This window comes from Salvia hispanica, chromosome 2 (genome assembly GCF_023119035.1).
Source record: "Salvia hispanica cultivar TCC Black 2014 chromosome 2, UniMelb_Shisp_WGS_1.0, whole genome shotgun sequence".
NCBI lineage: Eukaryota > Viridiplantae > Streptophyta > Magnoliopsida > Lamiales > Lamiaceae > Salvia > Salvia hispanica.
The window spans coordinates 24,472,576-24,597,528 of record NC_062966.1 but is presented as its reverse complement, the minus strand read 5'-3'; the positions used below and the strand labels follow the sequence as shown (position 1 = coordinate 24,597,528).

At 35.3% G+C, this 124,953-nt stretch overlaps 13 protein-coding genes and 5 non-coding genes across 24 annotated transcripts in view; 7 read left to right on the top strand and 11 right to left on the bottom strand.

The window, feature by feature from the left end:
• The first annotated feature begins 9,346 nt into the window (after positions 1 to 9,346).
• LOC125206561 lies at positions 9,347 to 10,674 on the top strand. Its single transcript, XM_048105806.1, has 2 exons — positions 9,347 to 9,968; positions 10,175 to 10,674. Exons 1-2 carry the CDS (start codon positions 9,347 to 9,349, stop codon positions 10,672 to 10,674), a joined length of 1,122 nt encoding a protein of 373 aa, XP_047961763.1.
• A 1,729-nt stretch (positions 10,675 to 12,403) lies between these two features.
• Positions 12,404 to 14,170, bottom strand: LOC125206559 (protein NLP6-like). Its single transcript, XM_048105805.1, has 5 exons — positions 13,709 to 14,170; positions 13,565 to 13,627; positions 12,691 to 13,478; positions 12,499 to 12,586; positions 12,404 to 12,433 (listed from the first exon to the last, which is right to left on the bottom strand). The coding sequence occupies exons 1-5, from the start codon at positions 14,168 to 14,170 to the stop codon at positions 12,404 to 12,406; spliced, it is 1,431 nt and encodes a 476-aa protein (XP_047961762.1).
• Positions 14,171 to 18,638: 4,468 nt separating this feature from the next.
• LOC125203265 (putative F-box/LRR-repeat protein At3g42770) lies at positions 18,639 to 20,252 on the top strand. Its single transcript, XM_048101577.1, has 2 exons — positions 18,639 to 19,462; positions 19,736 to 20,252. The coding sequence occupies exons 1-2, from the start codon at positions 18,644 to 18,646 to the stop codon at positions 19,931 to 19,933; spliced, it is 1,017 nt and encodes a 338-aa protein (XP_047957534.1). The 5' UTR covers positions 18,639 to 18,643; the 3' UTR covers positions 19,934 to 20,252.
• A 3,373-nt stretch (positions 20,253 to 23,625) lies between these two features.
• Positions 23,626 to 27,800, top strand: LOC125204269 (protein LIKE COV 2-like). Its single transcript, XM_048102869.1, has 7 exons — positions 23,626 to 23,851; positions 25,818 to 25,870; positions 25,970 to 26,079; positions 26,266 to 26,433; positions 26,774 to 26,871; positions 27,102 to 27,228; positions 27,434 to 27,800. The coding sequence occupies exons 1-7, from the start codon at positions 23,693 to 23,695 to the stop codon at positions 27,535 to 27,537; spliced, it is 819 nt and encodes a 272-aa protein (XP_047958826.1). The 5' UTR covers positions 23,626 to 23,692; the 3' UTR covers positions 27,538 to 27,800.
• A 196-nt stretch (positions 27,801 to 27,996) lies between these two features.
• LOC125208717 lies at positions 27,997 to 28,112 on the bottom strand. Its single transcript, XR_007174198.1, has one exon. It is a non-coding gene; the product is annotated as a U5 spliceosomal RNA (small nuclear RNA).
• A 977-nt stretch (positions 28,113 to 29,089) lies between these two features.
• On the bottom strand, positions 29,090 to 29,210 carry LOC125208719. The gene has a single exon (XR_007174200.1). It is a non-coding gene; the product is annotated as a U5 spliceosomal RNA (small nuclear RNA).
• Positions 29,211 to 29,738: 528 nt separating this feature from the next.
• LOC125208713 lies at positions 29,739 to 29,856 on the bottom strand. Its single transcript, XR_007174195.1, has one exon. It is a non-coding gene; the product is annotated as a U5 spliceosomal RNA (small nuclear RNA).
• On the bottom strand, positions 29,829 to 32,248 carry LOC125203628 (5-formyltetrahydrofolate cyclo-ligase-like protein COG0212). 4 transcript variants are annotated; one of them, XM_048102018.1, is made up of 6 exons: positions 31,803 to 32,248; positions 31,629 to 31,719; positions 31,082 to 31,308; positions 30,851 to 30,926; positions 30,382 to 30,507; positions 29,829 to 30,276 (listed from the first exon to the last, which is right to left on the bottom strand). In XM_048102018.1, exons 1-6 carry the CDS (start codon positions 32,196 to 32,198, stop codon positions 30,203 to 30,205), a joined length of 990 nt encoding a protein of 329 aa, XP_047957975.1. In that variant the 5' UTR covers positions 32,199 to 32,248; the 3' UTR covers positions 29,829 to 30,202. The 4 variants fall into 4 exon arrangements, with proteins under 4 accessions (XP_047957975.1, XP_047957972.1, XP_047957973.1 ...); XM_048102015.1 differs by having other exon boundaries at positions 29,829 to 30,248; XM_048102016.1 differs by lacking the exon at positions 30,851 to 30,926.
• Positions 32,249 to 37,221: 4,973 nt separating this feature from the next.
• LOC125203555 (cellulose synthase A catalytic subunit 2 [UDP-forming]-like) lies at positions 37,222 to 43,208 on the bottom strand. Its single transcript, XM_048101933.1, has 13 exons — positions 42,842 to 43,208; positions 42,272 to 42,467; positions 41,978 to 42,186; positions 41,781 to 41,877; positions 41,528 to 41,702; positions 40,439 to 40,705; positions 40,015 to 40,360; positions 39,629 to 39,892; positions 39,327 to 39,539; positions 38,970 to 39,243; positions 38,656 to 38,852; positions 38,228 to 38,578; positions 37,222 to 38,141 (listed from the first exon to the last, which is right to left on the bottom strand). Exons 1-13 carry the CDS (start codon positions 42,920 to 42,922, stop codon positions 37,560 to 37,562), a joined length of 3,252 nt encoding a protein of 1,083 aa, XP_047957890.1. The 5' UTR covers positions 42,923 to 43,208; the 3' UTR covers positions 37,222 to 37,559.
• An 8,400-nt stretch (positions 43,209 to 51,608) lies between these two features.
• Positions 51,609 to 51,680, bottom strand: TRNAH-GUG. Its single transcript has one exon. It is a non-coding gene; the product is annotated as a tRNA-His (tRNA).
• Positions 51,681 to 54,539: 2,859 nt separating this feature from the next.
• TRNAH-GUG lies at positions 54,540 to 54,611 on the bottom strand. The gene has a single exon. It is a non-coding gene; the product is annotated as a tRNA-His (tRNA).
• An 841-nt stretch (positions 54,612 to 55,452) lies between these two features.
• Positions 55,453 to 60,207, bottom strand: LOC125207776 (G-box-binding factor 4-like). The gene is made up of 4 exons (XM_048107254.1): positions 59,280 to 60,207; positions 59,127 to 59,198; positions 56,093 to 56,122; positions 55,453 to 55,854 (listed from the first exon to the last, which is right to left on the bottom strand). Exons 1-4 carry the CDS (start codon positions 59,958 to 59,960, stop codon positions 55,783 to 55,785), a joined length of 855 nt encoding a protein of 284 aa, XP_047963211.1. The 5' UTR covers positions 59,961 to 60,207; the 3' UTR covers positions 55,453 to 55,782.
• Positions 60,208 to 73,839: 13,632 nt separating this feature from the next.
• LOC125203807 (UPF0496 protein At3g49070-like) lies at positions 73,840 to 74,779 on the top strand. The gene has a single exon (XM_048102262.1). It carries the CDS (start codon positions 73,966 to 73,968, stop codon positions 74,734 to 74,736), a length of 771 nt encoding a protein of 256 aa, XP_047958219.1. The 5' UTR covers positions 73,840 to 73,965; the 3' UTR covers positions 74,737 to 74,779.
• A 2,943-nt stretch (positions 74,780 to 77,722) lies between these two features.
• LOC125207891 (sterol 3-beta-glucosyltransferase UGT80B1-like) lies at positions 77,723 to 83,910 on the top strand. Of its 3 annotated transcripts, XM_048107398.1 has the most exons (15): positions 77,724 to 78,129; positions 78,403 to 78,802; positions 78,949 to 79,100; positions 80,513 to 80,755; positions 80,836 to 80,947; positions 81,246 to 81,416; positions 81,668 to 81,731; positions 81,809 to 81,866; positions 81,958 to 82,135; positions 82,465 to 82,595; positions 82,698 to 82,800; positions 82,905 to 82,981; positions 83,103 to 83,150; positions 83,411 to 83,456; positions 83,532 to 83,910. In XM_048107398.1, exons 2-15 carry the CDS (start codon positions 78,484 to 78,486, stop codon positions 83,765 to 83,767), a joined length of 1,938 nt encoding a protein of 645 aa, XP_047963355.1. In that variant the 5' UTR covers positions 77,724 to 78,129; positions 78,403 to 78,483; the 3' UTR covers positions 83,768 to 83,910. The 3 variants fall into 3 exon arrangements, with proteins under 3 accessions (XP_047963356.1, XP_047963355.1, XP_047963353.1); XM_048107399.1 differs by lacking the exon at positions 83,411 to 83,456 and having other exon boundaries at positions 77,723 to 78,129; positions 83,532 to 83,674; XM_048107396.1 differs by having other exon boundaries at positions 77,725 to 78,129; positions 83,411 to 83,910.
• A 1,541-nt stretch (positions 83,911 to 85,451) lies between these two features.
• LOC125206558 (probable leucine-rich repeat receptor-like protein kinase At1g68400) lies at positions 85,452 to 86,025 on the bottom strand. The gene is made up of 2 exons (XM_048105804.1): positions 85,967 to 86,025; positions 85,452 to 85,860 (listed from the first exon to the last, which is right to left on the bottom strand). The coding sequence occupies exons 1-2, from the start codon at positions 86,023 to 86,025 to the stop codon at positions 85,452 to 85,454; spliced, it is 468 nt and encodes a 155-aa protein (XP_047961761.1).
• Positions 86,026 to 86,864: 839 nt separating this feature from the next.
• LOC125204041 (probable carboxylesterase 17) lies at positions 86,865 to 88,059 on the bottom strand. Its single transcript, XM_048102581.1, has one exon. The coding sequence runs from the start codon at positions 88,004 to 88,006 to the stop codon at positions 87,041 to 87,043; it is 966 nt and encodes a 321-aa protein (XP_047958538.1). The 5' UTR covers positions 88,007 to 88,059; the 3' UTR covers positions 86,865 to 87,040.
• Positions 88,060 to 109,457: 21,398 nt separating this feature from the next.
• LOC125203557 (ethylene-responsive transcription factor ERF110-like) lies at positions 109,458 to 111,302 on the top strand. 2 transcript variants are annotated; one of them, XM_048101936.1, is made up of 3 exons: positions 109,458 to 109,534; positions 109,647 to 110,040; positions 110,421 to 111,302. In XM_048101936.1, exons 2-3 carry the CDS (start codon positions 109,764 to 109,766, stop codon positions 111,095 to 111,097), a joined length of 954 nt encoding a protein of 317 aa, XP_047957893.1. In that variant the 5' UTR covers positions 109,458 to 109,534; positions 109,647 to 109,763; the 3' UTR covers positions 111,098 to 111,302. The 2 variants fall into 2 exon arrangements, with proteins under 2 accessions (XP_047957893.1, XP_047957892.1); XM_048101935.1 differs by having other exon boundaries at positions 109,517 to 110,040.
• A 9,335-nt stretch (positions 111,303 to 120,637) lies between these two features.
• Positions 120,638 to 124,953, top strand: part of LOC125205851 (beta-galactosidase 13-like) — a 6,288-nt gene continuing 1,972 nt past the window's right edge. Inside the window, exons 1-15 of the mRNA XM_048105006.1 lie at positions 120,638 to 120,898; positions 120,987 to 121,082; positions 121,202 to 121,314; positions 121,403 to 121,469; positions 121,792 to 121,884; positions 121,968 to 122,114; positions 122,198 to 122,292; positions 122,404 to 122,509; positions 122,684 to 122,768; positions 122,857 to 122,975; positions 123,063 to 123,230; positions 123,442 to 123,620; positions 123,708 to 123,817; positions 124,224 to 124,333; positions 124,696 to 124,803. Coding sequence (XP_047960963.1) covers positions 120,695 to 120,898; positions 120,987 to 121,082; positions 121,202 to 121,314; positions 121,403 to 121,469; positions 121,792 to 121,884; positions 121,968 to 122,114; positions 122,198 to 122,292; positions 122,404 to 122,509; positions 122,684 to 122,768; positions 122,857 to 122,975; positions 123,063 to 123,230; positions 123,442 to 123,620; positions 123,708 to 123,817; positions 124,224 to 124,333; positions 124,696 to 124,803 — 1,800 coding nt within the window. The 5' untranslated portion in view covers positions 120,638 to 120,694. The remainder of the gene's footprint in view (positions 120,899 to 120,986; positions 121,083 to 121,201; positions 121,315 to 121,402; positions 121,470 to 121,791; positions 121,885 to 121,967; positions 122,115 to 122,197; positions 122,293 to 122,403; positions 122,510 to 122,683; positions 122,769 to 122,856; positions 122,976 to 123,062; positions 123,231 to 123,441; positions 123,621 to 123,707; positions 123,818 to 124,223; positions 124,334 to 124,695; positions 124,804 to 124,953) is intronic.

Here is a 124,953-nt window from a genome sequence, read left to right as displayed (position 1 = left end):
GGCAGAGTTATCAAGAAATTTCAGATGGATAAGGGGAAGGAGACCTCAACACCGATGCCCCAAAACATCAAACTCTCTAAGGATCAGTGTCCCAAAAATGCTGAAGAAGAGAAGGAGATGAGCTTGATTCCCTATGCAAACATAGTAGGGAGCATAATGTACACGATGGTTTGCACTCGACCTGATGTAGCTCATGCAATTAGCGTGGCTAGCAGGTACATGTCTTACCCAGGAAGAGATCATTGGTTAGCTCTAAGATGGATCTTGAGATATTTAAAGGGTTCTGGGCAATGTGGGATTCTTTACAGAGCAAAGAAGTCAGAAAAGGAAGATGCTCTGATTGGATACTGCGATTCAGATTTTGCAGCTAATCTGGATAATCGGAAGTCACAGACTGGTTATGTCTTCAACCTATTTGGCTCGGCTGTGAGCTGGAAGTCGACATTACAGCCGGTGGTTGCTCTATCAACCACTGAGGCTGAATATATGGCTCTGACTGAGGCTATTAAGGAGAGCTATTGGCTAAAGGGAATGATTGAGGAGTTCGGTGTGAAGCAAGAATGTGTTAATGTGTTGTGTGATAGCAACAGCGCTATCTGCCTGACTAAACATCAAGTCTTCCACGAAAGAACAAAGCATATTGATGTGTTGCACGCTTTGTTGATCTCTTAGCTATATATAAGAACACAAGTAAATTTACTATAATTATCAACAAAACTGAGAGAATAAATTAAATGAATATATATATACTCACAACCAAGCTCTTTTCCATCATCATCTGGAATCTTGGAAAAACTGGATAGAATACTGTTACATTATGGCCAAAGAAATCAGTTGTGTTGGTTGACGTGGCACATAATTGATGAGCTGGAAAAGTGAGCTCATCAGGCGGTTGAGTGAGAAGAGTAGAGTCCAGCTCACGCGCACTCATACTTAAGCTGTGGTGCACACACACACAGAGTAGATTCATAATTGTACAACCAAGATCAAGAAACAGAGAGATAGAGAGATTGAGTCAAGAGAGGGTTTTCACTTGAGTTCATAGCTTTATTCATTCGTCTTGATAGATCAGTAGCTAGCTGCGTTTCTAGCTTGTATTTTGTAATCTTGTTCCGATTAGTTTCAGCAATAGAATCGACTCACCTTCGTCCGTGGATGTAGACTTACGTCGAACCACGTAAACCGTTTGTTCGTGTTCTTTTCGCTTTGCTTTCATCATTCACAAATACTTTAATACTACTCATTTTCCTTTTTTGTAGTAGGAGTATTTCTTTTGTCTCTGCACTAGGTCCTTCCAATGATGCTTCTTTAGCAAATATAAATGGAATTAGTTAGTAGTATTGTAGTAGTTCACATAAAATTGTTTTTTTTTAGATAATATTACCACAGTAAAAAATTTATCTCTCTCAATTTTGTTCTTTTCTTGGGTGCAACTTCCATCTTCAATTTTTACATTTTTTACATCTTCAACCACCAATTCTTCACCTAGTTGTTTCCACATGCCATTATAAAAGTTTTTTGAGTTAACACCAACCCCTTACTTGTGGCCCTCCTTTTATATATCATGTTCTCTAACAAGAAAAATATTACGAAATTAATACTCCATATTGATATTATAAATTTGAGTAAAAATAGGAGAAAATAAATGTTTTCCACGCGAGATCTGTTATTGTATCATTTATTGTCAATTTGTATGATACTATTGTCAATTATGTATGAGATTAGGTCAATGAGTAGTGATATAGGGCAAGTGCCTATTGAAGGCATAACTAGAGAATAATAGCAGCCACAAGATCAAGAAATCAAGGGCTGATATTAACCTGTGTGATTTTTTTAAATTGGAGGAGAAATCAGTTCACTATATTAAACATTTACTTCACTATAAGAAGGCGGAGGTATAATAGACATTTAACAAATAAAATAAGGGTTCTTTGAATTACTCTCTCATTTGCTTAATTCATCTCCCGCTATTGCTCCTCTTTTCCTCTTCTCTACTTCTCGAAATTTCAGATTTTTCACTCCGTCGCCGTCGCCTCATTCCGTCGTTGTCAACATCCAGCTCTTTCATTCTGTCGCCTCATTCCGTCATCGAACAAATGGATTCAATCAGAAAGATTTTTCAAAATGTAAGTTGTTCTACTAGTTTCTTCAACTGATTTAGATTTCTCATTCCGATTTCTCTCATTCCGTCGTCAAACTCATTTTTGATTAACATTTCTTCAACCGATTTAGATTTGAACATTTAATTAGGTTTAGAATTAACAGTTAATTAGGCTTAAAATCGTTTTGACATTAAGATTGTAATAGACTCCAATCGTGAGTAATTCCTTCTGTTTTTTTTTTATGCAGGTTTTGATCGACAAATAAAAAAATGCAACCAAAGACTCCAATCGTGAGTAATTCCTACCTTATATTACTCTATTTTTTTCATTTTAGTGGAGTAAAACGTGCTTAGAGTGAAATATTTCATGGTTAGAGTGAAGTGTTTGTGATGCATGTTATTAGTGACCTGATTTTTAAACTCAGTGAAGTAAAATATGCTTAAAGTGAAGTATTTCATGGTTAGAGTGAAGTGTTTGTGATACATGTATTAGTGATCTGTTTTTTCATATCAGTGAAGTAAAACATGCTTAAAGTGAAGTATTTCATGGTTAGAGTGAATTGTTGGTGATACATGTATTAGTGATCTGTTTTTTCATCTCAGTGAAGTAAAACATGCTTAAAGTGAAGTATTCCATATTTAGAGTGAAGTGTTTGTGATACATGCTTATAGTGCACTGTTTTTTTGTCTCAGTGAAGTAAAACACGCTTAGAGTGAAGTGTTTGTGATGCATATTATTAGTGATCTGTTTTTTAAACTCAGTGAAGTAAAATGTTCTTAAAGTGAAGTATTTCATGGTTAGAGTGAATTGTTTGTGATGCATTACTGATCTGTTTTTAAACTCAATGAAGTAAAATGTGCATAAAGTGATGTATTTCATGGTTAGAATGAAGTGTTTGTGATCCAAGTTACTAATGATCTGTTTTTTCATCTCAATGAAGTAAAATGTGTTTAAAGTGAAGTATTTCATGGTTAGAGTAAAGTGTTTGTGATGCATGTTATCAGTGATATGTTTTTTAAACTCGGTGAAGTAAAATGTTCTTAAAGTGAAGTATTTCATGGTTAGAGTGAAGTGTTTGTGATTCATGTTATTAGTGATCTGTTTTATCACTTTAGTGAAGTAAAATGTGCTTAGAGTGAAGTATTCCATGGTTAAAGTGAAGTGTTTGTAATCCATGCTTATAGTGATCTATTTTATCACTTTAGTGAAGTAAAATGTGCTTAGAGTGAATTATTTCATGGTTAGAGTGAAGTGTTTGTGATCCATGTTGTAACAACCCGGATTTCTAGGGTATAATAAATACGGCGACTGCTACCAAAACGGACTTAAAGGCAATAAAAACATAGGCTAGGGTTTCATTTAAAGAGATTTGACCAAAGTATTAAAGGAACTATCAAAGCAATAATTCAACGGCTTAACCTAGAAAGAAATCATTGAAGAATAGATACCATAACTATGATCAAAAGTCAAGGGTCCGACATAAATCCAAATCAAAACCACAACAAGTCTCAATCTTCTAAATCAAAGGAACAAGTGCAAAATATCCAAATAATACTAAAGTGTTTCAAAAATTCAGCGGAAACGACCAAGAGAAAGTGAAGCCATGTATGAAGACACAACTACACTCGAAGTTCAAAACATCCATCTTATTTAATTAATGTGCTCAACACCCGCCACCGGTCGTCGTCGTTCAACCTGCACATAAGGAAAACATATGCAGGGCTGAGTATTTTGAAATACTCAGTGAACTCGTTGCCAAAACATTTTATAAGTTATGCCACCCTTACCATAGTGAACTCGAGTTTTACAATTATAAAAATAAAGATCATCGAGTATCACAAAAATATTTTCATAGACTGGCCAGTCAAACAACTCCCACTTTTCTAATCAATTTCCACAATCACAACATTTCCATGGTGCGACGAAAGTGTGGCCACACTTTTCGCCCACGAGATCGGCCGACTTGCAAGGACGGCTCCCGATCCCACCGTGTACACAGCCTGGTAGGGTTTGCGGCCCTACTCGGACCCGAATTCGTTTATACATATCCATAGCCCTATAGCCCAATGGAGCGAACTCACAAACTAGGCATCAGGTGCACAATATCATAACAAAACAAACATAGGCATGGCATAACAGTTAAACCACCTTTATCTCTCCACATTCATAAATTTGCACATAAAAGAGTTTAAGAATAAAGCCCACCTCGACTGCTTAGATTTCAAGTACGTTTCTCTCTTTCGTTATTCGGCTTCGCAACCGAGGTTTCACCTTTTAATCACATAGGCACATATCACAAATCAGTTTCAACATCAACTCCTTAAAACATGCATGTCTCAACGTTTCCCCTTTTTCCCACCGATCCGGTTTACATTTATCATTCAAAACCAAGGCATGTTCATCATATAAGTTTATACACTCAACAATCTTAGATCTAACATCAACTTATGTCATACATGAGGGTCATTCACGTGTCACACCCACACACACGCGCACGCGCACGCACACACATACATACACGCACACATATTTTTCTTATACCATTTAACCCACTTTCTCTCAATCTAGATGCATGGGGGGTTCAAGAATACCGATTAATCGGTTAGAAAGAAGAAGATTAATATGTAGATACCTTTTCTTGTCAAAACGAACGGTAGAAACGAAGTAGAGACTTGATTCTTCAAAAATCTTGAGGCTCAAACTCTAACTCTTCTCCAAAGATGAAGGATTGTTGGAGAAAAGTAGAAGAAAATTGAGAGAGAGAAAAGGGAGGGAGGCGTGTGCAATGGGGTGGGGGGCGATTTTTTTGATGGCTAGGGTTAGATGTTTCTCTTATTTATAGGGTTAAATAAAATCTTTAGGTAATTAGATAGAATATTTGGGAAGATTTGATTCTACACAATTAAATAAAATAAATATTGTGAAGTAGAGAAGAAGAAACAAAATGGCGTGAACTAGGGTTGGAGAATATGAAATTTTCGAAAATCTTGGCTACTTATTTAGCCAAGATTTTGTTTGGTATATTTTTCGGAGTAGAATAAAATATCACGGAGCAAAATAAAAATGAAAATCCTCCCAATAAATAGGAAAATAGGCGTGTAGAAGGGGTTCTTCATAAGGAATGGATTTTGAATATTAACTAAAATAAGATATGGCAAGATCTCTTGAGGTATGGTAAGATTTGGTAGAATATTTAAATTCTAGGTATGGAAGGAAATTAAATAAAGGATCAATTAAACAAATAAAATAATTCTTCCTTCCCAAAAATAGGTGATTTTCGAAAATCACCTTAAAACAATCATGGGTGTCGATTTCTCTCATTAGGAAATAGAGAATAATTGGGTTTTGGATTTAATTTAGATAAATATCCCAAGAATTAAATTAAATCCGGAAAAATAGGATTTCTCCCCAATAAGGTCAAGGGGTTCGAAAATTTCAAATAGAAAAATGTGGTTATAGTATTTATGGAAATATCCTAATAATCTCACTCACCCTTAAACAATTAAATCACCACATAATTCCACTTTTAATTCAAATATTCACAAGCCACGTCATATACTCATCAAGTTTGACTTTTCAAACTCCAACGCAACCCTAGACACAACTTGGTCATAAGAACTCATGCAATAAATTCATTCATCACTTAATTCACGTCTCCCACGTCATCAATAAAATTTTACGGCTCTAAAATTAGGGTTCGAATTTTCGGGGCGTTACACATGTTATCAGTGCATCTCAGTGAAGTAAAATGTGCTTAGAGTGAAGTATTTCATGGTTAGAGTTCTGTGATGCATGTTATTAGTGATCTGTTTTTTTTTAACTCAGTGAAGTAAAATGGGTTTAGAGTGAAGTATTTCATTGTAAGAGTGAAGTGTTTATGTGATGCATGTTATTAGTGATCTGTTTTTTTAACTCAGTGATGTAAAATGGGTTTAGAGTGAAGTATTTCATGGTTAGAGTTAAGTGTTTGTGATTCATGCTTTTAGTATGTTTTTTCATCTCAGTGAAGTAAAACATGTTTAGAGTGAAGTATTTCATGGTTAGAGTGAAGTGTTTGTGATGCATGTTATTAGTGATTCTATATGCATATGGTAAATACTGGATACAACAGATTCTTTGTTATATTCACTAATTGATTCTATTTTGAAATTGTTATTATCTTTTTAGGTGTTCTTTCCAATTTGTGTTGTGGAACATTACTACACCGCATGCTTCAGATTTAGCACTAAAAGTATAGTGGTGATTGACAATTCAAAGAATTGTGGCATTGAAGAACTTGGCTACAACATCAAAGCATTATCAAGAATGTAGGAAAAACATGGACATAGATGTGAGAAAAAATGATTGTAAACTTCAAGTGTTCATAAACAATTGTAGACAACTTTATTTAAATTCAATAGCCAGTTTTTATTTTACGTTAATATCTTATTCACTATTTACTTCACTATTGTACCTATTTACTTCACTATAAAACATATGTACTTCACTAGTTCACTGTAAAGGTAATATACTTCACTGTAAGCATATAATAGTTCACTAAACACACAATGTACTTCACTGGAATGAAAAAGCAGTAAACTATAGGCATGCAGAATATACTTCACTATATGCACAATATACATCACATTACGGCTCAATATACTTCATTGAAATGAAAAACAGTACACTATAGTCAATATTTACTTCACACTATAAAGCATATTCACTTTCCTATAGAGCATATTCAAATGTTTACCAATATTTTTCCAAGGATCGTGATTATCACTATAGAACAGTTTTACATCATTGTACACAAGAGTTACTACAGTATATAGTATTTTAACTTCACGATAAGTAAATGTTCACAATAAATGAACCAAAACATGTAATAAGTGAACTAAAGATTTGTAAGTTGTGAAACAAACACATATGAAAGTGAACTTATTCGAACTTGAGCTTAACACAAAAAGCAAATTTGCATTGAAATAAAAATCACTCAAATGTGTACTAAAAATGAGTCATAAGTGTTTTACAAAGGCTACAAAGTGAACTATTTCTGTCCAAATCCCCACTGCCTCTATTTTGCATTCCCATTCACCTTTTTGCAGTTCCTCGAATCATGGTTTCCAATCTCATGATAGTTTCCACATTTTCAACCTGGTTTCATTGATAACTTCATTGCTAACTCCTTCTTCGATTTCTTCCTACTTTCACTTCCCTTTTGTACTAACAACATCAAGAGGATGAACTTCAATAAAGTTCGAAACTTGTGAGCCATAGTAGTTCAGAACTTGTTAGCCATATTAAAATCACTATAAGGCATTACCGAATATACTTCAATTTATGCTCAATATACTTCACTATACGAACAATATGTTTCACTGAAATGAAAAAAAAAATAATATACTGTAAAGCATGCTCAATATACATCACTGTAAACATATACTAAGTTCACTACATGCTCAATATACTTTACTGAAATGAATAAAACAGTACACTATAAGGCATGCTTAATATACTTCACTGTAAGCATACTGTAGTTCACTGAATGCTCAATATACTTCACTGAAATGAAAAAAACAATACACTATGGCCATGTTTGGTTGGCGGGAAAGTAAAGTTGGCAAGGAAAATGATTCCAGGGAAAATGAATCCCGAGAATATGATTCCTAGTAACTTTACTTTCCTATGTTTGGACAATATCAAGATTTTAAATTTATATTTAATTTAAACACCAAACTAAAAATATACTATGGAAACGTAGTACTACTTGCTTATCATTACCACAAAATGTGTTTAGGGTTCAAGATGAAGAATATGATGAAGAATATCATAACTTGGCTATTAAATAGGGATCAAGAAATAATATACAAGTACCAGCTATAGTAATATCAATAGGCAGCAAACCAAATTTAAAAACCTCAAAAAGGTTTCACGTCTCTCGTCTCGTCCAAGCTGACCAACAGTCAAGACACTTGCGCATCCTAATCACACAACGAGTTTGGTCAATTATAATTTTTATTGAGTAATATCAATATCTAGCAAACCAAATAAAACATAAAAAGTCTCAAGTCACTCGTCTTGTCCAAGCCGACCAACCATGTCATGATACCTGCGCATCCTAATCTCATAACGAGTTTGGTCAATTATTTTTTTATTGAGTAATAGGATGCGCAGGTGTCTTGATGAAAAGAATCACATGCAGATTATATTCAATTTACTTTTCAATCGATAGATATTTTTATTAAAGAAAAAACCAATTACAGTTAATTGCAATTGATAATCTAGATTGTACAAATTGGTTAATGTCACAAAGAAAAAAAAACGAATGCACTAGAATACTCTTAATGGAGGCGATGGAGCTTCCGGCAATAGGGGCGGCGAACCGCGGTGACGGCGGATGTATAGATTTTGGGGGGAAAGATAAAAAGGAGAGAAGCGATGTGTAAGTTTTTCTGATATTGGGGAGTGATGGATACTTGAGAAATTTTGGTTGTTGGCCACTTTTAGTTTAATAGTCTTGGGCCAGGAAATAAAATAATTGTGTTGGGCTCTTTCATTTTTGGTTTTGGGACTGAGAATTAAATCAAGGACTGTGAGAATTAATTAAATAAAATGATTTTATTAATGTACAAGTTCCCAAAATTCTAAAGAAAGAAGCGAGAAAATAACCAACTATTAGATGCAGCACATTTCCCTCTCTAGGTAGCTTGCTATTTTGTTGCATATTTGAATTTTTGTTGCAAGGTTTGACTTCATCTTGGTGGAACTGGAGGTTGTTGATGGTTAAGATATAATATTACTACTATTTACTTGTTGCGCATAAATGTTCTATGTCAAGAGTAGTACATGTTTATGATTGTTGTGTGTTGGTTCCTAGCATTTATATATTGTAACTAGTTGAAGATTCAATTATTTCTCGTTAAAGGTTATTAGCTAAACTTCTTAAATTTTCATTTTCATTTTCATTTATTGCACGGATATCTCTAGCTCTTGTTAAGGTTATTAGGTCATCCACAATGGGGCGGACGATGCGACGGACGATGCATCGCGCACGATGGGTTAACCATCGTCCGCGGATGAAGCGCGGACGATGCTCGTCGTCTGTCGCATCGTCCGCCACCGTGACATCGCGGACGATGCTCACGCATTTTCTCTTCTTTTTTTTATTCAAAATTTTTTCTTATTTAAGCACCACAATTCTCTACCATTTCAAACACCCCAATTTCACATCTCCTCAATTATTCTCTCTCATCTCCTCAAAAATGAATCCCGATGGCGACGATTTGAGTATATCGGAGGGCTGCAGACGGGCCTTGACTCGAGCCTTGTTCGATTGCGTTAATGAAGCCGCGGCGGAATGCTTGGCACAAATGGAGCGGGAGCAAGCAGCGACGGAGCAGGCGGCGGCGCGGGTCCCTCGACCGATTCGACGTCGGACGTTTGTCCCCCGCGAGCACGACGTTTCTCACCAACGGCTGTTCGCAAACTGTTTTGCCGAGCAACCACGGTGGGGCCCCACCGGTTTTCACCGCCGTTTCAGAATGCAGCGAGATCTTTTTCTCAGCATTGTGCGGACATTGGAAGGACGTGATGAATACTTACAGTATCAGGAAGACGGCATCGGCAGACCCGGACTTACACCGTTGCAGAAGTGCACGGTTGCGATCCGGCTGTTGGCCTACGGCACCACAGCGGATATGTTCGACGAGTACCTTCACGTCGGGGAGACAACTGGCCGCAGTTGTCTAAAGAATTTTTGTAAGGGAGTTGTGGAGGCTTTTGGCGACACATATTTGCGACGCCCGACTGCTGATGATTGCCAGAGACTAATGAGGATGCACGAGATGGTGCACGGCTTCCCTGGAATGCTAGGGAGCATCGACTGTATGCACTGGTAGTGGAAGAACTACCCGACGGCGTGGAGAGACCAATTTACTAGTGGCTACAAGGGCAGCCACCCGAGGATCGATGATCCTGGAATCCATCGCTGACCACCGCCTCTGGATCTGGCATGCCTACTTGGGTGTAGCCGGGTCGAACAACGACATCAACGTCCTCAACTCGTCAACCCTCTTTGCCGATCAGTGCAGGGGTCGCGGCCTGGCCTCGAGTTCACTGCCAACGGCCGCAGATATCACATGGGTACTACTTGGCCGATGACATATACCCAAGATGGCCTGTTTTTGTGAAGACGATCAGCTGCCCAATTGGAGACAGGAGAGTCTTGTTTGCGGCAAAGCAGGAGTTTGGGTGGAAGGATGTAGAGCGGGCTTTTGGGGTGCTCCAATCGCGGTGGGCAATCGTGAAAGGTCCGGTGTGTTTCTGGTTTAAGGAAGTCATCGTCGACGTCATGTATGTGTGCATCATCATGCATGACATGATAGTCGAACAAGAAATTGGACATGTCACCAATTGGGTCGATGATGAAACCGGATCTAGCTCCAGCACGGCGACCCCGCCTGTCGCTCGAGGATTACCGCTGGGCTTCGGTAAGGTTCTAGAGAGACAGACCTCAATGCGCAGCCAACAAGACCACACGACGCTCATGGGCGACATGATTGAAGAAGTTTGGAAGTGTTTCGGCCATTGAAGATTTGTAGTTTATTTATTTCGTATGTAAAATTTAAACTTTCTATGGAATGAAGTTGTTTTCTCCAATTTATGTAGTGTTTAAATATTCAAAAATAAATAAAATGCTTAGGGCGGGGCTTAGAGCGGGTTATAGTCCTCCCCATTTTGGACGCCCTTAGCTAAACTTCTTAGTTTAATTACTTACTAGTTTTAGCACATTGTCAAATTAGTTGTTCCAGTTTTAATTTGTTCGTCACATCACCATTGTTGTCAGCCTCTGTTCAAGCTCTCTAGCTTAAGTGACCATGATTATTCTGGTCTTACTTGTACACAAGGTTCAATCAATTTCTGTCTGATGTCAGAGAATGATTTTGTGAGGTGTTTGTGTACTTTTGCTTGTAAATTAAGGACTTAAGGTATAAGAACCATCCCATGCTTCCCATCATTATAGTAATTAGGTACAAGTCACTTTGTGCAGAAATTTTTACTGTATTTGATTTTATTGAGTGCAATTTTTGTTTCTCTTTGCTTAATTTCTTTTTCTCGATTCCACTGAATCAGCCTTTTGCGTGAATTAAATTCAAAACTTGAATTGATTATTCTCTTTTTTATTCATAGTTTTATTTAGATAATTTTAATTTTGCTTTTGCACTGGCGCCACAATTTATGTTATTACACGTTGGGCTTCTCTTAGGCCCAAATACTATGCATACCTTTCTTTTCACTTATAATTAGAAATAATAGTCAGTGGGCTTCGCATAGGCCCAATAATTATGAATACAGTTTTAAATACATTAATTAGAAGTAATACTAACATGTCCAATTACTATAACATATTAATTGCATTGTTACTATATTAGAAAATAATACCAACATATCCAATTACTAGAACATATTATTACATTGTTAACATATCATTTGAGGGCAGATTTAGAGGAGGCGGCGTCGACTGTTGAAACAAACATTCCAATTGTCTTATACAAAAGAAGTACAGAGACTAGAAAATAAAATTGATCCATTATACTGTTTCGGTACCTGGGGCATTTCTTTTGGGTATAAGATTTAAGAAATTAATGAGTTAAAAGTTAAAGTAGAAAGAGTAAGATAAAAGATAAAATAAAGTAAGAGAGATGAAGAAAAAATAAAATATGAGAATGATAAAGTTTTTACTAAAATAATGAAATGATTCAACTATTTTGGAACGATCCATAAAGGAATATGACTCAACTACCTTGGGACGGATGAAGTAATAAATTTCTAGCATTCAAGATACCCACTTCACTACTTGGTTCGATACTAAAGTTCGTGAAAGAACCAAGCGAAGAAAACCTGAACTATACTCGTTTTGATACTAAAGTTCGGGAAAGAACCAAGCAAAGAAAACCCAAACAACACTTGGATTGACTACTAAAAGTTCGGAAAAGAACCCAGCGAAGAAAACCAGAACTGTACTTAGTTCGACTACTAAAGTTCGAGAAAGAACCAAGCTAAGAGCACCCGAACTGTACCTAGACAAAATAAAAACCTATGCCAAGGATTGGTTATAACATTTGAAACAATACGAATTTTCTATGCGAAGAAAAATTGATTAGATTATTGTTAGTGGAGAATGAGATCCACAAGAACATCATGAACGCATGATCATGTTGAGAAAGTCCATAAGAGTAAAGGAATTACATTAATAAACTGTCGAGAATAACAATCACAAAACACACTTTAATACTACTAACTATATGGTAGGACTCATACTAAGATTTGGGAAAGAACCAGAAAAAAACCTGAAAACAATAACGACTTTAGTAATATAATAGAACTATGAAAAAAAATACTAATCCAAACATACCAGAAGTGGATAAACTCTAATCGCTTGTTGTGGTCTGACTCTAAGTTGTAAATCAGTATCATCAGAAGATACCATCATTGCCTTCATCCTTGTATTTCAATGTGAAAGTGGTCAACTCCAGTTTAACTTTTGTGGCCACAACTTCAAAAAGTTTACTCATTCCCCACGTGAGACATATTTTTAAGAATTTACATATCTTCTTCAAGTTTCCGTTTTTTAACTACCTTATCTGTCTCCCCAACAATGCGTGAATGAATGCTTTCCTTGTTTGTATCTCCTCGAGGTTCCTCGACACTTGTTCCTTCTAAAAGGGGATGATTCTTCATTTGTTCCTCTCTATTTGGCCATCTAGCTGGAATGCGTACCTTACCTTTAAGAACAAATTTTTCTACTTTGTTGCCATTAACATCTATAACTTGAACCACCAATTCTTCTCCTAGCTCTTTCCCACATTCCATCTTGAACGTTTTGAGTTCACGCTTCATTTTATGTAGAAAGAAGTCCAAGAATTGCAGGATGTGAGCATTAACTTTATTGTTTGAAAGATAGAACTCCATAACATAAACAAGATCACCAGTGTGTGAACTTTGCATACAAATTGCAAAACAACCAATACAACCCGGATCCAAGACAGATAAATTAATATTTAGGCAACCCGGATCCAAAGAAGATGATTCAATATCAGGGCAAAAACAAGCTTTGCTTTCAGATTCCAATGCAATCCCAACAATCCCTTTTCTGCCATTTACGTGAATCGTGTGAACATTTTCATCTCTGGGTACAACATTTGTTGATAAATATATGCCCACGTAATCAGTAGACAGTGCGAGCTTCATGCAAGTCATATTAGTATTTGAAGTACTAACACATTCTCCATTAATGACCCAAACATTTGCCCCAACAATTTTGCGATGGTACCCATGTGACTGTTGAAGGAGATTGCAAATTTCAATCAAAGCTTCTTCTCTGCCAGTGAGAATCTAGTCAAATAGAATACATGTTATGTCAGCAGCAGATTAACACTATAAAAACCGGTAAGCATTTTTCTTGAAATAACGTGGTTTACATCTCGTTGATTTGATAAGAAATTGCTGTGGAAATCATTGGTAGTCGACCACAGTTTCCCAATCTGCATGGAATTAAATGGATATAATTAATGTAATCACTAATCACAATGTCAGAATTAAGAATTACTAAGAAGAGACGGTACCTCTAGTGTTCTTGCAATGCGTCTAAGGTGACAGTGAGGAAATCCGACGAACTCCAGCACACCATCACACTGGTGATTGTTTTCATCATCAAATATTGGGAAAGCAAAATATCCTCCTTCATTACAGCAATACATTGCATCACTCCTAATTGGATATTCTTTTGTAGTGTACTGGAAGAGGTCACTAGTTATTTCAGGCTGCCTATTTCTGAAGACTCGTCCGGGGGGTCCGAGTTCCTCCTCTTTGGCTTCGTCATCTACCAAATAATAATGTTCCATGCATTTCTTCCTAAAAGAATCTATGTCTTTTGTAAGACTACCAACCGCATAAGGCTGATGTGTAGTTGCTAAGCACAACCGATTCAACACCGTTTTAGGTGCCCAGAACTGTATTATCCAGTTGTCCGGTTTCCAATCATCTTCTGATGTCTTCTTTAGATATAGTTCTATTTTGTCCTTCATACCCGTACAACTCTTTTTACGTGACATGTGTCAACACCAACGTTACGAAAAAGCAATGGAGCCAAGGATGGTGGTCTTTGTCCTTTTTTTATATCACATTCTCTAAGATCAAATATATTATCAAATTAATGGTCCATAATAATATCATCATGAATTTTAGTAAAAGTATATGCTCTCCACGCGAGATCTCTTACTGCATTTAAGATCATTCAATGTCGATTTCGATGAAATTATATATTGCATACCATAAAGGAAAAATAAAAGGCCAGTGGGTATAAAAATAGAATATTGTCCAATAAGTATATACTGGAAGCTTTTATACAAGAGGATAATTATTTACATCAGATCTCATCCTATTTGATAGATAAATTTGAAAAGATTATGTGTAAGTGTTTCGTGAAAAGGAATAAATAAATAAAATAAATAGATTTGGGTGATAGGAATTAGGAACCGATCTCGTTTACTACAAGTGGGGAAAATGGAGATGCAACGATACCGTTTGGTGTACACAACCCTCTATACTCCACAACACAGGATTCTGGACTCCGTTTTAGTTATTTTAATTGATCTAAGTTCAATTACAGATGCGCCCAATACATCGAAACTCATTGCCCACGGATAAAGAAAAATCGTTTCAACATCAAAAACAACAAATACCTTAGAATTCAAATTCGTAAGGGATTTACTTGTCTATGTATTGTTCCATTCGACCTGTTAGGTCCCTACTTAACCTCAAAGGTTCTGCCGCGATGCCTTTAAAGCCTATACGCGATGGATAGACTCCTGTAACTATGACATATTTTCTTGTTTGAAAATAATTTCTTTCCAAAAGAAAGTAAATGGTTAATTCCATCTCAATGTATGCGTTGGATGCATTCATACTTATATACACCTCCCTGATTTTTATTTTCGTCTACATCTCAATGTATGCGTTGGATGCGATGAATTAAATGGTTAATTCAGACTCCTTTCACATTTTTTTTATTTTCGTCCTGTCTCACAAAATTTGTCACATTTCATTTTTTTATTATTTTTTATAATGGATGTTAAGGAGGTACTATATTATGTTCATGAATTTTTATATTTTTAAATGCTGAATTATTAATATTTTTGGGTTATAGAATTATTTAAATTTTTATTTGAGTAAAATTTTAAATTAAATTTAGATGACAAACCGATTTTTCGGTTCCAAGCCGAAACCGGCAGAATAAGCACCCCTATACACGAAAGTCATTTTTAGATATAATGAAGCCTAATGTAAATTAATTTTTAGTTTATTTTAGAAAGATGACCATAAAATATTTTTTTAAAAATCTCAAATTTAGATTTTATGAAATGACTTAAAAAAATAATCAATAATGATATTCATATCACATGCATTTTATAAATTGAGTATCAGATTTGCACAATCTCATGGTAAGAATTCAATTCTTATTTTGATGAAAATCCTCGTATTATAATATTAAATGATAGGAACCCATGATCCTTAGAGCATCTCCAATGCCGGCTAGCCGATCCGCGTCGTTAGCCGGTCGGCTAGCCGAATCATTGGAGGCGGCCAGCGGGTGATCAGCCAAATTTTCGGCGTGGGCTAGCCGAACGCATGTTGCTAGCCGATCCGTTGGCTGATGCGCTGGCCGCCATTGTGGCGGCCCGATCGGCCAGCGACGATTTTTTATTTTTTTATTTTTTTTTAAAACCTATACAAACGCGATTTTAGTTTCATTTTCATTTGCACCACTTGTTTTAACGAGTTTTCTCTCTCTCTAACTTTCTGTACAAGAGCATCATCGAGCGATGGATCACAACAACGAGTCCAGTCCGGCGACGAGTGGATCTCGAACTCCCACGGTACCCGTGGGATCTGGATGGGGTCAGATGGGCGGGCAGATGGGCCCGGGGGTTTAACGTCCCTTGGAATCGGGCTGATGGGGATGATGGCCGGAGCGCCGGGGGTGGGAACATGCCGTGGGGTATGCGGCGGCGGCGGCGGGCGGGGGTGGGGAGGTATGCACCGGATGCAGCAGCAGATGATGCAGCAGATGATGGGTATGCATCCCGGGATGCAGGGGTCACCGGGGGGGGACACGGTCTATCGTCCCTCTTTGGATTTTTTGACGGCTTCGTCTCACACGTCGACCCCAGTGGAGACGCAGTTCACTGGCGATGACCTTTTGTCATTGCATGACATGGGGATCGATCTCGGCGATCCGGACACTCTCGTTCCAGTGGGGCGGGCCGCGGCGAAGAAGAAGAAGACGAGGGGGAAGGCCAAGGCGGTCGGCGAGTCGTCGCAGCCCGTTGTTGACGACACCCCCGGCCGGAGGAAGTGGACGGAGGATGAGTACGCCGGGGTGGCCAGGGGGTGGTTGGAGGTGTGCGACGATCCGCTGGTTGCGAACAACCAGCGGGTCGTCAACATGTGGGCGAAGATTAGAGCTGCCTACAGGAGGCACTGCCCGCACGGGAAGGACTTCAGCGGGGAGGAGGTCCGGAAGGGGTGGGAGCGCATCAGGGCCGCGGTCGGCCGTTTTTCGGCGTTGTACGCCAACGCCCTCCGTCAGCTCACTAGTGGGCAGAATGAGGAGGACGCCCGGAGGATAGCCGAGAGTCAGTTCCCCTTGGCGGGGAAGTACAAGGATTTCCACTTCTGGGAATGCTTTGAGTTGCTGAAGGACTCCGAGAAGTTCCGTGCGGGGTGCGACGGCTGGGTGGCCGAAGAAGCAGAGGCTGAACTATACCGGCGACTACAGGGGCAGCGGCGGCGGATCCCACGACCTCCCCCGGATGCTTGAGGAGTTTCCATCCCCTCCTTCATTTGCTGGTCGCCCTCGCCCGGTTGGACAGAAGCGGGCGCAACGGGCTGCGAGGGGAGGATCCCCCTATCGCCCCATGAGGTCCAGTCCGCCGCCCTCCCACCCGCCCCACTCGAGTACACTCTCTATTCGCGTAACAAAACGCGGGAGCAGATGTACAAGGTCTTCCAAGATTGGAAGAACGCCACTGACCCCACGGAGAAGATGTTTCTTCACTCGATGCTCGAGAGCATGCGGGTTGATTTGGATACCGCGAGGGCACGGATGGGGGGTTCCGACGTGGGGTCAGATACCCCGGGTGGCGGGTGGCGGCGGCGGCGGCGGCGTCGAGGAGTAGAGAGTGGCGGGGCTCGTGTGTGGAAGCCCTTAAAAAAAAAAAAAAATCATGTATGCTTTTAAATCTTTGTACTTTTTTTGAATGAAATAAATTAATTTTCCCGTATCTGTGTCGTAAATTTAATCCGTAATTTAATCGTAATTTTAATTCCGTAAATATAGTATATTTTGAATTATTTTTATTGCGGCTGGCCTATGGCTGGCCTAAATCTGATGTGGCAGGTGGATTTTTAGTGCTGCTAGCGTGGCAGGGAGAGAGAGTGGCTGACCTATGGCTGACCTATTTGCATTGGAGATGCTCTTATATTTTATTAAAAAACTGTCAGAATTTATGTTGGTTAGGGCTTTATTATTTGATCCAGTGAGGTTTATTATTTAATTAGGGCTTTTTTCCTTATGAATTTTCTGATTTTGGTTGGTTTTCTTCAACTTGCAGTAAGAGCACCAGTAATGGTCAGTTGGTCACCTATCTACGGAGCTCATCTTAGAGTTTATCTCCATTTTTTTCTGCCACGTCAGCAGATTCATCTTAGAGTCTATCTTTCTGCAATGAGAGTCTATCCCAAAGCCCATCTCATTTTCACATCAACACTATTTTTATATTTTACTTTTAATTGTTCTCTGAAATAAAATGATACTTTTATAAAATAGGAAGAATAAAGACAACTCAAAAAAAAAACAAATTTCATTAAAAAAAACTTATCCTACATTTACAAAAAATACTGTAAAAAATAAACTAAAAATATTGATAAAAACATTAAAAATATTGTGACTAGAGAGAAGGAAAATGCAGTGAGATAAAATAAAATGGGATTAGATATGAATAATTGGTGGAGAATGGAATATATAGAGTAACAAAATGAATTAAAAAAATGAAAGAATCGGCCTAGCCGATACAGCGTGGAGGCCGAAATGAGTGGCCATCGACTCCCACTCCACAACGAGGGCCGATGGGAGCCGATGGGGGGATCAATCGATCGGTCCCCATTGCAAGTGCTCTAACATGAGAAATGAGAGGAGAAGAGGCGTATGATTAGATGAGCTTGGAAAAATCATTTTAATTTTTATCTTAATTTTTATCTTTTGTTATCAAACAAGATTATTAGATCTTTATCTAGAATTTTATAATTATTTAAGTTATCTTAATATATCTACCAAACAAGCATATCTCAAATCATATGTCAATAAAAAAAATAGTAGGAGTAGTTGCATTATACACTGTTTTAGTCAAAATTCAAAATTGGACCCCAAGAAAAATTTGTTACATAATCACCAATGAAACAAAACTGATCACCAAATCCAAAATCAATCTTCTCAAAAAATGGAGGAAGACAGAATCAACCAATTGCCGGATGAAATTCTTGTGCATATCCTCTCCTTTATCGACAGCTATGAAGCCTTTGAAACAACCTTTCTCTCCAAGAGATGGAAAAACCTGTGGCGCTCCCTCCCCTCCCTCCGCCTCCACCTCAGCAGCGCCGCCTCCTCCGACTTCGTCTCCCACTTCCTCTCCCACCGCGACGCCACAGCCCCCGTCCACAGCCTCAACCTCTCACTCGACGACAAATTTAATCTCAAACTCGTGAATAAATGCGTGCTCTACGCCATCAATCACGGCGTTCAATCCCTCCGCCTCCGCGCCTACAATACTCATCTGAGGCTTCCCGCCGCGCTTTTCACCTCCACGACGCTTTGCGAGCTCGAGCTCAAGCTGTTTAACAACAACGTGACTCGTGCACCCGGGCGGCTTCTTTTACCGAATTTGAAAACCCTTTTTCTCGAAGCCCATTCGACCTTCGATGATGACACCGGGATGGAGACGTTTGCCGGCCTCCCGGGGCTCGAGAAGCTTACTCTGCGCGGTCGTCCGTTTACTAGCCTTGTTTTAAAGGCTCCGAAGCTTAGAGTCCTTGAAATCCTTCAATATTCGCGTAGTATGGAGGAGATTTCTGCTCCGTTGCTTACCTCGTTTCGATTCGAGGGTTTTTCACCTTTGGAATGTTCGATGATGAATCTCCCAATGTTGGAACAAGTCTATGTAGACATTTATAATATTGGATACAATGTGAAAAAGTTGCATCGGATGCTCCACCAACTTGGAAATGCTACCAATGTTTCATTGACTTTAGACACTCTCAAGGTATATCCCTCTCTCATACACTACTTCTAGTCTTTTACTACTATTGTTGCTTAGATGTATATATTGAGTTGTGATATAGCAAAACTCAATCTTACTGCAGAATCAGAGGTTATTTTTAGACAATATGAAGGTCATCATAATAGTCTAAAATGATCTAAAACAAACTAAAAATGACAGGTTCAACAGTTCGGCACTAAAAATTAAAATTAATTCGACATTGATTATAACCATGTCTATATATATGTATGGTAACGGTTGTTTGAAATTGAAAAGGTTCTTGAACTGGATGATGGTCCAATCGAGCAAAGTCCTCCTCCATTCCCGAACCTCAAATGTCTCAAGGTGATGAAAGGACATTACAAAATTCGTACAGTGCTTCAGAGTGTAATGAACTATTTGACAATCGGGACTTTGTATTTTGAGAAGGTGGAGTTTCCTGATGGTGTGACTGTGGTTGAAAAGAATATGTGACAACGAAGATTATAAAGTGATGATGGATCTTTTTGACTGGAAGGTGAAAGAAAAACCATATCTATACACCATTTACTATATTAGTCTCTTGTCTATTTTTTTCATTGACCTTGTGCTAGAAAATATTTATGACTTACTACTATCTTTTATCTCGTTGGCGTTTTTATATTTCTTTGTTTCATTCTTTCTATTTTGTTAAGGTGAAAATGGTTGAGGCTATTCCTAAGGTGTCAAGTTGTGAACTCAGTAAATCCGTTGAAAATTCTATAATTGATGTGAATATGTATAAAAGCATGGTTGGATCCCTCCAATATAAATTCCTCTTCTGTTGGAATGTTATTTTTCTGCATTTTGTAATTGTTTTTGCTCCTCTGATCCAGGCTCTAGGGAATAGTTGAGATTTTAGAGGAATTTTAATCTATGCATATGAATTAGTAAGATTTGTTTAGTGCTGTACTTGATGTTATGCTTGGGGAGGAGGGTTTCAAATGCTTTTCTAAAGACTTGGCTTATATGTATATGTATAGATGTATAAATGTATAGATATCTTTTTGAATACCAAGCTACTATCTTTCTTAGGTTTCAAGCTAATATCTTTGCCTTTTCTAACAATTAGGACTAGGATTATCTATAGGAATAAATGATAAGTATAAAAAATAATTAGAAAAGTCTAATCTAAACATACTAAGAAGTAGATACAAGTGATGCCGATGGCTGTTTGACTCTTTGGACAGTTGCAAATCAGTATCACTGGATAGGAGATATGATTGTTGTCTTCATCTTTATATTTCAATGTGAAAGTGCCCAACTTGGCAACTTCTTCTAAAAGCTTACTCATTCCCAACTTGAGACATGATTCAATTTTATAAATTGCTAGTAGTATTTTTCATATTTCACTTTTGTAATCAACTCCTTTGTCTCCTCATCGATGCGAGGATGTCTGCTATCTATGTTTGGCCATCTTGGAATGCCAATTTTTCTACACACACGCTTTGTTGATCTCTTAGCTATATAAAAGAACACAAGTAAATTTTGCTATCATTATCAACAAAACTGATAGAATAAATTAAATGAATATATATATACTCACAACCAAGCTCTTTTCCATCATCATCTGGAATCTTGGAAAAATATGGATTGAATACTTTAATAGTACTCATTTTCCTTTTTTGTAGTAGGAGTATTTCTTTTGTCTCTGCACTAGGTCCTTCCAATGATGCTTCTTTTGCAAATATAAATGGAATTAGTTATAGTATTGTAGTAGTTCACATAAAATTGTTTTTATTTAGATAATATTACCACAATAAAAAATTTACCAATCTCAATTTTGTTCTTTTCTTGGGTGCAACTTCCATCTTCAATTTTCACACATTTTACATCTTCAACCACCAATTCCTCACCTAGTTGTTTTTCACATGTCATTTTAAAAGTTTTTTGAGTTAACACCAACCCCTTTACTTGTGGCCCTCCTTTTATATATCATGTTCTCTAACAAGAAGAATATTATGAAATTAATACTCCATATTGATATCATAAATTTGAGTAAAAATATGAGAAAATAAATGTATTCCACGCGAGATCTGTAATTGTGTCATTTATTTTCAATTTGTATGATGCTTGCATACATAAATGATTTAAGATCATCTATTGTCAATTTTGTACGAGATTAGGTCAATTTGTATGATCGATTTTATACATTATTTTTGTATGAGATTAGGTCAATTTTGTTCTCTGCTCTATAAAACAATGAATCATTGAGCTAATATATGAGAGACTACAAGTTGAATCTAACTAACTCTCCAGCTGAAAATCAGTTATAACCGATATCTTCAAATGGCTAGTTTTAGCCCATTAATCGAGCTCCCTTCTTGCTCTTCTCCTCGAGCTCCAACGACTCCCAATTCTTAGCTCAATACTCAAACGTGATTTGCACGGGCATAACTTCACAGAGACCATGTGGCTTGACCTCGTGACTTGTGAGAACTATCATGTTAGTGAGCTTTGTGTTGTGCTTCTTTCATTTCACTGATTTTAATGAAAAATTGACAGAGTAAGAGAGAAAATGATAAAATATGAGAGAGAAAGTGAAAAAGTATGCAAAGTTAAAAGTTGGTAAAATATTTGAGAGAAACTTTCTATTTATATGAGAATTTTTCTTAAAGATAGTTGGGACTATTTTTTGTTGACAAATGGAGTATATCAGTAAGTAGGAAAGAAATTTTTATTTTAACTTTTTGTGGCCATTTGATTGCAGCAATATACATTCAATACATTTAAATTTCAATTTAGTCCCGATCAAATTTTCAGATTAAAGATATTTTGAATATGTTTTTTTTGATGGTTATGAATTTTGTGATGAGCGGTGAATTTGTAATATCCGAATCTATTGGGGCATGTATAGAGAAAAAGTGATTTACAAATGTCAAAATATATTCAGATGATATGAATTGTAAAGGACTTTTACATGTGACATATTCCCTCCGTTCCCTCATAGTTGAGGCGGAACTTTTCGGCACGGAGTTTAAGAAATGAATGTTGAGTGTGTTAAATAAATAGATAAAAAAGTAAGAAAGAGAAAAAGGTAGAGAGAATAAAGTAAAAAGTGAATAAAGTAGAGAGAATAAAGTAAGAGAAAGTAAAGTAAGAAAGAGGAAAAAGTTACTATAAATGAAAATGACTCAACTATGAGGGAACTTCTCGAAATGGAAAAATGACTCAACTATGAAGGAATGGAGGGAGTAATTCTCAATCATTTGAGTAGATATATAAGAAAATAATTTATACTCCTTCCCGCGTCACACAAAATAATTCATTACTTGATGTCATGAATATTTAAGAAATTGTTAAATGTGTGGTGAAGTGTCCAAAAATTGAAAATATATATGTTTGTAAAATGTAAAAAACTGATTAAAATGAACTTTTTTATAAGACAAAAAAAAGTAGGAGTACTATTTTTATCTTTCTGAACTAATCCACATTACTAAACATTCATTTAAACTACAATAATGCAATTAGTACCTCAAAATTCAATGCACATAGCGCTGGATTATTTAGTCAAATCCAAATTTGCAACTCGCATTAATTATATCATTAAATGCCTCGTTGATGTAAGAATTGCGTTTCTGAACTTTTTTTTTTTTTTTTTTTTTTTTTTTCCTGGCCAATTGAACAAAATTATATATTCAATACATTTGAACTTTTATATAACAACTAACAGCATGGAAAGCACTGAAAAACAAAAGTTGTTTAATACTTTTTTCGTCTGTGACTAAGAGTCACCGAACTTGACATGAGTTTTAAGAAATAAGTGAAAAAAAGATAATGATACGAGTTTCAAGAAATAAGTGAAAACAAGATTGTGGTACATGGATCTCATTTTTATACACTAATTTTATAGTAATAAAATATGAACGAGATAAATTAGAGGGATATAAAATCTAATTTCAATTTATAGTAAAAGTGAATCGAGATTGTTAATTACGGAGGGATCGATATGACAAACTAGAATAATTATTCTCGAAGGAATTAACTTTTCTTAATACAAAAAGTTACTACTACAGTAGTAAATTAATACTATTATAGAAGAATTTGAGTATATATATTGATGGGTTGTGAACATTGAGGGGTGAATTTGAAATATCCAAATGTGTTGGGGCTTGTATGGAGAAAAAGTGAATTACAAAATCTACGAAATTGACGCAATTCCCCAAAATCCACTCTCCAATACTGTAATTCTCTCAATTTCAACTCTGCCGGCCAATGAGAGTGGAACTAATGGCGGCGGAGAGCAGCAGCAATCGGGGGAAGAAGGACTCTACGGCCTCAGGGTTGTTGAATTCGCCGACCCGCCCAAACGACGACGTTGAAGATCCCGTCAAATCCCCGCCCCACTCCCCCAACAATTCCTCCACGCGCAAGGTCAGATCACCTTTCCATTATTCACATTTTTCAATTGATTGATTTTTTGAAGAATATTTGAGTTATTTGGGGGTTTTACTGTTATCGCTGCTTTCTGTTGTTTACTTGTGCATTGTTGTTAGTTACTTTAGGTGTTTGCGTGAATTGGAGTCGGATATTGGTTGATTAGATCAGTTAAATTCTGAGAGGATAAAAATTGAATTCCAATTATGTAATGATGTTAATGCATACTCAAAATGCTTGAGAATTTAGTATGTCTTTGTGGCATTGATGGACTTGGATACTTGCAGCTAATTACTTTGATCCAGTGAGCGATGATATAGTCTTGTAAAGTCTACTTTTGTCCACTAATTAACCACTATCAAGCTAGGATTTGTATTAGTATATAAGAATAGATCATGTTTGTGATTTTGTTGAAGTTTAACCATAATATGGATTATAAAAGGAAAATGTCTTGTAAATAAAAACGGAACAATGGAGGAGAACGAACTATACGTAATTCTATAATGTAATATCCTGGTCTAGCATTTAATGATTGGTGATTCCCGTTGAGCCACATGATGGTGCTGGATTGTGTGTGGATATTACATTGTTAAACGGATTGGGCTCTTAAAGATTTCATTTGTATGTTGGATCATAATATTGGGATGTTGTCGTATTGGAGTTGACTGTTGATTATGGAAAATAAGATGCATTCAAAAGGAAAGTCCCTTTTGGAGATTCAAAGTGGAAGAGTTGGCATGTCGGCTTCCTTTCTGCTTCTTCTTTATTTACAAGTTTTTATATCTTCTGTGTTTTCAACCTTTAGTGAACTTATCAGAATAGGTGACAGTGACATTAGCAGATGAATTATTCCTAAGAAAGAACAGTAAAGAATGGTAGTAGTTCTTTAGTGATTCTTGTCTATTGAATCTAATTCTGCACTTGTTGTACGTTGATGTAGTAGTTGGAGCCTAAAATGAGCCTAGGACAAGGTCACTAGTTCAGTACCAGTTGCATGAATTATTTCTGAAACAAAGAATATGCCATATGATTTTTTAAGATTGTGTATCCACCCAAACCTGTGTGAAAAAGAAAAAAATCGAACTAGAGGACATAGAAAAGGAACAACCCAAACTCCTGCATGTCACTTTGAGGCACCTCTACTAATTATGTCATTATGTGTATGTTGTATCCATATAGAAGCAAAATGTAGGGGTAAAATCTATAAAACCCATGAAATGTTCCCCTTACTATCCAGCTGTTGGACACTTGGATCTTGATTGCTGCAAAATGCTTAAAGTCTTAGTATATTTTAAGTTATGATTCTTGGCATCTTGCTAACTACAGTGATAATGAGTGAATTCTTTCCTGACATACTATATTCTGTCCCCCCCTGTGTTTCAAGTGGTTTGGTTTGGCTACAACTGTGTAAGGATTAAGGAATCTTCTTATTACATACGTGTTGCTGCATGATTTGATTTTGATTAAAACGGTTTTTAATTAAAAATCTTAATTCTGTAAGGAATAAATATATTCAAATGTTTTCTTGAAAATAACAATTACCCAATTAAGTTCTGAGGTGAAGTACCAATACCAAATGATGAGGAGTCTCCATACTTATGACATCCCCAGAATAAGAGTATGATTTACTCCCTCTGTCCACAAAAAATAATCTCATTTGTGGACGGCGATGGTTTTAATGAGAAATTGGTAAGGAGATAGAAGGAGAAAAAGTGGGTAAAGTAAGAGAGAGAGGAGAAAAGGCAGGTAAAGTATGAAAGAGAAACTTTCCATTTTTAGAAATGGGACTACTTTTTGTGGACATCCCGAATGGCAAAATGAGACTATATTTCGTGGATGGAGGGAGTATAAAGTTTGGGTTGGATTAACAAAGCCTATTCATTTTCTGTTGAATTCTTTTGGTAAATAGCTAGGACTTGTGTTGTTATAAGGTCAAGTCACCCTGATGTATGTGCTTTATCAGGCTTGCTATGCTGTTCTTCAGAGTTGGGTTTCCAAGAAGTTCATGACTGGATGGTAATGACTCTGGCTCCAATATAGTGATGCATACTGTTTACCATCTTATTCCGTTCTTTTTTTCTTTTCTTCCCTTTCTAATGAAAATTTATATTGCAGTGTGGTTTTATTTCCAGTTGCTGTTACATTTTTTATCACTTGGTGGTTTATCCAGTTCGTTGATGGTTTCTTCAGCCCTATATATGAGAGGCTTGGCATTGAAATATTTGGTAAGTTCTTTGGTCGTATTACTATTAGAAGCTCTTAAGAGTGTATAAATCCGTGGTCCTGATTGACCGATAACACAACATTTTTTATGCGGACCATAACTCATCGATCCATTAGTCTCAAAACATGTGGATTGCTTCTCAAATTCAATGTGTTTATGGCTGATTTTTCCTTTATATCTGGTGCAGGCCTTGGATTCATCACATCAATAATCTTTATTTTCTTTGTTGGTATGTTTGCTTCGTCATGGTTGGGTTCCACTGTTTTCTTGATAGGAGAATGGTTTATAAAGCGAATGCCCTTTGTAAGACATATATATTCAGCATCGAAGCAAATTAGTTCTGCAATCTCACCAGGTAATTGTCATTTTCCATGTTCATGTATTGTTGTCAATAAGCGTCATTTTAAGTAACTGCTTGACTAAAGTCTCCTTAATAGTTAGCTGGTAAAGCTATGTTTTAATCTCAGACAATCTTATACTGTTAGATATCACTTTCTTTTACTCTCATAAATAAAAAAAATCCAAAAATAATGAGCTTGACCCTGAGTGTGCTGTGTGCTGTTTACTGTAATATCTTTGCGGATGCGAACATCTACTAGTATCTTTCGTCCTGCATAACCAAATGCCAAGGTATACGCAGGTCTCCTCTTAACACAGGATTTTGTTGTTGATTTTTATTGTGTATAAAATTACAGATCAGAATACAACTGCTTTCAAGGAGGTTGCTATTATTCGCCATCCTCGTGTTGGAGAATATGCTTTTGGCTTTATTACATCATCTGTAGTTCTTCAGGTTCGTGAAATATGTTCTCTTTTAAGTATTCTCTAAAACTAAGCTGTAAGTTCGTGACTCCTAAATAAGTCACAACTTGTATTTCTGCGGCATCAAAAAATGTATGATAGTGGTCCATATTTTACAACTTGACATTGTTGACAAGATAGGCCTTATTGGTAAATTAATTTGCATAAATTATATCCGTATCACTTACATGATTTGCCTTTGAATTTTGTTTTTCATGGCAGAGAGATAATGGGGATGAAGAACTTTGCTCTGTGTACGTACCAACAAATCATTTATACATCGGGGACATATTTCTAGTTAGCTCAAAAGACATCATTCGGCCAAACTTGTCTATCCGAGAGGGCATAGGTAAGCAGGGTACCTTTCATGTTTTGAAAGAAAAAGATGAATTGTAACATCAAATTTACTACAAACATTTGTCTGCTAAGCTAATTGATGATTTTTGTGATCTTGTAACATCAAATTTAGAACAAATTTATGTCTGCTAAGCTAATTCTAATACCCGATCTTCACTCTAGCTGCTGTCCTGAATCCATTTCCCTTTTTGTTTCAGAGATCATTGTCTCGGTGGGGATGTCAATGCCTCAGGTCATTTCTCCCGTTGAAGAGCTTGCACGTCAGAATGTCCGGATCCCTCCTGGTAGAATGATGATATAGCAACACATTGCTGCATGTTTCTCTGCAAATGTGGGCGTAATTTAATTTGTTTTTTCCTCTGATAACAATAGGGAATTCATCTTCTCATAGCTAGTCTTTCTTGGTGTAGAAATGCAACCTATTTCGCATATATATCTAGGCCTGATCAGTTCACTATGTCGACAAAAATGTATACCTATTCTGACCTATATTCTTTTGATTTTGTACAAAGGAAAATCAAATTTTCGTTCCAAATAGTTTGCAATTTAAACTTTCTCATCTAATTCTGTACAAAACTACATTCATGTTGCTTCTCTTATAAACATGAAGCCTGAAAGACTACAGTCACGTATGTATTATAAACCTTTTTCATTAATTTTGATGTTATCTTATCACTGATAATATTAAGTTAATCGATAGGTTCAATTCTTTCCATGAAGATTAAATTTAAACAAAACAAAATTAAACTAGAATTGATTGGGTGTTGAACAAACAACCCTCCAAAAAAAAGGGTATGCCGCTTTTATAGCGAAGAGCACACAGTATTCTTTAGTAAAAGGCGAAAGAATAGTTTGCTATGTGCTCAACGCGCGGCTGCATAATTTTAAACATGAATTCGGTTCTTCTTTTGTAATATTGTATATGCTATACAACCATCCTACCTCTCTTCCATGTGGGACTGGCCTCTCTATTAGTAAAAATGAGGTTTTGATACACTTTATGGATTGCACATTACGGTTTGATGAGTATCGTGCTTCAGTATATAAGTTGAGAACATTCTCCCGGCAAAAATGGTAGTAATTCTAGTAATGTTTAGTGGCCGGTGATGGCCTCATGACGGGCAACGAACAATGGGGTCGTATCTGAAGGTCCATGTCGTATTCCCTTGGCCGAATATTTGCTCTCGTGCCATAAAATAACTACGGGGTCAAAGTTCCTTTGTCATGAGCTTTAAGTAATACTCATTGTAGTTTTAGATGGTAAAAAAATATATTGAGAGTGTGACTGGAGACACTGTTAAGATATGACAAGAAGCAAAGTCTATGAAGAAGACAGACTGAAAACAACATGATTGGATTATATCTTAATTCAACCTTATGTCCTCTAGACGAAATGTTGGTTTGATTATGATACACAAACGTAATGTGATTATTGTTAGTATTAGAATTAAAAATAGGGAATAAAGAAGACCACAATTTCTATTGTTTAGGACCGGATTGAACTTTTTTTTTCGAATTTCATGTTTAGGATTGAACTTCAAATTATAGAATTAATAAAGTTTGGAATAGTAATCATTACAAATTCAAATATTGTTTAAGAATATAAGTCTACAATTTTAAATTCATATCCCTATTTGATAGTATAGAAAAGTCAATTCAAGCAATTTAGTAAAATAATTTAGTCTCAGATAACTATTGTACTTACGAATTTATTATCTTAAACCTTAAGTTAATCGGTGATTTGTTTCTGCAATGTGTAATAACTAGAAAATTAAAGATAAAAAAACACTAAGTGACAATTAAAAAAAGTACTGAACTTTACCAAAAAAAAAAGTATTAAACTTGCATTAGTTGGGATGTCAAATAGACAACCCTCTCCAAAAATAGGTGTATGCCGCTTAAATAGCAACGAGCACACGGTATTCTTTAGTAAAAGGCGAAAGAATAGTTTGCTACGTGCTCGATACACGGCTGCATGATTAAAACTTTAGAATTCAGTTCTCATTTTATAATAGTACATCCGATGCGATGCATCATCCTACCTCTCTTTGGTGTGGGATTGGGAATGCTCTCTTTGTTCTTCCACTTTATTTCTTTCTTTTCTTTTAGTAAAAGTGAGGCTTTGCTAGACTCTACGGATTGCACTGCACGTCGTGCTTCAGTAACATCCTCCCGGAAATAACAGTAGCAATTCTAAAAATGTTTAGTAGCGGTGCTGGCCCCCATGACGGGCAACTAACAAAGGGGTCATATCCGAAGGTCCATGGACTCCATGTTGTATACCTTGGCCAAATATCTCTCGTGCATAAAATAACCACGGGATCAAAGTTCACAGTTTAGAGTGTAGTTGATTATAGCCTCGATTTCGACTTATTTTTTGTTTGCTAGTAAGAAATAAATAAAAGGAAATTGAACTACAATTGATTGTAGGAAATAAATAAAAGGAAATTGATACAATTGATTGTAGGAAATAAATAAAAGGAAATTGAACTACAATAGATTGGGTTGCCAAATAGACAACCCTCCAAAAAGAAGTGAATGCCGCTTGAATAGCAATGAGCACACGGTATTCTTTAGTAAAAGGCAAAAGAATAGTTCGCAATGGGCTCAACGCGCGGCTGCATTGTTATAATTAGGAATTCAGTTCTTATTTTGTAGCACAATCCCACGCTATACAGCTTCCTACTCTCTTCGATGTGGGACTTGCCACTCATTCTTCTGATTTATGAATTAATTCAAAATCAACATCAATATGAATTGTCTCACTCGTAAACTAAACTATTCTTTACACAGGAGAGGAAGCAAGTGTTTACATGGATAAACCAAGGCACATAAGCTAATGCAGGCGCAAGCTTTTGAAGCATCAGCGTTTCCTTCGCGCTGTAGGGGGTAACTTCTCAGAGGGGCCAGTGGGAAGCTTTTCCCCAGTTTCGCGTTCAATTTTTCTCTTTAGCTCCCTTAGTATTTTAATTTGACCAAGCTTTTCTGGAGATAATTTGTCCCAGTATATTCCTACGAGCAACAGAAATCCGGTCGTTTTCTTCCACGATAATGCAACAGAACAATCTTAGCTAACCAATAGCATTGCATTTGCAGGTTCTTTTGAACATGAAAATTGGAGAAAATATTAACAGATGGAACTGACCTTGAGGTTTTGGAATTGAGGTGTTGGTGAAGATAACTCGTGTCGGAGTGCATATGATGTCGACGGGTACATCATGGACCAGTAGTTTGTCGATGGGTATGTCATCCACCAATTGCTCATCGTGCACTTTATATGTAAATGAAATGGATGATCAGATGAAATCGGAAAAAACATTAAGGTCGTTGAGTCATTCACAATGGAAAAGTATAAACTATTATAAGAGGAAGATTGTGAATATCAATGTAGTGTTGAACCTCAGTAACAATGTTCATTAGTCCCTATTGCTCAAAAGTGAATAAATGGATTCATATCTACGTATGACTGTATTAATTCGAAAGGCTGTGAACTAAGATAAGTAATTAACATAGAGACGATATAGAAGCAATCTATTGAATCTATATCAAGAGAAAAATTAATTAATTGTTGTGTGGATTTGAGAACACTTAAGGAAAAGCCACAGAGAACAGACCAGATGTGACAATTGGTGTCGAGTCATCAATGGAACCCATGTAACGTAGCATACCATATTCAAGTTCAGCAAATCCCTGCATTAAATAATTACCATAACTCCAACTGCAGCCAATGTTTACAAACAAGACAAATCACGTATAGGGATCGATTAAGGACTATCATTCCACGGAACATTTAAGGGTACGGCCCATTTCCAGAAACATATGCAAAAAAAGATAGCATCTTATACCTCACCCTTGCCAAGTCTTGCCCCGGTCTTTGGGTCTACAGCAACAGAACCAACAACGATTAAGTCCACTTTTATCTTTTCCTCCAGCCCTATCGGCTTGCCATACTTGGCAACTCCGACAGATGTGCATGCCTCCTTAATAGTGTCAGGACTCAACATTGAGTACTCAAGAACAGAAAAGAATCCGGTCCTCAGACGTGGCTGTGGAGTCAAAAGCTTTTTGCCACCTGCCCGCAGACACAAATAGTAAGCACGACAACCATCCAAACTCGATAAATGTTTTGTGCATAATGCAAGCCTGACTACGCCGATACTTATATCAAAACGTAAAATCTTATCTAAGCCAACAGATAAAGCCTACGCAACGTTTACTTTCCCGAATTAACCTAGACAGATAGAAATAGAATAGGTTAATCCATTGCTTACTACAGTAAAATGGATTAGTAAAATAAGCTCTTAAACAATTTATAATAGCTAGAAAAAGCTCCTGCAACTTATAAGCTTTTGAAACATCACATCTTCATTTGTAAAATTAAGCAACAGCTACCATTAAGTGTGAGGAATCGGACTTGTTTTTGGGGCGTATCTGGATTAACTTTCACACATTTCGCCTCTTTAAACACCTGCAATTCACTCAACTGCCACAATCGAGAAGAAGAAATCAGTCATAATTTATCAATTTTTAGAAAAATTACAATAGGATCAGAATTGAATTGAGTACTTTTTGAGCAGCAACGGCGGCGCCGGTGAAATTGGGGATGCGGTGGTGAACGGGGCGGGGGAATTGAGCTATATTCCGGGCCTCCATCAAGTCCCAAATCCGTTTCCTGATAACCCACTTCCATGCCTTGGGGTCGCCTTCGATTGCGGATTGCTCGGCCATGGAGTCCCGGGCGGCGGCATCCAAGCGCAGCCGCTCCGCCTCGTAGGCTGCCTCGTCGAAAGTGGCGTCGCTGCGGCGGGCGGCCGTCGCGGTGAGATTTCTCGAAAACGGCGGGGGAAAGGGGGGTTTTGGTTGGGGAATTGAAGGGAGATTAAGGAGTGGTTTGGAAGTAGCAGGAATCCATTTGATTGGCAGCGGAAATGCGTGAGAAAGCTTGAGCAATTGCGCATCCATACAAAAATGGCGGTTAGGAAGTGACGCGGCAGTTTTCGCAGTGTTGGATGATGTTGCGTTGTCATCTGAAGAAGTCGCGTTTTCACCCTTTATTTCTTTTCGACTGTTTCGAGATGTTCATGCAGACGTATTATATCATGAAACATGGTGCATTATATTGCTAACTTTACTAATTCATCAATATAATGTATTAAAAATGTCAATACGGTGACATTAAAATGTCAACACATAATATCAACACATTATATTGAAGTTCAATAAAATTATGTGTTGACATTTTAATGTCATTGTGTTAACATTTTTAATACACTGTGTTGATGAGTTAGCAACTTAGCAACTTAAGAAAGTTAGCAATTAATCACACCGCTAAATCAAATAAAAAAAAATCAGAGTTTAGTGAAAATTAAAATCAAATTTAACCACACTATTCGAAATCCGAACTTCAAAAACAATCTTAAGAAAAAAAAAATTGCACAAATATACTCCAAAGTCCGAAACCTGATATCCAAACTATAATAATAACAAAAAATCGAGGTTGCACAGAAATATCTCAAAACATAAAAAAAATCGAAATTCAAACAATATTTTTCTAAAAATATTTGTATTACACATAGATACTGTTTTAGATACTCCTATAATATATGCTCCCTCTCGTATCCTAAAAATGAAAACTCTTTCCATTTCAGGAAACTTCTTTCTTACTCATTTTTCACTCCTTTTATCTATTTTACTCTATCAATTTTATATTAAAACTTATATCGTTTTAAAAGTTTGTAATTATCATCCTAGGTAACTGGTTCCCGTTTGCTATGATAGTGATAGAACGTGAGGTTCTATCGATGCAAAAAGAGCACGCGTACGACATAGATTGATTGGAAAATATGATAAACACACCTAATTGAAGTTCTAGGGTTTTGGAACAAGAATGAGAAAAGAAGTATTTTATTTCTTAATTCTCAATGAATGAAAATACGATAGAATTCTATTATATAGAATTCTAAACCCTAACATGTGTCTTGCTAATCAAGAAACATAATTAGAATAAAAGATTACAAAAGATATGCAAAATATCTAAAGATAAATAACTAAAATAAGATATATGCTAAAATCAAGAAAGGAATATTGAGGATGATCTTTGGCGAGATTTGCTAGATCGAGGGCCCTATCAACTCTCCCGCCGTTGAAAACCACCTTGCCCTCAAGGTGGATCATGAATTAGGAACATGAATGGCGTGATTTGGATATTCATAGCAATGCCGGAGTGTGTGGCAGGGGTTGTGAAAGCTGCCCACTCTGATCCATCCTTTGTGATAAGCACAATTGCCACCATTTCATCATCTTGCTTATAAGCCAACTTCTTGAACATCTCAACAGCCGCAAATACCTCACCAAATTTAGCAAAGTCAAACACTCTTATCTTGACAAATGATTGATTCGCAACCATGGTGTACAATAATATCCGGAACATAGCAACCCTCTCCGCATCAAGCACCGTGACACCGCAATGAGAAGCATCCACCCACCCTAGATTCGACAACACTATATGTAACGATGGTTTCAACCCCCTTGAAAACTCCCGGGTCAAATATGCGAGCTCCGTCGTCTCCACCAAATCGAAGAGTATCACAACTCCATTCGCTATCCCCGTGATAGGAACCCATCAAATATAAGAGAATACTACAGCTGCTGTCCAAACATGTCACAACATTGTGAGGCGGGATCGAACGGCCATCAGAGGTGAGTGGCTGGTTAAATCTGAACAAATCCCGATCTACAACACAAAGCAAAGCTTGCTTCTGCAGATGTGACTCCATATAATAATCACCATAAGATGGTGTAGAGTTTGCTACAGAATGTGGATCCATTTGAGCAGATTTGATAGCAAGAAAAGCATATATTTGTGCAGGCTGCCCAGAGTCAAATAAAATAGAGACCACCATACCTCCCACTTTAGCTTCAATAACATCACCGAACTTGGATGAGGGATTATGTTGATCCTCGGGCAGTGGGCATGACGCCATGTGATGATCTGGAGGGACGAACACTTGCATCACTGATCTCGGGTGAAGAATGACAACGTTTCTCGAAATATCAAGAGTAACATCATCATTAAGAACGACGCCGTTGTTGGGAACATTGATGAGCGAAAGAATTGGGCTCGTCCCAATGTCTTCGGCTATCGACTCGTTGATCACCTGCTTCGAGTTCGCGACTTCAACATCTTGTGTAGCCGCGGCTCGATCAACTGGAAACTCACGATATGGCTGCCTGATCTCGGACAGTAGTGACGTTGGGATTGTCGATTGGGAGGCGGCGCATTGCTGCATCACACAAGAACTTGACTCCTCAAAGAATGCTGAAGCAAATACCTCCTCTGTAATAGTTTCCGAATTCTCATAGCAATTGATTGTTTCAAAACCAATTCCATTAGAAATAATATATTTGGGTGATTCCATAATTGGAGGTTGATCAACCCACTGATCATCATCAACAATATGTGAAACCTCATCCTTGGTTAATTCTGGAGCAAAGCGGTGGTAGACTGCCAATAGAAAATCGTCCCAACCTTTTCCGACATTATTATCCGTCCAGCGTGCCATCCATTCTGACGTCGGATGATCAAACAAGTATTGAGTAAGGTACAACCGATTGGATAGAGGGGTATAGTAGTAGTTGTAATAATACTGCATATGACGAATCCACTCGGCTGCATTCTGTCCGTCGAAACGAGGAGGATCGACTCGTAGGCGAGGCAAGGCTGCAGGTGCTACGCCGGGCGGTGCCTGCGTAAGCGATGGCGGTAGCTGCCATCCTCGTTCCACGGTCACTCCAGGTGGAGGGTCAGGCGGCTCCTTTGGCGCCATAAAGCCGGCAACTGCAAGTTTGGCTAAGGTTTCATCGAGCCTTCGATTCAGCGCATCATGTTGTCGTGCGAAGGACTCCTGCTCGAGCCCGTGTGTCAAGAACTTATCGTCATGGTTGGCAAAATGGATGTTCATGACTGATGTTGTAGAGAGAATATGTGGTGGGAGAAGAGTAAATCAAGAAAGCACCAATTGATAGAACGTGAGGTTCTATCGATGCAAAAAGAGCACGCGTACGGCAGATATTGATTGGAAAATATGATAAACACACCTAATTGAAGTTCTAGGGTTTTGGAACAAGAATGAGAAAAGAAGTATTTTATTTCTTAATTCTCAATGAATGAAAATACGATAGAATTCTATTATATAGAATTCTAAACCCTAACATGTGTCTTGCTAATCAAGAAACATAATTAGAATAAAAGATTACAAAAGATATACAAAATATCTAAAGATAAATAACTAAACTAAGATATATGCTAAAATCAAGAAAGGAATATTGAGGATGATCTTTGGCAAGATTTGCTAGATCGAGGGCCCTATCAGATAGGTAGTCCTATTTTAAGGTAATGAAAGGGATATATAGAGTCATATTCTAACGCTTTATATTTAAATTTTAAAATGAGTGGATGAGATTAAATCTTACGAATCTCAATAAATAGTAGACAAAATATCAACAAAAGGGTAATATTGTCATTATGTTATCATATGATAATTTTCGTGAGTGTTTTTTTATATCAACATAGTATATTACAAATATCAACAATCTGACTTAAGAATATCAACACTAGTACAAGAAAATATCAACATATATTTATTGAGATTTTCGTACATGGTTTTATTGAGATTTTTTCATAGTTTTATTGAGTTTTTTGATGTATTTGTTGATAAAAATCTGGTTATCAACATTTACGAAAACTAAAATAAAAAATATCAAATTTCATCATCCGAACGTCGTCGGAACATATGCAATTGAGATCTCGTTGGAATCCTTATAAAATTATCTTTAATTTGATATATTTTTTGTGAAAAAATAATTTAAATCGAGAGAGTTACGTAAATTTAAAATTTTAAGATGATTTTAATGAAAGGAAATTGACATTAATACCCTCTAATTTTATTTATTAATTTTTTTAATTAAAAATATAATACATGTGACATTATTTCAACTACTAGATCTTCTAATCTAATGACTAAGATTTAGTCTTAGTTTAAAATTGCTAATTAGTTAGCCATTGATCACTCCCAGATACGTAATATTAAAGATAAATTTGGGTTTTCCTGTTTATATACATCTGGTTAGAAAAATCAAAATTTTTCAGTAATTTAAACCACACTGATATCAAACAAAAAATCAAACCAAATTTTAAATTTTGATTTGAGGTATTTTGCTTAGCTCTAGTCTGTTATCTAAAATGCTAAATTGAGTACTACCTCTGTCACTAATAATTTGGCACCATTTGATCCGGCACGAGTTTTAAGATATGTATTCTCTCCGTCCATAAAAGTTGAGTCGTATTTCTTTTTAGTCCGTCCCAATAAAATTGAGTCATTTCCTTTTATAACAAAAGACAAAACATCTAATTACTCTTACTTTATTCCATCATTTACTTTACTCTCTCTTATATTTCCTACTTTTTTCATCTCTTCTATTTATTTAATACTCCCTCCGTCCCATAAAAGTTGAGTCGTATTCCTTTTTAGTCCGTCCCAATAAAGTTGAGTCATTTCCTTTTTAACAAAAGACAAAACATCTAATCACTCTTACTTTATTCCATCATTTACTTTACTCTCTCTTATCTTTCCTACTTTTTTCATCTCTCCTATTTATTTAATATAAATTCTTAATCTCCGTGCCCAAAAATTTTGTCTCAACTTTTATGGGACGGAGGGAGTATAAATTTTTAATCTCCGTGCCCAAAAGTTTTGTCTCAACTTTTATGAGACGGAGGGAGTAATAGAAAGTGGGTTGAAAAAGTTAGTGGCATATTAGTTTTTTAATAAAATGTGAGTGAGAATGAGTAAGTAGAATGTGGGGTCTACTACAAAAATAGTAAAAGTGAAATGTGACAAATTTTTAAAGACGGACGAAAAAGAAAATAAGTGACAAATTTTCAGAGACGGAGGGAGAGAGTAATAGACAATATTTGACGCTTCCATTTCCAAAAGGTGAAAGCACATTATCGCATCAGGCCTTTTATTGAGAATGAAATATAAATTATAGCGTTCTATTTGTTTTACAGAACACAACTTAATCCAAAGATTGACAAAGAATACATAACAAATTTTTGAAAAAAAAACTCTTTGCACGACAAATAAAAGTATGTGAGCTCGCATCATTTTTATCTACACAGACAGCAACACACCAGGCCACAGGAGAGCTGCAGTTTCCATAGTTTTCCGACCTTCTCGGACCGTCATTGATCTCGATTTCGCAGCTTCTCTTCCTACACATGAACTCCGACACCACCTAAACTTCTTTACCCTTTTGTATCATCTAATTACAGTCCAAGCCACACACTTCTAACACGATGCCATCCCTCGACAAAAAGGGGTTGATACGAACCCACAGCAACGAGAATATCGAGGCCAAAAGAATCGACCACACCACAATGATGGTCGGGAGGCGGTCCTGCCTCCCCATGAAACCCTTCAGGAACGGGTACAGATGGACGATCACCCATAGGGCGAAGAAGAGCCTCCCGAAGAGAGGCCCCCACGACTCGTACCCGTTGTTGATGGCGTCTGAGACTCCAACCACAACCCCGATGATGTTGATGATCATCAGCGTCATGGGCGGGATCAGCAGAGACGTCCACTTGAAGAGGTACAGATCCGAGAACTCCCCATCGTCGGCTGCTTTTGAAGTGACGGTGAAGTTTGTGTTGACACCGGCCAAAACTTTGAGGAGACCTTGGATTAGAGCGAAGAAGTGAGATGAGACGCCTCCGATCACCCAAAACTGCTCGTTTCTCCACAGGTCATCGATCGCAACGCCTCCCCACTGCATCTCCAGCACGCTAGTCACAGCGATGGATATGAACATCCCCATAAAGATTATACTCGCGTAGTTACTGATCTGCAGACACAACAAAAAAACAACTTGATATAACATCCGACTGAAAAACGATCGAACATCACGCTTGCATAGGAACGATAACTGACCTCTGGGACGATAAATTTGCCAGTAAGCAGGCAGACGGCTGGTAAAGCGCAGTAAGCAAGCAATGGAAGTGAAGTCAATGGATAGACGACCGAGTTAATGTACGAGAATCTCTCCAGTGGTTTAAGACCACATCCGTATCCATACCAAATGGGGCAGTGCCTGCTCAATAAAATTTCGACCGATCCCAAGGCCCATCGGAGAACTTGGTGGAGACGATCAGAAAGATTGATTGGGGCAGACCCTTTGAATGCCGGTCTTTTAGGCATACAGTAGACCGACCGCCAGCCGTGGCAATGCATTTTGAAACCAGTCAAGATATCTTCAGTAACCGAACCATAAATCCACCCAACCTAGCAATATATAACGTTCGGGGTCAGAAACTATACACGGGAGATAAATGATCTCAAGCAGCGAGCGTAGTGAGTACCTCTTTTCCCCATTCAGTTTTATCTTCGTAGCCACAGCTGATCACATGAATAGCTTCTTTCAAAAGCGATGCAGACGTTGCTCCTGCAGGGACCCCACCGTTTTCTAGGAGTGCTGAAGCAATGAATACTGGTGATTGTCCGAATTTTTTCTCGAGTTTTACTTGGGGCATCAGGGCTGACTTCTCACTGCCAATTACTGCCACACAACAAATGAGAAAATGTCAAAAAATTATAAGAAAGAAGATATAAATCTTTTTATATTAGCATGGTATATAACTGCTTAATTAGAAGATCATTTAAGGTACATCCTCACCTTCAGCTCCTTCCTCAATGTTTTCAAGAGCATGGATCTGAGTCAAAGCTTCCTTGTTCTTCGTCTTTTTCTTATCATCCTTTGATTTCCCTTTCTTAGTCTTCTTTCTAGATCCAAAGCAGCAGCAGCACCATTTTGGCCAGCAATTGCATGTTTTCCCCGGCGGTTTCGCTTTCTTGGGGGCGTCATGTCCATAAAGTGCTTGCCTCCTGAAGACGCATCCAGTTCCGACATAAATTGGACCTTGGATCCCATCAAGACCTTTCATATTTATCTGAACAAACATAAATTCAATCATTCATGAATCTAAACCACAATTCCGAAGATGTGACACGGGGAAAGGTTTTTGATACGTACATCGAAGAAGACAACGTTGCGATTCGAATATCTGTCGTGCCTATCAATTCCATCAAACCTTTGAGGGAACTGCACGTAGCATATTTTCTTGCCCGCTTGCGGATCCATCATGAAACACATAGATTCTCTGAGAGCCTTACTGTTATTTATGTAGTGATCACAATCAACATTGAGTAGGTAAGGAGCATTTGAGATGACAGCCGACACCCGTATCTTCAAATTAGAAAGAAGCAGACTCAGGGTTAGATAGCTCGTCGGTATACAGAACTCCAAGAAAGGAAAAAAGCAGGAAAGATAGTTACCAAAGAATTCATGGCACCGGCTTTCTTGTGATGCTCGTATCCAGGCCTCTTCTCACGAGAAACGTATATAAGTCGAGGAAGCTCGTTACCTTCAATGTCCCGAACACCATTTTGACCAAGGAATACCTGTATCATGCCAGGATGATCCCTGACATTGTTTCCTGGCCATGGAGTACCATCTTGCATCGTCCAACCCTCCTCGGGAACCTTCTGAGCCATTGCAACCAGCGCATTTATCCGCACTTTAAACTCTTCATACTCTCTCTGCATCAAAACAAGTTCAAACCCAGTTTTTATCGTTTTCTTGAATGAAAATAACACAACTCGACACATCTTGTAGAGCAATGCAAATGGTACGCGATAGAAATAGAGGAGAGGCTGAATACCTTCATTGCACGACGTTCCCTCACAAATGTCGGTTCTACCTTGTCTCTCAAATAGTCAACCTTTTGCGCAAAATACCATTCAGGAGCACGAGGTTCAATTTTGAACTTTTTACAGAACGGGACCCACTTCCTAGCGAACTCAGACGTCTCTGAGAGAGCTTCGAAAGTAAGCATTGCGGCACCATCATCAGACACATAGCAGGCAACCTTGTCAATGGGGTAATCCACAGAAAGTATAGAAAGAACGGTGTTGGCCGTAATTAGCGGAGGTTCCTTCAAAGGGTCCACCGTACTCACAAATATGTCTATAGGAGCTAGCTCGGAGGGCTTGCCCTCTTTCTCGTACCTGGTAGCAGAAGAATGAACATGAGAGATAGATAGATGGTGATGGAGCATTTAGCAAACAAAAGGAGAAAATGTATACCTTAACGAGAGTCTATCGAGGTACGTTTCTCGCTTGATTGGAAACCACTTTGGGAACTGATCGAAGATCCAGGAGATGGCAAACCATATCTCACATATAATTGATGTTAGCCACAGTCCATATGCATCATTGACGGGGTGACGGATTCTATAATGAAAGAACAATCCTAGAATTGCCATACGCAGCAAAATGACGATTCTGTATGGGCTTATCTTGCTTGAAGGAATCGGTATCTTCCTCGAAAGTGGTTGTCGGCCTTCATCCATCCTGTCAATAAGGACAAAACAGATTTGAGATTACATAATTACAACAAAAAGCTAAAAAGGAAGGACATTCTATATTTTAGAAAAGACATAAATGCTCAAATACCAATGATAGATTTGAGAAATTAGCAGTTTTGACAAATCTAAAATTGAAGAAAGGAGCTGAGTTTATTCATTTATACTACTTTTGGAGAAACGTTAAGCTTTCGGAAAGTACACTGTAAAAATCTTATCGTTTATCTCTAAGATTATCATACGAGTAAGTTGCATAAGCTATATTAGCTGTCTTAGTTCCTCCACATCAGCTCAAGTTTCATTAATCTCAACCGTCTAAAATTTCATCTGCCACATTGTCCCATATTTCACATACTACTCGGTATTTCATGCTATCTCTATATCAACATTCTGACACCTATGGATAATAACAATGCCGTTCAATCATATCCATGACCAATTCCTCGTTCGTGTTCTCAATATTTACAATGTTTTGTAAAGTTCACCTCCGCAGCCGAAATTCTCAGCTAATAAATAGACTATAAAACCAATATTTCATTTTCTTGCTAAGAAACACCTACTTTGCAAGGTAGCCAATTAAATCAATAATAGAAGTTAGCACGTTTAGGTCAATATTAAATACCATTAAATTTAACAAGCTTTTACAACGGCTACAAAGCAGCGATGGCAAAAGCTATAAGTCAAACAGTACGCAATTCCACTACAAGTATTAAAAGCATAGGAAATAAAGCCATTAAATGTGAGACAACCGACACTCTGTGAAGCACTTGAAAAAGGAAGAAAACAGAGAATTGGTAAAGGATGGACCTACTTGGGTAAATCAGCATCATCCAGCTCATCTCCACCCCCTTTTCCTCCTTGATGTTTCACAACTTGAAGCTTCTCATTCTGCTTCCTCTTCCATTCTTCCATCCTCTCCTTCCACGCCACAGTGCCGTAGCCATACACGGCCAAGTCCTTCTTCGGATCCATCGGCCGCGGTGGAACTACACATCAAAACTCGAGATCAAGAAAACCATCACTAGAAAAAAAAAACATCAACAGTCACACCACAAAACACTCACATGTCATGGATGAATCAGAAGAGGGCATCGGATGGATTCGCTTCCCACCATACGGGGGGATAATCAGGGCATGCTTATCGGCTGAGATCGTGTCATCCTTCATCGAGAATCAAAATGCAAACTTTATTAGAATCTTGCAGTCAATTTTTACTTACACTAATGCAAAGATCAAGAAACACAATATATGTGACAACTACCTCTTGGCCATAAGTGAGGAGAGGGATCTCGGAGTTGACAGCTGCGGGATCCATCTCTGAGTGAGTGGTGATGCCGGAGGTAGTCCGGCCAATGCCCCGGGAAGAAAAGGCTGCTCCGGCAATGTGCTGCTCATACTCATTGTAATCGAATTCGTGCTCCAAATCATCAAACTCATCCTCATCTTCATCCCCATCCACTCTCGGACTCCCTGAAAATTTGAAGAAAATGAGTAAATTAATTTCAACAACTAGATTCAGAAGTTAGGATGAGTGATAAAAGAAGAAATAAATCACCTTTAATACGCTTGTATCTAGTTTTGCATTGAGGGCAGGCTTGATTGCCCTCTCTTCTCTCATACTCATAGCAAGGCCTACAAACAGGGAATGCACATTCATTGCAAGCAACAAAAGGCTCTCCATCTACACTGAATTCAATCTCATCTCCACAAATCTGGCAAATCTGCCCGGTCAACTCCTTCACGGAAGTCACCTGCCAAACAGGGAAATCTACAGATTAGCACTAGATCAAGAAATTACTAAAATCAACAAACACAAAACTTGACAGGAAACTATTACAGATTTGTAAAAAAGTGAGAAAAATCCGGAGAGAGCCCCAAAAAACTGAGAAATTCAGTTGAGTGAAAACTAAAAGACAGGAATGTGGACTGGCCCGGAAATCTAGAAAAGCTGAAAAGAGCTAAGAGAAACTAAATCGGGAAAAAAGTTGTTAAACTGAGACATTCAATTATAATGAAAGTAGGAAAGAAGTTGGTTTTCAAATCGTCAAAACCTTGAAATCCCACAAAAAAGATCAAATCTTTAACAAGTAAAAAACTCAAGAAAGATGAAAAACTCAAATCTTACTCTTCCAATGTCATCAGCATTGATGAGAACAAACTCATTCCTGTTATGCGAGCCAGCAACGAGCCTCCCTTTAGTGTCCATGGCGAAGAATTCAGCTCATAAATGGAAACAGAGGCTGAATCAATGGAGAGAGAGGAGAAATGCGAGCCCCATTGGCGCAAGCGAGAGAGGAAGAAATGGGATTTATTTTATGGTTTTGATACTTAAATAAACCCAATTTGTATTAACAATGAGGTGAAAACGACGGATTAACAGACGCCCTAGCTAAAGAGAGAAGCTATTATTGCAATTGCATTGGCACTCGGTGAAGAGAAGTGTCGGTTTAATATAAAATTGTAGCAATTGGTAGGTGGGTATTTTGTGTGGTTTTTCTTGATTCTTTTCTTGAGAGATACCCATGTTAATGATGGAGGAGGACTTCTTCTCTCTTTTCTCTCTCCATGAGTTGAAATGAGCTGTATGGGATAGTGGTGTGTGGATCGGAGGAGGCAAATGCCAACAAGGACAAAACAACAATTGCCTATTTCTTCCTAAATTAATTTTAGAAAATATTTCTTTAAAAATTAAGTTACAATTTTATAAATATTTGTTAAATAGTTTGAGTATAATGTAGTAAGGTGAAGTTTAGGTTTATTACCGGAAAATAATTACTAGCACATTATCAATTTCTTTCCAACGGAAACATTAACTTCATTTTGTGTAATTGAATATTAAATCAACTTCAATTAACTAAGCATTTAGACTTAAAAAATCATTATAGACTTAAAATTAACACTAATTGGAAAGTAAAGAGGGTTTTTGAGGTGGGGCGGCGGCGGCACATGTATCACTGAGTTTTTTTATTCACTTTTTTTACTAAGAAGTTGTTAGTGCATTTACAATGGATTAAAAATTCTCTAATCTATTTAGACATACCAAGTTAATACTCCCTCTGTTTTGATAGGTGTAATTACATACTCCAATAATACTCCCTCTGTTTTGTTGGGTGTAAATTGTAATTAAAGTATGAGAAGATTATCAAAAGAATATGAATCAAACTATCGTGGAGGAGTAAAATTTAACTTATTGAACACTTACTTAAATTCTTATGTCAAAATAGAAATGTATCACTTTGACTGGAATAAGAAGAGTATGAGAACTAAATATATCTTAAAATGAAAACTTTGCTTAATTTGTTATTGGACCATAAAACTATGAACTCTAATATAATTCTAGTATTTTTCACTGTAAAATTGGCCAAAGATATCACATACTTGACGTTCCATGTATTATTTCCCAACCCATCCCAATTAAGATATTCTCGGTCCATCCCAATTAAGATATTCTCGGTGAATATCTTAATAAAGTTTAATATTAGTAGAGCCTAAAAAAAATGTTTCAATTACCATGGGATAGAGGGAGTAAAAGTTACATTTATAATAAAATATTAATGCGGTAAAGTTAGTAGAATGTAGAGTCTATAACAAAAATAGTAAAAACGCAAACGAAACATTTATTGGTGGATGAACGAAAATGACAACCTGAAATAATTATTGATTGAAGAAGTGAGTAATAATTATGTGCACAATGAGTCTTCTTCAATCTCAACTAAACCAAACCTTAAACTGCACTAGTTGACATTTTTAATAATATAAATGTGTCTTAAGTTACGCCGGCCATCTAGTATGAACTTGAATACGAATATGATTTAGCCAATCTACAAGTGGTTCCTAAAATTGAGACATCGTCATACATGAGCTAAACTGATTCACAAATTAAAGGTGACGACAACTAACGGATGGTATGAGTATTTTTTGAGAATTTTAATACTGTTTCATAACCAAAGACTTGTAAAGGAAAATATGATAGGCGTAAATTGTGTGAATCGGTAGTTTTAGAAATTTTAAATGTGTTGTATGTTGCGTCACACCGTCAATCAACAACAATTAAGAAATTAAAAGGCGAAGAAACAATTAGTCAACTTACTAAATCAATACCTAAGATTGAAATATCGTCATACAAAATGCAATTGACCCACTGATCAAAGGTAATGAGATGATCATATTCATGTCGATGAAGGATAGGGAAACTAAATGCAAATTGACTTGCTTATTAAAGATAATAAGATGATCATATTCATGTCAATGAAGGATGGGGTACCTATAGATCTAACTATAGAAGTGAAGTTGTTACTATTTAATAATAAAAAACAGGCTAAGAACAATAACAAAGCAAAGTGAAATAGATCCCACAATGAAGAAACTCGAAATTCTATATACCCATTTTAGTGCGACATAAAGGTATGGAAACTTAGGCCAACAAGTGGTCCAAAATGCCAAAAGAAATTTTAATTTCAACAAACATTTGTCCAAATATCCCCAAACATGAAATTAAAATTTAGTTAAATTTTGGGTCCAACAAAATGTCATACTAATATAATAAGTAGTAAATGACACCGTGGCCACACCAATATTTATTTCGAGGAGGCAATTGAGATTTTAGTACAACAATAATTGGAATATAAACTATACAAACAGCATGCGATATTTTGTTAGTAGATTTTTATTATTTTAAGTAGTAGTATAAATTATTAATTATCTCTAATTATAATTATCTCTGTTTGAGGATCGTTCCAATAGGTCTAATTAAATCCTTTTGTAGAGAAAAAAGAATTCATCTTAGACATAAAATTGTCAAAATATATAAAATAATTAAAGGAGCTCCCTATATAAAAAATAAAAAGTAAATAATTGCAATAATTATGAAAAATAATTGAAGAAACTGCAAGGGCAAGCAATAGCGTGTTGCAAACAATAGAATCATATAAAAGTGATCTCTCTCTCTCTTCAAAGACACACATTGCCATGTGAAAAATGAAGGGTTAGATCCACCTTTATAAACTATGCTTACCTATCAACAGTGAAAATGAATATTAATCAGAATATATGGCAAATTAATTCCTTGGACGCATTAAAAAAGGGTGTGACTTTGAGTTTAAAAAAACCAGAAATCCAGAAGTCCTAATTCTATGATATTTACTTTATCTGCTCCATAAAAATTAACTAATGTAAGTAATATTCTTTTCTTGTTGGATTTGAAAATCATAGCACAAATTATTTTTCATCATAAAATATAGTAATATATGAATTAATTATTTCTGAAAAGTCTCATAGTAACTTAAGCTAACGCTTCACCATCTTGTAAATTATTAGGCCACGACGATTAATATTCATTAGAATTAATCGTCGACGTTAATATATTACTATTATCTAATTTGATTTATTATTTCTCTAGAAACAAAAAATTGGTTCAAGAAGACAAACTTTTTCATCTTTGGACATGTGACGCATAATTTGAAGACAGAAACAAAAGGATGTAGATTCAATGTATGTTCATATTTGCATAAGTAAACTAAGAAAAATAAATAATGTAAAAAGGGACTAAATTTTATTTTTGTAAAGAAAATGACTCATTCACTAACTTTGACATTTCAAATAAATAATACTCCACGACTCAATTAATTACTTGTGTCGGGAATACTAAATTACTTCCCAAAACAAATTAAATCGCAGGCGAAATATATTTATATATGAGTTTCTAACTCATCATTTAATTGCTAACTACAACTAATTTAAGGCCACATGATTTTAAAAATGTGTGGTCTACAATTTGCCACGTGTAATTTTCGTTTTTATTAATTTAATCGAAAAAGATAAAAAAAAACGCCAAATTAAGGTTTTGGATGAAAATGTCAATATAGTGTTTCGAAAATATCAACACAATGCTTTGAGAATGTCAACACAAATTTAGGATTGACATTGTATATGCTTTATATTAACATTTTATCTTAGCTGCATTGACATTAACCTGTGTAATACGAAAAATACGAAAATTCTAGATTTTTTTTTTCAAATTTTGACGTCGGAACATATGCATGTAGTATATCGTTGGAATCCTTATAAAATTATTTTTAATTTGATATATGTTATATGAATTTAAAGTTTTGGGATTTCTTTTAAAAGTTAATCATACTTAACTTGACATTAATACCCCTATTGATATTTTTTTGAATTAATCCTATGGCTTTATTGACGTTTTTTGTTGATCGTATTGACATTTCGTGGTTGATGATCTAGGCCTTTAATTTGAACATCTAATGGCTATTATTGAATTATAATTAGCAATTAAGCATTGAATTAACAATATAACACTCCCCTGAGTTTCTATATATTTGGATCCATCGTATTTAATTTTTTAAGGGTAAATTACACACCCTATATAATTTATAGGCAATTGCATAATAAATTGAATTTATTCAGTGTACAACAAATTTATTGTGCAAAAAAACACACCCTTGTCACTTGTTCATACAATATACATGTACGAAAAGTTTTAATCATATTACCTACAAATTGACAGTTATAATTTTTATATATGCTCGTGGCAATGATAAGTTATACATATTTGTATAGATATAAATATGTCATATTTATTTTTTTTAAATATAATTTATACTACTATGATTTACTAACTACAAGGCCAGTTTAATAGAAGTATATTCTTATCGTGTCTAATATATTATTTTCTCTATCAATTGACTCTAATAGTTTATGTACTATAAAAACAACATTGCGAATTTTCGTTAACTCAAAAAACCTAGCAAATAAACTTAGGGACGTGGTCGAGTGGTATGAAACTCATCTATCCTTAATCAAATAGTCAGATAATTGATCTCTGTCTTTGGGTATGAAGCAGCTTTAAACCCTTGGATCAACTATCTCACCCATTGAAATGCCTACAAATCAGCGCGAGCAATAATAACCGAGCCCGCCAATAGAATTGTTGATTACCAAAAAATAAAAACCTAGCAAATAAATACTATCAACTTACCAGGATGACCGACCAAATTTCATGCTGCCCAACAAATTCTCATCAATTATGCAGCAACTTTTGGAGTTGGACTTCTTTTTTGTACTATTGCCTTTTCTATTTCAATAAACCTTTGATTTTCCACTTTTAATTTTATACTAGTACAAAAAACTTTTTTTGTAAGAATTAGTTTCCTGGAACTTAACATTTAGTACTTTATAAAGATTAATAATTCTGGTTTTTATATTATCCATTAAGAGATTAGAACGATGACAAATAAAGCGATGCACTAGTTTTTTAATGCTCTCACAATTCTTGCATATTAATTGGGCAAAGCGTTAAGAAAATTTTGAAATCTGTCTAATTAATTCTAGTAAACGTTCTGTAACTTCAAATACTTGTTGGAAAAATATTAAAGTTTAAAGTTTTTCGCAATTATTACCTGACATAAAAATCTAGTTGCTTATGTGTAATACACACCCTCTATCCCTAAAAAATATAAACATTTGATTTAATATAAATTTTAATGTACTATAATTAATAAAATAAGAGAGAAATAAAAGTTAATGTAAATAGTATTATTAGTGAAGAGTGAACTCCATATTATTAATAATATAGTATAATAATTTTAATTATAAATAAAATAATTATGTATGGATAATATATTGTTTAACTATTTTATTGCTACGTAATGGGACCATTTATTTAAATTTTAACTAATTTCATAATTTTACATATCACCACAAAGTCTTTTATTGTAATTTGTAAATTTGTAATCAACGAATGTAGGTGGAATGCCACGCGACAATTGATTTAGTTGAAAACCACGCGCGTCGGTGGAAATATTTAAAAGGCGCGCGAATATTGAACTTTCAGATCGAACGACGCAGCGAAAGCCACGTGGCAGACAGATGGGCCACGTACAGCTAACTGAAAAGACATGCTCGCAGCAGCCTTTTTTTAGTTGGAAAAAGCATATACATATTTATTTATTTATTTGATTTTCTCCATGTCACTAAATGAAATCAAAACTAACAGTAATTCTTAGTGATTAATAAATTTTACTTAAAATTAAATACTAAGTATTATTAATACTTTAAAATTATAGCTATTAATTTATAAATATTAAGTGGTGTATAAGATATCTTAATTAAACTCAAATCCTACCCTAAAATTCCTAATACTCTAATGCACGTTTACTATATCCAATACTCTATCATATTCAAGATGACCACATTCCTGAGTAGCACGGGATTGTATGAAGTGTTGTTAGGTGAAATAAAATTGAAAGGAAAAAGGTAGTTGAAGATTTTAATGAGAAGAGGTGAGATTATTTTCAAATTTGGAAATTGGTCATCTTGACTGGGACAAACAAAAAATGAAAGATGACCATCTTGAATGAGATGGAGGGAGTAATTAAATAACTAGTCTGCACACCTTCGACGACAGAGATTATGCACTTTAAATTACTAATATACCATTCAAAAATTAATTTAGATTTTATAACTAACCTTGTCTCATAATAAAATGATCTTGCCCAATATTTATCATTCATTTGGAGTACTAGTAATATTTATTCAGATTACTATTCTACATAATTTTCAACATGTTTAGTCATAATAATATTTTTAATTTTCGTGAAGTTACGATATCCCTATTTCTTCAGTAGTAAAATTATGTCGGATAAATTAAAATTTTGAAATACACGAGCAAACTTTGAGGATGTTTTTGAAAATATTGTTACATAATTAAAATGCATTTGATAATTATATTTTATACTGAATTTCATATAAAAATGATATGTTTGGATAAACTTCCTATTATTTCCAACATTAACCCATACAAATATATTTTTTTTTCTAATAGTGTGTGATGGATAGAACATCAAATTAAATGATTGATTTTAATTGACCAGTCATCATTTATAGCACCTATAATTTTCTTTAAGAAAGCTTTGAAGTTCACTTTCCACGAGTTAAAACACAAATTTAGTACTGTCAAATCGGTCGATTTAATTCCTATTGAAATCAGTTTGAATTTGATACGATTAAATCATCAACTAATTAAGAAGTATGGTATGATGTGCTAAATCCAAGTTTTCTGCATATCAAGCTAACCGACAAAGTCACCTTCTATATTATTTTTTGTAAATTATAGCCTTTTAATTTTGTATGTATCATGATTTGGGAAATAATTGGAACCGGTCAATCTTCACCAAATACTTAATAATCAAATAATAAAAAGAACAATTAATATAATTGACTTATGACAAAAATTTGGGTTACAGCTTGTTAATGTAGTAGAATTCCTCTGCCGACACTCACGTGATTGACAATCTGAAAATAATTGTATAGTAATCACTTCGTCGTCACTGTGAGTCTAATTTATGAGTTACACGGGTTTTAAGAAATATTAAAAATGATAGGTGGAAAACAGTTAGTGGAATATGAGTCCTACTTGTATATATTAGTTTTAAATGAAATGCGAGTGGAATGAGTTAGTGGAAAGTGAAACCCTTTTACCATTTATGATAAAAGTGGACCTCAACTTTTATTCGCAAACGGACTAAAATAAGAAAACAGAACTCTTATTCACGAACAGAAAGAGTAATAGTACTATTAGTTTTTATTTATAATCAATTGTTTTATTTATTAAATCAGTGTTCACTGCCTATTTTAGAGAAGGACAGAATAATTATGCATAACGTCTATGATGACATAATGGCCTCAACTTAAACCGATAAACACTAGAAAATACTCTCTCTCTGTCCCATTAGAAATGCAATATTTTTCTTTTTGGATTGTCCCATTAAAAATGAAACGTTTTCTAAAATGGAAACACCACTCGCTCTACTTTTCCCTCTCTCCTACTTTACTCTCTCTTCATCAACTCACAAAACAACACTTCATAAAATCTCGTACCGGAAACTAAATGTTTCATATTTATTGGGACGGATGGAGTACTGTGTTGAAAAGATAACTGAGTATGTACACATTTGTATTAAAATGTGGATATTTTATTTAGTAACAAATTGTGTTATATTTTGTGGACTTTTGATTATGTTTTGTTTGGACAACAATCTTATAAAAGAGAATATTGAAGAACTGGTGGGTTATGTGCGGCATATTAAATAAGTAGTACTCCTAGTTATTAATTTACAATTGTGGGTTTCTTTATTCGAATAAATCTCGAGTAGTAAATAAAATTTAATGTAATATGGCCCATAAGAGCAATGGGAAGGTAAGAAATGTTTTAATATTCTGAAATTATGTCAGAATAGAATGAATTGCATGCTGGTGTTGCTTCACATCATTTCGATTTTCCATTTTAACAATTACTTACCATGTTTTTCATTGTATTTTATTTTATAAATTTATCTATGTTTATAATATTAATGACAAGTACCATATAACTAGCAACATATCCATATGTAGTACGGGAATGTTTTATGTTTTATTTTATTTTATTTTATTTTTTTAAAGAAAAGTATTATGGGAATGTTAACACATGTTAAAATCCATAAGTTGGTCGATAAATTTAAAAAAAGCTTGCACGAATAAAATTTAGTATGAGAATGATTTCGATGACGTTAGGGATATCAATCAAAATTAGAATTTCAAATTTAATAAATAGTGTTTCTAAAGAATAATTGTGCTATACAATTTCATCGATTCATGATTCGATTTTGATTATATTGAAATTTTATTTTTGAACAGTCACAAAATTCTAACTCTGCATTAATGTTTAATCAATGTTAGTTAGGGCCAATAATTAGTTTAAGTCAAGAGGAGTATAAATTTACTACCGTTTCACAATCGACGTAACCATTGTGAACAAGTAATCAAAATATTAAAAGTTTTAACTTTTAATTAACGAATCATTTTATTTAGTAATAACAAATTTAATTAAAAAAAGTAAGTGTGGCTGCTGGGATTCGAGCCCAGGTCTCCACGGCCACAACGTGGAATTCTAACCACTAAACTACAGCCACTTAATGACAAAACCGTTAAAATAATTATAATTATAACTAATTACTACATGTAGCAAACTAATTAAGTTGCTACAAACCAAAGTCCAAAAAACAAGGAGCTAATTCCGAGAAAGCATTGTTAACTGTGTTGTTTTACACTGAATTTTTTAATGTGTTTATTTAATCACTGACTCTTTCATATCTCGAAAATAAAGGCAACTTGCAATGATAAGGAGTACATGAAAATACAATTAAAAGTTCTTGGTAATTGCTTCTCCTATTTTCCATCATCTATTATTGCAATAATTCATTTTCAAAAGAAAAAGATAGTGCTAGTTAAAAAGGCAGTAGTACTATTTTTCCTATAAACTCACAGAAATGTACATAAAATTATCTATGTAAATTGAATTAGTACACCAATTCAAAACCCATTATTTTATTTATTATATTACTACTTCTTAATTGTGAATACTATAGAGTTAAATCCATGAAAGTTGATAAAATAATAAAGTTAAATGAACATTTGTAAACTTTCTTATAATAGATAATTAGTAGTATTAATAAATAGAGTGAACTACAAAAATAGTCCCTTTACTATGCGATTATCTCGCCAATAAACCCTGGACTTTAAAAATATCCTCAGACAACCCTGGACTAAGCGTTTATCTCGAAAATGGTCATTTTTCACTGTTTCGTGACGAAAATACCCTTTTGGGGGGTTTTGGGAGATTTGGGCAATTTGGTCTTTTTACATTTTAAATCTGATATTATTTTTGTGATGTACTAAATATGATATTATTTCAAAATTATCATTCTTCTTTCCTTTTGTCATCCTTCACTTTGTTTCTTTATTTCAATATTAGATTTACTTTTATAAAATTAAATTTTAAATTTCGAATTTTAAATATCAATAAATTTTTTTAATTATTAAAATTACTATTAGATAACAAATTAATAGTTTTAATCAATATTTGATAGTGTATAATATTTAATCAATAAGGTGCGTCGCCGCCATAGTTTTAATCAATAATTAATAGTTTTAATCATAAATAGATCATATAACACGATTTAGTACGAAATAAATATGCATCTAATGTATAGGAGAATTTGACTAAACATATTATGAGGTTGACTAAAAATTTGATACTACTAAAAATTTGATATAGGAGAATTTTTGTTTTTCTAGTTAATTTTGATTCTTTTCAAATTAATAAACGGAAATTATATTAGTGTTACATTAGATGCATATTTATTCGGAATAAATCGTGTTATATGATCTATTTATGATTAAAACTAAGGTGTCGTCGTACCTTATTGATTAAATATTAGACGCTATCAAATATTGATTAAAACTATTAATCTGTTATTTAACACTAGTAATTTTAATAATTAACAAAATTTATTGATATTTAAGAATCAAAATTTAAAATTTAATTTTATAAAATCAAATCTAATATTGAAATAAAGAAACAAAGTGAAGGATGACAAAATGGAAGAAGAATGATAATTTTGAAATAATATCGATTTAGTATATAACTGAAATAATATCAGATTTAAAATGTAAAAAGACCAAATTGCCCAAAACCCCCAAAACCTCCCAAAAGGGTAGTTTCGTCACGAAACAGTGAAAAAAAGACCATTTTCGAGATAAACACTTAGTCCAGGATTGTCTGGGAATATTTTTAAAGTCTAGGGTTCACTGGCGAGATAAACGTATAGTCCAGAGACTATTTTTTTAGTTCACTGTAATAAATAATAATGATATCCCATACACCAATGTTTTTAACGCTCTCAATGAAACATGTGACATTTACATAATTTCATTAAATGGTTATTATGTAATGTATCGTGAATTTTATTACACATGGGCTACCCTTAGGCCCAATGATTATGGTGTCATCAAAATCCATTATTTATTACTGCTTAATAAAGAATTAAAACTACAATAAAATCACAACCTACTCCTAAGTCCTATTACAGTATCAGAAGTTGATAGGTTAGCAAATATTCATTTATTGAGCTTCAGTTGAATTAGTTTGTCATAAAATTTTATTTTATTGGTAGAATACTATGTTCTACAACGGCATAAATCAATTTCTAAAGTCAATGAAGTCGAAAATTAACTAAATCTATAAAGTTTAGTAGTTTTAGAAACGAGTGTCATTAAATGGCTAAATTATTTAAATCTCTACTCATTTTTGTAGTTGGACATGTCCTTGTCATTCATTGTTGTTTAAGACAATTCAACTCATTTGTCGTGCAATTTATGTCGACATTCAAAGTTTTACTGTAAAATAAATTTATTACTCCCTCCGTCCGCAAATAGGAGTCCCGTTTTTCCATTTTAGTTCGTCCACGAAATAAGAGTCCCAATTTATTTTTACTATAAAGGGTAATAGAGTCTCACATTCCACTAACTCATTACACTCATATTTCATTTAAAACTAATATATATACAAGTGAGACTTATATTCCTCTCACTTTTTTCCATCCATTTTTTTTTAATATTTTTTAAAACTCGGGCTGTCAAGGAATAAAACTCCTAATGGCGGAGGGAGGGCATATATTGAAATTAGATGTGCAGATGCACCAAATTTTTATAGAACTTTCAGATCGCATGTACTTAGATGAGAGAGATAATAGAATAATTTTTTTGTTGATAAAAAGATGTTACATTGAAGCGTAATCCAAAGCTAGAAACTAAACTAGAGTAATCAAGATGCATAATACTATCAAATAATAAAACCTATGCAAGAGTTCAAAATAATAATAAAAAAAATAAAGTAACCAAAATATAACTAAATTATTGACTAAGCTTAAGGGTATTAATATAAATAGGAATGATTTGGCAACGAAATTATTAAAAATAAAAAATTGAAGTGTGGCTGCTGGGATTCGAGCCCAGGTCTCCACGGCCACAACGTGGAATTCTTACCACTAAACTACAGCCACTTCATGTCAATTGCTTAGGTAGGTTGCTATTACTTATTATCGTATGATTATGACTATCCATCATGAATTAAGTTATGAAATTATTTTAGTTGAAAAGGGGTGATTATGGTTCATTAGCATATGATTATTCATCTAGAATTTGGTTGTGATATTGAATTTCATAAACCAAACATAATAGTACATATTTGATCATGAGATTTAATCTTTTAAACTGAATGGACTCTTATAGTTGAGTCATACTCGGTCTACAATTATTTATTTTATTTTCTTCAATTTTTTCCACATTACATTATTCTATCTCATAATTTAATATAGGCCGACTTAAACTCAATCATAATAATCACTCATTCCTCTTCGTGCAAAAAAAAAAAAAAAAACACCTCAATTATGGTGGAACGAAGGGGATACCATTTTTTATCCGAACAACTATATTCTTCATATCCAAAATGCTTCGGGGGTGTTCGGTTTGCAAGATTGTATCCGAGATTAAATTTGTTGTGTGTTTGGTTCATGAGATTCAACCCCACAACTCAATCCTAGATGGATAATCATGGGATAATTAATCATAGTTAACCCCCTATGACTAAAATAATCTCACAACTTAAACCTAGATTGTATCTTGGTATTATTTTATCTTGCAAATCGTACACCACCTTCAAGTAATTATTCCAAACATATAGATAGCATTCTCGTAGAATCAACTTCATAATTGATTTGTGCAATGATGATGTGTGAACATGAATCCAAACTCCACCACCCTTTACATTACATCAATAGTTTCTCAAGTAGAAGCGTTTAAAATGTCGTCTCAAATGATTTGCACCAAGTGACAAGAGTTATCTGAAAAAACAAAAGGTAACATTCACTTATTTTAGTGATATTTCTTATTCTGCCTCAGATGATTTACATGGTACAATTAATCTATCTATTCCTCTTAGTTGGAACTCAATGTTAAGGAGGATCAATAACTTAACACACAACATGATAATACAGCCTCTGATTCAGATATATCTTTTGTATTTCTAAATTTATACCACCACTTTGTCCAGTCTCTCTCTCTCTCTACTCTGCTTCATCACACCATTTAATCCTTATCCCACTGCTAAAGAAACCTCACAGCATCAGCTAATACTGTTTCTGGAATTCCCTATGTCACCCAAAACACTCATCACTAGATTGACCGAACTTTCTGCAACCGTCGTGGCCTTCGCTTCTCCGCCACAGGAATCACATTCTCCATAAGCTGCAACAACATACAAGCACAACATCACTCCTCAGATAAATATGTGGTGATCAGCTTATGTGACTCAAAAATCAAAATCTCTTGGAGCTTTTTCTAGAAACTTAGCAACATGAGAGAGAGTCTCAATGTTATTGACAAGCTATTCAAATATAGAAGATCAAAGTTATTTTTATGCAGAAAATATGAAAATGTAAAGAAGTGCTTGCTGACAAAGCTATATATGGATGAAAATGCATACCTGCTTAAGCCTCTTCTTTGTCCGGTCTGCCTGTAATTGGAAATGACATGAACATTATATTTGTGAGACTAGGAAAGTTGTAAAAATATAAGATGGACAATCCTGAGACCAACAACTATAAATGGCATACATCAATTTCCTAGACCACAGTAGTTATAAGACATGCTGATAGACAGTACCATTAAGGAAATCACATAAAGCACAATATAGCTCATCAAAACTAAATTTCCATCCCTTACAACAAAAGAAGTTAATTACCGTCAATTAAGGACAGAAAAGTACAAATTCATGAAGCAACTATGTCAAAGTTAACCTAGAGTAACAGATAGAGGCTGATCCTAAGAACATGGATAAATACTTTCACACAGCAAAAAGAGATATGGATACAGGACATACAAAATTATTCATTCCATAAAATTAGTATCCCCAATAACCAACCAGAAGCTCATAATATTTGAATAAATCTCAAGTGGCTCAATCCCCAAAATTCACAATACATTTTCTTGTATTCTTATAAATCTAAATCTATTTAGATTTACAGAACTAGATTTTTTTTATATACAGCCTTGAAACAAGAAAGCACACAGCAATTTTGATATCTGAACAAACAAAATACTAGATAACATAAGAAAAACATGACTTAAGACACCTTTCCCGTTAAATAAACTGGTTTGTAACTAGAATAACGATTTCAAGAAAGAATTCAAGGATACCAGATGCTTCAATGAAAACAAAAACATAAAATACAGTATAGCATACTCTAAGCAGTGGTTCAGCCAGGTGGACTAATTTAACTTGCAGTCCACTCAGTATTACAAATTAATCAACTTATGTGATAGTATAATATAATAGCATAATACAAACAGTAATATGCACCCACAAAATAACATTCAACTTATGCTTATCAGCCCCCAAAATATAATAGTACTGCTAGTACCATTTAACCCATCAACATCCACATATAAAAAGCCGAGGTAACACCATTCAGATCAGAAATGCACTTTTCTGCCACTTTTATTTATGCAAATTCCCACTTCCTCCCAAAGTTATCATGGCACTCTCAAATCAGTTAAAAAATATAGAGCAAAGATATCTTTCTAAGAAAAAAATTCCTCTTTTTCTTCTACCACAAATTAATTACTTTATAAAATGAAGAGTGAATTTAGAATTACCATTGATGAAAAATTTGTGGCTAAAGGGATTTCCAAGTTTACTTAAAATTCATGGCTTGGATCAGAAACTTCAATTTGAGAAGATAATCAGTAACCAGTAAGAGAGGTATAAAGCAAAAATATTCCCCACAAAGAAGAATCCCTTTTTTTACAAAAATTGCAAGAGCAGATCATCCAGTTTTGGGGAATTCAAACTGGTATTTCCTGATTGAATCGCAGGATGGTTATTTGGTAGTTGGCACTACTGAACTGGACACTGAACCATAGTCCAGTTAGGTAAAAATAGAGTGCCATGAGTAAATGGGATGGGTTGTAGGTTAATGGGCTGAAAATGACAACTCGACCGCTATGGCTGCCACCATCAAAATCTGGCACAAATCATCCTAGCGATGGAGCTTTTAAAAAGAATCGTCCCAGAAAAGCGCCATGGCAGATATTTAATAACACTTCTGGTTTAGTAAACAGCTGTCACTACCAATTTCCCAAAATGCATTTATATTTCGAATCAGTGGCCATGCTTTATTTAACAAACTGTGTACGCGCGCGTGCGCGTGTGATTGAGAGAGAGAGTTGGATATACATTTTACATAAATGCATGACATCACTTGTTAGAGAAAAGCACACACATACTATGCAAATTTGAATTATTATCGTTATAAGTAGTACTCCCTCTATTCCCAATTTCCACAAATAAGGAAATGGATTTAATAAACTTAGAAAGCGAAAGAACATACATTTTCCAAGTATACCCTTATTTACTTATCAAGATCGAAAGATCGGTAACTTCAGAAATGAATTGAGTACGTGCACATTAAGGGAAAAGAAAAATTAATACACCGTTACCAATAAAAGTGGACTACAATTATTAAAATGGACATTAGGTCATAACCTAAACTATCTTTGCCGGAATGAGTTAGTATGTAAAAGAAGAACGCAATCTTTCTTGCCAGGATAGACTTGATTTCCATTAGCAGGATAGGCAGGCTTTGTTCCTGAGGGACATGCCTAAATGGGATAGACAGCCATTGCAGACTGGTTGTCTTACCCAAGTTCAATTCCATAAGGATATGAACCATTCTAAGTAAAGACAGGGAAACTCATCTATGTTCGTCAAAACCCCATTTTAGCCAAATGAAAGGAACAAGATACTCAGTACACATTTTGCTCTCTCTACCTATCATACACTCTTTTTCTTAGCTTACACTACACTGCTAGCATAACTATCTTTTACTGACAGAATTACGCCAAGTAAAAATATTGGGACACTGCTAAGCAGATAACTATTTAGTTCTGGCAATCACGCATACAAAATAGTGAATGATGTTAAAACACCACAGTGGAAGACCCAACCCCAGAGACGACTCCTTGCATTCACCAAAACTCAGTGTCTAAGAGCATGCTAGATATTCGTTTCCTGATAATACTACAATGCTTGGGCTAAGAGATCGGGGGCACACATGAATAGACTTTGCAGCTTAGTAAGTTCTGCTGCAGCCAAAATATAAATGGCAAAATACTCGTCTGAGGTGAAAAAAGAAATACCAACAGCGAAGGGACCATCAAGATGATTTGACAGTTACAAATGAAAAAACAACGTGGCAACTAATTATTCTTACTTAAAAAAATACGTATTACCATGTTAAAAAGATGATACTAATAATTAATAACCAAGCAAAAGATGAAAACATTGCTACGTTCGATTGAGCTTTGATACTACATAACAAAATTATACTTGAATCATCTCAATCGACCTTAAATTCAGGCAACATAAGTCGTTGAAGAGAATTGTCAACCAATCCAAAGTATTTACACAAAACAGGAAAACAAGAATTCCATAGCCAACGCATGTAAACTGAAATTACCTTTTCTTTTAGCAGCTGCTCATTTTCTTCCTCCAGTCTCACTGCCATTGACTCCAATTCCACTTGATACGCCTAACAAATCACAAAAAAACGGATCATTAAGAGCAGGAAAGGCTCATCACTAGAAACTATCCAGAAAACACAAATTTCCACCTGCTTACGCTCTCTAGACCTAGCCGCAGACTCCCGGTTCTTGATCATCCTTCTCTGCCTTTGCTGCGCCGCCTTATCCATGGGTTCCAACAAACTCAAACTTCTCCTCCCTCTCCCTCGACCCAAACCCCCAACATCCAAACCCCCACTCAGTGCCCCTCCTATCACACCCGAACCACTCTCGAAACTGTAAAACCTTCCACTTAAGCCTTCCTCCTTCACCTCCACACTTCTTATCTTCGCATCCTCGTCCGCTTCTGCGTCCGCGTCCTCCTCATCCTCACCGGCCTTGGCCAAAAAATCCTCCAGAGTCATCATCTCTTCCTTTGGCTTCTTCTCACACTTTTTCCCCGCCACAATCTCCCTCCACACATCATCCACCGTTTTCCTAGCCGTCTTCGGCGGCTCCCTCTCTCCATCGCTAATCGGAGTAACCGCCCCAGCCGCGTCTAGACGCGTGATCTCCGCATTCAGCAACGTACTCGAACCACTCTCCGCAGCGGAACTTATTCTCACACGAGCATTGCTCAAAAATCCAGAACCGGAGGCTAAATCATTGCTGCCGCTATCAATCCTAAGGAAATCTACAGTCGAGGAGGTGGAAGCGCACACCGAGAGCTTGCGCTTGTGATCCGAATCGCAGGATGTCGAAGAAGCCATGAACTCCGACGACGACGCCATTACACAATCAGACCTTCGATCAATTCAGCACGCATCGAGCTTGATCGCACCAAGCATTTCCCTTTCACGCGCAAAATGTGTATGCATCACCTCATACACACGAAATCACACAGAGTTTTATACCATGTGATGCTTGAAGGTATGGACAACCTACCTAGGGTTTTGGAGTGCTTGGATTTTGACAAATGGATGCCAATTTGGGGATATTGACGTGTTCGCTGGTAAGAGGCCGAAATCACTGTTGCGCTGTGAAGTAAATTTCAAAACGATTCTTGTTGGAACTGGACGGAATTGCAGGACTTATACCAGAGAAGGCTTCGTTTTGACTGGAAATAGTGCTGATCTTTAACCAAAAGTCGTGCTTGATACCAGGCGACTTTGGATATACATATCATAGTTGGATAATTTTATATATCTTACATATTTTAGATCTAAGAAGAAGTTATTTTATAGTTGAGCAGTGTATAACATAAAACAAATGAAAACGTTTATCTTTTAATAACAATCAAGTGTCAAAATCTAGATAATTGAAAATAAGAAAATCGAGTCTAAAGAATGTTAAGACGTAAATGTAGTATTTAAGTTGGTCCTTTGCACGATTTCTCGCAAATACTTCATCTTCCACATGGTTTTGAGAAATGCGATCCCACCCATATAATAGCTATTGTAATCAACACAAGAAATCAACCGATGAACCCTAGAATTTGGGTGTGAGAATTTTTGGGAGAGAAGAAGACTTTTGCAGAGAGAATCTACAAAATTTTTATTCAATGAAGTCAAGTGATCAAACTCTACAACATGAGCTAATATCTATATTTTATATTCTACCAAAACTAAGTGTATAAGAGCTACACTAGTCAGTTACAGCTACACACTCAATTGCCTTCAACGATAGTTGACAGCTCATTATTCCATCTCACTTCTTGATCTAGTAGGCTGCTTCTCCATATTCCTTAACAATCTCCACCTTGGTGATCACAACAACAAATCAGAAATATGTTATGTACAAACTAACAAGCCTACAACAATATTCAAACTTTTCTTTGCTCAAAGGCTTGGTGAGCATGTCAGCAAGGTTGTGGGCAGTGTCTATCTTGACAACTCTCACCCTGCCACTCTCCCCCTCATCTCTGATAAAATGAAGCCTCACATTAATATGCTTACTCCGTTCATGAAACATTTGATGCCTAGCCAAACATATAGCTCCACTGTTGTCACAGTGAACTGTAACACCTTCCTGCTCTATCCCAAATTCTGATATCAATCCCATCAGCCATTTACTTTCTTTCACAGTTGAAGTAAGTGCCATGTATTCAGTCTCAGTAGTTGATAGAGCAACAACACTCTGCAAATTTGATTTTCAACATACAGCAGATCCAAACAAAGTAAAGATGTAACCTGTCTGAGATCTTCTTGTATCCAGGCTAGAAGCATAATCAGAATCACAAAATCCAGCCAGAGGGTCTTTCTCTACTCCACCTTCTCTCTGGTAAACAAAATCCCAAGCTTATCAGCCCTTTTGAGATATCTCATAGTCCATTTCAGAGCACTCCAGTGTCTCTTACCAAAACCAGCCATGTATCTACTAGTGTTGCTAATAGCTTGAGCAATGTCAGGCCTTGTACAAATCATCATGTACATCAGGCTCCCGACTATATTAGAGCAAGGGATTAACTCCATTTCCCTCCTTTCTTCTTCTCCACTAGCCTTCTGATCTTTTGACAGTTTGAAGTGCATTGCCAGAGGTGTGGTTGTGCTTTTCATGTTCTCAGCCTTGAATTTTCTGAGAGTTTTTTGAATGTATTCCGTTTGAAACAACCACAACTTCCCTTTGCTTCTATCCCACACTATATCCATGCCAATGATCCTTTTAACAGCACCAAGGTCCTTCATTTCAAAACTTGCCCTCAACTGCTCTTTAACATTTCTGATTTCATTTATACCTTGTCCTGATATCTACATGTCGTCTACATACAACAGAGGATATATAGGCTCTTTATTCTTCTGCCTCTTCACAAACACACAACTATCATACAATGATCTACAAAATCCCAGCTGTGACAGATTGTCACCAAACTCCAAATACTACTGTCAACTGCTTTGTTTGAGACCATATATGCTCTTCTTGAGCAGACAAACTTTTTGCTCTGATCTAGGAACCTCAAAGCCTTGTGGTTGAGCCACGTAGATAGTTTTCTCTAGATCCCCATTTAGAAATGTTGTTTTAACATCAAGCTGTTCTAATTCCCAATTCCTTTTTGCTGCTACTGCCAATAAAACTCTGATGGAACTGTGCTTGACAACTGGAGAGAAAACTTCATTGAAATCAACTCCCTCTTCCTGGATGAAACCTTTTGCCACAAGCCTTGCCTTAAATCTTACTCCCTCCGTCCCAGTTTTTTAGTCACATTTTTCCATAAAAGTCCGTCCCACATTTATAGTCACGTTTAGAATTTTCCATATTTGGACATAAAATTTTACCCCATTATTCACTAAAATTACACCCAAATGCCATTATCAACACAAAAAAAAAAACCAAAATGTCAAAAAGGGACCCACCTTCAACCAACTCACTTAATTTATTACACACTCCACCATCTCACTTCATTAATCACACACTCCACCAATTCCTTAAAACCCGTGCCATAACTAAGTGTGACTATAAATCTGGGACGGAGGGAGTACATTATTTGACTGAGCTGCTTCAAACTTTTTCTTGAACACCCACTTACAGCCAATAACTTTTCCAAATTCAGCTTTATCTACCAAGATCCAAGTCTTGTTCTTGATCAGTGAATCAATTTCTTCCTTCATAGCCTGAATCCATTGCTATATGTAAGGCATAGAACAACATCTCATTGTCTCTATATCTGGCTGGAGGTCTCACATTTTCTCTCCTGGTTCTGTCTCTGGCCAGTTGGTAATTTCTAAGATCTGATTGTTGAGCCTCAGGGCCACCAGCTTGACCCTCAGTGTCTGGTTGCTGATCAGTGACTTCACTTTGAACACCACCATCAGATACACTATCAAATTGCTCCAACTGATCATCTTCCACCTCAAAGTGAACATCACTGATTTCCATATTAATGCACTATTTTTTAGCACTAAATAAACCTGCAAGTATACAGAGTATATATAGTATAGTCAAAGGTCAATACCGGATATCAAACACGGAAAAGGCAAACACAAAGTGTCTATCCTCTACTAAGACTCAATTAATATCTGGAAAAGCAAGTAGGTTTTGAAAAACTTTTGAAAACTAAAAACAATAAAAAGCATATAACAACTAAATGCAAAGAAAACACGGAGATAATCGATAGAGATAAGGGAATCCCAGGGATGTGCGTTCACAGTTATGGTTATACAAATTTCAACTACAATACCCTAGCACAGTTTATACTTTGAAAGGACGAGTCACCTAGCTTATGCTCATGCGATACAAACGTTGATTACAAAATTAGGGTTGTCAATCCTAACACGTAACTCCAAAAAGCTCCTAAGACCCTTGAAAAGTCCTCACTCTCAATTAACAGTGCCGTTTTAAGGGAAACTAATTGTAGCGTCTACTAAGTGAATCTAACTCGCTAGAACTCTCTCACAGTTATGAAGCAAGCTATATTAAATCATACAAGATTGTGTCACTCAATCATGCAACATCAGATGTACTTAGGGAAGAAACAAAATAAAAAAACGGATATTAAATAGAAAAAGGAATTGTATAAACCAATAAAAGTTACTAACACATCCAAAGAATCCTATGAATTTAGTTAGACATAATTGAATAAGCTAAAAACATAGATTGGAGTGAAAATATTTGGAACATAAAACTAAAGCAAATAAAACCCGTAGGTTGAATCTTTGTCGTTCTTGATGTTCTTGAAATCCTTCTCCAACCCCTTGCACAATGAAGAACTCTCAAATTTATGCTATGGAAGTAATTGGAAAAAAGATGATGAAGAATTAGGGTTGGAGGAGGAGCTATGAAAGCTCCCCTTTTGGGGGCTAAGGAAGGGTTGGATTCTATGAATGAGGTTATGAGGTATATATAAGCTTGAAAAGGATTTAAATTTGGTAATAAGTTTCCTCCAAGCATTAGGAAAGATGTAATTTTCGTTGCCCATAGTAGAAGGAAAAGATTTGGCTTCACAAGGTAATATCCTCTTTCCTTTTTCAAATTTCCGCCTAGACTGCAGCTGACAGCTTTGCGCGGCTTTAGTAGAACGGCCATAACTCTCTCCACAGAACTCCGATTGAGGTAATTCTTGTACCATCTTGTAGATATTTTCAAGACGAAGAGAATTGTGTGTAGAAAGACTTGATCAGACTTCAGGATCTCCGATAAATTGAGTTTGAAGACAGCTATCGCGCGCCGCATTTTTGTGGCGGGCCGCCGCACCTTGGCCGGCGGTCGCCGCGCGCAGTCCAGAAGCTTTTGACTCTTTGTGGCGGTCGCCACGCACTTCCCGGCGGCCGCCGGGCGTGTCTTTTTCACCGCTGAGCGCCGGCGGTCGCCGGAAGTGTTGCGGCAGTCGCCGGAGAAGCTCCAGATTTCCTACTTCGCATTTTTACTCCCTTTTTAGGCTCAAATATGTACATTTCTCACAAAACATGTCAAAATACCAAAATAGATAATATATGCAAATAATGGACATGTAATGCAACTTTGACATTAAAAACGGACCAAATAATGGCCTTAAAATAGTGCAAAATGCGAGCGTATCACATATCATGGCTAGTTTTGGGTTTAGGGTTTTTTCCTGGATCCAAGCACCAAAGCCTATAGCCTTTGACTCCTTTCTGATATCCCAGCATGATACATTGAAGAGCTCTTGCATTGAGCTTTCCTTGCTTTTGATGTGCAAAAGCTTTACATCCAAAAGGCTTTATTCTTGTATAATCTGACTTACCACCATACCATCTTTCATCTGGTATAGCTCCACCTATTCCAGAAGCAGGTCTTGTTAATGAGATAGGCTGTTGTAGAAACTGCCTCTGCCCAGAAATGTTTTCCCACACCAGAAGAAGTCAACAAGCACCTTACTCTTCAAGCAAGGTTCAGTTCATTCTTTCAGCAATACTATTCGGTTGTGGATTCCCAAGGACAGTCTTGTGTCTCTTTATACCATTCTCTTGACAAAACTGATCAAATTCTTTTGACAAGTATTCAAGTCTATTGTCAGTTCTTAAGACCTTTGGTGAAATCCCTTTCTCAGTTCCCACTTCTTTACACCATATCTTGAATGTATTAAAGACATCAGATTTCTCCTTCAAGATATAGACCCAAACTTTTCTAGACCAATCATCAATTATAGACATGTAGTATTTTCCTTCACCTAAGCTCTTAACTGATACAGGACCCCATAGATCCGAATGCACATAATCTAGAGGTGAGGTAGATGTGCGTTTACCTGTTGGAAAACTGAGCTTCTTGGACTTTCCCAGCAAGCAATCCTCACAAGCCCCAAGCTTATCATCTCCAGTAACTTCAATCAGACCCTTACTAGAGCCTTCAAACTACCCTCTGCTGGATGTCTAAGTCTGGAATGCCAACGCCTCAAATCTGGTTTTGTCACAGAGTTTGATTCACCCAGAATAACAGTTGATTGTAGGTAATACTGAAGGGGTTGGCAGTGGAAGCGCTCACATAAATCAATTACAGATAATTCAGATCTATTTAGCGGATTATTTAGACAAATTCTATTCACGTAATTATCACATGTATCATGCTCATAACTCAAATAATAACATGCTTTAAATTAATTGAAACCTAAAACATGCTTTTCTAAGGTTAAGCCATTATACCTTGATGATTCTCCAAAGAATCGAAGATGGTTAGCGCCTTCTCCACGTGAAGATCTTTAGTACAAAACCACGAATCTTCTGACGTTCCCGGACTGTGAACTGATATCAGGGTGGGCTGATCTCACCAGTGCACTGGGACTTAAATAGAGAAGACATAAATCCTTTCCCTCGGAGGAGAGAAAATTCGACCACCACTATGAGTAGGGGGGCCGAAAATTTTAGAGAAAAATTAAGTGTATTTTCTGTCTCCTTTATTCTCCTATTTATAATAAGTCACATATTGGGCCCAGTCAGGGATCTATGAAAGGCTTTGGATATGGGCTCCTCCAATTAACTTTTTACCAATTAAATTAAACCCAATTTAATATAAGCTTGAAATTGGAATATTACGAGCAGCCACTACAGAAGTAATATTGCACTCCCCATCCAAATCCGAAATTACAAGTACTTCGGGTTTCCAATACTTTATATTTATTTCCCGCGCTTAAGATAGAAACATCCATTAATTAATCATTGTCTGTCATGGACTTAATTAATCAATATCTTATTTATTCCAAGAGATGACTCAGCAAGAAAATCTTATTTATTATTCATAGAGTAATAAAACTCCAACTAGCTAGGTTCCGAATAATAAAACCTTATTTCAAGCTTCTCTTGAGGATGTTATCAAACGAGACTCACCTCGCGCACGATTCAACATAATAGCAATCCTAGCACCGCTAGATATTAATCACCACTACCCAATATACCAGGCTTATTGGGTTGCGAAAAACTCGCACCATTTGGTAAGTCAAAGTAGTGCATAATCAATACCGTATGCTCAATGCTAACGTACATTGATTGAGAAATAATTTACGAGACCTCGTCTTTCAGTAGATAGCATAAAGACTGTCTCATTGTTAGATCCATTCAGTGCTATACCACACCAACGTCATCTTATTTCGGTAAGGCTTAGAAATAATCGGACTGACGTTGCAACCTTTCACGATAGGTAGTCTAAGCCTATCTAGGTTGTGAAATTTTTCTTTTTCTTTGTTTAGAACTGACCGTGTTACCTTAAAGTGAACGACGCCCACAACGGGTCTACTAAAACAAAGACTTAGACTTTGTTAAGTTACTTATACATTTAAATATGCAATAAACATCCATTAAATGTAAAACATAACAACATTATGACAAAAATAATCTGTTTATTCATTTGGAAAATAAAATAAGAGTTTTAACAGTATTCAATCACTCGAAAGGTGATTTCTAGTATACAAACTCTAACAAATACAGGCTGCCATCCCTTCTTGAAGTCATCTTTACTTGAGAATCATTGCATATCCCCATCTCACCATTTTCAGAACTGAATGAGTATCATTTCCTCTCAAGAGTTTCCTAAGAGATCAAGTTCCTCTTGACTTGTGGAATATATCTAACATCTGTCAACAGATTCACATAACCATCATCAACTTTCAACATAATGCTGCCAATTCCTTTGATTCTACAAGTCTGATCATTGCCTAAAAGTATAGATCCATCAATATCACAAAGATCTTGAAACCAATCTCTGTTGGGATACATATGAAAAGAGCAGCCTGAATCTATGATCCAAGACCCCCTCTCATTGCCTTCCATGACATTCATTATCTCATGAACTTCACCTTCATCCCCATTCACTACATTGGTGTGAGACTGATTCTCTGAAGCCTGCTTCATCTTCCAAGCATAGCAATCACGTTTTAGGTGCCCTGGCTTCTTGCACTAGTGGCAAGAACGACTTTCTTCGACTCCAGAAATCTCAGGCTTTGGTTCTTCAAATTTCTTTCTGATGTTGTGAGACTCTGGCTGGGACTCAGGCCTTCTCACAACCCCCTTCTATAACTCTTTTGCCACTAGAGCAGCATTAACTTCACCAAATGTAATCGGTTTATCCCTCCCATACAAAATTGCATCTCTCATTTGATCATAGAAGGGATGGAGGGCATTTAATATCAAAATGGCCTTATCTTCATCACTAATTTTTACATCTACAACTTCAAGATTGTCTATGGACTTATTGAAATCCTCAAGTTGTTCAAGAATCGACTTATCTTCTGTGAAGCTGTAGGAATAGAGTCTTCTCTTCATGTACAATCGATTGGCCAAGGATTTGGCCAAATAGACTTCATCTAGCTTCTTCAAAACACCTGCAACAGTAGTCTCAGCTTGCACCTCTCTTGATACCTTATCACCAAGGTATAGAATTACAGCACTGTGCGCTTTCATCTGTATCGGCCGGAGTCAATGCCGAAGCCAAGCCTTGCTGCACAAGAACCGCACGCATCTTCATTTTCCAAGACCGTGATCGTTCTTCCCCGTGAACTTTTCAGCTTCAAGTTGTGCCGCCATTGCTACTTTCACCGTTGATTTCAAGTTCCCACCGGACAACGCCAATTGTTGTAATTAACATAAGAAATCAACCGATGAACCCTAGAATTTGGGTGTGAGAATTTTTGGGAGAGAAGAAGACTTTTGCAGAGAGAATCTACTGAACTTTTATTCAATGAAGTCAAGTGATCGAACTCTACAACATGAGCTAATTTCTATTTTTTATATTCTACCAAAACTAAGTATATAAGAGCTACACTAGTCAGTTACAACTACACACTCAACTGCCTTAAACGGATAGTTGACAACTCATTATTCCATCTTACTTCTTGATCTAGTAGGCTGCTTCTCCACCTTTACACCATGTACCCTCAGCTATTGTTGTGACTCACCATATTCCTTAACAATAGCAAAGAACGTGGATCCACAATTATATTATCTAGTGCATCACCGTGTTTGACAAAGCGTTCAATCATTTTAAGATGGTTAAACCCACCACGATAACCAACAAACTTAGCTTCCTTGATGTGATAACAAGCTTCCCAAAATTTGTACTCTCTCTTATACGTACTTCTACCAAAACCTACCATCGTTGCACTCATAACACTTACGACCATAACACCTTTTGTTCATCTCTTGATGTGTTACCTTTTATCGAAAAAGGAAGCCAAACTGCTGTTGATCTAATAGGTGTTACTACTTCAAGAGTTTGATTAGAAGATAAAACATACGAAAGAGACTAAACATAAAGTAGCCGGTCATGTATGTGAGTTGAATAGCGAAGGGTTGTTATCCATGAGTCGGTTAACGATGCCTTTCGAAGTACCTTCACCATAATAGTTACTTAGCATCCCTTAAAGTGAGACAAATTATATTTTTCGCATCCTTTACTCATTACAACTTAATACTAACACGTATTACCATATTTCTTATGGATTCATTACTACTCCCTCCGGGCTCCACGTCTGCGAATATGAGTCCCGTTTAGTCATTTTAGTCCATCCACGAACATGAGTCCTGGTTCATTTACCGTAAATGGTAATAGGGTCTCTGTTAGGGACCTAAATCCCTAACGATCCGATAAAACGGAAAATAACAAATATAGATAATCCGGCGCCCGTGAGGGTCGGCAGAAATAAGGATCTGGGCGGCTGTGCGCGGGTTCCAACCCGTCGGGCAACGGCTACAGATCACAGATCAGATATACGTTCCGGCTGTGCGCAGAGACCTTTCGTCGGGCAGCAGGTAGCGTAACGAATTATGGATTTAAAGCATTTCGCAAGGCATTTAGCCAAAATAATATATTCATTGATTGGATTATTAAATATGATAACAAGCTCTCCTATTTATAATACTAGAATACTACTACCCTAACTTATTGAATAAGAAAACAAAGATATGAAAAAGATATGGTGAAATAAAAGATAACTAAATAATTGAGATTTCCTAAGATATAGAGGATCGTATCAACTCCCCCACGGTTAAAATCCGTCTTGTCCTCAAGGTGGAAACCACGAAGCAACGATGATAGCTGAAAGCAAAAGCTTTGGCAAGACGTCTCCTCCTGGATCAAACATATATCGAATAGCTGAATGTATACCTTGATCACCTCTATAAAAAATCAACCAAGGAGACCTAATGTGGCAGGCAGAATTCCGTGCCAAAATGAAAAACATGTTCACACCTCCAAGAATGCTCAAACATGGCGTGTCATTGCGCGGAGGGATCAACCTTGCATCGGTGTCGAGCGATGTTGATCGATGATTCATATTTAGAACATCACTGACATTCAAACCCACATAAACACAAGCAATTATGGGCAAACCGGTGTAAGCACCATCTTCTTTCTTGCCCCAACAATTTCCAACAACATTTGTGGATGACACTTGAACGTCATTGAGTGCGGCGACGATCATCTTTATTTCATCAGTGATATTATCTTCCTCTACATCATCTAACAATGCCACTTCTCGATGTGTTGGCACAATAAGATCACCAATCTTCTCATCATCTACCCCAACGAGCACTTGAAGCGACATATTGTCGGTCTTGACGATCTCTTCCAGGGACTCATTGATTGGAACATCAACATCAAGATTAGCGCCCCCATTGTGAGCAACGTTGTTGGGAACATCCTCAACTAGATATTCGTCATCACTATTCTCCCCAAACCCAACATTCAACTCGGCGAGAAGGCGGCTTGCTCCAATCTATAAACACGCAATTTCTCGTTGTAATCACTTACTGCAGCTAGTTGGGCTGGGCAAGGAGCTGTGCGGTGACTCAGGGATCGGTTAAACTGCGTAGGCTGCAAGGTCTGCGGGCAACGATAGTCGAGCGGATCCCAACGACTAGGCGGACCCAGTGGTGGTTGATCATAATCCGAATATTCTAGCGATGCACGGCGAGGCGGTGGTTCCCAACAAGAGGGCTGCCGCGACTGTGGCGGGTCGTAACACGTGGCTGGCAAATTAAACTGTTGATCATACCCGCCTATTTGGTGACGATGTTGTTGATATCCTGGTGGGTCCCAAAATGAAACCCTACAATTTCTCCCCTCGCGACGATATCGATCTCTCTGCGGGCTGTCACGCGCGCCGAAGTAGGGTTTCTACCACGAAAACCCCTATCCCCTGTGCTCCGTTGATGCTGATCATCAAACCCCAAATCATCTATATCTTCGTCGTCATACGGTTGACCATTGCCACAAGACCACGCTGGTTCCATATTTTCAAACCTACGGTTTGTATCTTCTCTCCAAGAATCCAATTTGTCGAGTCTATCAATCAAGCGATCCAATTTATAACCCACAGAATCATCGTGGTTCGCATCCTCCGTTGGGCTACCCTCACGGTCCACCTCGTCGGTCTGCTGTCGGTTGAAACTGACGTTGCCTCGGCGGCCAATCGCATTATCACGGCGCGACGAGCCATTCGGAAAGCAGTCGGGACGGTTTGCGCCCCAACCTTGCCTACCGTTGTTGTTGTATCGTCTCATGAGTACACGGATAAAAGCACCAATTGTTAGAGACCTAAATCCCTAACGATCCGATAAAACCGAAAATAACAAATACAGATAATCCGGTGCCCGTGAGGGTCGGCAGAGATAAGGATCTGGGCGGCTGTGCGCGGGTTCCAACCTGTCGGGCAACGGCTACAGATCAGATATACGTTCCGGTTGTGCTCGGAGACCTTCCGCCGGGCAGCAGGTAGCGTAGGAAAGTATGGATTTAAAGCATTTCGCAAGGTATTTAACCAAAATAATATATTCATTGATTGGATGATTAAATATGATAACAAGCTCTCCTATTTATGATACTAGAATACTACTACCCTAACTTATTGAATAAGAAAACAAAGATATGAAAAAGATATGGTGAAATAAAAGATAACTAAATAATTGAGATTTCCTAAGATATAGAGATCATATCAGTCTCACATTCCACTGACTTATTTCACTCACATTTCATTTAAAACTAATATATCCAAGTGAGACTCATATTCCACTAACTTTTTTTCATCCATTTTTCTTAATATTTCTTAAATGACGGACGGAGGAAGTACATTATCTATGAGGCTAAACTGCTTTTTTAAATCATTCTTATTTGCTTTTTTAAATCATTCTTATTTAATATATTTATTTGTATTTATTTTTAATTAAATTTTACAATGCGACTAAGTTATACTAGTAGTAGTTAATACAGATTTTATTTCAAGTAAATTCTACTAATAATTAAGAAATAGAAAAGTACATAATTAAAATTCTAATTATGCATCAGGGATAAAAAAAACTATTTATTTTAATTCATTTCCTAGGGAGTGATCAATTGCTAACTCATCATTTAATTGCTACCTACAACTAATTTAAGGCCATAAGATTTTAGAAAACATGTGGTCTATAATTTGCCACGTGTAATTTTCGTTTTTATTAATTAAATCGAAAAAGATAAAAAAAAAACTCTAAATTAGAGATTTGGATGAAAATGTCAATATAGTGTTCCGAAAATATCAACACAATGCTTTGAGAATGTCAACATAATGCTTTAAGAATGTTAATATAATGCTTTAAGAATGTTAACCCATTGCTTAGATTGACATTTTTTATATGTATTATAGTATGTTGACATTTCTGCTGTACAAAAAAATTTAAAAATTTTGAATTTTTTTTCAAATTTTGACGTCGGAACATATGCATGTAATATATCGTTGGAATCCTTATAAAATTATCTTTAATTTGATAATCCCTCCGTCCCGCTTTAGGAGTCCCGGTTGTGTTCGGCACGGGTTTTAAGAAATGTAAAGGAAAGTTGGTGAAAAAAAATAGTGGAATGCGAGTCATACTTTTTTATATTAGTTTTATAATAAAATGTGAGTGGAAAAGAGTTAGTGGAATATGGAGCCTAATACCATTTATGGAATATTTCAACCGAGACTCCTAAAGTAGGACACCTAAAAATAGTAAACCGGAACTCCTAAAGTGGGACGGAGGGAGTATATGTTATATGAATCTAAAGTTTTGAGATTTCTTTATAAAGTTAGTTATAACTAATTTTGTAGTTAATTGACATTAATACCCCTATTGATATTTTTTGGAATTAATTCTATGGCCTTATTGACGTTTTTTATTGATCATATTGACATTTTAAGATTGATAAACTAAGCCTTTAATTTGAATATCTAATAACTATTATTTAATTATCAATTAAATATTAAGTTAAAAATATAACACTCCCTTCGTTTCCTTTAATTATGAATTTACGAAAATTGAAGTGGGGTCTTAAAAAATACTGGAAATGGTATTCCAGATGAGATATTCATTTGGCCAAACAAAGAAATAAACACTCCACGCATAACATCAAATATTGGAGTATTGATCATAATATTGATTGGCTTGAAAGAAAAATATAAATAATACGCGTAGCTACAATTGAATGACAGTTGTCGTGAAAATAAAAAGCCACGTAGGATTAAACGTATTTTGGCCATGGAATCCTTCATTATGAGAATCTAGAAACCTTATAGCTTTCAACAAATATTTATCTGCCAAACAATGTGCACATTCTAGACCTCACAATATATTACTCAAATATTACTTCATTATTAATACTAATTATATTAATAATGACACTCCTTCAGTTTATTTGTATCTGCATTAAAGATTTAACTATTTTTGGGAAAATTATTTTAGGAGTGTTATTGCCATGTGTTTAATATATTTTAATGTTAGGCTTGTCATTTTGGTGTCTCACCCACATTTTTTTCTACATTCGTTATTTTATTAATTAAAAATATTTATATATAGTTTAAGATAATTAGTTAGGAATATACTATCTCTGTTCTTTTTCAATTTTCGACATAGTAATTGACTTATACTCAATATTTTATTTTGTAATATTAACTAAATTAAGGTCATGCACTTAAAGAAAAGGTTACGGGACATAAAAGAGATCAATATTAACCACATACATTAACATTACTTAAATTAATATATCTATACATGCTATGCACTCTCTCTTATTTAATCACCATACATATTACATACAAGCCAAGCCACATCTTAAGTTATTAATTAATTAACTAATTACATCTTCCACAAGTCTCTCTCTCATCATCCACGTACACTAGAGACTTCCCTCAAGTAAATTAATGACGTGACTTGCTTCACATATATATACACACACACACCACAAATACATATGAAGTATACCTCAAATTTGACACACTAAAACTTTACAAACAAACTAAACTCATCCTCAAAAAACAACTACCATCTCTTTCAAGTAACACCACAACTACTTACTTCATTATATCATCCAACAAACTCATATCATCAATCTCCATTTCACAATAGCATGATCAAGATCAACGTCAACGACGAGTATCTCTGCGTGGTCAGGACAAAATCCTTCGCGGATTTCTTCGTGCACGCCCAGCTACTCCTCGTGCCCTCGTCCCCATCCGACCTCCTCCTGAACCCGAGCCAGGAGACGATAGCCTCGCTCCTGAAGTCCTCGGTAAATTCAAGAGAGTTGAATTCGATCTTATTGGACTACTTCAGCATCAGTGCAGAGGCATCACACCTCTGCACGAATATACTCAAAACCTTAATCCATCTCCAAACCATCTACAGATCGATCAGCAATGATCAAATCATCGATCCAGACACGATATCTGATCTCCTGGACAGCCCCTTGCCCTCGGGCCTCGACAGGAGGGGGTTTGGGGAGATCCAGGAGAGGCAGGCGCGGGTGCTGGAGCGGCTGAGGTCGAGCAGGAAGAAAATGGCGGGGAAATTGAGGGTTTTGGAGTTTGTGTGGGGGTGTGATAGGGTTGTGGTGATGAGAGGGGTGGTGGAGCAGCTGGATGTGGCGGCGAAGGGGGCGTATATATTGAGGAGGGATTTCGACACGATGGGGAGGGCGGTGGAGAGGATCGGGGGAGAGATCGAGCACGATAGGGCGATGGTGGAGAGGGGGAGGGGTGTGGAGGTGGTGAGGGAGAGTGAGTTTGGGGTGAGGAGGCAGGCGGAGGAGTTGGAGGAGCATGTGTATCTTTGTTTGCTTACCATTAACAGAGCTCGAGCTATGGTGGTTAGGGAGATTTGCAGGAGTTCTATGACCTAGATTAGTATCATAGTATGTGTATTTATGTATATGAAGGGGTTGTGTAGATATATTTATGTTTTCCTTCATTTGTACTATTTGTATTGCATTTTAATTATATTGTTTTCGTTTATGAATTGGAAAAAGATGAGATTTGTTTTATGATTATAATGTTTTGAACTTCATGCTAATGTTCTGATTTAATGTGAATGACATGCTTCTTTTTGAGTGGTACGTTAAATGAAAATGGTAATCCCTTAATCCAACATGAGTCTCGTTTGAACTCAACACGAATTTTAACAAATATTTCATATACAAAAAGTGAGTAAAAGAAAATAGTGAAATGTAAAACTCATTTCTATGCTCCTTCTGTCTCATTATAAATGAAACGTTTTCTTTTTTGAATTGTTCAATTGAAAATGAAACAATTCCTAAAAAGTCAGCCTTTTCCGAGCACCATATGAGCTCGATGAAAAAGTGCTCGGAAATAACCATATACCGAGCATATATCGAGCACATGATGTGCTCTGCAAATGGCTCGCCGGAAACAATTCCTAAAAAGGGAAATACCATCCCTACTTTTTCCATATTATTCTCTCTTCATTAACTAATAAAACAATACTCCCTCCATCCCATAGTAGATGTCACACTTGAGAGATGACACGAGATTTTACGAGATGTTATTTTGTGTGTTAAGTGGTGAGAGAAAATATAATTTTATAATTGATGTGAGAAAGAACTTTTTCCAAAAGAGGAAATGTGACATCTTTTGTGGGACAAACTAAAAAAGAAAGTGTGTCATCTATTATGGGACGGAAGGAGTACTATATTAAATTTCGAACCTAAAAATAAATGTTTCATATTTAATTGGACGGAGAGAGTGTAATAAAAGGTGAGTGAAATAATTTTGTGGAATGTGAAAACTACCTATCATTTTGAGTAAGAGTAAACCGAGATTTTTAATTGTGGACGAATTAAAATAGTAATCTAGCACTGCTAATGACGGATGACGGGCAGAGGATGTATTTATTAGTGATTGTGGCCTTTAAATGTATAGCTCAGATGAAGTTTGGAAAGACGAGTGATGCTGGAGAGTGGAGAGATCGGTTGGAGGCTTCATCAACGTCTTATAATTAACTTATAAGGCCAGCTCCAACGATTACATTAAACTCAAATTCATTTTTGAGTATATGTCACATAAAAAATAATTTTATTTTAATCATTTACACTAACTTCAAATTTTACACCATTTTTTAAGTATGCGTCTCACAAAAGTTTTGCAGTAGCTACAATATTACCCATATTTGGTGTTTATTTGTAGAAAAATGCAAAAATGAGTTTGGATTTGCAATATGATTGGAGAAGTTTTTTCACCAAAAATGAGATTTGAGGAAGAGAGATCAACTGAGGAAGTATGGAAAGTACTAATTTTCGAAGATATGTCTTTTTAAACCTACAATAAGCCTTTATATTGGCATACAAAATCGTAAACATAGATTGATTTAAATCATAAGGAAAAAAATCAACCATGTTTGGTTTGCATAAGGAATGCAAAATAAAAATAATTGTGATTCATTGTCTAATTTCATTCCTTATTACTAGAAATAAAGTTTACGACTAAAATACAATGATATTATGCTACTACTAAGTTACTAGAATGGGACTATATATTTCGTATGTTGGTTACTGCTCTCTTGCTGCAATTTGAAATAATTTCTGCAACTTAATTGGACTTAGAAATGATTGAAAAATATAGATATACCGAGAATTGATCTGCTGAGCAGCCTCTCCATGTCATATCTCTCCCTCTCTCTTCTCTGTGAATTTATCGTAAATCAATTTTATCCCTCTCAATTTCACGCATCTCATTCTTCAATTCTCACAATCAATTTTACGCATCTCTTCAATTCACAAAGCTACTCTATCAATTTCATGCATCTGATCTTCTACAATTCACAAAAGCCACTCTATCAATTTCACACATAAGATTCTTGAAACACACAATTTTTCTTTTTCTTTTTTTTTAATTTTATTTTTTTATTTTCCCCTTTTCGTATTATGTTATGGTTTGGTTTTTAATTTTTTGTATTAAAAAGACATGCAGTCAGCTAGTCACATTGGGATTTTCTATTTTACTTTATAAATTAATGTTCGACAATAAGGCTTTTCTTCGTTAACGTCACATACTTATTATTTTTATCTTATATTAAATGATAAAAAATACATTTCCTCTATTCTTGCAATTAAAATAATTTCAGAGGTATAAAATGTTATTCAAACAAAAAAGATAGATGCAGTAGCATTAAAGAAAAGTTCCTAATTCCTAATATATTAAAGAAAGACTTTTTATTTGCTGTCAGAAAACTGACTGACAGCTAGTCAAAGGTTAAATATGCATCTACTTTCTACCAAATCTAAGACAGCGTCAACAAAATTTAATTTAAAACAATTGCCAAAGCTGACAGACAAAATTTGAATCCAGTTTGAATTTCTAAATTACATTAAATAGTGAGTCAACATTAAGTTGCGATTTACAGGCATTTTTTTACAAAATTTGTTACGTTAAGATTTTAATCTTATTACTTAATAATTAAAGAAAGACTTTTTTATTTCTTCATTCTTTTTGATGAAATTCATCATCATTATTCAATCCAAATTATAAGTACGCAAATTCGCTATTAATGTTGTTGGCTATAATAAACACTTTTCGCAATTCAGTATAAAAAACTAAATCGCAGTTTATCCAATAAAACTAAATTTAAACAGCTGGCACTACAAAATGAAGTTGGATAATATAATCAATATTTATCTCTAAATTTAAATTAAACGTAATTTGCTTGCAAATCTTGAAGTTTTCGGCAGAATCCTATTGAATTATTGACTCTTTCGACTTTAGCAATTTAACTATCGATATTAGAAATTTTGTATTAGTAATTAAAAGTCTGAAAAATAAAAATAAATATCGAAAAAATTATATTAAATTGAAAATACAAAGTGTTAATGGAATCGGCGACAGTGGTAACCAATTCTGAATATTCCTCACAGCAGCCATTGAAATCCCTCTGTAACAAAGCGATTGGGCCAACTCCCATGACTAATCATCTCATCTTCAATTAATTCCTTCAATCATTCTTTTTCTAAGCCCCAATCTTCATTTATCTGTTGGAGTTTTACGTAATCACCTTCTTCGTTTGGAGGGGATTTGGTATTTACTCTGTTTTCTCCAATTTGTAAATAAATCAGCAGCCTTTGCCAGAAATTAGTTTAATATAGTCGCCACCATAGCGATTTCTTCACCTACGACCATCGGTGTCAAATTGTCAATTTATGTAAATTAGTTTATTAAACCCTTCTGCAATATTGTTGAATTCACCGACATCCAGCAAAGCTTGAAGCTTTCTCGTGCAAGAGAAGGTTTGCTATTGAATCCCTCTCTCTTTTATTTTGAACAAGCAGTAGTTGGGAATCTTTTATTTATGCTACCAATTGAGAATTTTAGGTGTGTGTGAGTGTGTTTGTTTTTGTTTCTTACTGGAATTGTGTGGGGAAGGTTTGGTACTAGCTGTGTGTAAAGTTCCAAAGCTGGAAACTTTTTTGGGAAGCTTGAAATTCTGATTGTAGTTGCTGCTATTTGATATGTTGTGATTATGATTAGTTAACCTTGTGATTGCACATTTTTATGCATAGGTTTCTCAGCCTGTGGGATTCAGTAGAAAAAATTGTGTATTTGCTGAAAGTGTTCAATTTTGTTGGAGTTCTCGTGGTGAAATGGTTGATCACGGGATTGACAAGGATACAAAAGCTTTAGAAACTCCGATGGAGAGAGGCCGGGAGGAGTCTAATAGGACCAATCAAATTGATGTTTCTGATGTGTCAGTTACATTGAGAGAGAGACAGGGTGAGGGGGACAGTCTCAATGGAAGTTCTAATGATCGACAAGATGATCAATCTATGGATGGTGAGTTTGATTTGCCTTCGACACCTCTGGCCAACGTTCGACAATCAAATTTGTCCCAGTCGTCTTCTGCGGTAGAGGTCTCTTCGGTGAATGATCTCAGTCTTACTCCATCGCCTAGGATGCACAAAGGTTAGAAATCATGGTTATTAATTGCAAGGACTGGAAATTCAGATAAAGTTGAAGATTGGAACCGATTAGTTAAGCTGAAGCTCTGCCTGTCACACTGTCAGATCGATGCTGTTTTTCTCACTTGAACATTTTCTTTGTGTCTTAAGGATTGGACCATTGCATTACAGCACCTGTGGAGAGAAATCTCTTCCTTGAAAATGAAGAGCTAACATTTACGCGATCAATGACTGAGAAAAGGATGGGCGTGGGTAGTCCATTGTCTGCTCTAAAGTTGGATAGACTCTCTGAACGTGAGAAGGTTAGATACATTGCATAAATGTCTTGAATTCATTCTCATTTGTGCTTCTCAACATGCTTCTTTGTGTATCCAGTGGAAGGTGCGGGTTATACATATCTGCTTTTTCATTTGCTAAAGTGGCATTCTGGTTTAGATTAATCTCGCGTAGCATGTATGCTTTACTCTGGCTGTGGGTTTGTCTCATTGCTTTTCACATAGCTTGATGTTTGCCTGAGAAAATGATTTCCTAAACTTAGTAGCATGACAGTCACCCTCGAACAATTGCTTTGCCAACTAGAGGAACTTGTCTCTGAAGTGGGTAATGTCCTATAATCCTTCAATAACCATGGATCAGGAATATAACTATTTGATGAAAGGTATATGGAAATAATGGAAGAGTCCAATGAGAACTGAGAAGACAAATTGACTGACTACGATGCAAGATGTGCATTTAGTTTGTAACGTGTCAGTGCGACATCTTAATATGCTACACTTGCATTTGGATTGAAGGAATCGGATTATCGGAGTGATTTATATGTGAACTTTGAAGTCCGTCAATTAAATATTCAAGTCTTTGTTTTAGTGATTTTGACAAATCTGATTTGTAGTTTGTGAATGCCTTCTCCCAAATCCTCTTTTTAAATGAATCAATTAGTATAAGTGTAACCTGAGAGAACCCTGCACAACCGAAGTTGAACACCAATGCGGAACATAAGAACACAATGCATGAATGTGCGGTTAAGCTCAAATATTGGTTCCCTACTCATTAATTATAGACGTTGTGCTCGACTTCTTATTTCCTTAGATATTAGAGCATTAGACAAATATTGATGCTTCTTTTTTCCTGTAAGTTTGTTTGATCAAAGTAATATTAACTGCTTTCAGCTTGCTGTTGTTCTTTTACAAAAAATCCATTATGTATTCAGCTATACATGTTGAGACAGAAAAAAGCACCAGTTGATTATTTTTATGACAGAAATTGTTGATGTACAACGCCCAAATCAATGCTTTATCTCTGTGCTGCCTAAAATAACTTCTTTAGTATTGGATTCTTTGTTATTGGATATCTCATTGGCTTTTGTAGTTTTTCCAATCATTTTCTAATGGTGTTATATACTGGGAAGGGGTTCTGGATCTTAACACTTTCTTCATACTTATGTTGATCCAAGCATCCAAAATAAATCGTTTGGTACTCTCATTTTAAAAATGACGCGATAGATGTCCTTGTTTTCATCACAGAGACATGAATCTTTACATCATATGCAATTTGAAAGATATGCTTATTCAAGGGTACCACCCATGTATTTACCATTTATTCACTCTTATCAATAGTCTCTCGAGCATTTGAGGCAGAACATATTGCGCACCTATTTGGACTTATAAGAAGGATATATTTTTTATTGATTTTGTATTTTTATGTTGTTTTGGTCCAGAAACAATTAATTGTGGAGATAATGAAGATCCAAACGGATGGAACTGTGGAGGTTGACCTCACTAAGGATTCTCCTGTAGCTTCATCGTTATTAGAGCTCCATCAGTTGGATAGAGTTCCTTCTACTATTGATTATATTGCTACCGATCATAATAAATCGGTCCCAAAACTAAAGATTGCAGTGCTTGTAGTTGGAACAAGAGGAGATGTACAGCCATTCCTTGCTGTTGCAAGGAGACTTCAGGTAAGGCATAAGTTTCATGTTAAGCAATCTCCAATAGTTTTACATCCCCATTATTTATTGCTTATTCTAAATGAGAACAGGCATACGGTCATCATGTAAGGTTGGCAACTCACGCAAATTTCCGTGGATTCGTGAAGTCAGCTGGGGTGGACTTTTACCCGCTTGGTGGTGATCCTCGTGTTTTGGCTGGATGTAAGAGGTCTTCAACATGAATACACATTCCTAATAATTCCAGAATATTTAATATTAATGTACCATAAAGTAATCAAGTGTGATGACTCTTCTGTGATCCATGATTCATAATTGCATAATAATTATGCAATTAGGTTTTTTATTTTGTCACATCATAGTTGTATGTTGGAGCAGACCATATAGATTCAAGATTCTAACTTTTTTAAGTGAAGCAGTTGCCAAAGTCGGTTTCAGAAATTAATCGAATTTGACGGTTTTGAGCATATTTCATAACTAAATCTATTTCATGCAACTGCAGATATGGCCAGAAATAAAGGTCTTATTCCATCAGCGCCAGGAGAGATCGCTATACAACGTAAACAAATAAAGGCCATTATTGAATCTCTGCTTCCAGCCTGCACAGAACCAGATCTAATTACTGGCGAACCTTTCAGAGCTCAGGCAATTATTGCAAATCCTCCTGCTTACGGTCAGTTGTTGCAACTCTCATACCGCAGTTTAGAATCCTAATTCAGATTTTGTCTAGAACTTTACATATTCAATCTAAATTTGTTTGACTTTTTTTTGTGGAATTCTTGAACATATTATAGGCCATTAGATATAATCATTGATTACTGAATTAATTTTTTAGCTAAAAAATTGAAAACGCATGTCACGTTCAATATTGAGATATACTGATCTATATTTTACATGCCATTGAGATGATTTTCTTGTTATCAGGACATGCACACGTGGCTGAAGCTCTTGGTATTCCCATGCACATTTTCTTCACAATGCCTTGGACGTAAGCTAAAATTACTGCTTACCCTTTTCATTTTGTGTTGGTTAGTTTATCCCGTTTAATTATGTGCTGAATTACAGGCCTACGTATGCATTTCCTCACCCATTAGCACGTGTGCCTCAAAGTGCGGGATACTGGGTATGTGCAATTGTTTTGAGTTGCTCTTGTCAAATTTGGTGAATCCGGATTGTAAATGAATATGTTCTATGATATTTTTTAATTGATCCAGCTCTCGTATATTCTTGTGGACTTACTGATATGGTGGGGTATAAGAGGACTTATTAATGAGTTCAGGAGAAATAAACTGAAGCTTCCCCCTATTGCATACTTCAGCTCATATCATGGGTCGATTTCTCATCTCCCGACAGGCTACATGTGGAGTCCCCATGTCGTACCCAAGCCAGATGGTAAGGCCATCTTTGAGTTGCTTGATATTTTTTATTTAGTACATCAGATTAATTATGTGAATAGCCTAATTTGTGTTGATACTGTTCTCGGCATTCTTCTTCATTGAGTTTCCATGTATAATTTCATCTGTTGATTTCATAGTCATTTGGCTAAATTGCACGATAACTTGTACTAGTAATCTAAGAATATTAGTTCAGAATATGTAATTTGTTTCGTAATATTACCCGTATGGGTTTATCCTGACAATTGATCTGAAGTTCAAAGCTTATAACTTCAAAGCAATCTATCTACTTAAGCATTCATAGCTGATGTTATTTCTCCAATGCAGACTGGGGGAACCAGGTTGATGTCGTCGGCTACTGCTTTATGAACCTTGGATCAAAGTATGAACCATCTGAAGAATTTGCTGAGTGGATACAAAAGGGATCTCAACCAATTTATATTGGGTTCGGAAGCATGGTAGGTGGCAATGCAGCTGGAGACGTGGTTAACTGGTATTTTTTTGAGTTTCTCAATAGTTTGGCCGAACTCGTTAATAATATGTTTTGTCTGCTTGTTAAGCCTCTTGATGATTCAAACAAAACTACAAACACCATCTTGGAGGCTTTAGAGATTACAGGCCAAAGAGGAATAATCGATCGAGGCTGGGGAGACCTCGGTAATTGTAAGTATCTTTTGCTGGTTCGATCTCTTGGTATTTCTTTCTGCTTCCCCCTGTCTAATCCACAACTTTTTCCATGACTTCTAAGGAGATTTTTTCCGTTTCAGATTCAAAGATTCCGGACAATGTTTTCGTGATTGTGGATTGCCCTCATGACTGGTTGTTTCCTCAATGCTCTGCTGTGGTAAGTTTGTATCTCAACATAATTGTAACTGCATACATATAATGATTACATATCACATACTTATCCAACCATTACAAACATTTATTTCCCTCTGTGTGTCGAAAATCGAAATTATTTGCAGGTTCATCATGGTGGAGCTGGGACTACAGCAACTGGACTAAAAGCAGGGGTAAAGCCTTTTGAGCTTTTCTTGTTTTTTTTTTATAAATTATGGAAAATAATTGAGGCCAATATATTTCCTAATATATCTTTGATTTATTCCTGAGATATGTTTCCGACTAGAATTAGGGTTCTCTACTTTCCTTATGAATTCATCCTGAAATTATATAGTGAATTGAAATATATGTCTTGGCATTGCGAATTGGGTAAACAATTCCTTGTGTTCATCTCGTTTGTTTATATTTGAGACGCGCTTTGTAATCTACTCAGTGTCCAACAACCATTGTTCCGTTCTTCGGGGATCAGTTTTTCTGGGGTGAGATAATCTACCAGAAAGGACTCGGGCCTGCTCCAATTCCCGTATCGCAGCTAACCGTTGAATCCCTCGCAGAAGCTATAAGATTCATGCTGCATCCAGAGGTGAAATCTCGAGCGATGAAGGTAGCATCTCGTATCGGAAAAGAAGATGGCGTTGGAGCCGCGGTCGATGCTTTCCACCGCCACTTACCAGCGGAGGTCCCGTTGCCGCCACCGTCTCCGCCCCTGGATAAGGATGACGGCCCAGATCCTATGCAATGGCTGTTCACTCAGTTTGGTAGAATCTGCTGCTGGGCTTGTGGTTCTTAGATTTTGTTACCATTGTACATAGATTAGGTTACTATTCATTTATTTATTTTTATTATGATTAAATCTTTGTGCTTTGCTTGTGACTAGGTTGAATTTAATTGAAATGCACATAAATTAATAAATACGTTAAGTTTTTATATTTATTTAGAAATAACTCAATAAATTTTGTAATTAAAAATTGTTCCGTAAGTACATAAAAGACAATATAAAATACTCGTATTATTCTTCCTCTATTTTCAAGTTCTCATTCTCCAATAAAAATATTTTATTTATTTTTAACTCTTATCTATAAGATAGTAAATCTTTAGTATTTTACTATAAATGATAAATAGATGTCACATTCTATTAAAACTCATTTCACTCACATTCTACGATAAAATCAATATAAAAAAGTAGATTTCATATTCTACTAATTTTTCCAACTCACTATTATTAATATTTCTTAAAATTTGTGGTCACATTAAATGTGACTTATATTATGGGAAGGGAGGGAATATTTTATTGTACTTATATTATGGGAAGGGAGGGAGTATTTTATTGTGATCTATCATATCCTTATTCAAATGTTATTAAAGATATTGAAGATATCATTCGGATTGCATATCTTAAAAACAATTTGCTGTTCATGACTATAACCTCATTTTTCGCCGAAACCAGTGGGATTACAAGCGTGAGAATCGTACATTTAGTATGTAATTAATAAAATAATAAACCATCCTCGTAATTATGATAATGAAGTTGTATGAAAAAAAAAGGAAATGTTACATGTGTACGTTTCTTCTCAGCCCACGCAACATTAGGGAGTAGTAGTATTTTATTGTTACTACATGGCTTAACTTGATAGTTGCAATTTTCCAATGAAATGTTTTACTTAATCACTCAATACTTACTCATATAAATTATATGGGTATGTTGTATTGCTAACTATTTAAGTTACTAACTCTGCTAACTTATCAATAAAGTATATTGAAAATGTCAACACGATGACATTAAAATGTGTTAATATCAACACGGTGACATTAAAATGTCAACCCATAATATCAACACATTATATTGAAATTCAAAAAAATTAGGTGTTGACATTTTAATATCATCGTGTTGACATTTTTAATACACTGCATTGATTAGTTAGCTAGTTATCAACTTAAGAAAATAACAATTGATCACACCCCTAAACTATATTATATACGGAGTATATATGTTTATCGTACACTTTCAAATTTATGAATTTTATACTATGTTTACAACCTTTTCAATTTATCAAATTTTGTCTCCATCTTTTCAATGTGTAGTATCAATTTATTCATTTTTAGATGAATAAAGGCCAAAAATGGTTCCTAATATATGGCTATTTTATCAATTTGGTCCTAAACATTATCTTTTTGATTATTTGGTCCCTCACAAATGAACTCGGACCCGAATCGGTCCTTACTTAACAGAACCGTCAAAAATAGATGGCCAATGTGATTTAATTAAGTTTTGACCAAAATTAACTATTTTAATTAATATTTTAAATTCTTTCAGAAAAATAAAAATAAAATTGTTAAAAACACTAAACTGACGAAGAACAGTTCTTCGTTCTCCTTTCTTCATTCTCATTCTCCTTTCTTCATTCTCCTCTGTTCCGGCGACGGCTGCAGTTCGGGAATTGCAGTCGGAGAGGAGGAGACCGTCGTTTTAGGGCTCACCGGCGATGCAATTTCACCACATTTCTCCAACGGCGTCTCGCACAATGTCGGATTCCCCCAAAACGACGTCGCAGGGAATTTAGAAAACGAGCTAGGTATAGCTCCGGGAACTTATTCCCCGACACGTTGAATTCCTGCAAATTCGGCAAGTGTAAATCAGGAATTGCGCCGGAGAAGGAGTTCTCCTCGAGGCGGAGGGTGAGCAAATGCGTGAGGCGGTTGACGGATAGGGGGATTTCGCCGAAGAATCTGTTGCGGGAGAGATCGAGGCGGTAGAGGTTGGAGAGTGAAATTAGCGACGCTGGAAACTCATCGGAGAAGCGGTTTTCAGAGAGGAAGAGGAGTTTTAAGGCGGTAAGGTTGGAGAGGTCCGAAATTGGACCGGTGAAGCGGTTTTGCTTGAGGCTGAGGACACGGATGATGCCATGGAAATGGAAGTGGTGTTGGCTAAGATAATGTTAATTTAATTACAATTTGTAATTTAATTTTGGTCAAAACTTAATTAAATCACATTGACCGTCTATTTTTGACGATTCCGTTAAGTGAGGACCAATTCGGGTCCGAGTTCATTTGTGAGGGACCAAATAATAAAAAAGATAATATTTAGGACCAAATTGATAAAACGGCCATATGTTAGGGACCACTTTTGGTCTTTACTCTTTTTAGATGATCGCTTCTAAAAATGGAAAGAAAGATATTAGTATTCTCGTATACAAATTATTTTCAGAAGAAAAGATAATATTCTGATACGTTATATTACTACAACAAAAATAATCGAATGACATTTTTAATGCAATTAAGGAACCTAATTTGTGTTTTTAAATATATTCAAAAAACGTCTTTATTGTTGGTATCCCTACTAAAATTAGAGGATGCAAATAGAAACGTCCTAAAATAGCAAAAGATTAAGTTAATTTGACCTTAAATTAGGAACACTTTCTTATGCGCCCTAAATTATTATATTTTAAAATTTTCTACCACAAGTAATTGCATGTCGATTTTTATGATCTTAAAAGATAAGTTTTTTTATAGTGTACGATGATTCCACTGTTGAAGTGAAATTTTAATAGCCAAAATTAATACATGTTGAAAAGATTATAATTAGCAATTAAAAAAACTTGAATATGATTGATATTGATACAATTTGTATCAATATTCATACAATCAATAAAGGTTAGGGATAGAACTAACAAATTTTCAAATTTAGGTAAATTTAATAAAAATTTAGGATACATTCAATAACTAACCTAGCTATAGTGATATATGAAATCGAGTTCCAAACCAAACTCAAAATACTCAAATTTCTCGATTTTAATCATTAAGGTGCATAATACTCATACAATAGTATTTCATTTTATACATACAATTATCGTACGTGTCCATGTCTAGTATAAATTCAAAACACTTGGTCGGCTATAAAATAACATACATTCCTCTAAAGTATTTATACAAAATCATTATACATAAAATATAATTTCCAACATTTAGTCAAACCATAACTTAACATTACAAATTATAAAACACATTCACAAATTAAAAAAAAAAACACATGCCAAATATTTTATTCATACATCACTTTCCAATATTAAACCGAAACCGAATGTTTGTCAACAAACTCCTTAATCCGCCGAAACAACTCCTCCGTCCTCGCCGCCGTGGTCGGATCCATCTCCACCGCAATCTTATTCAAGTAGAAGCTATGCCCAACTCCCTTGCTCACAAACAGCTCCACCTCCTTCCCCTCCCTCTTCATCTCCTCATAAAACTCCATCTCCGTATCCCACATCAAATCCTCCTCCGCCACACAATACAAATACGGCGGAAGCTCCGGCAACGCAGTTCCCATCGGGCACGTATACGGGTGATCCTTCGTCGCCCCCTCCGGCAGCGCCAGCGCCAGAAACTTATCCATCATGTCCAAAGTCAGAAACGGTGTCTCCGGATTCTCGATTTCCGACCTGCTCCGCCCGCTCCGGCAGAATCCCGGGTGCACCGGAATCGCTCCGGCCACCGGAACCCCCTCCGCCGCCGCCCGGACCGCCACTTGGTGGACAATGTTCCCGCCGGAGCTGTCTCCGATCAAAAAAATCCGGCCGGAATCGGCGCCGCCGCCGCCGCCGCCGGCCCACCGGAGGGCGGCGGCGCCGTCGTCGAAGGCGGCGGGGAGGCGGTGCTCGGGGGCGAGGCGGAGGTAGGGGGACACCACGATGGCGCGCGCATCGCGGGCCAGGCGCGTGTACACCGCGTAGTACATGTACCAATCGGGCTCGCTGATGCAAAAGCCGCCACCGTGGAAGTGGAGGAGGACGGGGAGTTTCTCCGGGTCGGTCTCGCGCCTCTCGGGGGTGTAGATGCGGAGTTTGGGGCAGTCGGAGGGGGTGACGTCGGTGACCGCGACGCCGTCGATGAAGTTGGCGTGTGGGGGGACGGCGTCGGTCATGAATTTGACCTCGGGCGGCCCGGCCCATGTGCGATCGGCCGAGCCGTCGTCGAAGAGGGTTAGCCACCCGGAGACTTGGTCGATCATTTTCCTTTCATGGACTAGGGCCATTTTTTATAATGTGTTTGAACTTCGATGATTTTTGATTTGTAAAGTTGAACGAAATTTGGTGCAATTTATAGTGGAGATTTGAGGCTGGAGTTAGACTTAGAAAAACATTAGAAATTTCATTTGAATTACGTGACACTTACTTGTGGAAAATTAATAGTAGTATATTGTCATTTCCCACTACTTGCGCTTTCACTACAACTTCCCTACAACCATACTGAAATTGTCTTCTCGTTTCTTCATTATTATTTTTTTCCTATAATGAGAAATCATTATTAAATTTTTCCTATTGTGAGGAAACATAGTGATAAGATAAGAAGAAAAGGAGAAATCCATGATCAACTTCTTGTTGAATTATATAGCGGCAATGGCGTTTAAGACCCCCCACCAACACAATAGCCCATCACAATTTTATGTGGACCATTTTTTTTTTGGTAAAAATAAGTCATTTTTTTGCCATTTTATGAATTCATGAAATGGCAAAAGACTCCATAAATGATAACAAACAATGTCGCACATTTGGTTGCGTTCTGTTGCTTGGTTGCTGTGGTGTTTGTTTTTTGTTGGTTTTGTAAGCCTTTTTGTCGGTTGTTACTTTGATGGTTTTGGTAGCATGTTGAATCTCTTTTGTACGTTGGACTTCTGCTCGCCATTTCTGGTTCCAAGTCTTTCAAAATTCATAAAAAGAACAAAAGATCATTTTTTCTTACTCATACATGATTTGCGATTTGATGTGCATTGTTGTTGACACTTCCGACCCTAGCCATGTGACTTATTGTCGGCTCTATGATGCTAATTTATTGTAGATTGGGTTGTATTGTGATTGTAATTATGCTATTGTTGCATATGTTTGACATGTTGAGCTTCATTGGACCAACTTCTCTTATAAAGTGGGCTTGAAGTATATATGAGCTTTGAAGGTAGGGGTGACTCAGGAAATATAATGTATTTCATGGTAATTTTCTCCTATAAATCTGAAGCCTTTTGAGTGTCAGTGACGACGAGATATCCATGTATACTTTGGGGATGTTCGCTTTGCAAGACTGTATCCCGGAATTAAATATGTAGTGTGTTTGGTTCATGAGACTCAATCTCATAACTCAATCATATATTATATCTTGGTACTATTTTATCTAGAAAACCGAACACTACTTTTGAATATCATCCGAGTTTTAGTGTGCAACTTCGTATTTACACATTATGACGCTTATACAAGTTGTGTTGATTGAGGATGCAATGATCTGAAATAGATGAAGCATATTTTGTGCTCACTTTATGTGGAATTTTTAGAGATCATCGTTGCACATTCTCTAACACTCCTGCTATTCTTAAGGCATGACCCATTTTTTACCTATAATTTTCTAACCATTTTTCTTCACTTCAAGGGCTCTTTGTTAAACAAAGTGCCACTTTCAATAATGAATATCTTTACACTATTAATATATATATTACGTATAAATTATTATAAAATCATAAGTTGCTTATTGAAATTTAATCTTATCTATCTTGCTGAATATAGAATTTTATTTTTATTGAAACTTTCTTCACAAACACTTTTCGTAGGTGAAATGCACTTATATACTCCCTCCGTCCCTTATTAGGAGTCACACTTTGACCGAACACGAATTTTAAGAAATATAAAGAAAAGTTGGTTGAAAAAATTAATGGAATGTGAGACCCATTTTTTTATATTGGTTTTATAATAAAATTTGAGTGAATTGAGTTAGTGGAATGTGGGACCTACTGACTATTTATGGTAAAAATAAAGTGTGACACTTAATTGGAGACGGACTGAAATGGAAAAGTGTGACTCTTAATCGGAGACGGAGGGAGTAGTTGATTAATAGTGGAAAAGACGGAAAAAGAAACGTTGATAGGATGGTTTATTGTTCTATCACTAATCTAATTTGTCCAAATTAATGGATGGGACAGTTAATTTTGATTTAGATAAAGATCTCTTTTATTTAAAACTAGTATCACGGCTGTGCTATGCACATATTAATACTATATTTTTAAAATATTAATTTTAAAATTTAAACTAATTAAATAAAATTAGTATTAACATTAACAATGACCAATATGAGTAACAATTTTAGTTATATGAGAATCAAAAATCCATTGAAGCATAATAAATTTGAAACAAATCATAAAATATAATGTTTAAACATTAAATCATGGAGTAGGAAATAAAAATCTATCACAATAAAGAATTAAACACAATAGATAATTACGCATCATTTTTAAAACTTCTTTATACACTAAATTAACTATAAAATTAAAATCAATCTAATCATTATAAACTAAAACCTTCAATAATCGTCACTCTTTCAACAAAACTTATAGGTAAAATAACTCATTGTTCATTTTTAAAGCCGCCCGTCTCACCTAAAACTACAATAAAATAAAGAACAAAATCTATAATCAATATGTATTAAAACGATCATCCGTAGAACAAAACATAATATGAGACACATGAAAATACACAATTGAAACACCACATGCATTCGATGAAAGAACAAAAAATACCTAACACATGGCAGAATATTTGTGAAAAGTATAAAGCTCGTACGACTAAACCTGAATCACATCATTGATGGAAACAGCATTAGTGTTTGCCCATTCTGGCAATTGTTGCACTTGCATTAGAGGTAGCTTATTCTTAGAAATTCGAAAATTCCTAATTTCCTCAATCAAAGTGTTGGGGTCTTGATTAGTTGTAGACCAGGGCCAGAATAGTTGAAAATAACAGTTTCAAATGTAGGTAAGTGGGTTGATAGGGCATGAAATAATCAATAATGCTCCTCAAATTTGGAACGTGTAAAACCTCCCACTCACCCCACTTAATCATACATTTAATACTTAATCATATATTTAATAACCTTTAAATTATATATATTTAATTTAATATAATTTTTAAATTAAATGACAATCTTGTAAATTTTTCCAAAACTCTCCTTTCATAGATTGTACGGATATCTTTTTGTCCTTAGATAAATAAATCCCACGTATACACATAATTCATGCATGTGCTTATGAAATTGACTAATTACATTTCTTAGGTTTACCATTTTATAGTACAAATTTTTTTGTTTGAGATGCACATGTTGTAGTATACTACCATCTAATATATAGTCAAATGTTGAACAGTAGGTAGGGACAGTACAAATGAAAATAATGGTCGTGTTTCATGTTTTATGTTTTTATATTTGAACAATATTTGATTTAATAAATTTTGCAATAAATTCAAGGAAATTTCAGCGAAATTGTGCGGCTCTCCTTTTCTTTCTTCATAATTTCTAACATTACTATTATCCTATATTCGTTACCATCGATGCATATTTGAATTGTGGCTAAGGACAAAAATATAGAGATGCATTCGTGTTGGAAAATTTAAAAAAATAATTATAATTTAAAATATAAATAAAAGCGTCTTTAAGTGATGACATATTATCTTAATCATTTGCATTTCTAGGATGCTTTTGTTTGTGTCCCTCTAACTTTAGTTGGGATACTAAGGGATACTAAGAACAATGACATTTTTTGAAGCTTGGATGATATATATTTAGAAATACAAATTAAGATCCTTAATTGCATTAAAAATGTCCCTAGCCATTCCTTTTTTAGTATTGTCTTTCTTCAAGTATTTCTTTTTATTTTTTTATGTAATAAACTTACCTAGGGAGGAAAATAACTTTTTTAAAGTGAGGACTATAACATATAGTACTACAAAAAAAGTAGAACAAATTAATATAAAATAAAACGAATATTGCATATCTTGATCATCAGGAATATGCATTAGATCTGATTATGCACAAGTCTTAGCTTTATTACGCAATTTTAATCATTTATAAGGAAACATGGACAAGCTAGATGCATTACACACGTATCTCCTTTTCTTTTTCATCACCTAATTTCAGAAGTGGAAGCAGAAATGAACATTAGAAAGAACTATATTTTCAAAATATTAGTTTAAAAATATTGTTTTTAGGTAATTTATACGATTGATAAAGGTTTTAATATAATATAGGTGTAAAATAGGAATAAATTATAAAAATTTATAAGAGAAAAATGTTAAAAAGTGAATTCATTAAGGGCTAAAGCCCCATCCTTTCTCTACGTGGATCCGCCCATTCCTAATTTGATAGGAGTTCTATCACAAAATGCAAACCCATTGAGTATCCACGTTTTAATTTGATAGGAGTTCTATCACAAAATACAAACCCATTGAGTATTCACGTTTTAATTTAACAAATAAAAAATGAATAAAATGATAGTGTGGTCCAAATAAAAAATGACTTTGTTAATCATTTTATAGGACAAATAAAAAAGAAATATTATTCATGTTTAGAAACGGAGAAAGGATATTATACCAATCAAAGCATGTAGGCATTCAATTACACTACACATAGGTGAAATCGCTACCCACACAAGTGAAAAAGTAGAAAAATACTAAACTACTCCCTCCGACCACGAATAAGAGTCCCGTTTTTTTATTTTGGTTCGTCAACAAATAAGAGCCTCGGTTCATAATTACCATAAATGGTAAAGAGACCTCACATTCCACTAACTCATTCCACTCACATATCATTTAAAACTAATATATACAAGTGAGACCCCTATTCCACTAACTTTCTTCCACCCACTTTTCTTAACATTTCTTAAAACCCGCGCCATTTAGAAATGAGACTCTTAATCGTGGATGGAGGGAGTACATGTAGATAAGTAGATGGATTTTAACGAAAATAGCTTGGTCTTATTGACAATTTTTAAATATATATTTAAATAATACTAAAATTATCAAATAATTTTTCAAATTTGAATTTTAAATCAATCTTCACGTTCTCTAAATCATTTATAGTCTTCAACCAAATTCAATTTTATCACCTCATACTCCATAAACGAGATCAATTCAATCTAAAATAATTTATTTTTGAACTACTTACATCAAAAATAAGTTTAGTTTTAATACTTTGAAATTATTACTGATAGTATTAATTTAAAAATTACATACAATCAAAGATGATTTGTTTTTTAATTATTTATTTAATGTCTTGGACAAATCGGGCTTTTCTATTTGTATGATTTGTGAATTTTAACGGATTATATTATAAAGTTATTATGGATAGTGTAGAGGTAGATGGGGCTATTTGGTTGGGACCAAAGTCTACTGAGAATTGATAATGAATTTTAATGAAGCTCTTTTGTTAGGTGAAAAAGATATTTGGTTTTTATTGAACACAAATCGTTGATGGCAATGTGTTTTGATAAGAGGAACAACAATCCATGGATGGGATTCCAAACGATGACAGCCATAACAAACCTACTTAGTTCTTAGATATACCGGTTAAACATATCGTTTCGCATCGCCATCCACATTATATCTTCCTCTATTCGACTTCTTTCGCTTTCAATAACCACAAACCAGTGGGGTGTTCGCCATGGAGTGTTTGGTAGAACTTGTTTTAAAGAGTTTATAAGCTCTCAGAGTTGAAAATACTATGTTTCACCTTAAAATCTTATAGATTTCAAAATGGATTTGAAATCAAGTTCACTAACTTATTCAACTCATAATTTTATAAATCTAAACTACAAAAATGAGACTCCTAATAGTAGACAGGTGATAGTATTTCTTATACAATACTTTAATTTAAAGGGTAAATTGTCAAAAAAAAATATGAATTTTGATCGAATTTTGGTCTATCTTGTAACTTTCAAAACTAGTTAGAAAAATCACGAAGTTTGTATTTGTTTTAAATGATCTCATGATAAAAAAGTTATGGTCATCTACATATAATACATTTTTATTTATATAAGCAACGATGTCGCTTTCTTTACAAATCGAAAACATTGTTTAATTTATCCACGATAACATCCATGTATGATTTTTCAGTTGTTTAATTGTATTGCAATTTGACCGAAAATTTTAATCATAGATTAAATGATCGGTAATTAATTCAAACTTCATAATTTTGACTATTTTTAAAATTGTAGAATAGATCAAATTTTATAAAATTTCAAACAATTGGCTTATTTAAAATAACACAAATTTAGTAATGTATGGAAGACCAATCATTAAAATGTAATGAATAGAATATACACACTAACACAGTCCCAGCATCAGAATTGGGTATACTGTTGGCAATTGGCAGACAACGGTACTAATAATTACACTTATACTATTAGTTTGTTAAATACTTTTGCTATATGTTACTTTGCCACTTTATAACAACTTATTGAACACTACTTTTTGGTTGTTTGACTATACTTTTTAGATATTCGAGTATGGAAAAGTAGTGGAGATCGAAATCGTAACTTCAACTTTTTAAAAAGGATTATTAATATTTTTATTATTATAATTATTATTACATGCATGATTAGAATTGGATCCTGACTAGGCAAGAGATTGACTTTTTCCATGATAAATATTTTATGTGAGAATGAACCATATTTAAATATCTCTAGTATGAACATGATGTGGATCTTAAATTCATTTAAAATAAGAGGTTAGAAGGTTAAGAAAAAAATAATAATATCTGTTAACCTACCAATTAATTAATACAAATACACTTGTAAATCGATGGGTTGAGATGATGATTATGATGGCTGAAATAAGGAATTAGTGGACTTGGTAGTTGACATATAATGTACTTAATTAAGAAAGAAAGTTCCATGTGATTAACCTTTTTGAGAGCCATCACTTCTTTTTGACTAGAAAATCTTTTAGAGAAGAAAAGTTTTACCCTTAATTTGTCGTTTAATTCAATATTATGAAACACGCGAGTGCCTTGAACAATAGAAAGTCGTTGGTAATTAACGAAATCGTTAATTTAAGACAGTAGACGGACAAAAGAAAACCAAGAAAGAGATTAATGAAAATATAAATGTATAATTAAATTAGGAAATTAAAATTACGATTATAGATAAGTTTGTCAAATATAGCAACAACATATTAACAACTACTTCCTCTGTTTCGTAATAGTGGAGACATTAATTTTTCATAATAGTGGAGACATCAAATAAAATGTGTGTAATGTATTAAATAAAAAAAATAATACAATAGAAGAGAGGAAAATTTAGAGATAATAAAATAAGAGAGAGGAAAACGTGAGAGTGGAATAATATGTTACTTTAACTAAAAAAAATGCATCTACTAATATGGAACACTCAAAATAGAAAACCGACTTTACTACTATAGAACGAAGTAATTTAAAAAATACATTAACATATTAACTTGTTTGTTAGGTATTCAAATAATAAAAAAGCAATCATAATTTTTCAAGATCAATTATCGAGCTTTATTTAATATATACGCCCTCCGTCCCAGATAATTCGTCTTACATTGACCGGGCACGAGTACTAAGAAATGTAATGAAAAGTGAGTTGAAAAAGTTAGTGGAATATGAGTCCTACTTTATATATTAGTTTTATAATAAAATGTGAGTAGGAATGAGTTAGTGGAAATTGAGATCCTCTACCAAAAATGGTAAAACGTAAAATTGGACAAATAATATGGGACGGACCGAAGTGGAAAAATGAGACAAATTATCTGGGTCGGAGGGAGTAATAAAATACTCAAGAGAAACTTCGCACACTTAATTGCCAAAATCTAAAAACATGTCGCACCTAAAAGACAATTTATCCAGAAATTGTGAATGGCCCAATGATTTCAACATTTAATATATTCATACACCAAATTGTTTATTATCCAACCCATTTCCTGATTTAGAGCACAGTATATATCCAATATATAAATAAGGGGGTAAATTAGTTAACGTAACATAAACCGTTGTTTTGAACAACTAATAATGGGCTGGCTTTGTCATCTCATAAAGTAGTCTAGCCCAATTAAATAAGTCATAAATGAATGCCACAAATTGGTGGACTATAGCCCATTCAACGGATAAATTTTGATTAATTTGGCTTTATCATCTCATAAAGCAATCTAGCCCAATTAAATAAGTCATAGCTAGATGCCACAGATTGGTGGGCTATAGCTTAATGCGTATGAATATCGAGTAAGTTCCTTTCTCTTGCTATTTTTCCATAGCCAAACTTATCACTCGTTACTTTGTTGTTGTTTTATTATTATTATTATTATTATTATTATTATTATTATTATTATTATTATTATTATTATTATTATTATTATTATTATTATTATTATTATTATTATTATGTGGTATTCCAAGTAGTTTTTTTAACTCCGTTCACAAGTGATGGATTTCTTTTGAGCACGAGATTTAAAAAATGATGTATATTAAATTAAAGTGGAGAGAATACAGTATTTGAGAAAAAAAAAAAGACAGATAAAGAAAGAATAAAATAAGAGAAAGTGAATAAAATAAGAGAGGATTAAAATTTTATTTTTTGTTAAAATATAAATTGATCACTTGTGGTAGGACAGAGAGAGTATAAGAATAGAAAGCTATATATGTCACATAGTTATTTTATTTATACAAACAGAAAAAGTAATAGGGTTGAGATTTTAATTTAAAGGGATATTGACATCTAATATTATGAAACTTTCAAAAAATTGGATTTTTCCCACGAACTTTAAAATTGACAAATAATATCATGAACTTTACCCCGAGTTTATTTTTTCCCACGAATGTAAAAATTAATGTTATTTTAATAGATTGAAGAATATTTTGGAGGGTGTGCTTCAAGAAAGACTATCTTCAAAGATTGAAAAACCTGAAGCTTTCAAAATTATTGTCGAGAAATTACGAAAAAAAATTCGTATCATAACATTATTTGGGGGAATTTTTTCATACGTGGTAAAAAACAAACACGGTGTAAAGTTCATGATATTAATTGCCAATTTTAAAGTTCGTGGGAAAAACCAACTTTTTGAAAGTTTCGTGATATTAGATGCCAATATCCCTAATTTAAATTAAAAAAATATATAAATATTTAATAATTATTTATTGATCCTTAATTTTAACTTCTAAGGTATATTTTTATACACGAATTTCATTTTAGTCTAGCACTATATACACCATGAGAATAGTCTCATGTGTGCCAAAAATAGTACTCCCTCTGTCCCACGTTATTTGAGTCATTTCTTTTTTGCACTCATTTTAAAAAAATAATAATAAATAGTTAAAGTGGAGAGAAAGAAAAATAAGAGAGAATAATGTAGAGAAGAGTCTTAATTATAGTATTCTCTTTTTTACTTTATTTTTTCTCCATTTTAACTATTTATTATTATTTTTTCAAAACGAGTGAGAAAAAGAAGTGACTCAAGTAATGTGGGACGGAGGGAGTAACGTGGAGCCAAATTAATGATTTCATGTCAATATCACAATGATAGATAAAGAAATATTCAATCTATGGGTTTCGGAAATCATAATGATGAAATATTCATTTGTGGGCAGAATTTTATACTCCAACAGATTGGTATGGACCGATGTCGACGCCTTGCAATTGGACGGATTCGATACTTGATAGGAACTAATTCAATTTGATAAATTTCCAATAAACAATTCTGACTTGTGAGGAACATGCCTATTGTCTAATACTCCATTAGTCTCCTAACAGTCTTCTTTGATTATGATACGACGTTTAAGTAATACTTATAAGAAAAAATAATTGAATAAATTAGTGGAATATGAGTCACTTATATATAGTACTTCTTCTGTCCGTGAATAAGAGTTCCGTTTTTCCATTTTAGTCTGTCTGCGAATAGGAGTCCCGGTTTACTTTTATCGTAAATGGTAATAGAGTCTCACCTTTCACTAACTCATTCCACTCACATTTTATATAAAACTAATATATACAAGTGAGACTCCTATTCCACTAACTTTTTTCCATCCACTTTCTTAGAATTTCTTAAAACCCGTGTCGCCAAGAAATTAAAATGAGATTCTAATTGCGACGGAAGGAGTATTAATTTTATAATAAAATGTGAGTGGAATAAGTTATATAGTGGAATGTGGAGTTTACTTACTATTTATAGTAAAAGTTAAATAAGACTCTTAATTGGGGTCAAACGGAGATGACAAAATATGAATCTTAATGGAGGATAGAGCGAGTATGCGTTATGATCTCGAAAAACATAATTTTTATCATACATAAAATTGATTATGTTAAAAGTGATTATAATAATCAAACTTTAGACTAACACTTTTGTGATTACAAGTGAAGTCCATGTTAATATTTTTCTATGTCCGCCACAGCTAGACGAACTAAGAGTTAACAGATCTTTAAGTGCACAATCAATTTAAAGTGAAAAATGTTTTTTTTTTCCAAATTCATGAAAACAGCCACTTGCAAACTAGGATTGTCAATGAGAAAAGTGATACTACTAGTTATTTGGGATATATAATTGTTGTTTCTCAAGATAGAGACGGGTCGATCGGATTGGGTCGGGTCCACAATCCAATAAGAAATGGGTATTAATTTTCATGGTATGAACATGATAGGAGAAGGGATCAAATTTAGTGTCCCAATCTTGAAATCTTATATATGCTGTTTTGATGATATGATGAAGTCAACTCAACATTCAGTGTTTTAGTTTGAATGGGAACTGCAATATATGGGTTTTTTTCTGTTGTTTTGATCTTAGAAAAATTCAACAATTTCAAATGAATGGATTTCTAAAGGGAGAAGGATTCAAACCGATCCACTTCAGTGGAAAAATTAGTTCACAAAGACATACTTGGTATACATTTTATGTGTACTAGGTTTCAATTGGATAGATAGGTAAGAAATCTAGAGAGAATTCTGATATGAAATGAAAAGTTACTTGAACTTATTTAATACACTTGTGAATGTCTTCTTGTATGGATTTGCAAGAAAAATATAATTTCCATTATCTGAATTGGTTTGGTTCAAAGTTCAAAAGAACGGACAATATTAAAAAAACAATAGTGATGTTGTCATAACAACTATTAATAATATTATTCTTTGACTACTAATTATATTAGATAAAATTATTTCATATTTCATGATAAATTATTTCAATATTTGTAAATATTTTTATCCTCTTAATCTTACAATAGTAGTACTCCATTTCAAAAACTTGGTGGGGGAAGGGTCCAAACGTGGCTTCGCCACTGTTCACAAACCAAGATGCCATAGCTATAGGAGCCTTGTCTTGTCTTTTCGAATTCAGGCTTGAACTGGTTAAAATATTTTATTATCTTCTTAAAGTTAAGTTACATATATACATTTGAAATTTTATATTAGTGCTTAAACTTTTGATCTCTAGCTCTTCTACTATGTTCACGATTATAGCCATCATACTTTAATTATTTTGTTTTAGTGTGAATGATCGCGTGAGTGTGCGCAATAGTAGTATAATTATAAAATACTTCCTCCGTCCCAGATAATTTGGGACACTTTGACCCGACACGAGTTTTAAGAAATCTAATGGAAAGTGAGTTGAAAAAGTTGGTGGGATGTGGGCCCTACTTTTAAAGTATTAGTTTTATAATAAAATGTGAGTAGGAATGAGTTAGTAGAATATGAGGTCCACTACCAAAAATGGTAAAAGTGAAGTGAGACAAATTATGTGGGACGGCCTGAAATGAAATACTGGATCGAATTATATGGGACGGAGGGAGTAAAATACAATACGATATAGATCTAGAATGGACAATTCAAGTTCGACGATTTTGGATTTCGCACTAATGTATAATATTTATTTGAGTTATTTGTCTCAAATTATCAGACTTAAAAATATGCATGTCACTTACTAAACTATATATTTGATCTAATTTTGTAATCGATGGAGATTTTCGTCAAATATCAATGCAGAGATATGGCATGCAGATCAATTGGAGTGACAAAAAAGGACGATAACCAAGTTGATGTTGCCTTACATAAACCAAATTCACTTTTCTCGGCTGAAATAAGCAATGTCAACACTAATATTCGTCTTTGTCTTTATCAGTTGCAAAATCTGATCTAATCAATTACAAACCCATTCTACATTAAGAGAGCATCCACAATGGTGGACTAGCACACGGACTCGCGCGCTAGTCCGCGTGTTGTGGGCGACAAGCGGGTGACGGACGTCCCAGGAGGACGAGAGGTCGTCCGTCGTAAAAGGCGGACGTCCGTCTCCTTGTCCGGGCGCTCGTCCGCTATTGTGGGCTGACGACGGACAAGAGGTAGGACGTCCCATTATTTTAATTTGTTTTATATTTTTTAATTTTTTTAAAAATTTATACTCAATATTTACAACTCATTGCACTTCATTTTTTATATATTTGATAAACACCAGCAATTAAAATGAAGTTAATCATATTTTTTAATTTATTTCATTATGTAGGGCGTCGGCTAGTCCTAGTGCTAGTCCACTATTGTGTAGTGGGATGTCCTAGTGATGTGGCAGCGGGATGGGAAATCCTAGTGACGTGGCAGAAGGTGTTTTTGGGAAGTCCCAGAGCTAGTCCGTGGGGAAGTCCTTCCTATTGTGGATGCTCTAAGGGAAGTTGGTAGGTGTATATAATTTCTGTCCAGCCCCAATTAATTTGAAGCCTTTTCGGAGTGATCCAAAAACAAATCCGTGCGGGCTTGAACATCCCAAAAGGTTATGAGCCTGACTTGAACTTGAGTCATCCTGAGCCCCACTCGACCTTGCTCTGATACCACTTAGTTTTGACAGAATAGAGCAATTGTGTAGTTGAGACAAATCGAAACGTAAAGAGACACAGATAGGCACACAGATTTGTTTTTGATATTGTCCGCTTTGGGTCAAGCCCGCACGGATTTGTTTTTGGATCACTTCCACAAGGCCTCAAACTGATTGGGGTTGGACAAGAATTATATACACCTTCCAACTTCCCCCGTACTCCCGATATGCGATGGCTTTGTACTCAACAATACTTTAATAATTAAATTACATATTTTAAAAACTGATCTATAAAAATTCGTCAAAAGTTTGGAAATTTACAAACAAATAACTCTATATAGTTTGTATTTTGTTTTATTAACGAAACGTCATAGATTGAAATTTCTATTAAAGACAAACAGTGTGCGTAACGAAATAAAATTAGAGACAAAAACATTATTGAAGTTTCGGACAACTACATTAATTCATTAAAAATGAATCAATTAGACCTTTCAATGAATGTTGAGGTTTGGAAAAGTAAAAAGCAAGCAAGTTTAGATGCACGTCCTCATCGAAATATTCACTATTAATTTATGATATTTTACTTATAAAAGTACTGCGTTTAACAAACCTTTTGTCAAGGGTAAGTTCAGTTAATTGATGTTAATACTTGTGATCATTGTCGACCAAATTCATACACATGCCTATTTTAAGAAATTAATTAAATTTTAAAGAGCGCAATTATGATTATCGTAACTATTTCGTACATATGTTAATTTAGAGTACCAGCTGGCAGCTGAGGTGTAATTTATCTTGTGCGTTAAGGGTTACTCGACTAGATTTACTATCTCACATAGATTGCTCTTAAATTTACTAGTATAATCTTCTATCGTTTTGGTTCTATCTCCAATTGTAATTATAGAGTAACTATGTAGTACATGTCTTTATATTTCCTCCATTTTTTCCAGCAATGTCAAAACAAGTAAGTGTACTCTTAATAATAATAATAATAATAATAATAATAATAATAATAATAATAATAATAATAATAATAATAATAATAATAATATCACATATTCACCATATGTTGTTGGCACCTTTGTTGACTTCAAGGATCATGGCTCGGACTGAGAAGACCGAGAAGTTTAAAGGCTCGGTTTTAAACGTTGGGAGCAGAAGATGTTTTCTAACTTACTAGGTTAGGTATTGCAAATTTTTTCATAATTTATTGATATATTCATCTACATCAAATTCCACACCCATGGCAACACGCTTTAATTTTTCCTAGTCCAATGACTCTAATCCTAAGTTCAATTGTAACTTGCACATTAAACTATAATATATTATTATGTAGGCAAATAAATCAGATACTCTCTCTATCCCCGGCGCGAATTTTAAGAAATATAAAAAAAAATGGATTAGAAAAGCAAGTGGAATACGAGTCTCACTTTTGTATATAAGTTTTACAATAAAATATTAATAGAATGAGTTAATGGAATGTGATGCTTATTTACCTTTTATGATAAAAAGTAAAAGTGGATAATTAATAATTTATAAGGAATGGACTAAAATGAAAAAAAAGTACAAAAGACTGACCACGTACCTCATTCTTTAGTCAAATTAAAGGGCGCCCATATATTTATTCTAATCAATCGTACGTGGCTTTAGTTTGGCATGCATGGAACAAGAATAAAAACTTATAATTAAAAAACAGAAAAAAGAGACAAAAAGAAAAGCTTGGAGGAAATAAGTATATATATGATGATTAAAATTATGGGCATGCGTTTATAATTTTATGTAATTAAGCAAGAAAAATGGAGGGTGTGACACATAGAGAATGCTTTGCGGAACTCTTTTCCGGTTTCATACTTACTTTCTCTAAATAAATCTCTTTCTTCCACGCAAAGAAATTTCATTCTTCATGCAAAAATATGCGATGTTGGGAACTATGCATACACGCATGCAATATAAAATTTTTATATACTAATAACATAGAAAATAGAATCACAATAATTACAAAATTTTTAAGCCTCGCATTGAAGCCAATCTTTTTTATTAAAATAAAATGTTAATATAATACATAATTATTAAATAATTATATTACGGATGGACCTTCCGTTAGTAAATTCATTTACCATCTTAATAAATTCAAAATAAATTAATAATAAAATTATCGTTTTCCGTACCCAAACCGCAAAAGTGTGTCATCAACCGTGCCGATGGACTCACCATCGGTAATTTATAGGCAATCAACTACGAATAGACACTCGCCCGTTATCAACTATAGATAGAACGGACATTTTTTTTTGTAGTGGGGGTCCTTGATTTCATCATTAATTTCCGAAACGTACATAAATTACCCAACTTTTATATATAATTTTTTTTATGAAAACTTAATTACGGTGTTATTTCAAAACAATAATAGGTATGTAATTCCAACGTTCAAATATTTTTATACAAGGTAAATGTTGTACTATGATTTTTAAAATGAGTAGATTGAAATGGGACGGTATTAATTGTTCTTATTTCTAATATTCTACGTTCAATATCTAAAACGTTTTCGTGTTTTATTTACTTCAAATTCAAGAAAATTATTTGTACCAATATTTCTAGCACTTAAATATTAATTAACCTAATTATACCAAACTTTCATCGGTTATACGATGCTTCCTATTGTATTTCAAAGTGGACGTACGTGATATGATCTCGTAGTCATAACCATAAAGTAATTAGTACTAGTTTAATACTAATATTCTAGAGGTTTGGATTGTACCAACTATTCAAATAATTAGTCAATATATGGTTGGTGATAATAAGCTTCCAAATTTTTTTCCTTCTTTTGTTAGGCTTCATGACATACACACGACAAATAAACATATGCATGTTTGCTTTATGTAAAATATCATCATTTAATATTTCAACCGTACTGAAATTGCTTTTTTTCTTGTCTCGGTAAGATTCATGCACGCTTAGATTCTTCTAATCACCGTATTCTTTTAATTGAAAATACATTTTTATAGTATCTTTTTTGTCTTTATTTCATTAGATGCATATGCTATTTCTTCATTTTAATAGGCCCACATACTTTTATTTTTGTTTTTATCAATAAATGATTAAAAAATCGCTATCTATGTACTTTGTCATCATTAATTTTTCCAGTCAATTATATCTTATAGTTGTGAATTTAGACTTAAATTGAGGTCTAGTAATTAATTATTATCAACTCTCTAATCCACACACTTGGAAAGGACAATCTCTGTCATCATCCAGAGGTACTTTAAGGTGTTTTTCCACGACGACAATTAGCTTTGTTTGTCCCATATTCTTTTTCCTATTTCTAAGCTTTGTCATAGTATATGTAATTATTCATAACTTAGTTCTATATTTTATGATTACACGTGATATAATCCAGATGTACTAAAGAACACTAGAAGTCTAGTTTTGTCATTTTGATCCGTCTCCTAAAATTATGTCACTTATTTTTGGAAATTAGTTTTTCTTTCTAAGGAGGTCAGCTTTATTGTATACTAACAATATCCAACTACTTTTTTTTTTGATATTTCTCTTATACTTTACTAATTTGGTAATCTCTCCGTTCCAAGATAAGCAAGTCATATTTCTTTTTGGGATGTCCCACTATAAGTGAATCATTTCCATTTTTTGCAAAAAATCATCTCTATTACTTTCTTCTCCACATACTTTATTCTCTCTTTACTTCTCTACCTTTTCTTCTCTTATACTTTACTCTCTTTACTTTAACTCTTTAAATATTAATTCCTTAAATCTCGTGCCTAAAAGAAATGTTTCGCCTATCTTGGGAAGGATGGAGTATTAAGACATGTGTTATTCCTAAATTCTCTACTATTATGGAACCATGGGCGGACACAGAAGGATTTATCGATACGGACTGACTGGGACTTTTAAATTTTATTTTAAAGTAAATTTTTGAGTAATTTAGATAATTTGTAGGGACTATTACATAATAATTTACATTAAACTTGAATAAATTTTTAAAAAAATTAATAGAAAAATATTTAAAAAGTAATATCAATGAGGGTTTAGCCCTTCCTCCCTCTCACTTTGGTTCGCCAATGTTTAATATAGGGACATATGAAGTATATAAGATTTGTGTCAATTTTTAGTTCATAAGCAAAATTTTTATTCTACAAAGCAAAGTTGTCATTTAAAGATGACATGGCGCTGGTAAATTGCATCGTTTTGTGTCTATGGAGAATACATTAATGTAATACTATGATAGTAGTTCATCAATAGATTAGTAATTCTCCTCAACTTTAAAACTTCCTTAGTCCTCCTATGAAAATAGGGCTTTTGAAGTATGAGTTTTAATGGATAATTAATAAAGTAGAAGAAAAATATAGTTAGAAATATTGTTAATAGATATTGATGAGCACATTATTAGTAGTGGAAGAACTTTTATAAATGAATAATGTGTATTCTGAAGGGATGAATCAAAATCATTAAAGTGTTCTATTTTTATTGGACAGATAGAATCTAAAATTCGCTGAATAAACAATATATACATTGCATATATTTTGAAATCATTGTTTTCCGAATGTTTTTGGCTCTATTTTAAGCGGATAATTAATAAAGAGTACTCACTAGGAGAGACTTTTGAAGTGAATATGGATAGATAAATAGAATCTAATTAAATTAATTTCTTATTATTTTTGAATGATTGATTACAGGCGTTTGTTTTTAATAATACTTGACTCATCCCAACTTTCAAGTAGAATATGAATAAAGAAAAATTATCTCAAATTAAAGATAGGAATTATCTAGTGTTTTGGGATATATCATATATCAAAATTACAATCAATCTATACAAATAAGGGATTGACTTATAACATTTTTTCTTTATTTAGACTAATCCTAAAATTAATTAGTTTCTATTTAAAATAAGCCAAAATCAACTTTTGTTATTGTATTTTTTAAAAATTTATATTATAGATTAAATGATAATTAATCGAACTTTGAATTATTCTTCAAAGACCATGATCATTAATTCTTTTACTTTTACGTGTTAGTTCATTATTGGGCTATATCTTCCAACTGCAAATAGTCTAGCTCATTTTATCACTTAAATTATTTCTCATGGAGCTAGTTTAGTTGAACTACATAGCCTGGTAATAGCATTATTACTGTGAAAGTCTATTCTTCCTCAAAAGGTATCACTACACAATAAAATTATCAAGGTTGACCCAATTCAACGATTTGACATATTAAGATTAAGCCAACCTCAAACGTTTCATCCTTATCATTTTCATACGATCGCCTCATTTAATCACGACAAAAAAAATGCCAGCAATATGTTTGAAACAATAATTTTATTAAACTTAATAGTAGTAATTTTTGTTACAATCACTTTTAATAATATGAATTATCACTTTTTTATTTGGTGTGTACTATAATTTTTTTTTATCTATAAGAATATTTAATTTTATTTGTAAGAATGATAAGTTTTATTTATAATAATTGTTATTTTTAACCAAATAACTTTTACTTATAAAAATTACTCCCTCCGTCCCGCTTTAGCAGTCCCATTGACTTTTCTGCACTCGTTTTGTAAAATTGATAATAAATAGTTAAAGTGGAGAAATAATAAAGTAAAAAAGAGAATAATATAGAGAAGAGTCTTATCTACATTATTCTCTTTTTTACTTTATTATTTCTCCACTTTAACTATTTATTATCAATTTTACAAAACGAGTGCAGAAAAGTCAATGAGAGTATAACTTTTACCAACGAAATTTTTACGTACAAGAAGGATAACATTTTTATTATAACTCACAGTTATATACTCTCATGCAATGTTTTAAAACTCAGACCGGCAAACGAATCGACGAACTACTGGTTCATGGTTCAACCGGTCGGACCGATAAACCACTGATTGAACCGTTTTACTGCAATTAAATATATAAGATTGCCATGCACCACTAGAATTGTTGGACTATTAATTAACCCCTCGTATTCAAAATAAGTTCCATTGTAATTAAAAACTATGAAGTCTAATAAATTGGGTAGAAGATTAATATTGCTCGCATAACCTTAATATTAATTTGATATCCTACACGATAAGCCAAAAAAACTAATGAAATAAGGATTTTTTGTTTTTTTTGAAATATTAACCAATTGCGCAAATAATTGAAGTCTAACTTTTCTTCTTCTTTTATTGGCCAATTTTATTTTACTTGTTCAATTATCGGAATATACGTGCTTTGACCATATTGCTAAAAACTAACTGTACTTATACTTTATTTGAGAGAGTAGCCTGCTGTAGTTGAAAAAAAATACAGTATGTTTCTTTATAATTTAGTATATAATTTTCTGCATAATATTAAAATAAAAAAAGAAACCACACAAACGAATTATTCAGCCTTGTTTTTCAAGACGTTGACCATTAAACATTGAAAAATTTAAGAAAAATGCTAATTATTGGGAATTAATTGTATCTATAATTAACATGAATCGTTACAAAATACACCATTACTAGCACTTTAATTTTACAAGTAGTAAAATTAGATAGAATTGAAAATGATGTGACAGTGACACTATTTGGATTTGTCGTTCATTCACTTAAAACGGAGAGTTATTTGGTAATTGAAATAATATAATGAAATAGTAATGAATAGTAGACCGATTTTGATTTTTAATGTGACTTTAAATTATATAGCTTTACAAAACACCAAATAACACAAGCTTATTTTAATTGTTTTAATTTTGAACTGTTTCAAATCCATTTTGTTCATGTTCAAACTACATCAACATTTAACAACTAATGCTGACGATATTAAAGGACTATGATTTTGAGGCATTTCATCGTTGGTGGCTCATTTTTTAATAAATACTTTGTTAAGGGGAAAAGTAGCTTAAAATTTTGGCAAAATTAGATTAAAATCGTGTGGCTTAGGTTATGATCAAAATTTGTTAACGAGACAATCTTATTTGTGTTGGAACGATAGCACACAATGACGACATGAACTCAACAACACAAGATAATGACTTGAACCAAGGCGGTGTGTGCGGACTTGTAAAATTGTGATGAAGACAGTGAATGAAATAAAGACTATATAAAAAATTTAAAAATAAAAACATAATCCTAAATTTAATAAAGTAATACAGAATAATAAATAAGGAATAAAATTTTTTATATAATAGTAATATTAATAATTAATTTATTATCCGAATTCGATTCGAAGTCCTACCTAACCGGTATTAAAACAAGTTCTACCAAACACTCCATGGATGTTTGCGCCGATTGAAAGCGAAAGAAGTCCGAAGACACTGTTACCATTGTGGCTATATATGAACCTAATAAAGACCTAAAAGGTTCAAGTTCATTTTATTTCTAGCCAGGAAGACACACACATATAGGTAAGGTTCTGATGAAACCAATTATATTTTGCCAATTACAGTAAAAAAAAATTGTTGTAGTAATACTTAAAACAAGATTGTGAAAGATTATTATTCTGTGTATGGCAGCATGGGGTCCGGATCCAATGGATTGTCTAGGGGAGCTTCATAACCCCAATAAAAATTTAAAATTAACATTATATTTATTACTCCCTCCGTCCCACCTAAGAAGATATGTTTTCCTTTTAAGTTTATCCTAATTAAGATGAGACATTTCCTTTTCTAGAAACCTTCTCTCTTCAATTAATACACTCAACCACTTTTTCCCATCCTATTAAAATATTCATCTTTATTTCTCTCTCTATATTAATACTTTCTCCCATATTTTCTTTCTTCAATTAAACACATTAACCAATAACTCCTAAAATCCCATCCCGGCTAAGGAACGTGTCATCATAGTTGGGACGGAGGGAGTAGTATTTTGGAATATTTTTTAATTTTAGCTCCTCTAAAACTATTTTCTTGTGTCTGCTCTTATTGCATAAAAAATACTAATAACCATAGAAAAAATATTGTTCATGCGTAAAGAATATTTTATGAAAATTGGTCAATCTACTTAGAGGGTCCACAATAATGTGGCATAGCCACGGAGACGCTTAAGACACAGTCACAAAAACTTGTCCAGCCCAATAGTGGACACGCCACAGCCACAAATCATATTATTTTATTAATTGTCGGTATATTTTAATTCAAGTTGAATAAAAATTATCAGACTAAAAATAATTAGAAAAAGAATGAGAGTGTAGATGTGTGCGAGGTGAAAAGAATGAAAAATGGTGTATTTATATATATATAAAAAACGTTTTCGGCGCTGCTGCGGCTCGCAGCGCCGTCCCACCGCCGCTGCCTCGCAGCGAACGTGGCTCATGGCCGTCCACAAACACACCCCTCACCCCGTGCCTGCCCATTTCCGTAGCAGTAGGGAGCCGTGGCATTGCAGCAGGCTTCCCTATTGTGGACACTCTTACGAATCACCTAAATAATTAATTCAAGACATTAGAACTCGATAGTTGCCTAACTCAAGAATTTATTCTTTTTCTAATTTAGTTTGCTAGCTTTTCGGTGGACAGCAAACACCCAACGCGGACCACAACTTGAAAATTAAAATCCAAAGCCCATTTACTTAATACCGCACGAGCACCATCTCTAATTTTCCTTAATTATTTATCCAAACTTGTCGATAAATCACAATTAGCAATGTGTAATTAGTGATGCAATAACACAATTCCCTTTTGGCTTCCTTGTTTCATCCTCACAACTCAATTCAAACATGACCTTCTCTCTCTCTTCACCAACAAGTTAACCGACATTCCCCTATAATTTTCGAAGAGCCAAGTGCATGTAATATCCCCAAAACAGCTTCCTTTTTGTTTCAGTCGGTTCATTTATTTCTAGTTTTATTTTGGATTCTTCCATTTTTTATTACTTGTTAATTAGCAAAAGGTATTTCAGCACTCTGTTTCTATTGAATTGGCGGCTGCTTCCTCTTTTTCCTTCTTATATACTCTGTTTTTTGACATTCAGAATAACAAATTAAAAGGGTCAATTTTCTTCAATTTTTCCCACAATTCTCCTCTTCCGTTAATCTTGATTTTCAATCAAATAGTTGTGATTAGTGATTGATTTTTTTTGTGGTATATGCTCTTATCAAAGGTGGCGAATCGAGAGGGCAGCGGCGACTACGCCAGAATTCGGCCGGAGTTTACCACCGGAGCCACCACTTCTTCCTCCGCCGTGAGCGGTGATGTTGAGACCAATCCGTATTTTTTCATGCAGCAGCAGCACCAGCCGGATTACCTGCTGTCGGCGGTGGTGTCGCCGCCGCCTCCGCCGCCGGAGCACCGCGATATGTCGGCGATGGTGACGGCGCTGACCCACGTGGTTTCGGGGCAGCGGCACGGCAGCTCCGCCGTTGATTCGCCTTCCTCCACTTATTCGTCTTCCAGCTCCGGCTCGTGGGCCGGGCAGAAGCGGCCGCGCAACCACGACGACAGTGTCACGCAGTTTCCCGATACGGCTTATCTCGGGATTGGAGCCGTTAAAGCTGGTTCGTTCCGATTATTTATTTATTTATTTATTTTGATAAATACTAAGAATGTTTTCAAAAAATAAAATAAATTAGGTGAAAAATTTACTAAGACTCCCGATGGCGGAAATGACAAAACCGATACTCTTAATAGCGGAAGTACATATTTTCAACAATGTTGATCCAGTAGTACAATGTGGTGTCATTTTCAACTATTTCGTCTTACCACTCTAGATCCCAATCCTTTTCCCAATCTAGATAAACATTTGAATCATTCACCAAATTACTTCTCATTTTATTTTTTCTCAATCTTGATTTTTCCAATATTAGTACTAAAATGAATGCTAAGAATAGTAATTAATTAAATCCAAAATTGCCCTCACCAAATCCTAATTTTACAGAGCCAGAGTCCGGAGCTAGCGCCGCAGCGTCCGAGCCTCCCCAGCAGCCAGAACCCACGGCCGCGGCGCGGCCGCAAGAAGAAAGAAGGAAAAAATACAGAGGCGTGCGGCAGCGGCCGTGGGGGAAATGGGCGGCCGAAATAAGGGACCCGCACAAAGCCGCGCGCGTCTGGCTCGGGACGTTCGAAACCGCCGAGGCTGCCGCCCGAGCCTATGACGAGGCTGCTCTCCGCTTCCGAGGCAACCGCGCGAAGCTGAATTTCCCCGAGCACGTGAGGGCACTGCCGCCGCCGCAGCCCTCGCGATCCTCGCAAATTGCGGCGGCTCCGCCGCCGATGTTCCCGCCCGATTACTGGCAATACTCGCAGCTGCTGCAGAGCACCGGCGATTTTCCGGCGGCGCAGCAATCGGCGGCGAATTTGTACGATCAAATGATGTACGGATCTTCATCGGCGGGATTGTATTCGACATCGCATCAATCGCAACAATCGACAGTCTTCAATTCCTCAATTTCGCAATATCCGGTGATGTTTTCCAGCGGCCAAACGATACATTTCACGCCGCCGGGAGGTAATCAGCAGAATCGCAGCGATGGTGGTAGCGGAGATGGTGGTGGTGCTAGTTTGCCGGCGCCACCGTGGACCTCCGGCAATTATCCTTCTTCCTCTACTTCGTAATTTGTTATTTTAACTAGTGTTTTTTTTTTTTTTTTTTTAAATACTAAAAATTATACACACACAGAGAGGCAGCAATTAGCATGTATTCTTTTTTTGCTGTTTTATTGTTTTATTTGATTTTGTAGGATTCTGATATTTTGTGAGGCATTGGATTTAGATTGAGGAAATAAATTTGTTCTCGAATTTTATTCGAATTTAATGCTAATATCTTCTCCCCAGGATTCTGGGAAAAAACGAGTGCAAATGTATATATTCGTAATTAAGTGGGCTCCAAATATAAAAAATCGGGTCAAACTTGAGAATAAGAAAAAATTTGGTGCTGAATGTCGAAATCAAGAAACATGTAGAAGCAACCGGTTGCTGTCGTTGATAATGTAATTCCATTTTGTAGTTGAATGGATATACATAGAGAGCATTTAATAATATTTTTGACATTTTTGGCTAGGGAATTCAGTCGCTTATCTCTTAATATTTTTTTATTTTTTATTTTTCAAGGTTAGATATAGTTTATAGTTTCGACTTTCTATCTCCTTATACGATAACATCCAAAATATGGACTTCAAAATCCATTCCATTTTAACTTTATGTAAAATAAATTTTTACTTATATTTGGGTTTATATTATAATAAACCCAAATTATTTTTTGAGAATTTATGATTAAAAAAAAATGAATGGATAGAAAATATTTCTTTAAGTTTGAATTTAGTGTAAATGACTAAAAATAAAATCACAGTAGAGTGTATGACTTTTGCACTAAAAATGAATCTGAATCCGGTGTAAATGTTTGTAGATACTACCTCCGTCCCCCAAAATTTGTCCCACTTTGACCCGGCACGAGTTTTAAGAAATGTAATGGAAAGTGAGTTAAAAAGTTAGTGGATTGTGGGTCCTATTTTTCTATATTATTTTTATAATAAAATGTGAGTATGAATAAGTTAGTGGAATATGAGGTCCACTGCCAAAAAAGGTAAAAATGAAATGAGACAAATTTTAAGGGATGGACTGAAATGGAAAAATGGGACAAATTTTCAGGGACGGAGGTAGTAACATATTATTAAAATTTATTTTGTAGTCTTAACCATGACTACATCTTATATAGCACCCCATCCGACCCACCTTAATTATCTCATTTCATTTTTACTATATTTCGTAATTGAATTTCAATTTTACTAACTCATTCCACATCATTGTTAACTAACATATCTAAAAGTAGAATTCATATTCAATTAATTTTTTCTTTTCATTTTATCAAACAAAATTAAATAATTTTTTAAAATAAACATGATGAAGCATGTACTTTAATATATAAAACTTCAAGTTCTATTTTCAATATTAAACATATGACTAAAGGTTATTTTTAATTTGGTACACATGTTTCCATTTTAGATTGTGATGTTACATGGCAATCTCATACTACTTAATTGAATCAGTTCGATTATTTAATTATATAGTAGTGGATTACATGCTATGTGATGGATATTGTGATGATAGCAAAAGAAACTCGTGGATACGAAGCTATCACTTGTTCAATCAAGTATATTGAAATTTGAAACCGGATATAGACATGTTCTTAAATAATGTATAGAAGTAACTATCCAAATGTGGTAATTAAGGGTTGATTTCGTGGCTGGTTTTGAATATAGATGACCAGATGCATGCGTGTTAGTGAGGGTTAATTAGATGTTAATTGCTTGATTACCTAATTGTTCGTGGGTTGTATAGTTACGTATCTCTCGAATTAATAATATAACATCATGAGTGGTGGGACCGACTCAGTTATTTTATGTTTTGTCGCTTCCATAGATTAATACTATATGGTGGTCTTCGAAATCCGCGAGCGTGTCCTCACGAGTATGTTCTTATTTTTATGAGGTTGTGCGAGACTTGGATTTTCTTTGTTGTTGACTCTTTTGCATCTGTTGCCGTTTGGATGTTTTGTTTCTGTTCCTTCTCTTTCTCTGTGCTTTTGGTTTGTCGGGGTTCCCTGGGTTTCAAAAGATATTGGGAGATTGCGAGGTGTTTTGGCTTTAACTCATGTGCGTGTGTTTGGTTTGCTGCAAAACTTTATTTGTTGTTTTGATGAACTTTTGCTCACTACCTTCGTTAGTTTGAACATTTTACTTCTATATAAAAAAATAGCGGTCTTCGATTTTCCCAGATAAAATAGTATCAAGATATAATCTAAGATTGAGTTGTGAGATTATTTTAGTCACAAGGGGTTAGTTATGACTAGTTATCCCATGATTATCCATATAGGATTGAGTTGTGAGACTGAATCTCATGAAAAAAACACACTCCATAATTAATTTCGGGATACAATCTTGCAAACCGAACGCCCCTAGTGATAAAGTCTGTTTAATTATATATTCTTACGTAGTACTTCGGGATACAATCTTGCAAACCGAACGCCCCTAGTGATAAAGTCTGTTTAATTATATATTCTTACGTAGTACTCCGTATTACGCTTGGTTGAATGTATACATTGCAAATTTCTTTTCACAAGTCTATTTAAAGTTAATTTCCATCTAGGTAGTTTATTAAGCATCCATAATAAAGTGCAATATTTAATTTTCGAACACTCCTTCCTATATCGTTACATAAGTTTTAAAATTAATTTTAAATGAATTAGCCGTCAGGCAATCCGTCTTTAGCTCTGGTTATTTTTATTTTATTTCACCTATTAATTAATCCTTCACGAAAGAGAATATGTTTTTCTTTAAGCAAAAAAATTTAAAATGGGAATCCTGTAATTGTTAACCATCTTAAGACATGTGTAAATCACAGGATATATAATAAAATAAAACAATATTTAGTGAGGAACCCTACTTTTTCTTATGTCGTTGTGTTGTAGGACAATGATCCCTAACCTTAAAAAATAAGGACAACTGTCAACTATTATGTACACCTATAATTATTAATTTAACAAGTTGGTCCAAATGTTGAAAGCATATATCCTCATAAATTGCCTAGCTAACCTATTTCACCACGCCTTTATATGCATGTTATAATTTGGTCTGTGCCACCTCCACAAATGACTTACCTAATTTTGGTTTGATCTTTTCCCTGTGTTTTCTTTTTATTACAATTAATGATTGGTATATATAAATCTAACCTTTATTGTCTTGCCCAACCTTTCTACACAAAACCTATTTCATCAACCTTAAAAAAAGTGTACATAAATTCATAATCATTCAACATGCATGCATGCTTGCCCCATCGAGGGAACATCGTTATGACTTCATTAATAATATGACTGTGACAATACCAATTTAAAGACTTTAATTTTGTGTAGTGAACAATGGAAGTCTAGCACTTAAGACATGAGTAACCATATACAAATAGGCTGATCATAAATTTAGAAATCCTAATGATACAATTCAATAAAGAGCTTCAGTATTTTACTACCACTTTTAGTCATTTCTAGATATGATTATTGATGGAATCTCATGATCATCAGAATCCTTGTTAAACTAGATGTCCCATTTTTTATAGCTTCGGGCTATAAGAAATTGTTTAGACTTTGCAAGAAAACAAGAGTCATGCTTTTTTTTTTATAGTACTCCCTCCGTCCCGCTTTAGTAGTCCCATTGACTTTTCTGCACTCATTTTGTAAAAATGATACTACTTCTGTCCCTGAAAATTTAATACAGTTTACTATTTTCGTCCGTCCCTGAAAATTTGATACACTTCACTTTTACCATTTTTGGTAGTGGACCCCATATTCCACTAACTCATTCCTACTCACATTTTATTATAAAACTAATACTTTAAAAGTAGGACCCACATCCCACCAACTTTTTTCAACTCACTTTTCCATTACATTTCTTAAAACTCGTGTCGGGTCAAAGTGTAGCAAATTTTGGGGGACGGAGGTAGTAATAAATAGTTAAAGTGGAGAAAAAATAAAGTAAAAAAGAGAATAATGTAGGTAAGACTCTTCTCTATATTATTCTCTTTTTTACTTTATTATTTCTCCACTTTAACTATTTATTATTATTTTTACAAAACGAGGACAGAAAAGTTAATGGGACTGCTAAAGCGGGACGGAGGGAGTACTACTTAATTTTATAATACAATACCAGTGAAGTGAGTTAGCAGATGCTCTATCTAGACAACCAACTAACTAGAATATTGTGATTTGCAAAACATACACAAAGACAAAACTTGAGAATTACTTCGATAAAATCATTGACTAGTAAGTATATTTACAGGATCATAGCTAATGGTCATTTTTACTTAAATTTAATTAGAACTATCACTAACATATATACTTCAACTTTTTTGAAGTATCTAAGAGCATCCGCTACGGCGGAACTCCGACTGGCGTGCCGGTTGTCCGCCATTAGGCATGGCGACGACAGATGCGGACGAGATCTCCGGATACCGGAGTTCTGCGGCATTCCCGGGACGTCCGTCGCGACGTCCGCCATTGCGTTGGACCGACAGACGTCCCGATTTTTAATTTTTAAAAAAATTGTATATATACAGCTCGTTGAACTTCATTTTAAATGCACCACTTGTTTTAACGAGTTTCTCTCTCTACTTTCATTTCCTTTAAAGATAAATGGAGCACCAGCGAGTCACAAACGCCAACTTTTCCCGTTAGAGTTGGGGGGAAATGCCGGTGGAAGTGCACCGATGTCTGGGATGATGCTCTGAATGACGCCGAAGATTCAACAACCCCAAATGGCGGGTATGATGCCCGGGTACTACAATATGCCCAAGATGATGATGCCCAAATGCAACAAATTCTGGGGATGAGTGCTGTAACATCCTGAATTTTCGAACCCTAACTTTAGAGCCCTAAAATTTATTATTGATGACGTGGGAGATGTTATTAATTTGATGGGTGAATTTATTGCATGAGTTTCTTTGACCGAGAAGTTTGAAAAGTCAAATTTGTTGATTATGTGATGTGGCATGTGATTTACTAAATTATGAGGTGAATTATTTGTTTAAGGGTGAGTGAGAATATTAGAGAAAATTTCCATAAATACTAGCCACCTAATTCTTGTGATTTTCGAACCCCCTTGATTTTGGAGAAGGAATTCTATTTTTTCCGGATTTAATTTAATTCTTGGGATATTTATCCAAATTAAATCCAAAACCCAATTATTCCTTATTTCTATGAGAAAATCGACACCCCCTTATTTATTAGTGATTTTCGAAAATCACTATATTTGGGAAGGAAAGAATTATTTTATTTTATTTGATCCCTTAATTGATTTCCTTCCATACCTAGAATTCAAATATTCTACCAAATCTTTCCATATCTTAAGAGATCTTGCCATATCTTATTCTAGTGAATATTTAAAATCCATTCCTTATGGGAAAACCATTTCACACGCCTATTCCTATTATTTTTGGGAGGATTTTTATTTTATTTTGCTCCGTGATATTTTATTCTACTCCGTAAAACATCCAAATTAAATCATATGCCAAAGAATAGCATGAAAATCAACATCCCCTTATTTCTCCACCAAAATCATGCCACTTCTCCTCCCCAAATCTTCTCAAATCTTTAATTTATTTTATTAAAGATATTATATTTGCACTCTATAAATCCATGAGAAAAATCCTACACTAGAAAACCAAAAATTGCGTCTTTCTCTCTACGCAATACACGCCATTTTATTTCTTCTTCTCTACTCCACAATGTTTATTTTATTTAATTGTGTAGAATCAAATCTTCCCAAATATTCTATTAAATTGCCTAAAGATCTTTTTGAACTCTATATATATGGAGCCAAAAACCTAACCCTAGCCATCAAAAAAATCGCCTACCACCCCTATCTCACGGTCCTCCCCCTCTCTTCATACTCTCTCAATTTTCTTCTATTTCCTCCATTAATCCTTCATCCTTTGAGAAGAATTAGAGTTTGAACCTCAAGAATTTTGAAGAACCAAGTCTTTACTTCGTTCCTACCGTTCGTTTTTCTTAAAAAGGTATCCTTATGTTAATCTTCTTCTTTCTACATGATTCCTCTTCTTTCTAACCGATTAATCGGTATTCTTGAACCCTCATGCATCTTGTTTGAGTGAAAGTGGGATAAAAGGGATATGTAAATATGTATGCATGTGGTGTGTGGGTGTGCGTGTTGTGAGTGTGTGTGTGTTGTGTGTATGTTGGCAAAATACTCTTGTGTGGCATATGTTGGTGTTAGATCTAGAGTTGAGATGCGAATGGAATTTATATGATGATCATGACTTAAGTTTGATTTGTGATAATAAGATGAATCGATGGGAAAAGGGAAAAAGGGCGTTGGGACATGCATGAATTAGGAGTGGTATTAAATCTGATTTGTGATATGTGCCTATGTGATTAAAAAGGTGAAACCTCAGTTGCGAAGCCGGATAACAAAGGAAAGAACATACTTGAAACCTAAGCAGTCGAGGTGGGCTTTATTCTTAAAACTCTCTTTTATTTTTGTCAAAATATTGATTGGTGTTTGCCTATGTCTGTTTTGTTGTGATGATGTGTGCCTGATGCCTAGTTTGTGAGTACGCTCCATTAGGCTACAGTGGCTATGGATATGTATAAACGAATTCGGGTCTGAGTACGGGCCGCAAACCCTACCAGGTTGTGTACATGGTGGGACCGGGAGCCGTCCTTGCTAGTCGGCCGGTCTTGTGGGCGAAAAGTGTCGCCACACTTTCGTCGCACTATGGAAATGATGAGATTGTGGAAAGTGATGAGGAAATTGGGGAGTTGTTTGATTGACCAATCTATGGAAATATTTTTGTGATACTCGTTGAATATTTATCTTGAAAAGTGTAAAACCTCGAGTTCACTACGGTAAGGGTGGCATAACTTGTAAAATGTTTTGGCAACGAGCTCACTGAGTATTTCAAAATACTCAGCCCTGCATGTGTTTTTCCTTATGTGCAGGTTGAACGATGACGAGCGGTGGCGCGTGTTGAGCATGATAATGGTTGTTTTGAACTTCAAGCGTAGTTGTGTCTTCATACATAGCTATTCTTTCTCTTGGTCGCTTTCCGCTGCGATTTGATACACTTATGTTTATATTGAATATTTTGCACCCTCCTTTCGCTTTAGAGGCCTTAGACTATCTTGTGGTTTTTATATTGGAAACTATGTCATACTCTTAAGATTCTTGAACGTCATTTATTATACCTTCCTTTTTCTTACTCAACCTTCTAGGCTAAGTTTATTGTTTTAAATGCTCTGATAATTCTTTCTAATCTTTTGTTCAACACTCTTTAAATGAAACCCTAGCCTTCATTCATTTCTGTGAGTCCGTTTGGTAGCAGCCGCCGCATTTATTGTACCATAGGAGGGCGGGCTGTTACAAGTGCTGCGATGCCGGGGACGATGCCCCAAATGCAACAAATGCCCGGGATGGTGCAGGGACCTCCTGCCGCTGCGCGTGGGGGAGGGGGGGGTCCCCCAATCACCTGGGGACAATTTCTATGGCCCCTATATGGATTTATTGTCTAGTGATTCCCATCAGAGTACTCCTCTGGAGACTCAGTTCACCGACATCAAGACTTTCTCTTTTGAGGAGTTGAGACTATTTCCGGTTTGGGAGACTCCCACTGAGATGGAACTGACTGTTGGGAGGACGCGGAGGCAGGGGAGAGGCAAGGGCAAGGGCAAGGGCAGTACCTCTCGTGCGAGGAACGAGGGTGGGGCGGGGGACGAGGGGGTGGGAGGAAGCCGGCGGGAGAAAGAGGACCATCTGGAGCATAGGGGAGTGCGTCGCACTGGCGAGGGCCTAGGTCAGTGTAGTCGAGGATCCCTACGTTGGGGCTAACCAGCACATCGACAGAATGTGGTGGCGCATTAGCCAAAGCTACCTCCATTTCAAATCGGCATATGGGAACCCGCACGATGGAGAGCAATGCCGGAAATAATGGGAGTGGCTGAGGAAGCAGCTCAGTCGATTTGCTGGCATCTACCAAAACAACCTCCGCACGGCTACCAGCGGCATGTCCGGCGATGATGTGAAACTTCTGTCTCACCAGCAGTTCCCCGACAGAGATTTGGGTTTCAAGGAGTTCAAATATTGGGAGGTCTTTCTTGTGGTGCATAATTCCGCCAAGTTTATTGCGGGTATTGAAGCTGGCTGGCCGACGCGGACGAAGATTAACGCCACCAGTGAGTACAACAGCAGTGTTGGTTCCCAGAGTTCCTGACCCCTCAATCGTCTTCCCGCCGCCATCGCCCGGTTGGGCAAAAGTCCGGGACGCAGATGGCTAGGGGAAGTGCCAGCGGGTCCCACAAGGTCCAATTGGAAGGCCCGTCCCTGGTCACTCCCGAGCTCAACAATCTCGCACGTGTCCAGCTAATTACGCAGAACATGCTCGACACCATGGAGAAGTGGTATGCAGCGACTGATCCCTTATACAGGATCATGTTGAAGGATGTCATCGACACTATGAGACGCGATTCGGGGATGACACCCCTGCCCGATAGTGGTCCCGGGACTAGTGACGGGGACGACGAGGAGTGAGACGGGGGCGGATTTGTCGAAGCTTTGGATTTTTTTTTTAACTATGTATTTTTTTAAAAAATAATTTATGTATGTTTATTTTTTAAATAAAGTGGTTGCTTTTTCTCCGTATTCGTGTCGAAATTTAAATTTCGTAAAATTTGCTTAATTCTGTAAAATATGTTCGCGCGGGATGTCCGCCGCGATGTCCGCCATTGTGCAGTGGGATGTCCTTATGACGTGGCAGTGCAGTGGGAGGTCCTTATGATGTGGCCAGAGGTGTTTTTGGGATGTCCGCCGGGATGTCCCCGGGACATCCGCACCATAGCGGATGCTCTAAATCATAGATTACACACTAGATCAACACATTACGATCGAACTTTGCTAGGGATAACCATACTCAAGAAATCACGACCAAAGGGGAACTAACATAGATCGAACATTCATTTAATACGACAGATAATCTGTCAATCTTCATTTTTGAATAATAAAATTTCCAAACCCCAAGCAGCGAGAAGCTAATTAGACAATCTAACAACACAATTACCATCCATTTAGATACAACAACCACAAAATTTTATGGTAAAGTACCATTTATCCAATTGAGATATTTTTTTGCTAAAGTAAATCGCTCATATTTTGTTTTTTGTTCAATATGCTAATTCGTTTCTTTGATAATAATTGGAAACTGGGTGGATTTTATTTGATTTTATTTTCTACTCCTATGACTTTGGGTGGTAATGATTTTATTGAGAAAATAATAATATTGATAGGTATGAAATATTAATTAGTTTATCATAGAACAAAAACTTACACAAAAACTTTGAAAAATTGTGTCACCAGACAAAATTAGCACTGTCCCATGATTTCATCAAAATGCAAGAACGCTACATAACGACAACCCCAACTATTTTTTCTCACAAAACATTGAAACTAATTAGGCTTCCATAAAATTCAATACCAATTCAAGAAAAATTCAAAGGCTAAATTCCGTGAAAAGCTCCGAGTTTGAATATGCGCCTCTAACAAAAATGGATAGCACTGTGGAAAAGGTTGAAAAATAACTCTGGAGTTAAGAAAATAAAAGATCATAAATTAAATCAAAATATTGCATCATAGTTGGGGCTATTAGGAAACAAATAAAATGATAGATCCAGTTAAATTTCTGTTTTTGACCCTCTTGGCACTGCTTGTTGCCAATGCCAATGCCGATGGCGATGAACCGGTCGGCCACAGCGACGGCCATGAGGACAAAGTCGTGACATACGATGGCCGGTCCATGATCATCAACGGAAGCAGGGAGCTGCTCTTCTCTGGTTCTATTCATTATCCTCGTAGCACAGTTGAGGTATTTATAACTACGATAAAACGTGGATTACCCACAGAATTTTCCATTAATAAATTTTTTTGATGTGTTTTATGTGTTGTATATTTAGATGTGGCCTGAGCTGATCAAACGTGCTAAAGAAGGTGGTCTTAACCTCATCCAGACATATGTGTTCTGGAATATTCACGAGCCCGTTCAAGGAAAGGTTCGATCTAAGGGCTGAAAATGATTCTTCGTTCGCATAATAAATATTTTATTTGAATTTCTCTATATAATTAATTTGAATTCATCTTAACTTGTTTGTTTGCTGTATTGTTGGTTCAGTTCAACTTTGAAGGCAATTATGATTTGGTGAAATTCATCAAGATGATTGGAGAAAATGGTTTGTGGGTGACACTTAGGTTGGGACCATACATTGAGTCTGAATGGAATCTAGGGTATCATATTCACATTCTCTTTAAATTTTTTTCCTCTCATAGTTTTATTATAATTTGTAGTTTTAATTTTTATTAATTAATTGAGCAGTGGATTTCCATACTGGCTAAAAGAGATCCCAGACATCATATTCCGTTCATACAACGAACCTTTCATGGTAACAAGTTCATTAAATTTGCAATTTATGTATAATATATATAGAGTTATGATAAAATTAGAACTACATTAAAATGAGAATTGATAACCACATAAGTCAGTTGATATCACAAAGCATGTAAGTTGCCGACTTTCAATATCACAAAAGCTTACAGATATTCATGAAGCAGCAAACTGATAGTGAGTCAGGAACTGATATGTTTTGTAAGGAAAACTGATATTACTAAATCAACGGACCGATATGTCTCACTTCTCATTATACTATATGTTTGTTATACTCATATTAAATAGGTAATAATGGAAAATAAAATACATGCATGTAGTTCCACATGAAAAAGTACTCGGAGATGGTCATCGACCTAATGAAGAAGGAGAAACTCTTCGCAGATCAAGGAGGGCCTATTATCATGGCACAGGTATCTCAAAAATTGTACTACTATATCATGATGAAAAATCAATTTTAAAAAAAAAGTGAGATAAATTGGTCGGATATTTGCAGATTGAAAACGAATACAACAATGTTCAATTAGCATACAGAGAAAATGGTGTGAAATATATAAAGTGGGCGGGAGATATGGCTGTTGGTCTCTACAACGGCGTTCCGTGGATCATGTGCAAGCAGAAGAAGCATGCCCCCGACACAGTCGTAAGTCTTTTTCGTGGACTGGGAGAGTATTAATTCTAATAGATGATACATACAAATTGTTAATTTTTATTTTTATTTTTCAGATTAGTACATGTAATGGAAGGCATTGTGCAGACACATTTGCTGGCCCAAATGGCCCTAACAAGCCATCTCTATGGACTGAGAATTGGACTGCTCAGTAAGTCTGAATTTTTTTTCTAAGCGGAAAATTTTATTTATTATAAAGGTACTTTTTATGTAAGCATAAGAAATTAATTTTGTGGGTGATTTTGGTTATGATAAATTGCAGATATAGAGTATTTGGTGATCCTCCATCACAAAGGTCAGCAGAAGATCTAGCATATGCTGTGGCAAAATTCTTTGCCAGAAATGGCACCCTCAACAATTATTATATGGTATATTATAAATATTCATAAACACCGCTCTCGTTTAGTTCACGTTTAGCGTTAATTATTTTTTTTAGCATACAACATCTTCTATTTAATTTGCACCATATCACATCACTAATGAAGTTTTCGAAGATTCATTTTTATGTGACTTTCACTTTTATTTGATCTGGTTTTGTATAGTATCATGGTGGGACCAACTTTGGTCGAACAAGTTCATCATTTGTGACAACACGTTACTACGATGAAGCCCCTCTTGATGAATATGGTAAAAGAATAACTCTAACAACACAATCACATCGACGAACTATAATTCAATTGTAGAATTAGTTAAAGAAAAGTACTATTGTTGTTAGGTTTGAAGAGAGACCCTAAATTTGGTCACCTAAGAGACTTGCACAGGGCATTGAAATTGAGCAAGAAACCTTTGCTATGGGGCACTCAAAACAAGCAACGTGTCTCCGAAAATGTAGAGGTAAACCATGATTTACCATCAAATTCAATAACATTAAAAAACTAAAAATTTTAAGATACTAAAAAATTTGAAATGTTGTTGTTTTAGATCACAACTTATGAGAAAGATGGAGGTAAAATATGTGCTGCATTCTTGATAAACAATAACTCGAGGGTACTTGAGACGGTTAAATTCAGAGGTGACGAATACTACCTTCCGGCTAAGTCTGTCAGCATTCTGCCCGATTGTAAGACCGTCGTCTTCAATTCTCAAGCGGTACGCAAACACTTGTGTGTATCTTAACGTAATGAACTGCATGCATATAACGAATTTTGGTCAAATTTTGGTCAGTCTTATAAGAATTGAAAACCAAATATTAGATCAACTATGGAATTGACCAAACCATGACCAAATTTGATGATTAAAATAGATTCTAATAAAAAAATTTAGTCATCACAATTAGTAACTAAATGAAAATGTGTGTTAGGTTGTTGCACAACATAGTTCTAGAAACTTCGTCTTGTCGAAGACGAGCAAGTTTAGAGGGTGGGAAATGTGGCGCGAGATCATCCCAACATCTGAAAATATGGAAATGAAAAACGTCGCACCAAATGAGCTCTATGCTTTGACAAAAGATACCTCGGATTATGCATGGTACAGCACTAGGTATGTACAATCGATGTATGATTTATTCAAATATATTTTTTAGGAAATTAAATGATACTATATGATCTTTGTTTGAATACTTGACAGCATCTATATCGACGGAAAGGACTTGCCGATGCGTCACGACGATCTTGCAGTGCTCGAGATTGCAAGCCTTGGGCATGCCTTGCTTGCCTTTGTCAATGGCCAATATGTTGGTATGTTACCATGAAAATTCATGAAAATTGATTATCCAGTTTGTTACATGTTACTCCCTCCGTCCCAGATAATTCGTCCCAGTTTTCCATTTCGGTCCGTCCCACATAATTTGTCCCATTTCACTTTTACCATTTTTGGTAGTGGACCCCATATTCCACTAACTCATTCCTACTCACATTTTATTATAAAACTAATATATAAAGGTAGGACCACATTCCACTAACTTTTTCAACCAACTTTTCATTACAATTCTTAAAACCCGTGTCCAGTCAAAGTGACCCGAATTATCCGGGACGGAGGGAGTATTAAACAATCAGTTTAAGTAAGATTTAAGTAATAATGCTACACAATTTGATATACATTGATATCACTATAATCTGTGTTTGCCATTTATATCGTATGTAGGTTTCGGTCATGGTAGTAATGTTGACAAGAGACATGTATTAAAGAAGCCGGTGACTTTCAAGGCCGGAAATAACAATATCTCGATGCTAGCCATGACTGTTGGTTTGCCGGTAAGTAAAAGTGATGTCGATTTTCCTTTTCTTTTGTTGTTATGGTTTAGGGGTTTTGATCTATGCAAAACTCAATATTAATACAAAATTGCAGAACCAAGCATATAGATATCATTTTTAGGTCATTTGTAGTTAATTTTAGGTCTTTATAGTAAGGATGGCCTAAAATGATCTTAATATGGCCTCAGACCGAATTTTATAATATAACCCAAAACTTCTTAATAATAACCCTTCGTGTTTTTAGTTAATTATTGACTATATATATCATGGTCAGTTTGATTTGGATTCTATATTGAGATGAATTTTTGTATCGATCGTTTTCTTATGGTTTAGGGTTTTAATAATATAGTTGAAAATTGTAGAATAGTGGAGCGTACATGGAGAGGAGATTTGCTGGGCCTAAAGCCATCCTTGTTCAAGGTTTGATGTCTGGAACTCTTGACATTTCAAGAAACGGATGGACCCACCAGGTGATTAATCCCTCTCTTACAACCAAATTTTCTACTTAAAATTGGTCCAGTATATTTGTACGAAAATACTTTTTGTAATTCACATTTAACTGTATTAGCTTTTGGTCTTAAACAATATGTTTAGATACATATTTAACTATTTCATAAAAA

Coding starts and splice junctions, on each gene's coding strand:
- LOC125204041 (XM_048102581.1), bottom strand. CDS start 88,006: ATGGCCCTAGTCCATGAAAGGAAAATGATCGACCAAGTCTCCGGGTGG.
- LOC125207891 (XM_048107396.1), top strand. CDS start 78,484: ATGGTTGATCACGGGATTGACAAGGATACAAAAGCTTTAGAAACTCCG. Junction 79,101..80,512: donor GACTCTCTGAACGTGAGAAG/GTTAGATACATT, acceptor GTTTTGGTCCAG/AAACAATTAATTGTGGAGAT. Junction 81,732..81,808: donor TTCTTCACAATGCCTTGGAC/GTAAGCTAAAAT, acceptor GCTGAATTACAG/GCCTACGTATGCATTTCCTC.
- LOC125206561 (XM_048105806.1), top strand. CDS start 9,347: ATGAATCCCGATGGCGACGATTTGAGTATATCGGAGGGCTGCAGACGG. Junction 9,969..10,174: donor AATGCTAGGGAGCATCGACT/GTATGCACTGGT, acceptor CGATCAGTGCAG/GGGTCGCGGCCTGGCCTCGA.
- LOC125207776 (XM_048107254.1), bottom strand. CDS start 59,960: ATGGCGTCGTCGTCGGAGTTCATGGCTTCTTCGACATCCTGCGATTCG. Junction 56,123..59,126: donor AGCAGCTGCTAAAAGAAAAG/GTAATTTCAGTT, acceptor TTCCAATTACAG/GCAGACCGGACAAAGAAGAG. Junction 55,855..56,092: donor CAAAGAAGAGGCTTAAGCAG/GTATGCATTTTC, acceptor ATGTTGTTGCAG/CTTATGGAGAATGTGATTCC.
- LOC125203628 (XM_048102015.1), bottom strand. CDS start 32,198: ATGGATGCGCAATTGCTCAAGCTTTCTCACGCATTTCCGCTGCCAATC. Junction 31,720..31,802: donor CCGCCGTTGCTGCTCAAAAA/GTACTCAATTCA, acceptor CGATTGTGGCAG/TTGAGTGAATTGCAGGTGTT. Junction 30,249..30,381: donor CTCAATTCCAAAACCTCAAG/GTCAGTTCCATC, acceptor TGTTGCTCGTAG/GAATATACTGGGACAAATTA.
- LOC125203807 (XM_048102262.1), top strand. CDS start 73,966: ATGATCAAGATCAACGTCAACGACGAGTATCTCTGCGTGGTCAGGACA.
- LOC125206559 (XM_048105805.1), bottom strand. CDS start 14,170: ATGAAGGACAAAATAGAACTATATCTAAAGAAGACATCAGAAGATGAT. Junction 13,628..13,708: donor GCATTGCAAGAACACTAGAG/GTACCGTCTCTT, acceptor AATTCCATGCAG/ATTGGGAAACTGTGGTCGAC. Junction 13,479..13,564: donor TCTTATCAAATCAACGAGAT/GTAAACCACGTT, acceptor CTATTTGACTAG/ATTCTCACTGGCAGAGAAGA.
- LOC125203555 (XM_048101933.1), bottom strand. CDS start 42,922: ATGGACACTAAAGGGAGGCTCGTTGCTGGCTCGCATAACAGGAATGAG. Junction 40,361..40,438: donor CTCGATAGACTCTCGTTAAG/GTATACATTTTC, acceptor TTCTGCTACCAG/GTACGAGAAAGAGGGCAAGC. Junction 39,244..39,326: donor GCAACGTTGTCTTCTTCGAT/GTACGTATCAAA, acceptor ATGTTTGTTCAG/ATAAATATGAAAGGTCTTGA.
- LOC125203265 (XM_048101577.1), top strand. CDS start 18,644: ATGGAGGAAGACAGAATCAACCAATTGCCGGATGAAATTCTTGTGCAT. Junction 19,463..19,735: donor TGACTTTAGACACTCTCAAG/GTATATCCCTCT, acceptor GAAATTGAAAAG/GTTCTTGAACTGGATGATGG.
- LOC125203557 (XM_048101935.1), top strand. CDS start 109,632: ATGCTCTTATCAAAGGTGGCGAATCGAGAGGGCAGCGGCGACTACGCC. Junction 110,041..110,420: donor GATTGGAGCCGTTAAAGCTG/GTTCGTTCCGAT, acceptor CTAATTTTACAG/AGCCAGAGTCCGGAGCTAGC.
- LOC125204269 (XM_048102869.1), top strand. CDS start 23,693: ATGAGAGTGGAACTAATGGCGGCGGAGAGCAGCAGCAATCGGGGGAAG. Junction 26,080..26,265: donor GCTTGGCATTGAAATATTTG/GTAAGTTCTTTG, acceptor TATCTGGTGCAG/GCCTTGGATTCATCACATCA. Junction 26,872..27,101: donor CATCATCTGTAGTTCTTCAG/GTTCGTGAAATA, acceptor TTTTCATGGCAG/AGAGATAATGGGGATGAAGA.
- LOC125206558 (XM_048105804.1), bottom strand. CDS start 86,025: ATGAACTCGGACCCGAATTGGTCCTCACTTAACGGAATCGTCAAAAAT. Junction 85,861..85,966: donor GTCAAAAATAGACGGTCAAT/GTGATTTAATTA, acceptor CCGTGTCCTCAG/CCTCAAGCAAAACCGCTTCA.